General features: G+C 42.8%; 2 protein-coding genes across 2 annotated transcripts; both read right to left on the minus strand.

Moving 5' to 3' along the window:
* Positions 1-20,150: 20,150 nt before the first annotated feature.
* PLB1 (phospholipase B1) lies at positions 20,151-99,990 on the minus strand. The gene is made up of 58 exons (XM_050315390.1): positions 99,942-99,990; positions 95,248-95,285; positions 94,085-94,148; positions 93,534-93,592; positions 92,080-92,111; positions 91,169-91,212; positions 90,138-90,222; positions 89,537-89,588; positions 88,297-88,383; positions 87,769-87,831; positions 86,356-86,438; positions 83,840-83,918; positions 83,078-83,182; positions 81,553-81,642; positions 76,298-76,366; positions 75,397-75,477; positions 73,891-73,957; positions 73,119-73,177; positions 72,002-72,075; positions 70,422-70,465; positions 69,479-69,587; positions 68,515-68,566; positions 66,496-66,576; positions 64,919-64,984; positions 64,117-64,217; positions 62,693-62,774; positions 61,938-62,042; positions 61,213-61,308; positions 60,674-60,745; positions 59,954-60,013; positions 59,483-59,543; positions 58,717-58,775; positions 56,872-56,939; positions 55,785-55,828; positions 54,441-54,549; positions 50,761-50,812; positions 50,548-50,628; positions 49,377-49,442; positions 48,897-48,997; positions 47,964-48,045; positions 47,421-47,525; positions 45,595-45,690; positions 44,434-44,505; positions 42,801-42,872; positions 40,253-40,313; positions 39,529-39,587; positions 37,022-37,080; positions 36,190-36,233; positions 34,824-34,923; positions 33,376-33,427; positions 31,443-31,523; positions 30,384-30,449; positions 29,739-29,833; positions 28,504-28,585; positions 27,075-27,179; positions 25,918-26,013; positions 22,376-22,450; positions 20,151-21,889 (listed from the first exon to the last, which is right to left on the minus strand). Exons 1-58 carry the CDS (start codon positions 99,988-99,990, stop codon positions 21,668-21,670), a joined length of 4,413 nt encoding a protein of 1,470 aa, XP_050171347.1. The 3' UTR covers positions 20,151-21,667.
* A 17,526-nt stretch (positions 99,991-117,516) lies between these two features.
* Positions 117,517-134,852, minus strand: FOSL2 (FOS like 2, AP-1 transcription factor subunit). Its single transcript, XM_050315781.1, has 4 exons — positions 134,068-134,852; positions 127,883-128,137; positions 124,121-124,228; positions 117,517-122,634 (listed from the first exon to the last, which is right to left on the minus strand). Exons 1-4 carry the CDS (start codon positions 134,164-134,166, stop codon positions 122,125-122,127), a joined length of 972 nt encoding a protein of 323 aa, XP_050171738.1. The 5' UTR covers positions 134,167-134,852; the 3' UTR covers positions 117,517-122,124.
* Positions 134,853-135,370: the final 518 nt, after the last annotated feature.

Below are 135,370 nucleotides of genomic sequence, written 5' to 3' on the forward strand. Positions count from 1 at the left end.
AATTGAATCATTGCACAGGCCTCAATGAGAAATACAATTGGCCTTCGAGTGGCAATCAAGCTTTAAAAGTCCACGTTTCACAGAAAACATCAAGATGGGTAGTTAGAAAAGGTTGTATTGATTTGGAAGTGCTCCCACACTTCGAAGTATTTTTTGTTTTAATGTAGTTTACAGTTGTTTCAGGATGCAAGAAGGAGTCTACACCCAGGGCAACTGTGATTTAAATAAGGGTGATGCACAGCCGCATGCCAGTGACTGCTGTCATGTGAATGGTGGGAGAACTCTCAAAAACACATCAGGGCATGTAATTGCTCTGCAACTCAGAGCACCACTCCACCACCACAGCTATTGCAAAGAACCAGGTACAAATGCAAGGTTCTTAGGCTTGTAGGCAGAGCCATGAATGAATGCTAAGCTGGTTTGTCCTCCCATCTATGAAGCTCTGTGTATAGGAGTAGCTTGCCAGGCCTGAGGAGGACCATACTCCCCTTCCCATGCTTTTAGCACCACCTGGCACAGCACACACACTCTGTGACTCAATGGCAAAGTGGCCACAGCACTGGGCAGCTTCCCCATGTTGCTACATCAGAAACGGTGTGCTTTACAAACACTGATGTGCAAAATCCCATAACTCCTTCTGGTATGGATTTACTACTCCATTCAGGAGTTAGCAAAGTACAACATGAAAATTCAACAGCCTTAAAAATTTTCCAGTGTCTCACAGTTATTGTCAAAAAGTTTTGAAGAAAAAAAAATCCATGCTAGAAACTTGAAATCCCACTAGCTATTGGATCCAGTTCAACACCAATTCTTTTTTTTTTTTTTTTTTTAAGAGAAAGATCAAGTTTATTCAGCTGAATGAGTAAGGAATATAATTTTCATGAGTCTTTAGAGGATATGCAGAAATCAATAGCACCATCCACACTTTGCCACTAATTTGCTATGGTTAGGTCAATTAAACTCTCCATTCCTGCCAATAAGGTAAAGACAATTTTAATGACTGCTCTTAGTAAAGAAATACTGGAAGATTTAATGAGCCACTGTTTTTCCAACACTGGAAGTATGTAAAGTACTCAGCAAATGCTGAGTGTTATCACCAGTGCTGGAACAGTGGTGGATAGTAAGAGTGCCAGCTCTTTTCACTAAGGGAGAGATAGGAAAAGAAATCTGTTTTATTGAGATGGAACAAAAATTGAAGTGGGTTCAATCCTTACTAGCCAGTTGTAGTTTCACAATTACATATTCCAGAACTTGCTTAAAACCACAGACATTGTGAAGTCACACAAGTTATTTGCTGCTTTTCACAATCAGGAGAGTGATTCCATCATCTCCACAAACACACTTCAATTTTGCTTCTACTGCTTCTTCACATGTAACTTACCAGTATGTATTTTAAAATATCTACGCCAGGCACAATGAATTAGTTCAAAAGTCTTACAGAGGAGAGATTTACAGACTTGTTTGATAAATACCGTTCTTCACCCTAGGCCAGTTTTCCATTGCAGATTAACAGAGGAAAGCTACCAAAAGTTATTATAAAGCACAGGATAAGACACTCAGGTAGTATAAAAGTAACTTGTTGGCTTAGAATGACTTATACTTTGAGGATCTGGATACTAACCGGATACAAGAGGAAGCTTGCCAACAGAGCTTTTCCTCAGCAACTATCTATCATACAGAGGCTAGTGCAATCCCAAACAATTTCCTGTTTTAAACCCCTCTTACAGTTTAGGAGTTCCTTTTGCAGCAGCACTGGCAAAATGAGCCCAACAGCATCAGACCCATCCATACAAGTAATTTAACAATACAGATCCATGATAAGTATTTCAATTTGTGCACTGTATTTGTGAAAGAAGCTTGAGACCCAGCTTTAATTCATAAGGAAACTTATTTTTCAAAATCATGTTTACCAAAGAACATTATCTGGCTCACAGAAATCAAGATCCTCCTCGGCAATAAAAAACATGAGAAAAAGAGGATTTGTATCTTTCCCATGATGTCAGTGGGATTTGCTCAATGCCAAAAGACGCACTGATCACCAACAGCCTAAACCCATCTCAGCAGGCATCATCAGCTAGTCCTGTCCTTGCAGTTATCTTAAACGTGTTCATAATTTCACTCATTTAATCAATTCCATTAAGATCAGAATGTTCACATCAGTAAACATACGCATTTGGTCAAATAAGTTATTATGATAAGATTATACTCAGTACTGGAGTTTGCAAAACAGTGCAGAATGTGCAGCTTTGTGCCATCAGCTGTTGTGTGTCTCTGCTCATCCACTTTATGAGATACCCTTTCCTCGCAGTGCTCACATTTGTGTGAGGTTTGAATTAAGGTGGTGTATCATTAGTATCCCCATGGCTGAAATCTCTTATGTGTTTGCAGTGATGTAAAAAACATGAGCATTAGTTGGAGAAAGATTCAGCTGACAGGTCTCTGGGGGTCTTTCCCTCCCTACACACACACCTGATGCTTTTATCCATGGCACCTTGAAACATGCCATTTGTCCACCCTGACATGTATCCACCTGTACCACAGGCCTGGACTGACCTTGCCTCGCACTTCACCTCCTGCCTGTCACCCTCCTTCACAGGGCTCCCTACCTTCACCCCAATACATGTGTGCACAGAGGCGTTACCTGTGTTCTAAGTACCCTTATCATAACACACAGGCCCCCTCTAAGATGGTGAGTGATGGCAACTGACATGGGAAGGTGCCTGAGACACCAATAGAAATTGGTGCTAATGCTCCTCTGCTGCCAGAATACAGGCCACATTTATGGTTGGGTCGTGGTCACTAAGGAGAACGACAGATTAATATTTTTTTTCTTATTTCTCCCTTCATTGTAGCATTCAATTTTGTTAGGCGTATAGCTTTCACAGAAAAATGTAGTGCTAAACATAGATGAGAAAAATACATAGCACATACAGAAAACATATCCTGTAGGGACCTTTCAGCGTCATTTCCAGATACCAATGTTTTCCTGATTATCAAACAACCCCTACATATCCCTAGCTGTGCAGGGTGCCATGACATAAAACCAACATCGTAACATCAAGGAATTGATTTGCTCCCATCTTTCCTGCCATCAGCTGTATATCATTTTACTTAAAAGCAACTTTAGAATATAAGTATTTTGACCTCAAGTACTTTGAACCACCTCCAGGCAACCTCCATGCAGGATCAGCTGATACAGCCCCATTTCCACCATGACATGAGGAATAATGTTATTTGATCTGTCTTTTTATCTTTCTTAATGCTTTTGTCTCTTTTGCCTACTCCTCCTGTTACCTCGTGTGCAATATGCACCTTAAGAGATTCAGGGTACATTGTCTCAGAGAAATAGCAATTAATTATTAAACCTGTCTCTATAACAGCCTTCCAGGTGTTGAGACAATCTGTAAGCTAAGCACTGATGTTTATGTCTGTAACATGGCACTACTGCATGAAACATGTCAGCCACACTGCTGCATAAGCTTTTTTTTTTTTTTTTAAATTTTTGTAATGGAAGTGCCTCACAGTGGAAAAGTGCCCTTTTTTTACAGAAAAGTAGAATTAATCTGTGGTTAAATGCTCCCTTTTGTCCATTTTTGGTCAGGCCTGTGTCACCATGCAAGACCTCACACTGAATTCAGTACTGTACTTATCTTTGCTGTGTAAGCAGTCAGGAGCCGGAAACCTGGAACCGGGTTTAGATTGGTCACTTGCCGTTTGCAAGCCAGCTGATTTCTTGTGGGGTTACACAGGTCTACATGTCATATGGCTACTTTTAAGGTTGCTCCCAGAAGGGGAATGGGGGGAGGGTGAGGATTTAGGATCTACTGCCAGCAAAAACCAACAAAATTGTGGGGTGAGATTCTGTGCCCTGCAGGTGTCAGATAAACCTTTGGTGATTAGAACTCCTTTATCTGCCTTTATCACTATTATTACAGTTCTTTTTTTCATTATCTACAGTGACACTAAAAGACCCTCTCAGGGATCTAAAACTATTGTTCCAATCACAGTGCAAGCAACTTTAATGTAGTTTAACAAGCACTCGAAGAGTCCAGATTTCTTAAGGGTTTGTCTCATGTGGTCATTTGGAGGTACAAACTAAGGTACAAATTCATCTGCTACTTTTCTTTCTGGTGTGTGACTTCAGGGTTCCTGTCTGCTCCAGTTAGCTGCATACTTGCACAAAACTTGCAGAAATTCAATTAGCTTTGAGCCTGCTTTCCAGCAGCCAAATTAGATCAACTGGTGTATTCAACAGTTATTTGAAGATGTACAGAACACGATCACCTTATTTCCTGAGGAAACCAGACTAGCAATTCCTACTTCTAAGAGCTAATCACTTCCAACGGATGTATGAAATAAATGGAAAATGAGAAGTGAAGAAGATGGTAGAAAGGCTGAAATTAGGTAATAAGATCCCGAGCATTCTATTGTGCAAGAAAATGAACATTAGTCACAGTCCAATGCTAGCAGCTGACATCAGCTTCGCAGCCTGGCAAGGCATTTAAAGGAAGGATGGGCAGTCAGGAGGGAGGAGGCAAGGTGGGGTTTTGTCCCAAATCATCTTTTATGTGTACGGCACCAGAGAGGGAAACTCCACTTGAGGAGAAGTTAACTATTAGGAGGTGGGCAAGCAAAGGTGGTTATGCCAAATAAGCAGGGACAAGTTGTCTACCCCCAGATCCAAATGCTGATCCAAAGAGAATGACTTGCCTCCAGCTTTGCCCCATGGCTTGTCATTCATGTGTGCCCTGGCCTGGGGGGGCTCATCTTTCAGCTGAGAATCTCAAGGAAACGCTCCTGCTGCCTCAGCCCAAATGGAGCAAGGGGAACCTTACACACATGAACAGGTGGAGAGCTGCTCCTATGGGAAGTCAAAAGACACAGTAACTTTTTTCAGTCTTTGCAAAAGGGGTGTCTGTCCATCTCCTTCACAGGAAAGCTGTTCTTGGGGAGGGACTGTGTTTTCAGGTGCCATCTTTACAAAAGCATAATTCTTGGGTTTTATGAGGAAGGGAAAGGAAATTAATGTGTGTTGAGAGACATCTCAATGTGTTTCTGGCATTTTCTGTGTTACGGGAGACATCTGGGCTCTCTCCTTTCCTCACAGGTGGGTACTGGAGGTTTGGATGGAAAGAAAACCTGAATTTAAATCTGAATTTAAAGAAATTCTGTAGCATATTTTGGCTGATGTGGGTCTAACGAGGAGCAGCAGAAAACAGGTGCTGGTGGATGAGTGGTAGGATATGTAGGCCGCAATGACAACGAAAGACAAGAGTGGGTACGAGGTTTTGTGGAGCTAGGACTACTCACAGGTTTGACTGTTTCATGTATCCATAAGGCAGTGTCAAGTTCTCCATTTGGTCAATTGGAGATGAGCCTGGAATAGATAAATGTGAGAATTATTAGCTGAAGCTGTGACAAATCAGACATATGCTTTTCCTCTAGAAAACCTTCTGCTGTCCTTCTTCTACCTGTATCAAGAGCAGGAGATGGCAGTCTTATCAGCTCTTTCCCTTTTCCAGCTCTGCTGTCAGAGCTACCTTGTTCCAGGAGGGATTTTTTTCCCCACTGGCTAAGCCTGATGCTTTAAGACCCACGAAGGCTTCAAAGCTACTTACAGATTGCAAAGTGACCTTTTTTAGACTTCAGACTGAGACTGACTCATGTGAACTGAGAGTCCCTGAACATGGAGAGAAAATTCTCTTTCATATTTCTCAACTGTCAGATAGTCATTAGTTATAAACAATAAATGTCACGTGAATTGCAAACATATATCCAACCTATTTAAGAATACTTATTGCTTGTGACAAGTTTTTTATTTTAAAGTATTTTTAGTTTTAACTAGTGTTTCCAGCCCTTGGCCACAGAACTGCTTATGGGAGGGAAGGAGAAAGGTAAATATCACACGTTCTGCTCTTAAAAGGTAAAGACAAGAGAGGGATTAAGCCAAAGGCAGAACCTGGATGAGACCCAGGAGGAATGAGGATGGTCTTGTGCGCACATCAGCCATCATGGTTGCAGGGCTTTGCAGAAAGGCTGTTCTTGCTGGCTGCTTGTTGCCAGACACCAGGCAGGAAGATTTTCTGCAAGCCCTATGCGCACCATCTGACCTCTGGGAAAGGCAGGAGGCAGAGTGGGTCCCCCCTTTTCCCAGCTGCACCCCACAGCTGACTGCCATGTTAGTCTGCAAGGCAGGCAGGGGATACATGTGATACATGTTGGCTCTGTATGAACATAACACGATTCCTTTTTCCTCTCTCCACTTCACTAAACTCTCATTTCCTATACCTCTGCTAGCACAGTTCAGGCTGAAAAATAGTCATCATAATGGCTGAGTTTGTTTGCTTTCTTTGGGGATGTTTATTTAATATCTCTTCACTAATGAGTCAGGCTTTTTCTATGATCCACAAAACATCAATATTGCATGTGCTCTGAGACCTGAATGCTAAGAAATACATGGATGCTAAGCACTGTGTATTTCAAACAGCAACTGTTTTGTTAACAGCAACCACTAAACAAGCCAGGGAACAGCCTGAACTTCTGGAGTCAAAGCAAGATCAAAGCACGCAAAGGTTAATCGGCAAAATGCCACAGGAGCCATTCTGCAGTGGGAATTTATGATTTACAAGCATACCAATAAAAGACTGCTTTAATCACTAGATTACGCTAAGTACTTGCCACTATTTTTTTTCTGCTTTAGCATCAAAAAACTTCCCTTCTTAAATTTAGAAACATATAATCAGATTCCTATCAAATGCTTCTCCCCCATTCCCCCAAGAAAAGCATTAATATTATAAATAACACCATCAAGATCTCTGAGAAATTATGTGCAGGAGGATGGGGTGGAGGGAATAGATTTTGCCTTTTTCCTCACTCACCCTTGTCCTGTTATGTGCCTCCCATGACTATTTGCCTGGAGGCACTTTCCCCATTTGCCCGTGCTGCCCTCTGGGTTATTTTCTCCATGACTTGGAGTTGTCCTCTGAGCACAGAAATCCCCTACCCAGTAGTCTTGTGTACCTCACTTGCCCAGCATGATATTTGGACAACAATTTTGCTAAAATGAATGGGAGAGGGGATGCTGAGGAAGTCCCCAACTGTATGTCCCTGGTGCCAAGGACATGCCACCCAGAGGGTCACCCCACAGCCAAGGGAAGCTGCTGCAGGAGTGAGGCAGCAAGCCTGGCTCACTGCCTGCTGAAAATGGTATGTTAAAAATTCTATTGTGTGCTTAAGTGGTATTTATAGACACTACCAATCACAGAGGCCCTAAATGCATTAAATTGAGATTCATTTAAACACTAGTGTTCTTCCAGACTCCTAAAAACAGCTCAGAAAAATGATATCATTATTGCCCTCACCTAAATCTCATGGTTTCAAATAGGTCTCTGATGCTCAGCAGGGCTTGGTTTGCACTGAGGCTCAGTGCCTGCTGCTGGTATCCTTCACAGAGAGGAACAGAGACAGCAGGAAGCAAGCTCAGACTGACCCTCTGTGTTACAGGGAGCAGGGCTTACCTTCATGAAATTCAGCAGCATAACATCACTGTACACAGAACTAGTGTGTAGAATAACCTAGACCAGTAAAAGGACAGAGCACCACAACACAGCCCTATCTCTAAGCCAAGACAAACAGCTGACCTCTTACTCTGTTTTTAAACTCCAACCTCCCCCCTCCCTGTCTCTGACCATAACTGGGCACAGCTGGGCACCCGCCACTCGCCTCCAGCCCGGGGGAAGTCTAAGGCACCAAACAGAAAACATATGTGAACTACAGACCTTCCTAAATGAGCTGTAAGCAGCATTTTTCAATCTCGATGTGGAGACATTTTAGGCCGGGTTGGAGTGCTTGCAGGGGTGCAGTTCCTTGGCTGAATGCTTGCTTTTTGGTCATCCGAACCTAATTTATGCAGCTGTAGCAGAGGTCCCATAGCCTAGGACATAGGGGTAGCAGCAGGCAGTGCCAGTATACTAACAGTGTGATAGGCACAGTAGGCCAGTACTTATATTGTTATTCTGGTTTTGACTCTTAAGTGTAAAATTAGTTACTTAACCTCTTGAGTTTGGGTTTCCCTGGCTACTCATGTTTTTATTTGCATTTACCAATTCATTAGTGCTGTCTGAAAAGGTAAGATAGCACTTGGAAGCTATTCTCAAGAGAAGAGTCATTTTACATTTTAAGTTTTATTAGAGCAATGGTACTAGAAGCAGAAATAAGGCATAAGTTAGTGTGACTTATTGCAGGAATGCTGCTGCTTATTCCCTGCATAACTAATCTACAAGGGCAGAGGAATATTAAGGACCATGAAGGCCACTGATTTTCTTATGCATGCAAAACCTCCACTGCAAGTTTAAGTATTGTCTATACCTACTGTGCTACCAGGTAAGCTGTAATGCAGTTTGCTTTTCCTTCATTAGTGTAATTTGTTTCTATTTCCCACTTAGCCCCTCCTTTTTTTTTGTTAACTGTTCTGCAGAAAGTCAAACCATGGGCAGCTTTCTTCTACAAACAAATCCAATTAGTTAAGACTGTGAACAGATTAAAATTTAAGACTCTACAGAGATGCATGGATGGAAACCCTTTAGGTTAGCTAGTTCTTACTCAAAAACACAAAACCAAGGGTGGAGGACAGCAGTGGGGACTGGTGGGTGGAAACCACCAGTAAAAGATCTCTCTTTATCACCTTTGGAAAAGGGAGGGTCAGATAAACCAGGATATGACCCATTACTGGCAAGGACAGGTATGTAGGTCACTGTGTCACATGGCATGACGCAGAGCAGAGCCTGAGCAGTAACCTGGAAGCAGTGGCCCAGATCAAAGAAGCTGGGGACACCTTCAGAAAGAGCTCTGGCCACGGATCAGGGAACAGCAAGAAGCTCCCAGTACAAAGGAGAACACCATACCCAGCTCTTTTCTTCCTCTGGATGAACAGATGGCCATCTTGGCTGCTGTCAGGAGACAGCAGATGAAAAAAACCTTTGATGAAGAATTCCTAGGATTTTGTACATCCAGAAATAGGGAGGGCAAACAGGTGTAAGGAATATAAAGACAACTGCATCTACAGAGAGTGTGACTCTGCTTGGTCCCATTCTTCCTTGTCTTCTTTCATCCAGAAGAACAGTCAAAGCGAGGAGGAGGGAACAAAGATTTCTCTCCTAGAGCATGGAACACAAGTGAGGCAAACAGCAGGGTTGATGCAAAGGTTTCAGACATTCATTTTTGGGAAGAGGTTAGGAGAGATCTGAATCCAGCTTCAGCAGGATGAGCCATCAGCTCGTCTGCAGCTCTGGCTGAATAGCTGCTATTGCCTTTGGAAATAAAAGTTGCCAGCACGTAGATGCCAATAAAGTTGACATGGTCAGCTTAGAATGATTGCATGAGGTCACCCTGGAGGATCAGCTATCCAGCAGGAGTCAGGAAGGGTAGAAATGCTGACAGTCACTTCTCCACTGCTTTCTAGTGATGACTATTTAGATCCACGAGACTCCAGCAGCCACCGCGCTTGTCATCTGCCAGGCAGTTCTCTTGATTATATGGTGTTGCAGAGCAATAGAGTATGACTGTTTCCCTGGACCAAGAGGTGGGTATTTCAGGACACTGTTTATACAGTAACATCTTGCTGCAATGGAGTTACAATCAAGTCATCAACCTCATTTCTAAGGTTACTTAGTACTGCAGAAAAACTGAACAAAAAACCACCCGAGGTCCCTAACCATGGCCTGTATCCCACAGGGTGCCATGAACCCCGTGGAAATGTCAAGGGCTCAGCACAGAAGCAGGAGCTGCTTTGGGTGCTAGCAGCCCACATATTGGCAGCCTTTGATCTAAACAGCTTGGACAGTGGGGGAGAACTGTAACACTGCAAATGCCTCTTTTGTGACGAGGGTGATTAAACGCTGGAGCAGGATGCACAGAGAGGTTGGTAGGTGCCCCATCAGTGGACACATCCAAAGCTGGGTTGGACAGGGCTCTGAGCAGCCTGGTCTGAATGAAGATATTCCTGCTCATTGCAAGGCAGTTGGACTAGGTGACCTTTAAAAGTCTCTTTCAATCCAAACATTCAATGATCTCAATTGTATCAGGTCTTCCGCCATCATCAGTGTTTCTACAGCTACCAGCTCTGAGCAAAATGGTGCTAGTTTATCATGAATATCTGCCACCATTAGAGCTTCCTAGAGGGTAAGACCTCCCTTGTATGAATTGTGAGTTGGAAATACATTTTCTTTTCACACTCTAATAAATCTGAATGTTGCAAAACCCTGAAATATAATTGCTTAGGATTGTTCATAATGCAGAAGCAATGTTTTTTAATCTGCCTATGGAGTTTTTGTGTTGTTATGAAAACAGACTTTTCATGTGGAAAAAGGAAATGTATTCTAAAAAGTTCCCAAAAGTAAAGCAGGAAACCACCACTGTTGAAAATTTGCAAAACACGAATTACTGTGGAACTGTGTTTTTTTACTAGCCTGCAATGGCTATAATTGCTTATTGGTTTTTTGTCCAGTTCTAATCAGTGTAGCAATATCCAACAGGGTGTGCTGAAAAATTATATCACATTATAACAGCAAAAATGTCCTTATAATGTATTTGTAATGACAAAAGAATGAAGTTGATAAATGTAGTTTATTTCACCTTGGGAGTGGCTGATATGGGAGAGCAGCAAAAGGCTGATGGGCACGAGTGGAGCCTACAACAGAAAAACTGCAGGAAGAGCTATACCATCAAATCCCTTCTAGTAAGCAGTGGACAATATCAAAATATTAGATTAGGGGCAGAGTGGTCATTTCAAGCAACTTTGCATTTTAAAATGGCTGAGCAAGCAGCAGGCTGAGAGAGACCAGGAAAACAAAACCAGGGTTCCAGTATTAGCAAGTCAAACTGTGAATTGACATCAGGAACATAAGGATGATTACATCATTAATTTCATAATATTTGGTGCTGTTTTCTACAGCCCTTGCTCCTGCAACTCTGTAATTGCTTTAATATTTAACGTTAACCAATCACTCCAAATGAAAAAACACAAACAAACAAAAAAGAAGAAAATAAAAAGGTACATCAAACTAATTATTAACCCCCCAAACTCTCAGGGTTTTCCAGCAGACAGCAGTGTGATGGTCTGAGTTGAGCTGATAGCTGCTGGCTGTGCAACTGGTGAAAGTCTGGTTTTCTTGAGGGAGAGCTGACTAAGAGGGAGTATCTGTTTTTAGAGATAAGAGAGTAAAATATGGTGGATGTGTGGTTGGTAGGAAGGAATAGCTGTAGTTTTCATATTGGCTTTTTCTGTGTGTGAGAGATGGAGCTAGGAGAAAGACTAAAAGTGGATCCTAGGTAAATCCTTAATGACAATATTTACTTACTCAATATCTCCTTGTCTGCATTTCTTACATACCACTACAGAAGTTTTCAGACACCTGGGAAATGCATCACTAACTGGGGTATATATACACATACATGTGTGTATATATTCATGTATATCTGTATATGTGTGTTTTTAATGTCTGCAACCCTTTAGTCACCTTGACTTGTAAGAAGCAACAGCCACAACATGCAAGAGTTACAAAATAAGAATGTAGCTGCCACAAATCCATCTTTAATCCTCCTTTAATTACACGGGCGAGTAGGGCCTTAACGCTGAGACAGCTCTGTGCTGCAGAGTGCTCCAGAAAGCATAAAGGAAACAGCAGCACCTGATGATGCAGGACTATACAGGACACAGTGTGAAGTGAAGGCTGTAATTAGGAAACCACTTCATTGTAAAGCAGGCAGTCTAATGAAAGCAGCTGATGAGACCAGCTGACTGCATTTGTATTGACAATAGCCTGCTAGCATTATTAATATCTGTCTTCCTTTTTTCCCTCCCGCCCCAGCACATCTCTGAATGCATAGTGTGGAGTAATCTGCCCACACCATAATGACCAAAATCCTTAGTGAATCGCTCTGCTGAGAACTGCCCCTACTCCCGTGCTGTGATGGCCACTATGTTGGGGGTGGGGAGGAGAATTTCACCTCTGGGCCCACCTATGGCAAACAGCCAAGAAGGGATGGCTGTATCCTACTCCTGCTTCACACATGCTCCCTCACGTGTGAAGGACGCGGAGGAAATACAGAAAATACAACTAGGCATTAGTAGATGCAGACTATGCTCAATCCCAGCAGAAAGGTAACAACAGATGCAAGGCACTTCCATGGAGCTCTTCCTCACCAGGCTTATGCTGCTTCTCACACATTTTAGTGAATTCATCACTCCTGGCTCTTCTGAGAAGGGGTCAAAGTCCAATTACCTGTGGTCCACTCAGGAAGACTAGAGTAGAGGAAGAGAGCAAGTTGCTGCTTTGACGCATGACACATTAGTCCCCTAATTTGCAGTGCTTAATTCTGAAAAATTTAGCTTACATGCCTCAAAAAGACCTTTGGAGGTCCCTGATCCATCTGTCTCTCCTGTCTGGTGCCATATATTTTTTTCCTCCCCCACAGTATTTTGTGCAGTTTGGCTTGGAGAAGCTGACAACTTCTCTGCATATGCTGACGGACTAGCCCCCTGCTTTTCAGCTTAGCTGTTAATGCAACTGGAAATACATCCAGGAAGAAGCTTGCCCTTTTGCTGTCCTTGATGCACCTAGTCTGAGCCTACAGGCTTTTGGGTCTCCAGGGCTCTCCATCTAGCAGCTTGTGAAAGCATTCTGAATTTACTACTCTTTTAACCAGCAAAGAAACTAAATCTTCCTTGCCATAAATGCTAATGTTGGTGCACTGAGAAATCCAAAGGGAGGCTGCAGAGAGAGACAGAAACATTCCCCATGCGATGATTAAAGTGCCAGTTCATGAAAGCTGACGTCAGCGCATGCTTTCAGGGTGGCAGAGCACTTTGCATTTATCCTTTCCTTGTTTGTGCTCCATCTGGATGGGCTCCAGTGGAAAAAAAAAAAAGAGGGAAAAGGAGAAGCTAATGCCTTTCTAATACACTTTTGAATTCCTTCAGTTTCATGCAGGGAGCAGGCTCTGAGACACCTAACTTCTGCTCGCCCGGTTCGGTGAGTTAAAAGAAACCAAAGGCAGCTGGTGCTCGCGGCCAAACTAAGCCATAATTAGACTGTCATAGCAAACAGTCAGCTGGGGCAGCTCCAAGGAGTACCACACGAGAATGCAAGGGTAAATCGTCATCTCAGGATTTGATAACTTGTTTCCTATCAAGAGGATTCATTCCAGCTCACAGTTGCTTTCATACAAAATCATGATGGTTCAAAACTCAAAAAAGCTACACGAGGAAGCTACAGGTTTCTGCTAAAAATGGTCTGGATGGGAAAACGCCCAAGAGCAGCTCCCCAACTTCATGGTGTTATTCTCAGGGAAGAGGATATGCATGGCCAGTACTAGGCTTCCGACTGAAGCAGATCTCCCTTCCCTGGGCTAGAGCACTACAGGAAGTATTGCACACTCCCCTTTTCCTTAACTTCTTGTCCCCTCCAGCAGTGGCAGTGCCAGTTAGATCAAGCAGTTTGTTGAAGGTGTCAGCTGTGAACACCCTTGCTGGAGATGGTGGCTGCTACCTTTTTTTTTTTTTCCTGACTGCAGTTGGAGTCAGTGGGAAGGGCTCACCCAATCACTGTGGTCACACACATTCTGCAACTGCTACAACACTTACACTGCAGGGTTTCTTACTGAAGATGGCTACCAATAACTTGATTTTAGAGTTCGACACTGGTACAGTCAAGCAGCATGGATGATGACAACTGTACACAACAGTGGCTTTGCTCTGTGGTCACTCTCACAGCTGGCAAAGTTACTTGGTACAGACAGCTCATGTTGATCAAGACAGGAGTTAGGTCCTCAGTGAAACTGCCTTGCAAGCACTGAAATAACAACTTTGAATTTTCTGGAACTATTAAAAACCCACAACTTTTCTTTCTCCTTACACATGCTGATGATTTAGTGTTAATTCTCATTTCAAAAGTCAGGATGGTAATATAAAAAAATCAAAAGGTTCTAAATCACTGATATTTTTCAACTATATGCTTTCAGCTGGAAAATAAGTCAAAAGTCAGACAGCCTGCATTGCTGAATATCCTGAAACTAAATAGCCTTTGAAATAACATTCTGAAATGAAAAAATTCACTTTAGGTCCACTTTAGCCTATAATTTGTCTTCCATTAAGTAAAAAATGAAAGATAAACAGACCAACAACACAAGACAAAATTTCCATTTTGGCAACCTAATTTCCTCTCAATAGGATCTTTTTTTTTGTCTTCTGTTCTAAAGAACATACCTTCACTATGTAAACAGATCTGAGATCAGATCCCTGTAAGTCCTGCCTCTTCCTACTCTATTCAATGTGCAAGGATCCCTTCAGAGCTAGGTGAGGAGAGGGTGCAACCTGCAGCACTGCACCTTGCAGGCTGGAGGTGTGACGTGGTGAGCTAATTACTGGGTGTGGGTAATGCAAGTGGGAGCACGACGGGGGAGCGGTGAATTTCCCTCTCCTCTCCATTCCCCACCCTGTGATAATCACGGCCTGGGCCTCCACCATAGCACTGCCAAGTGCTCCGTGCCCCGTGTGTAAATGGAGCATCGGGGCAGACCCCACTGAGCTGCTCACCGCAGAGTTCACTGCTCCCCAACCCTCTCTCCCCCCTTGGACACAGTGCCAATGTTTTGCTGTATTTGCATTCAAGGTAGGGTGAAAAACAGGAGCAAAGTTGGCACAGTCACCAGTCTCTGTGTTAGCGATTGAGTGATAAATTGAACAGTGGTTACACAACTAGGCTGTGTCTGTGGAGCCAGGGCTGCTGGGTTTAATCTCCTGCTCAGTCAGTGACTCATCACACAGCCTGGAGAACATCATTTCACCTTTCTGCACATGAATTTCATCTTCTTTAGTTGGAGGGTTATAAGGCTATCTCATAGGAATGTTAGGACACACAAATAACCCTCATAAATATTTGTAAAGTACTTTAGATGATGCTTCAACAAAAGCAATAAGCGTTTTGTTATTGAGTAAGTAACAGCCAGGGAAATGATCTAATTGCCAGGCTGGCTTATTTACTTTCCTTGTACCGGAGATTTCTGGCAGCTGTACCAAAAGGGTATCTCAGGTAGGGGAAAGGGTAAAAAGACTGTTTGACTACTGCAGTAGGAGCAGCAGCAGGAAAAGGTCAGCTCATGCCACAAAACAAGTACGTGATAGATAAATGTTGTGTCAAAGGCTGAGTGGTATTTGTGTAAGTTTCAGCCCAGATGCACAAGAAGCTTATGTAGATGGTGATGCAATACGGATGTCTAATCCTGTTAACTATCTTCCACAAAGTCCCATATCATTCCTTCAGAGTACATGCTGAACTTTGGTTTTGGACTTAAAAAGCACCTGAAGTTCTGCTTTTGCCTCTTCCCAGAGGTGTTTTTTTCCTTGCCTGTGGTGAGCGTCTCACTGTCTGCCTTCCACCTGAGGCTGCCTGGGATTCACAGCCTGGGTATCACAGGGTACCACAGCTGGTCAGCACCTCAGATCCCAGAGGGTCTGGGACAAATACTCGGGGATACTACATGATTGATACAGTCACTCAGTTTTGCTGTGAGATGTTAGCTGCTGTCCTCCAGGCCCCTGAGGCTCTACTCGCAGACACGCAAGCTTTCTGAAGGTCCCAAAGTTTATGCTGAAGTAATACGAGATGGTTGCTGAGAGAGCTAAGCAGAGAGACTGTCCTGGAAACTTTCAGAAGATGCACCCATCATTTCAGTTGTCTAATCTACAACAGAACCTGCGTCCTCCCTGCTTATTCCTAACTCCTGTGTTTTACTTTGATCTGAAAGCTGATTCAGAGGATACCTGTGGGCAACCTGGAAAGTGCAGGTAAATCCCTTGTGGGTGGAAAGCTGCTGAACCGGTCAATTCCTGTGTCTTTAACCAGAGGTACCACCTGCAAAACCGAGTTGGTTCAAGAACACAGGAAATACTTTTCTGCCTCATCCACACACTGCAAAGGCATTAAACATATTTTTCTGGAATGCCCAAGGCCCAGCTACCCTGCTGTTGTTAAACTGAACCACTGATGACTAACCCTGGACACTGTCACCATGGGGATTATCTCCTGTCACAACCTAAGCCCACTGAGGCCTTCAGGTGGTGTTTCCAGTCATCTAAGCAACACAAATGGTAGCTGAAGGGTTTTCCTTCACAGCTAATTTTTAACACCAAAAGGAATTTTTACAAAATCCTTGATGGTTATGATGGAGACACTTTGAAGATCTCAGGCCCCTTTTCTTAACAGCTATAATCATTTTACACCAATGAGAAGGCACTCTGGGAGGTTTGGAATTTGGTTTCTCCAGCTGAAATAACTCACTCCAGGATCAGCCCATGGATCAGTGGCAGAAATTCCTGACTGCCTCTCAATGAGCCATGTCCGTGCATCACCACTAGTCCAAAAGGATTATTAAAAGGATTATTCCATACTTCATCCCACAGGACATTTGCACATTTCCACACCCAACTTCTACAAATCCTGCCAAAGGCCTGCAATAAGGGAAACCCCAGACAGTTCAGCAAATGAAATTTTCTCAGTAAAATCCATGTACCTTAATGTAGTTATAACTTTGTCATGAATGACAGTTACAGAGAAATGGAAAGACATAAGGAAATTTCCTCCAGCTTTTAGCCAGTGAGTAGTTCCAACCACCCCTTAAATAAGCTCACCTGTGTTTCATTTGATTTGTCTCCTAAAACTGCTTAAGCTCCGGGCTTTTTCTGTCTTTCCCCTTGGGCTACTGTTCTCTCCAATACAGTTAAAATCAGAAAAATTTTTGCTTTGTGATAGGACTATCATCAAAAGCAGCTAAAGTTAATAATCTCAGTCAGGTGTGTGCCTAAAGTGTTGAGTTTCAAAATGCGAAAGGGAAATCTACTGATCTCAGAAAGATGGAGGAACTTCTGGTGTCCACCAAAGCTAAGTGATGGCAAGTAGAGTTACAAGGAAGATACTCAGCATATTCTAAGTTAATATGTGCCAGACTTTTTCCCTTCTTCCAACACCCCCTTTTTTGATACAAACTTGTGCGATAGATGCTTCTCAGGTCCCTGGCCAAGCAAACTTGGGACAGAAATAGTTTTAACGCAATGGTTCATAGGAGCATCCCTTCCTGTCATGCTCAAAGATCTATAAGACCCAGAAAACTTGTTTCATTTAAGTAATTTGTGAGCTGCTTTGATGATAGATTTTTGTCTTGCTTGTCCCAAAATCCCAGATACCTTCCTTCTAAAAAAAGGGAGTGGAAAGAGCAAGCATTGCAAACCTATGCTCCTCCAATAGCAAATTTTTTTAAATACCTCAGGGAATATGAATCACACAAATGCAAAATTGTAAAAACCCATAGCTTTTCCATACCCCTCTCTTCAGGTGGGGTTGTTTCACCTCAATATTTTAGCCAAATACCCCTCAAAGTAACAAAATTCTTGTCCAGATGTCCCAGGCAATTACATATTGCCTAGCTGTTAAAATGATGTCATTAACACATCTCACCATCTAGAAGGTGATGGGAGGAAATATTTAACAGTCTCCAAAGCCACACAAAATTCTCGCAGATTTCTGAATTTTTCCACTTTTCCCTAAGTTCTCTGGGCACTTAAACTGGATTTTGGGGTAAACTGACCCTAGACCTTACAAAACAAAACACAGACACTTTACCATGACAAGAGGAAGGTCCATCAGCAGCAACAAAAGCAGCCAGACCTTAAAGTCCAGAACTGCTGAAGCTGCAGGCAAATGATTGCCAACACTCGTCAGGCTCCATCATTTCCCTGTTTGAAGAACAGATTATTTCTTAAGACCAGGGAACAGGGCAAAATCTACTCACAATGTCCTTTGTGACAACCTGAGCTGGACAGCAAGACCAGAACCCCCCATGACCACTCATGCAGGCTGAGTTGTGGCTTTTCTCCAGAGAAAACATTCACAAAGCCTGTTCTCTCAGAATGTTAGGAAATCTCTTTACACAGAAGAGACAGGCTTTTCAGTGACGGGCAAGACCACCACTGGCCAAAGCAAAATCCTGGGCTAAGAAGGCTCTATTTCATGCATTTTTCCCTACAAACTTGAAGTTCCTTCTAAGCCTCTCTTCTTTTGTGCATCAGTAGGCAATCTGGCCTATACAGCAGTCCACTAAGGCAAAATGCCATAAGGACATTTGAAATCAAGGGCATGCCATTACAGGAAAAAAGGAAGAATGGACAACTGACGGATAAAATGTAGAGATTACTTCCTGATTTAATGTGATACTGAATGCAGTCAAAGATCCAGACCTAATAATTTGTCATTCTCTCCAGATTAATGTTACCTCTGCTTAATAAGCATGCAGGGAATGCTCAGCAGGAACATCTTGGGGGAAATATTTTTGCTTGTGGAGCAGCTGCAAACTGCATGATTCTTGATTTTTTTTTCTTAAATGTCAGTGCAGTTCATCACACACTTTAGTCTACAGAAGAAAGATGCCAGAAGATACTTCCATAGACTAAATCATACCCCGTCAGTTCCTGCTCCTGCTGTACTAGTGCATTAAAGCTACACCACAGCTAGAGAAACTAGGGGAAAAGTCTCCTGTTGCATTAGCAGAGGAGAGCCAATATAATTTAAGTTTGATGGCTTTTCAGTTCCCAAAAGCATCAGTAAAGGTAGCATTCCTTACAGGGCTAAATACCACAGGGAATTGAATATATACAGTCCGAAAGCAGAATCACCCAGGCTCCTGCACAAGAATTATTTCCACTCTAGAATCCTTCAGAATAGTGAATAAGGTAAGAGCCATCTTTCCTCTCAATTCTCAACTGACTGCACTTCTTGTGTTTTAGCTTTTAGAAGCTCAGAACAAAATTCAGCTTTCTAAGAGAGAAAAGGGTATATTTAGTTATTCTAGCAAGGGGCACCAGCATGAGAATGAAGATGCACTTGTACCCACCTTTAGGCAGGACAAACCTGATATGAGAGACTGCAGTAGCTCTAACTCATGCTCCGGGAGATTGTGTAGCTCTAACTCATGCTCCATGACCCCCTACCCCACTTCCTGCATGCACACGATTTAGAAAGGTCAGTCAGCACTGCACTACTGTTTTGAGTTTCCTTTGAAACACCTGGTACTGATGAAAGGTTCTGCAGAGAACTATTATCTTTTTACTTCTTCCCAAGCCAAGAGCTGTATGAGCAGTGGTTACCCAAGTTCCCAGCCGGGAAGAGGAGTTACAAGAACAACATTTAAGGATGAAAGGAGATTGTAGCCTTCTTGATCCACTGGATATTTGCTCAGGTTCCTCACTTATGAGGCTTATATTTTCCAACGTGTCTGAGGCATACGTGCTGTGGAATGGACTGGAATACAATAAATCCTTGTCTCCTGCAAGTTGGAGGCTGTGTTTGTTTTCATTTACTGAGCAAAATAAATATCATCAGTTGGGAGATCAGGGAGATAGTAATGACCCACAGTGAAGACAGGGACAGGAAGAGCAGCCTGTGCTGCACTGAAACAAGATGCAAAGTGGTTCTGTTTTGCATTTTGGACTGCATGTAGATCTCCCAGACACACATCTGTGGATAAGACTTAGGTAAATAAAAGTCCTGCTATTAATAGCCCAACCTTTGAAACCAGATCAAAGAAGAGGTGAATGGAACTGCAGCTGCTGAAACCTGACTATACAACTTGTACTCTATCCACCTCTTTTTATCTTAGCAAGGACAATGACAGAAGTGAAATGGAAAAAGGAGGAGTCTAAATACCTTCTGTATGCATAGTGAGTAGATTTAGGCACCCCAGAACACTTTCTTCTTGGAAACATTTTAAATTTCTACTCATTTGTATTTGTGGAGTGGAAATGTAGTGCGCTTCACAAAAATATTGCACCAGTGCAAACCACACTTTGGCTTCAATAAAATCAAAATGTAAGGTATTTGACACAGAAAATAAGAAAGGTATTGGAAAACAAGATCACATGGAACTTGTGAAATATCTTTTGTACTAACAGATTGTATTAATTGGCTTGCAAGTATAAAACAAAGAAAATCTAATTTCCAGGAAAGATGGTCTCTTAACAAACAAAAAAACCCAACCAACAAACAAAAACAAAGCAAACCACACAAAAACAAATAAACAAAAATCAAAACAAAACCACAAAAACAAACAAACAACCCCACAAACACCAAAAAGCCCAACGAAACTAACTTTGAAAGTTCTTCCTTGGAGAACAGCCATGGACTCTCCTCCCTGGGAGACCTGAGCAGAACACAAATCCTGCAAGGAGGGCTAAGCTTACAGGTATCTCATTTTTGTTTAGACCCTGTACTGCATGCTAGTGAAGAAATTCCTTTATCACAGGAAGAGTCGTTCTGGAACCAGCTGCCATGCAGTGGTGGGCAGGAAGGTACAGGACTGCCCCTGGGCTATTTACCCCTGGAGGAGAAGTGATGGGCATGGCCCAGCTCCACACCCAGTCCCAGATGGATGGAACCTGGAGTCCAAGGCAGTGGAGAAGGTGCAGTTATTCTCTCTGTGCTGCCCAGCACTGGATCAGGGATGACATGTGGATGATCCAAGTTGCTCAGAAGCTGGCTTAAAGATGTTTCAAAGGCATTGTACTTGCTCCTGTAGAATCACCTTAGCACCTTCAGCTCAATAGTCTTGCTGGAATCTACTGTGAAATTGCAGCTGCTATTTGTCTCACACCTTGCTATTAGAGAACACCAGGATGCAATCATGGACTTGTATCTAACATGTTAAATGTAGTTTTAAAAGAGACAAGGACAGATGCACAATTAAGGTGCCAAGATGCATCAACAAGTTTTCTTGCTTTCTGCAAGCAATTGACATCCTAAGTATTATTCACAAAACAGAGAATTGCACCCCTGAATGAAAAAGCTTTAAGACTTTGTCCTGGTTTCACCTGGGGTAGAGTTAATAATCTTCTTAGCAGCTGGTTCAGTGCTGCATCTTGGATTTAGTATGAGAATAATGTTGATAACACACTGATATTTTAGTTGTTGCTAAATAGTGCTTACTCTACATCAAGGACTTCCCAGTTTCCCATGCTCTGCCAGCAGAAGAAGCTGGGAGGGAACCAGGCCAGGACAGCTGACCTAAACTGGCCAAATGGATATTCCATACCATAAATCATCATGCTTAGTATATAAACTTGGGGAAGAAGGGCAGGAGGAGCTGATGACTAATTGGGGATGGGATGGGCATCAGTCAGCGAGTGATGACAATGGTATTGTGCATTACTTGTTTTTCTTGGGTTTTACTCCTCTCTCTCTTTTTTGTTCTTTCCCATTTCACTACAGTTATTGTTATTATATTTCACTTTATTTCAGTTATTAAACTGTTCTTATCTCAACTCGTGTGTTTTACCTTTTTCCAGTTCTCTTCCTCATCCCACTGAGGGGGAATGGGAGGAGTGAGCAAGCAGCTGTGTGGCACTTATTTGTCAGCTGGGGTTAAACCACAACATACCTAGAACTTCATCCTCCACCTGACTGATCTGCAGAAGTTAACTTTACAGTACATTTCTTACTAAGATTATTGGGCCCAAAAATCCGTGGGCAACCAAGAAGCTTCATTGATGTCCAACAGGTTTTTTATTCTGCTAGTTTGTGTCACACCAAAGAGCAGCCAGAGAAAGATGTTTGTTTGACTTGTGTTACAGAGGGGTTGTTTTGATGTCCTTTTCTATGTCAGTCTTACGCTGGGACTTCTTGGTTCCTCTTCGTGACACAGCGCGGACAAATAAAGAACCCAGCAGGACTCCAGCTATTGCAGCCACAATGACAGCCCAGTAGGGGACTGAAGGTTCAGATTTCTCCAAGTTGAGGTCTGAATTTCCAAATCCACTATTTCTCCGCGTGAAAAGAAAAGGCTTCTCCTACAAAGGGAGAGCAAAGATTTTATTGGCCACAGATCACTCAACAGGCATCGTTCCAACAATATGCCACTGCCCCTTCACAGAGAGGAATTATTGATCTTTAGACCATCAGCTGTTGCTGCCTTCTCTCTATCTTAGACCAAACTCTTTCCTGCTTTATTGCCTGAAACTTCCTAGAACAAAAAAAAAGAAGCCATCTCAGAATCAGGAGCGATGGCATCATTTCCTAATTTGCTTGTTGCAGACAATCAAATGGAAATACATAGACTCATTAGAACTGACTTAAATGAGAGTATTTCCACTGCAATGAGGATAATTTTTTTGCTCTTAAATCTTAGGTAGATTTCTCTGTTTCTAACAAAAATAGGAGTCTATTTCAGCTATTTAAAGCCTTCACAAAGATACTCTCTTAAAGAGCTTTACTAAAGAGAAGAAAGGAGAAAAATAGAAGTAACTCACGAAGAGGACATCTTTGCCTTTACTTACTGGGTTTGGACACTTGAGTTTTGATCTTTCAAGGGTAAAGTTGTTGTAAGTCTGCTTTTCACCAACTGGCTCCAGCTGAAAAAGAGAAAAGCAACAGCAAACAATGATGAATTTTTTTGCTTCTCAAGACTCTCTTGACGTAGGCAGTTAAAATTTCTTATCCAGTCTTTTGGTGCTTGCAGTAATGAAGAAGTGTGGTAGAAGGTGCATGGGAACGTTCACAAACATTTTAACCCTCATGAGTTGAAGATGTTGAAAATCCAATGTAGTGGCTGCAGAAAAACTTCCTTGGAAGCAAGGAATAGGAGAAGCCTTTCCTCCTTTTGCATCCCTCTGAATAGCACATACTTTAAATATTCTGCTAAAACAAAGTGGTTTATATATATCTGGTTCTCCCCCGTGCACATCTCAAATGGTAGTATAAACCACAAAGAAAAAGCCCCACATGATAGATGTTAGACATGTTACTTAGCACATTACTTAAAGAAAGATACCTAGGTGTCATGGTGATGGGACTGACTTCAAAAATGCAGAGCTGCAGAGACAGAATGAGATGGTGCCAACCTTTGCAGTCTTCATTCAGACAAGAAATTCCCTGGGAGTTACAGCTGAGGCTGGGTGCACAAGATTGCAAGAAGTGAGTTAAATAGAGCCTTTTATATTATCAGTTGTCAGCTAAATTGCAATAGCTGACCATGGGCTCACCTCAAGTCCATTTCAAACTCAAAATATGTCGAGGCTAACAGTAGAGCAGTTGTGGTTGGCTAGGAGTGCACATACCACGGGTTACCATAGTTAAGCTAACGAGTACAGGCTTGCTCAGTCATGTTAACTGAAGCGTTTACAATTGTTGTATGGACATGCCTCAAGTAGTGACTTCAAGACTGGCCCATAGGAAACTGCAGAGTTGTCATCCAGCACTTCTGGGAATACAGCACAGAGGACTGCTGTTGCTTCTGCTATTGTCCATACAGGCATTTACTGTCTTCAAGGAATTAAAGTGTCAGCTGTGTGCTGAAAAGAAACAATACCGCAAGAAGCCCAACACAACGTGGAAAAAACCAAATTCTAACCATAGGATTCCCATATGGAAACACTGGGAATACCTTCTCTCTCTAGTTCAGTTAAAAAAAAAAAAAAAAAAAAAAAGGGTAGTAGAGACTGAAAAATAAAGAGATGAACCACAGAAAAATATGACTAGGGAAGGGAAGAAGCAAAACAGAATGCCAGGTTTTGCTGATGGTTGTGAGCTCCTGCTGGACTCTTACATGAGCCCTAATCCCTTGGCCTGCCCACCAGCTAAGGTGGTGAAGACTGAAACTGCTAGTTTTGTTGCACCTTAAAGGGAACAGCTCAGATTCTGCCGTGGTTATTTGTAAGATGTGTGGCTCATGTCTTGTAGCATTCTGCCTGCAGTGCGACTGGTTATTTGTAACACTTCCCTTGCCAGGGCACTTGCTAAGGATTCTGGCATGGAGCCCAGATGAAAGACGACAAAGTGCAAAATTCTGCAACCAGCCATGCTTACTTCATCTCTATGCAATCTGTTCTTCAGAAGCATTAGCTTTTGAGCTTTGAAGATGACAGTATCCCCAAGTCCATGAGTGGACAGCACAACTTCTAGAAGAAACACACAGCTCCTCTAGAGCGTGTACCAAGCGTGGAGGCAGAACACAAGCTGAACACACAGCATCCATGTGCTCTTGACTTGGGCCAGAGGACTGAAGAGGTGGATTTGGGACCAGTGGAAGCCCCTTAGGTCTAGACAGTCCTCTGACTTCAGAGAGCAGGAGCACACTTGGCTTTGCACAAAGCAAAAGGGGAAAAGAACATGATGGTGGGGGATAGACTCCCGAAGGCATCCCAATCCCTGCATACCCACACAGTGGCCAGGCACAGTCTGGTCCTTCATGTGTACTGAAAAGAATCCATGTCATTTGGCCATAAGCCTACAGCCTGCCGAACTTTTCAGGGAACAGGGAAACAATACAGCCTTACAGTAAGCTTGCACAGCCTTGCCGTACATGGACTGCAAGTGAAAAGCAGGGATGTGTTACAAGAACCAGATTTAAATAGTAAACAGTAATATCTTCAGCTGGCATAGACCAACAGATCTCTGCGGGAGGGAATAGTTGTGCTTCACATCAGTAGGACTCTGATCCCTCCTGCAGTAGAAAGCCTTCTGTCAATATCCTTACATGCGTAGGAACTGAGTGACAGTCTGGACAGAATAAAACTCTGATGGCATAGAAAAAAAAAAAAAAAAGACTGATGGTGATTCAGGAATGAGTAATGGCTAATAGGAATACCACATGGCAACAGAAACCCAATTTAAGGCTACCATATGTCCAGATATCATCTTTTTTCTTCTTGAAATCTTCAGCCATACTCAATTTGAATTTACTGCTACGATTGCATGAGGTTTCTGGGCCACCACTAGCCCCATTTAAGCTATGAAACACAGTGAAGCCTACCACCCTGCTGCCATCTGAGTACCAGGCAGGGAAGGCTGATGGAAAACAGGCAGCTTTGCTGCGCATGCACAAATCAATTATTCTGAGTGCGTGTGTGCATTGTATGTCCACTGCATTCTATGACCCTGAACCTACAGCTCCTATGCCATACTGGGCAACTGCAAGACTTCTGCCCTGTATATCCCAGTCCTTATGCTCAAGCTTATTCTGGGGTATTCTGTAAGTTTCTTATCTTGCTAAAACTTTTACTTAAATGGAAAAAAACCTCCCCTCCGTTTATGGTTGTTTCTTGTACAAACCAGGATACGGGATTTCTGCTTGCACGATGTGTTTGGGTAGTGGTGCTTTATGAGACAAGAGGAGGAAATGTTGCTGTGGCATGAAAATGCTGTAGTCTTCCTTCCAGCATGGGGAAACATCATGTTTCTGAAAGCAACTGTGATCTTGGAGTTATCAAGTCTAGCACGTGCCTCTTTCACCCTCTTCCAACACTGCTAAAAAGCTATAATTTTTCCCAAACTGACAGAAGGAATGTGACTGCAAGCAGAGGCATCATAGTTTTGATGAGCCCCCCGTTAGTTTCAGTGACTTTAAGAGAGTTGTCTCAGATACTAGAGTGGGTGGTACAACATGTCCACACTATTAATGGCAGCAAAAATTCAGTTACATATACATTTTCCTAATAAATGTAAAAGAATTCCTCAAAGAAGGGCAAGCTCCTTGAGCAGACATTTTCAGAAGACGTACAGGACCAAATGTTTAACTAGGCTGATTTTTTACTTTAATGCAAGTTATTTACCAAATCATAAAGGAATTTTTTCTTACCTTAAGACTCTCAGGATTTCTCATTTTGAATGAGCAAAGACTTACACTGTTTCACGCAACATGATCACTTTGGATTGTGGTCCTAAGCAATGCAGACTGAAGAGTCTTAGAATTGAGCAGGTCCCCTCTTGTTAGGATATCAATTTTATGTCTTCCTTGCTCTTTTGTTTCAGACACCTTTATAGTGATCTTTGTAGGGACTGCTACCACAATCACAGAGGGAACTAGGTTGTAGCCTCTTACCATATTATTCCAAAGAGCCACGGCCATCTCAGCATAGCCTCTTACACTGAAATGAAAACAGTCTGCAGCAAAGAAACTCAGATCTGGCCAACCAGTCTGCAATAAAAGTAAAAATGTATTTCTCAGCATATTTCAATCTTTGAGATCTGCCATATTATATCTCATAGTGTACTGTACTTGGTATACCTGCTTCACAATTCTGGTTATCTTCCTAAAGGCAGTATGTTCATATTTTGACACTGCAAATCAACTTAGATAGTCCTAACTGTGGGATGATTACTGCATTTTGAGACCTCCTGTGTAACACAGCTTGCTCAATTTCACACAGCAATTTTCATAGCAAAACCAAACTTATCATTAAACAATAGTCATGGCTGTTACACTGCCATTGACCCACACTCCACTTTGTGCAGAACTGACAGAAAACTGCTTATTATGGCTTGTTAAACTTCCATAACTCAGACTTACAACCTTTCAGGTGTTGGAATTTCTGCTGAATTTCAGGCTACAATAAAAATGGTGGGCTTATCCAGCTGTGGCAAATGTCTGTCTTAGGAGGAATTTGCCTCACCTCATCCCTACCTGCATAGTGACCACTGTTCAGACTTGAAGGCTAACAGAAAAAAAACAGGGATGGTATGACAAAGAGATCAGTGTTATGTAAAACTGGGTGTTTTGGACCAGGATTCATGCTGAATATTTGTATCCTTAACTACATGGCATACATAATACTAAGGCTGGAGAAAAGGAGGAGAATCAGTGTTTGGTTTCAAAGGCTGTTTCCTGTTTCTAGGTTGGAATGAGTCAGGCATTCAAGTGCTGGTCTCCATTTGGAGAAATCCTAAACATATTCCATAACCTACATGAGAAGAAAATTGTGTGCCAATCAACCCCCTCAATAGGGGAAGCAACATGCCAGTTTAGAGGGAGACAGAGTGCCTAGGTTTACTGTGTACACAACTGTGAATGTTTCACAAAGCTATTTTGATTCACAGGCAGCACAGTCTTTCCTTGTCTTCTCCTCTGTCACCTCTTATCACAGGGTTCCACCTTGTGCTGCTAGACTGTGCAAAGAGTCCTTGTGGCATGGATCTTACTGACTTAAAAGAAATCAAGATACTGGCCCTTACATAATGGGAAAGAAAAACAGGACTCACGCTATCCAGGGGCAACAAGGTGTTTCGGAAAAACGGCTGCATGACAACGGCGAAGTCCTCACGGTTTTCATAGCGACCACTGTTGATCAGCTGCAAGGCTTCAGCCTGTACGAAGTGTAATTATTGGAAACGGAAAGGTTACTTGCAAGGCTCATCTAGCATTTGTCAGCTATCAAAAACATGCATATTACACTTCTTTCAGTGTAGGAAGCCGTGAATTATTAGTATAAATCCAGTTAAATGTTATAAAGCAGTCAAGAAAATGGATAAGAAAACAACTTGGTTCATGAAGAGATTTTCATGAGGAAAATGCACAGAAGCTGGGTTAATTCAAATAAATATAAAAATTTAAAAAAAAAACAAAGCTGCTTAATTAAAAAAAAAGAAGGAAAAAAAAATTCAATCCTTACTCATAGAAACCAAAGCTGCACAATTGCAATGAGATTAAAATTGACAAAGAATTATAAAAAAGGAATAAGACCAAAATTTTTAGAAGCAACAAATGAGTTCAGAATGCCAACCTGAGGCTGAAGTGCATTTGATTTTTAAGAAAGGTGTGCTTGAATTAAAATAAAACTTAAACATTGAAGAACTACCTGCCACTTCTAAAAACTCTGGTCACAGACATTGAGACGGATGAAAACCCCCATCTCATTATTACTCGCCATTTTATGGGTATAAACTCTACTGATCCTGATCATACCTCAAAAAATTCCTGATCCCACTTCCTTAGTTAAGGAAAATGACCCCTCTAGTAGACTTATACTAGCACTATCCAAGGTGAATTTTTTGAGCTTTGTCAGATTCATTGGACAACATCCACTGCCAGAGCCAGAATGAAGGATTGGATAACTCACTGTGATCTGATACAGTGATTCCTGTATTCATAAGAACATCAATGGAAAAACCTTCCACTCCAATAGCTATTTATAGCCTCTGTTAATTTTGAGTGAATCTTATGCCTGAGGCCATGAACAGTTACTCTGAGATAACAAGCTGACCCATGGTTGGTTTAGCTATTTTTTCTGCTAAGGGTACCACAAAGCAACTGATGCAGGGTAATTTGTCACTCTTGCAATGACATGTTAATTCATGTGAGCTATTCATTGGGTTCATAACAGGCAAACATATATCAGCAAAGCAGCCATCATCACTCACTCCTTCTCAGTTGTTGAAACAGCAGCTGGAAACAGAACTGGTCTCGATCTGCATCCAGCTCAGAACCGAGGACAAATCATTAGGAACCGTGGAAAGACTTGGACTGCTACTATCTGGTTATCTGGGTGAGGTTTTGATTAGGCTGTATCCAAGCTATTTCCCAGTTACCCCTCTCTGTTCTGCTGAGGATATGCATGAGAGGAAGGGCAGTGAAGGAAGCAATATAAAGCAACGCAAGTGAAGATGACCAGTTACAGAACTGAAGTATTACCTGAAAATCTCTGTTAACTCTCTTAATTTCTTGTAGTTCAGGAGAATTTTCCTCGGGGTTTAAGAAACATGGACAAATTTGCCTTCAAGGAAAGAAATACTAGAATTAAAAGCCAATCTTGAATAGCTTATTTGCAGTTCTTCAGCAATGTGTGCTTCACATCAAGAAGGATGGGTGCTCAAAGCTCACATGCAGAAGGAGAACCACCTCATTGGCTTAGAAAGGGACAGATACTTCAGAAAAAAATCCCTACTGACTTGTTCAAAATGAGCACCTGTCATAGCTGGTAAAAGCTGTGAGATTCACAATTCTTGAGTCAAACGCATGTAGTATGCCACATATTAGCAGGAAATCACGTGTTAGGATGGTAAAAAAAATGTACCCTACAAACAAGCTTACAGCAGATCTTCAGATATCTGGGAGTTTAAAGTTGGAAAAGACAAATTGTTCATGTAGTCTGAGTCCTTTCACCACTGTGTTTTATTTTGTTACTCCTATATCAAGAGGTAATAACTTGTGTTTCACTGAAATGCATCCTTTAAAAATGTGCTTGGTATGAATATGAAGACATCAAGCAAGACAGTCAATTCATTATTTTCCCTTCTAGTGTGTTCCAGTAGTTAATCACTTGTATTATTAAAAATCTGTGCCTAACTTCATTGGAATTCATTCAGTATCAGCTTCCAGCTACTGGCCTTTGTTATACTTTTGTCTGCTAGACTAAAGAGCCTTTTCATGTCTGTTCTGGCTCCTGTAAAGGCACTGCTGCTTTCCAAAATGAGACCCTCAACGTTCTTTGAGGTAGGATTTTTGTGTCCTCCATTAGGTGTGAAAAGCTGCTCCCTGTTGTGCATTCTGCTGTGTGCAGCCCAGCCTGTGCCATAGGTAACAGCAGTGGGTACAAGGAGAGGCATCAGGGATGTCAGCCTATGCTGCTGACCAGAGAATGGCTGGGCAAAAACAGGCTTTGAAATTCAGTGGTACAACAGTTATATGTTGACTTGTGCTGTGACATGCTGCCTTAGAGCTGAGAAGTGGTAACTCCACTATTTACAGCTGCATGCCTTTTAGGTGAAAAACTGAAAGAAGTCATAGGAAGTTGACGGTGATAGTGCATCAGGTAAAGGCTGCAATACAAGTATCTTGGAAAGTTCAGTGTGGATACCTACTGTAGAAATTGAGATTGAGCCAAAAAATTATCACTTGAAAGGCAAAGACCTGTTTTGCTCACTTACTTTGCTGTCAGAGCACACCCTGAAGAGCTTGCTGTGATCTGACGCAGTCCAGAAAACTCTAGCATTTCCACCATGTTGATAAAGACTCTTGGGAGCTGCAAGGATTATAATAACCAGACATACTAAATAACAGAACATGATACCACTACAAAGAGAGCAAGAAATGCCATCCGTAGGTCAGGGAGTCAGTGCAAACTGCGCTGACTGCAGCCAATGGCATGTGCAAGGACGATGTATAAAGAGAGGGGGAGGGAGACATACAACGGATGTCAGCCAAGAAAAATTCCAGCAGCTAGTACAAACTAGCTGAAATGCTGCTTCACTCCCTGGGACATTTCCATTTGCTCTAGGGTAGATGAAACTGTGCAACGATTGCTTTAGTCACCAAAACTGGCAGTAGGATCACGTATGTTTGGTTCACAGAACAAACACTGCAAAATACACTTTTCCTGAAAGCCTGCAGCCCACTTTCTCAGGGCATTAGCTAATACAGCTGTTGAAATGCAGCACTGAGGAGCAGTCTGACTCCAGCTATTTGAAAGATGACCTTGTATGAAACATAATCACTGACAGTCTACCAGAGGTGAAAAAAACGTCAGTGTGCTTGCCAGGAACATAGCTTGCTAGGGTATCTTAAAAGCTTACCTCCTCATAGAAAATATCCAGTGTGTCCTGAAGGTGCTTTACATACTTTTGCACTGAGTTGGTTTCCTGTGTTACAAAGAAAGAAAAAAAAAATGGATCAGTCTTTTTTCAGGAACCAAGAAGGTGTTCTGTGAGAAGATATACCAACTCAGTGTTCCTTTTCCTTTAGTTGGCAAATATATTTTCAGATCAAGAAATTTATTGCCACATGTACAGAGGTTATATGGTGCTTGTGTTTCTATCTCACTAATATATTCCCCTAATCCCTGCAGAAAATCCTAAGGCATCTTGGCAGAATCTTTCCCTGATGAATGACTATATAGATTACATTTTTGGATCTCATATTGTTTTTTATGTTACCCAGAACACATTTGGTTGCCTTATAAATAGAATGATACCCTTTTTTCCCCAAACTGCCAATCTGAGGAAATTGAGATGAAGGCAGTCAGGCCCCACAAAACCCTTAAGCAAAACAACTTTGTAACTATAGTTATAGAGGTGGAGTTGAGGGGACAAAGGCTCCAGGCAGCAGCCTGTAAAAGAAAAAGAGCAAAACAGAGAACAGTGCCTGGTCATTTCAACAAGCTGGGGTCCAGATCTCCAGTCTGTGCCTCATAAATGTTCCAGAGGGGATGACCACAGACAGCTAGAGAAAAGACATCTTTTTCTGTATAAACTGATATTATTCCTTTTGGTGTCACTCTGAAGCATTCTCAGTAATTATTGCGTGGAGACGCTTTCCAGAAAACTTCGTGTCCCATAACAGCATTCCTAAGACACCACGCTGATTGCTCTGTCCAGTTAAGCAAGGAGTTTATTCTTGGTATTTTGTTCAATATAGGGCAGGTTCCTATTTTTAAATAATGCATTTGTCCAGAGCTGCAGTGCCCCACTATTAAAAACTGTGCACTTGTTTCTGATACAATAGAGATGAAAGGAGCTGGACTTTAAGTGCTTTTTAAACAAAGAGGAACATCGGCTCCCTGAGAAAGGTTCTATTTCCAGGGCCGGTCATCTGCCAAATGCCTGGATAAGCATGCCTAATTCAGAGATACAAACCTTGTCCAAGCAGTATTGGCACAGGTCGCTGCCTCCAACAAGGACAGTGATCAGCTTCCAGTCTTCCTTGAAGTTAATTTTCTAGTGGTACATAAAACAAAGAGATTGTAGCATCTATTGCTCAGGCTTAAAGGGGTACATTCACACATGGGGCTAAGTGGGGCGTAGACAGCAGGGCAAAACAAAGGAGGTATGCTGAGTTAAGTGGGCAAAAGAAAAGCATCTCTCCAGGGGGAAAGTGTGAACTGTTTGCTAGTCTACTGCAATTCACCTTGGCTTTTGTGAGGAAATTCCCTTCAGCAGACAAGATCTATCAGGGTAACCAAGCATGGAAATGTGTCTGTAGCAGCAAGCGTCCCTAAATGAAAGTTAGCTTCAGGACAGGGATGGACAGCAGAGATTTGCCAGCTATTGCTGAACACTGCAGGCAGCATGGGGTAAGGCAGTGTGGGAGTGGAGGCTGGAGTGACTCATGAAGCTGTGGAACTGGAGCTGCTGGGGATCCCTGCCAGCTGGGTAAGTATTACCCCATGGCCAGGAGGGGCGAGGGGTGCCCCAGGGAATAGACAACTGGATTAAAATAGAAAAGTCCAGGAGGCTGGTGACTTCACTGAGCTCATATAAGGGCAGCTGCAGCATCCACGTCACCACAAGCTAACAATAGGCGCTGCTGAGAGCTGGATCTCATCAAAACATTTTGTAACATTCAGTGCAAAGAAAAGAATCAAAGGCAACTATTTTTAGCGTGGTGCATTTACGTAACAAACATCTGCGAAAGGATCCCACAAATAGAGGGAGGGCCTGGGAATCACCCACAGGTCTGAATTCTCTTTAAACAAGCACTTTGCTCCGAAAGCCTTTCGTGAAGAGGCAGTGTGGCAGGGACACACCCCCTCCTTTTTTTTTTTTTTTTTTAATGCATAAAAAGCTGTGAACAAAACAAAGCTCTAGATCCTCTTCTATTCTGTTGAAGATCCACGCCAGCTCCCTCCACTCTGCCAAACAATTGGTAATGCAGAGTAACTGACAGTAGGGTGAGCTTGCAGCATCCACCAAGAGTGCTGGCATGGAGAAACTTTTGACAAACACTGCTTATTCAGTACCTTACTTTCCCATTCAGTCTGAGCCAAGGAGCACCAGGCACTTCTATTCTCTTAGAGGGAATGCTCTCCCTGAACCAACAGCTCACACCCAGACAGTCATCCACTCAAATTCAGCCAACACTTGGCGAGGGTATACTTGGTTTTTTCACAGACTTCTTCCCCCCACCCCAAACTGCAGCAGCAGCCACTGACTTAAAGCAAGTTGCTCTTTTGGTGCCCTTTGTAGCCCTCAATGGAGTTGGCACAGCAGACTGGTCCACAATGCTAGATCCCCTACTAATTTTCTAGAAGACTGAGATTGTGGCATGACAGGCATTCATCCAACCCTGAGGTTTCCGGTCACTGATTAATCATTTACCTACTCAAAACCAGAGTTTCAGATGCCTTATTCTCCTGCAAAGACTTCAATAGTCCCTCTTCCCAGTATTGTGTATAGTGTGATTCATATTGGTCTGCAGGCACCTGCTCCACCAATTTTACATTCAGGCTTTATGACCTCCACTTTGAATATTGCTGCTCTGTGATCTTACCAGAGCCTTCAGACTTCTCCTCTTCCTCACTACCATCCCTACATCTTCTGGCTGCACTGTGCCCTACATTAGTCTCTGCCTTGTGTGTTTGCATCTTACCTGCATGGATTCGTACAGGTGAATTATAATCTACTAAAGGCTAATTCATCTGGCACATTCATCTTGGAAAGCACAGTAGAAATAAGGACACTGACTTTTCTTTCATCAATAAAGCACTCTTCATGACACAAGCATCCCATCAATTAAAATCATTTCCCAGAGAACACAGAACCACTAAGGGTTTGCCCAAATTCCACTTACCGAGCTGTTTCTCATTAGCTCCACTAACTCACGCGCTTGGGCTGGCATATTGCTAGAGAGAGAGGACAAAGGATTTTATATGTTTGCTCCAAAAACACGTCATCTTCTTGATCTTCCTCTCCTCCCTTCAGGGGATTTTAGGATCAGCAGAAGTCAGTATAAGGAAAGTGATGCCTCAAAAGGATGAGCAAACATTGAAGGACCAAGTTGCACAAGTGAATAACCTGATCTGAAAGGACTTCAGCTGGGACGGCTGCCAAGTGGCAGGCAACTGGTGTGAGTTCTACCCATCTCAGAGTTGGCTTAAGTGCATTTTGTTTGGAGAAAAGCACTAACACCCAGATGCACAGAGACATTTAGTTTAGTCCCTTTAAAACCTAGTGGGGGAGTCTGGTGCTTACGCAGTATCTGGGCACCTAACCAGCCTTTCTGATCCGGTCCTAAATTCCTATGGCTTGTCTTAGGGCTGGAAGATACTGCTTATATTGTGGAACTGCCAGGCTGGAGAGTCCCAGTCCAGCTCTGGGCAGGATGCAATGTCCACGGGCCAAAGCATAAGCCACGCTGAGACACCAGCTGGAAATGAGCTCCTGATATAGCAGAATAAGACTGTGCTTGAGCTAATAAGCCCTGCATCTCTCCAGCACCCACACAAATGCAGTTACATTATTTGGATTCCCAGAACCATATTGATCATGCTGAGTCAGCTTGGCTCCAGGCACCCGTGAAACATTTAGTAGCTACACAGGCTTTGCTAGCTATGCTAAAACTCTCTTGCAGCAAATCTAAGGGCTGCTAAAGGTGTCACAAAAAGTCCTGGAAACAAACTGCATGAGTATACATTGAGCAGGCACAGTGTATGCCATACAAACTCTTACACATTTTGGTTCTTAACAGACTAGTAGATTTTTAGTTCAGGAGGAGAAAGGAATTAATTCTCAGATGCTCATTCTGCTATTTTCCTTTACACTGAAAACAGGGATAGTTTTTAATGCCATTAGTGTAGCAGTGGCCTTCTATTTGTTAGTTTGAGCCACATTTCCCAGAAATAAAGGAATAAATGAGAGATGCCCATGAATTTTTTTCTCATTGCAGATATTGCCTGGCAGTGAACCAGGGACTTGCAAACTGAAGTCTGGGCAGAAAAAGGTACTGGTAGAATTAGAAGCATAAGTAAGGCATTGGCTCAGAAATCACGGGCAGAAAATGAAGAAAGAAAGGAAGTTTGTCTCTGATTTAGACAAGTAGGCCTATAAATCTCCCAAATATTGAACTGAATTTAAAAAAAAAAGAAATCAAACCCACAATTAAAAATATCAGATCACAGAAATATGCTCAGTACAAGCAGGTCACCAGTATTAACTCAACCTTGACAGGTGTCTCAAAGGTAACCTGCCAGTACACCAGTTCTGACTCCTTTGCCCTTTCCTGTTGGTGATTGTGCTTACCGCGCCATGGCATTTCTCTCTGCAACGTTGAATCCAGCTGTTTCCTTAGAAATGCCAGTGGAGAAGCCAAAGAGGTTCGGATTGAATTTCTTCAAGATATCTTAAAAGGAAAAAACACAGTGTTTAATCATTTCCAGCACAAACAACAGCCTTGCCTCCTGCAGGAGGACAGGCCAGTTGAATGGTGAGAATATGGACATAAGTTTTCTCCTTATTCACCGTGGCTTTATAGAAGCTACAGGCACACCTGCTTTGGAGACTCTAGTTATTGCCTTAACTTCATCACTGCAACTATTTCTCTCCATGCACTTGAGGAACTGGGGTCTGGTGGCCCAGGAGATGCAGAGGTCCCAGGCAACTCACCAGTCTTGAATTAAAGCGTATTTGTAATAAAGAGTATTTGTGGTTACTTTCTTTCATGTACCACTTGCTTTCATGTACCATTTTCTTCTTTCAGAAGCAAATGCTCTGAAAAGGGTCATCTACCTCTCACTCTTCCTAGATAATAAGATTTATGGCAGAGAATGAATTTTATTCACTTTTCTAGATTTCACTGAAACCCTCAGAGGAGAAGCATGATGCCTGAGCACTGCTTTGTTTCTGCACCTGAAGTGCTGTCCGAAACCTCTTTATAGAGTCTCATTTATAACACATAAATGAATTACACCTTCTATTTTTCTTTGAACACAGTGCATGGTACAAGACAAAGCATATCAGATTTTATTACCAACAGTGTCAGGTATTGTCAAACTACTTCACAGCAAAGATCACATACAAATAGATCAACCATTGTAAATCAAGTCCCTTCCAATTTGTTGTCACACTGACCACTTATTGGTTTCTATGGCAACTACAGGGACCAATTACATAGAATACTAGGGCAATGAATTTATAGTATTTTTAGATTTTTTTTCCCAGTGCTACCTAGAAACTTGAAATCATCAGGAAGAAGTATAGCCTTGTCAGCAACCCTACCCAGATGAACTGCTAATTGTTTCGTAACCCTTCATTTGCACACAGTCGTTGCAGTCAATCACTGGAAAGCACAAAATAAGGGAGGAGCAGGTCTGCCATGAACTTCTGTCACCTTCAGCACATTTACTCCTAAACATTTTGGTCAAAAGGACGACACAGTCACACGCATTCCTGTGATGTGGAGGGGCTGAATCAACTTTATAGCTAATCAGGTCAGTCTGGGTTTCAGCTGTGACTCACATGAACTGCTCATATCCACAAAAGATGGATATCCCCACTGTTTGCAAGGAAAGAATGACCATTTCCAAGTGTTTCCTAGCATCCACTTAAAAGGCTTGCAGTGTAATACCCAGCTTCTGCTTTTGTCACGTTTATTTTCCATGATACTCACTAGGTAAAGTAGCCTGGATCTCCAGGGTCTCATCACCTCCAATGCTACAAAGGGAAAGAACAAAATCACCAAGGAGGGTTAATCCTGCAACCATCTGTCTTATTCTCACCATATGTTGTTGCAGCAGCCTAAGAAGGAAGAAACAATCCCCACCAAAAATACTAATTTCAAATAGTAAGGAGATAAACAACAAGAATTCAGGGAAAGTACTGAAAGAATATTTCACATTAAATAAAGCAGGGCATCAGCTAAGACAGAAGCTATGCCTTCAGGCTGGGAACAGAGCATACTTGGAGAACTGATTTTTCACGTGAAAATTCTGGGATGCCCACCATACAAAAGCATATTTCCTCACTAAAGTTGCCCCACGGTACCTTGCTGAAATTACATTTATGATGTGCAGTTATGTATAGAAAAGACTGCATGAAATGCTCATTAACCATCTATCTGCAATTCTGCAATGTTGATTATGAAAAGGTCCTCTGCCTCTACCATTTAAAACTTGTCTGTGCGCAGCCAATACACCATTACACCACATCTGGTAGCCCCTCCTGAAAATAATCTATGCCTGCAGATACATACAAAGGGGGAAAGAAAGAGCATAGAAAAGAACTTATACACATGCATGGGCTTATAAACCATATGCCTTCCCATATGAATGAAGCAGGCAGTTTCCTTCCACTCTAGCATGGATATTGAGATTCATGACTCCTCCAACCCTTACCAAGCAATACTTGCTGTCAGCATCCTACCCCTGCATTTTCACTGGGTGACCCACACACTTTTAACTGTGCAGACAGAAATAGAGAAAGACAAAAATGAGCATTCTCACCTCCAGGAAAGTCCCCTCCAGTCTGTTTCTAGGTCAGGTACTTTGGCTCCTACTGCAGTCTGGAAAAGATGGAAAGAATAATTATAAAATGTTAATAGGAAAAAGTCCTACAAGTTTAGTTAAGACACACATCACATTTTGAAACATTGGTACATTGGAAACATTACCCTGCAAACAGCCAAGTTTTAGCAATATACTAGTTTTAGAATAAACGCTCTGTGTCCTTATTAATCATCACACACTGGCCTCTGGGCAGCCCTGCATCTCTCATGCTTCAATCTCACAGGCTTCCCCTCATATGCAAAAGCAGCTCATCCAAGTGGTAGACCATAGAGCATGAGAGGACATCATAGTCCAGTCAGAGGACATCAGAATGTAATGTCAAGGACATAAGGTTTTAAAACTACTATTCTAGCAACCCAGTGGGACTCAGATTAACATCCACCACGTTGTATTCATCTGGATTTTTCTGATGGAAAATTCTTTATTCTGGCATTTCCTGAAGAAAGATGATTCTGAGAGACTTAATAATCCAGGAAAAAAAGGCCTAAACACTGATGAAAAATTTCCAGCCAGTTTTAGCTGTACATAAATCAGAGGAGATGCTTTTTAATCTGCCAAGAAAACAAATCTTTAGTGTAAAATCCACTTTTTTCTCCTGGATCCACTCTGCTAGTCTTACAGATAGACTTGATGAGGACTTGATGACAGGACTTTTTTTGCCAGAATAGATAAGCATGTTGGTGTATCTGTTGTTTTCACTGTGCATGGGTGCTAAAAAGTCAGACAGATGCATTCTAGCCAGTGACATGACTAAATTGCTCAATGTTTCATTAATCTCCAAGTGCATCTAGACTAAGAACAGCCTTCCTTCCTGCACTGTGGACTTCATTATCTTTCAAAATTAAATAAATAAATACATAAAGCCATAAGAACAAAGACCTTTGTGATGAACTTGAGTAGCTCACAGGACTGGGACAGACGTCCATTAAGGGATTCTTCTATAGCTTTATGCTTTCTTAGTGATTTCACTTAATTTTGTATCCTTCAAAAAGCCATGGTACCAACTCAGGCATAGACACTGACTGCATTCAGGGATCTTGTGGGAAATACCAGGAGGAAAATCAATACCTTAGTGGACTTTGCTGCTGCAGTCCCTCCGTGCCAGGGATGGTAATGCACTAAAAAGCACACAATGCTGCTGGTGTACTTTATGTGCAGGAAGTGTGTGCATGTGTGGGAAATGCTCTGTCATTTCTTCTGGCCCCCCAAATGAATCACTTAATAAGACCCCCAATCACACTTTGCTGTGGCAATGGTAAATAATAGGAACTGCATGAATAGTGGCAATATGAGAACCTGCCTTGCTCAGCTCGAGACAGAGACCTCAAGCATTATAGTGTGGCCCTTACTAAAAGAATTAAAATTCTTAAAATAAAAGGTGTCTGCTAGTGCACAAGTCTAGCACTAGATGTGGGGGAAGAAATAAAGCAATTAATTCTAAGCAATGGATAGGAGGGAGAATTGTAGGTCTCTACTGAGGTCTTCTAAGAAAAGGTCAAACCTCAGCAGCAGGGGGCAAAGCCAAAGATTACATCAGGTCAAGCAAAATCAGTTTCAATGCTAATGAAAGGTGCATGATGCATAGTGAAGACATGGACACCAGCCTGTGTAAAATAAGCCTGACCATTTAAGGGCTTCAGTCCCTTCAGCTCCCTCTGAGCTCAACAGGAGCTGAAGCTGCTAGAACGAGCATCAGTTTAGCTCAGGAGTTAAAATTCATGGGAACTGTTGACACAAATGTTTGCTTTCATCCCATGCCAGAACTATTCTGTAGTGCTGTGTAATTCTGGTAATTTTGGAACTTTTTCTCAGAAAACTTCAGTGCAGATCTGCAGTATTCCCTGCTATTCTTTTCTGGGGCCTTTATTTATTTATTTATTTATTTATTTATTTATTTTTGTTGCCTAATTTTTTCTTTTCAGCTTGTATTCCTTGGCACTTGAAATACATCAGAGCTTTAACTGGAAGATGTCTAATCCAGGAAGCAACATCTGAAAGCAAAATTCTAAAATATGGAAGTTTTAGAATTATCTCAAGTGAGAAGCACTTCATTCTGCAATCAATTATTTCCATGGGAATTTTCAGCAAAATCTCTCATTGCACAAAAATTCCAAATGCTTCCACCTTTTTTTTTATGTCAAAAAAGACTATTCCTATAAGGCAGCCACTTCCCTTTTCAAAAACACTTGAATAAACTCTGTGCAATAGAGAATAGTATCCCATTTCTGTCCTGGCCTGAATTATTCATTACTGGATTACACAATTCCAATGTCACTCATATCCCTTCAGGCTATTTCTTTGCAAAGGGAACCAGGTAGATGAGTTTTGCTTTGCCGAGCCAAAGTAATTTGCTTTCTATCTGATGATGCCTGATGTGACAACATCTAGGTAGAAGTTGACAATTGCTCTTTTCGTTCTAAACGTGGAAATACTGCAGTACTCACAGTCAGGGAATCTCCCAGTGCTCCTATGACTCTGATGTCAGCAGGTCGTAGCTCATGTACTAAAAAATAGGAGAATAAAAGCAGGATTACTGACAACTGACAGGATGCTGTTTAACAGAATAAAGATGCAAGTCTTAGGTTCCAATCTGATGGCATTTTTAGGGAGAACGAGGTTCAAGTTCTGTGTATCAGCTAGGCAGAAGGCTTATGTCTTTGCTTGCATCAGTGTACTCAACTCACATGGAAAGCTGGAACTTAAAAGAGCTTAGGAAAAAATGGAAATGGATTAGATATGTTTGCAGATGCATACATGTCATCTCTTTTAATTGACTTACAGGTTTGGGTCATAGACCGATATATTTTAATTAAAAATCTCCCTGTAAAGCCTTCCAAATATATATTGCACTTGTATAGGTTCCACCTTGCTGAGCCACTAGCCTTCCTAGGTAATTTTAATCTGCCATGTTGCTGTATGATAAATGATGTATATGATACATGAGTATGATAAATGTGGTCACATTTATCCACAGAGAGCACACCTGCTGTCTGTCATGCAGAACTTACTGTGTATGGCAAGTCAAACTTTCTTCCTTTGCTGCTAAATATACCAGCTTTTATTGTTTACTTTCCACCTAGGATGTGCCACTTCAGCATCCTACTGTTTTTAAAAACAAAAGATTAAATACTTCCTATTTTTGATTTTAGCTTAGGAGTTCTTTCTCACCTGATGTTGGCACACGACTAGATGGAGACCGTTCAGGACACGATAGCTCACTGCCCCAATTCTGAAATGGCAAGTTACAGAATTGTTTCACCTTGTGGTTAAAAGATAATACAGAATTCATATATGATTTAATTGTACAGTGAAGGACAAAACCAAGTTAAGACACAGATCCTAGTTTGGTGCTTATATAGCTCAACAGTCTTTTCCTCCTCTTCACGGAATACTATCCAAACAATAATTACTTTGGGTCACGTTTTCTAGCCAAAACATACAATTTTTCCAAAGGTAAAACACTTCATCACCAAATATTGCTTATGACAAAGTTCCATAAGCAGGATTATTTTTTTCTCCTCTCTACAGCCTGGAGATTTTGTCCATGACCCAGAAGGTAGGGTCTCCAGGTTTGAAATTTTGCTTTGTCTTGAAAGATATCAGATGCAAAAAAACCCCCAACAAAACACCAAAAAACAAACAAACAATAAAATTATCTGCAAAGTTATAATGTTATATTCATGTATTGTATTATTAATGTATTGTTATATTAGCCAGTGAAGGGACTGAAACTTAGGTCCTATGAGGTGTGGCTGAGAGAATTGGGATTGTTTAGTCTGGAGAAAAGGAGGCTCAGGGGAGACCTTAATGCTCTCTACAACTACCTGAAAGAAAATTTTGATGAGGTGGGAGTTGGCCTGTTCTCCCAGGTAACATGAGAAAGGACAAGGCAAAACTGCCTTAAATTGCACCAGGTTTAGGTTGGATATTAGGAAAAATTTCTTCACTGAAAGAGTGCTCAAGCATTGGAACAGTCTCCTCAGGGAAGTGGTGGAGTCACCATCCCTGGAAATGTTCAAGAAACAAAGTAGACCTTGAACTTTGCAATAGCATTTAGTGGGCATGGTTAAAGGTTGAACTTGATGATCTTGGATGTCTTTTCCAACCTTAATGATTCTGTTACTATATTATCATTCCCATGTACTTTGCTAGGAACCTATTCTTTTCCCAGTAACTTTCAAAAAGGGCTTGCTTTCCCTGAAAAAACTTTGAAGTTTTAAAAGTCTGAGTAAAGAAAACTGTCAGGCTCTAAATAATTGTACTTTACCATACATTTATATAGGTAATACAATAGTTATTATGTGTATTCCACCAACTAAAGAAATTGAATCACAACCATACATGGCAGATCATCTTGGATCACCAGCAGAGACAGCAGAGAAATGTGCCACCCATGCTTTTTGATAATGAGAACAATGTTACCTAAGGTGATAGTGAGGAAAAAATACAATTGTTATAATGGCCAGTCCCTGCAAGAGCAAAGTCAGCTGCTTACACTGATCTAAGGGCCAGCCCTGCTTGAAGCAGGAGGTCAGACAGGGGACGTCCTGAGGTCCCTTCCAACCTCAATTATTCTGTGATTGCACAATTCTGCCATTCAGAGTAAAACTATATGGACCAGTGGTCTTCAGAAAGCATGGTTAGAGTTAAGAAGCATCATAACAAATTCGTTTATTCTTGCAAAAAAATGGTGTAATAGGCTCCTCTATCAGCCATTGAAGTCTGGTTGCAGAGGCTAGAAAGGACAGCTGGGATTATTTTTAGATCAGAGAGGAAACTGTTCCTTTACTCCTCTGCTGTCCCTTTCCTTTATCACATCTAAAGCTGTTGCTGCAGAGATTCAGTGGAAGTGCAAGAATTACCCACTAAAAGTATAACTCCAGTTCTACAGATAAAAATCCCATTGCAATCCTGCAAACTCTAGATTGCTAAAACACTAACTTTTACTCTTTGTAACCCTCAAGGCACACAGAGAATTTGATAATTGGGCTAGTCATGAGGACCCCCAGTAAACCAAACTATCCCAGACCATTTTGACTGCCAAGAAATAACAGCTCCATTTATCCAAGTCCAATACAATGTTTGTTTCTGCAGCTTGTTTAATCTACCTTGTCATAGTTGCTCAGTCATGGTGGAAACTGAGTCCCTTTGAAAATAGGATTCCTATCACCTTTGTATCCAGCCACATTTTCAGTATGTAAAGGTGACTGCCCTCTACAGGTTAAGCTTACTTGAGTATTTGGAAGTACAGTGGCTCAAGAACAGAATAACTAAACCTTCCTCAGATCATAGAGTCACAGAATATGCCAGGTTGGAAAGGAACCACAAGGATCATCGAGTCCAACTCCTGGGCCTGCACAGGACCATCCCTTAGAGTTAGTTACACCACATGCCCGAGAGTATGATCCACACACCTCCTGAACTCCATTTGGGGTTTAGGATTCTAGGCTACCTTCTCCATACTGTGTGGAACTCGATATCTGAATTAATGATTCATCCTAGGTTACTTATCTATACAATTGCACCAATAATATGATTAATTTTGTTTGGCTTTAGGAAAACATTTGTTTACACAGGAAAGAGTGGAATGCAAGTTAGACTCCCCTTTGCAAAAATTGGTAATAGTTTACGTAATCTATAAATTCAGTATGATAACACCCACCAGATGCAGTTTTGCACAGTTTGCCTAAAATGCAGCAAAAGATGCAACAATTACCTCTATTGGCTCACGAGTGGGCTCCACAGGTGTGTAGTTGCTATTCTTGTATGTTCCCAGGAATGGCTTGTTCTGGAGAGGGAGGAAAAAAACATAAGAGAAATTAGGCAATAAGCACATGGACACAAACCATAGAAAGTGATATCAAAGCATCATATCACCAAGAAAGTAAACTGCCTGAGTTGCAAAAATTGGAATCTGGATTTTGAAACCATGCTCTTTCCTTAAAACTCGCAAAATTTGCGTGTAGAACCTTACAGCAAAAATTACGTATGCCAGAGGCGAACTGCAGTTTAACATTTTCCTCTCCTAATCTTCCACAATTAGACTTTAATGGATATTTAGTCCTTTCAAGGGACACTGATGTAAAGTCTAGACAAACATGGGCAGATCTTCTGTGTCAGCAGAAGGGAGATGAAAGATTGCTTACTGAAAGGATCATTCTTTCTTCTAAGAGAGGCTGTAGAGATTGCAGTTATTTTTGTCCCCTACCAATGCAGCGTGCATTGAGGAAGACATGCACATTGTATAGGCTAAAAAATCTCAGCTGGATACTCACTTATCTCAATTAAGAAAAATTACAATATCTGTATAAGGAGGTCTTAAAGAAATCACTAAAATTGGAGGGCAAGCTTTTATTCTATGTGAAGTTGCCTCAAACAAATAACTTTCCATAGCTACTGGCACTTCTACCAATGACTTTTTTAAAGCACTGTGGGCTTACCATTTCTGAAACAATGGTCACATAGCTTTTCAAAGGATATAAAACTTTTCTTTGCCTACTGCTGAACAGCAACAACTTTGAATAAGAGTGGATGAAGGGAAAGTATAAAATCCACACTATTTGGCACTGAAGAAGTTGCTGACAATTTGAGCTACCTGGAAAGATTACTGGGTAAAGGAAGTGTGATCAATTTGAGTGAATATGAGGACTTCTGAAACAAAACTCAGCAAATCTTCCTTTTCTAACAGGATGGACACAATATGGACAAAATCCTCCCATACAACTTGAACACCTGTCTCCAGAACTGAGAGAGCAACTCAGCTCCCTGATCTATTCAGTTCTTCAGCCTCCTTGTTGAAACCGCTGAAGAAAGGGAGCCAATTATTGCTGCCTGCAGTGGTCATTTCCATGTGCCGATACCTAGCAACTGTACTGCAAGTTCAGCAGCTTGTTTTGTAACTATAGAAGCAGTTTCCAAAGAGTCTGAAGTATCCTTGCTATGGATCAGATCGGGAAAAACAACCTGCTACTAATTCAAGAGATAACAAAATCTGGATTTTTCAAAGCTGCTGTGGTGCCCAAACCCCATTGATTCAGATAGGAAAGTTAATGCAGCATATTCTCATTTTTGCTGCTTGAGCTGCCTCTGTACTTCACAAACAACAAAATACAACCTCTGCTACAGCTGCAAACACACAAATCAGCACGTTGTCAATCAGTATTCATGGCACAGCAAAAGGGCAACGGGACACCAAAGCAGGTACATGAGAGTGCCTGCCACTCATAGGTAAGCAGAGAACAAAGCTTTAAGTAAACTTGTTCCAGATGTACTGAACTGCTGCTCTCTGCAGCAAGTACAAGCACGCACAGCCTCCTGATAGCCAGCTTCCATGATGTGGGTATATTTACCTGAGCTGGACAGCCAAGGACGATGTCATCCGTGAAATCAAATGAGTCAGCCTTCTGGCCTACAGGCTGTAACTGGAAACAAAGACAAAAGAACCTATTCTGTAACCATGTCAGCTCATCTTAAATTTGTATAACAATTCCAATCCAAAACAAACTAAATATACCTTTCACATCTATATAAAGCTGCCTGTATTTACAGACCTTTACCCAAGGCTGAAATGCATCTACTTCTCAGAAAGAACATGGCAACTGCATAACAAAAGAGCAACTCTACAAAGGAGCTTAAAATGGGAAGTGGAAAGCTACAGTGGGATCAGTTTAAACTCCTGGAGGATTTTGGCAGGCACATGAAGTACCTTGGAATTTCGCCAGAAGGCAAGGTCGTAAACTCTCTTCTCTTGCATAAAAGATGGTTAAGAGTGTCTCATTTTTTTTATAGTTAAGCTGCATGATGGCATCTCCAACAAAAGGCTGTTTATGGGTAGAAGATAAAACCAAATCTAATTAGAGATACTGCTTGATGATTGCAAGCAATCATGTTAGTTGTTAAGATATTACCCCAAAGTATATAGAAGTTCTACTCAGGATCCAAGATACTGCCTCCAACTTCACGTGTCCTCCTCCTGCACTGCAGTGCTAAGTAAAATGGGTTTGCTTAAGCAACCTCTAACGACTTATTTTTACTGAGCTTTACTCATTTCCAAAAGTAGTAAAACTGAATTGAAGCCACTTTAATTCCTAATGAGATATTCCCAACACACAGATTTAAAACAAACTTCTAAGTAACTGGTTTTAAACTGACGTATGCAGTCACAATTCTTTATTTGGTGATTTCCCAGCCCATAGAAACATCATTCTTATTAAATGCTATCTTGCCTTGCATGACAGTGGGTGAAGTAGACTTGAAGTTGCTCCACTGAAGTCACAAATGACTGTGATCACACACTTACAGCACCCCTCTCCTCCCCACACACTTTAAGAAGCAGGAGATTCTAGGCTGAGAGCAGTGTCAAAATCAGAGGGTATTTGACTAGCTAAGAAGATACAAACACCAGGTCCAGTGCTATCCAGGCCTTAATTGCAATGATTATTACAGAGATCATTTTAATGGTTCTCAGGTCTAGGTAAAGATGTCATTATATGCAAAGCCTGTCACCTTACCATGGCATTCCAGAGAGCCTTGGCAAGCTGAGAATGGCCCTTCTGGCTGGGATGGAAGCAGTCAGGTGAAAAGTAGGATACATCTAGTTGCCCATCCTACAAATGAAAGCATAAAGGACATCAGAGTGTAGAAGAATCCACACAGTTTCAGCTTGGGATTGTTGAGACTGAATGAGAGTCAGTAATGAGACCTTAATGCTACTTGTTCTCCTTGCTCCATTGCAGAAAGGCCCATGATTATCTGGTGATACAAACTGTATTTGAGCAGATCCACAAGCTATAGAAACACTTAGCTATAGATAATTATGTGCCTCCATGGGCAGATCCACCCAGAAGCAGCAAACCCACCATTTTCAGTTACGTGTGCAGTTCCTCTTCAGGTTCTGAAATAAGTATAGGTTCCTCTCCTCTGCATGTCATCACAACTGGCACCACAGGCACCATTATGCTCTGCAGTACCTTTACATGGTAACAAGCATGTTATGAGGCTTTAGCAGAAGGAACAGAGCCCAACTGCCTTTGCACAGCTGTAAGTTTTAAAAGGAGCAAGAAGCAAGTAATTATTCAGTAGAAGGCAGCCAGGCTGACCGAGCACACCATTGCAGTCTCCATTCTGAGCAAAGTTGTGCTTTACTACAGATACTTGAAGATTTGAAGGGAATGGAATTTGGAAACTTAAATATCTTGGGTTTTGCACAAGTACTGAGATTAGGGCCACAGACGACTGACATAACTATTTCGGTCAGAGCCGTCCTTCCTCAGAACTCAAGCAGGTCTTGATTTGTGGTGGTTGGACTTGCTTTTTAGAGCCCTACTGCCAGATTTTGCATCTATATCATATATTTTGCCAAGTTTGGAGGCAGAGTTTTCAGTTCAGGAACATCTGAATGTTGTGAGAGATAAAAAGGAAAAACAGCATCTTGAACTTTCCTAAAATCTGAACTAATGCTTGTGAGACTATAAAAAAGTTCAGAAATGTTTTCCTTTTTCTGTTTTTATTTCTGTGTTCCCTATGCTCAGTACCAAATCCCAAGGGATGATTTTTTGCACAGGCACCAGCTTCACACACACACACAAAAGGGCCTGTTTTTTCTGTGAAGCTTTCAGTCAGTTTTCCAAATTTGTCTGTAGCAGCATCTGGACTTTTCAAACTTTTACGAGATATTGTGAATGTTTTCAGGATTAGTCTGGTTCAATTATACCAGAGTAATCCCTGCTCAATATTATGTCCCACCTGCTCTTAGCTCCAGGTGAGATGAGGAAGTGCAGATGGATATGAAACTTAGCAAATGCAGTTTCAGTTTTAGAGAAGGTTTGGGTGTTTTACTAGATTTAAAGTTTACTGCAACTTGCCATTCAAGGAACTGAAACATACATAAACATATACCCAGGAACTACATAAAACTACTTCCACCAGATCACACTTAACTTCTCTTTCTGTCAGACACAAAAGAATGAGTTATGGGACATGAAGGGGAGCTGATGCTGTAATCTCCACTGAGCAATTCAGCTATGTTGCTATAAGTACTGTAACTTTATAACTCTGTTTCTTATTAAACATGTTGTATTTTCAGAAAGAAAAATAGTTATGTACCCTTAAGAACATATACAAACAAACCTCTTGAATCAGGTTTTGATTCATTTTACAAAACAGTAATTGATATCAACAGCATAATATGTAAAACTGAGAACCGTTATGAAGAAATCTGTTGTACTATACCAAAAATCAACAAGTTCTAATAAGAAAAGCACTATTTGCATGTAGTCTCTACAGGTTAGATACCCACACTTAGTCCTTTAAATGGAGAATTCACTTTATACCATACCTGACCAAGAGGAATCTTTATATTTTGGAGGAAAGGTTGGATGACCACTGTGAAATTTTCATGAGTGTCATATCTGCCAGACTCTATTAGTCTCTGAATGCCAAGCTGCAAGAAACCAAAAAAACCACAATCAATGCTCCAGCAACATCTCTGCATCATAACCCATTTGTTTGGTTTGGTTTTTTGAAAGCCCAAGAATCAAAAGGAAGTTTTACTTGTAAACCAAAATAGCCACACTCGTTGGCAAAAGGTGTGCCTTGCAAAGTGGCTGAGAAGGCTGGAACACAATACTGCAACAGTTTGTCAGGGACAGGATTTTGGTGACTAAACTCCCACCTATTCATTTCTCTACTAGGATGCAGAATTTTTCTGAAGAGCTCTGTTGCTTGTTTTGGTCACGTGGTGTTTTGGATAGCTTCAAATAACCTCCAGCTTAGTTCATAGGGCTCATTTGTGTAACATACTGATATGATATGTTGCTTGGTAATCAAGATCTCACCTCAAGTGGAAATAAAGTAACTGTATCACTCTTGATAAACATACCCTGTAAGCTCTGGTGGCTTCCCTCACCATCGTTAAATTTTCTGAGTTTTCTTCTCCTGTGAAAATACAGCTACACAGATAACTGTGGGAGAGAAAACAGGAATAGAGAGAGTTAGACATCTGATAATGCACATGTCACCCTTTGCCACCCAGTGCCCTCATGTCATGGGAGTAATAAGGAAACCTGTACAGTCATGTTTCTGTGAAAACATCTTATTGTTCTTGCTATTGTAATTTCAATCTTTAGTCTTATTTTCTGCATCACATCAATGATACTACTCTAATTTTTGTTCACACCCAGTTATATCAAAGTAACACACAGGGCACATAGGATAGTTTGTTGCATTAATTACATCTCGGCATCCAAAGGCCCTGCAGACTGACAGAGGTTCTGATCAGTCCGTGGAATTAGAAAACAGGTCTTTGAAATGTACTGTCTGTGTTACCTCTCAGTTGATACCTTTCCAATCAACAATTTCTTTTGCATTCCCAAGAGAGACAATTTGCCCCTGTCTGAAAGGTCAGCAAATAATGCAAATTACCCATTGCACTAAAGCCTCTGAAACAGGAGAAACCTGTCTATCTGCAAATACTTCAGGTTCCCACAAAAGGCATGCAAATCCAAATGCTCGTGGACTTCAATCCCATCCTGAAGAACCCTGTATCAGAAACTTTAACCCAAGTTCAGTGAGGTATACATTATGGACAGTTCTAGATACGAAAAATGCACAGGTCTTCTGATAACACTTGGGGCAAAGCCAAGAGAAGGAAACGCCATCAGGCAGGGTGATGATGTCAGCACTGCATGGGAAGTCCATAGGACTGTGCTGCTACCTTTGAACATTAATTCAAATAACGAGAGAAGCACAGAACAAGAACGTGTTTTATCATCACAAGCAGTAAGTTCACAAACAAAAGGAAGTTAAGCCTTACTCTGCCAAGTAAGTGGGGCACTGAACTTGAGTATCCACAAAGAACTGTCTCAGAGGGTGGAAATCCACCACGTCAACCAGATTCACTAGAGCTTTTGGAACCTGAAAGGTAAGTGAGGCTTTAGCTTAGAAGAAACTGGTTACAAAGCCCACAGTGCATTTATTCTACTCTGGAGTCCAACTATTTGACATCCCTTCCCTTTCTCCACTCTTGGAAGGAAAAAAATTAATTTAAAAGAATGAAAAATCAACACCACCCCCCCCACCACACTCCCACAACTCAGTTTGTGATCCTTTTCCTACACCATGGTTCAGTGTTACTATCTGTCATTTCAGATTGCATCTCACTACTTGCAGATAGACAAGACAAAAGAAAATGTTTTAGTAGAAGTCAACGGCATATGTTTGGTACCAGAATGGAAAAAAACATCCCACAAAATCAAGCAAACAGAAGAGTTAGCATCAGTCAGTCAGCACTTGCCTCCTTGTGCAGAATATCAAGAGTTTCTTGGATCCTTTTGATGTAATTCTCAGGTGAGTAGTGTTCCTGATAGAAAGAGAGGAGATTACTGCTAAGGCATTTAGGTTGGGAGGCTGCAGAACTGCAGTAATTCACTTCCTTCTGCCATACAACACTGTGGTTAGTAGAATGTTCTTGCTTCTTTCTAGAGACCAGGGATTTTAAGTATATCAATTAAACTAAAATGTAGAAAGGTTTGGTGAAATTTTGGATTTAAAATAAACCTTCTTGAGCAGCAGTATATTTAACCCAACTCCACTGGGTCCTTCATGTAAAAACGCAGGAAGGAACCCAGTCTGAATGCATGCTGAACAGCATAAACCAAGCCCCCATAAGTGTGCTCACAGCCAGCTGATAAACTCTCATAAAATTAGGTGAAATCATTGCTAGGCAAGGTCATAGCTATAAATAAAGCTATAAAACTTGGCAGCAGCAGCAAAGATGCATAGCAAGGCTTCTGTAGAAGCAGCAAATCTCGCACGCAGAAGGGGTTGCAGGAAAAACTGAAAATGCTCATAAGAAGTTAACATATTAAAGGCAAGAAAGTGAGAGCTGGCAGTGAAAGGTGGCCTCTCCCTGCCACCTGCCCACTCAACTCCCATAATCTCTTTATGGCAGCCCTAAAGGCTTCTCCACAATCCAGAGAAGCATAAACTTCAAGTAAGACTGAGCACTGCAGCAAGTCCTCTTATACATACCTTCACCTGTTCCTAGCACGTCCCTAACTGTGACTTATGGGGTGATGACAATTGTAGGACTGTACTGCTTTGAACTACCGCTTCTATTCTTGGATGTCTAAAGAGGCCATGCTAGCAGCAGAGTAGTTACCACATCAGAGGAGTGAAGCTTTTCTTCCCTTCCAGTTTTTGCTCACATCAAAAGACAGTAGCAAAGATAATGGTTCTGACTCTGGAGTAAGCCAGAGAAAACAAAACCATCCTACTCTTTTGTTGGTAACAATTTTATATCAGGGTACTGTCAGCAACAACCCCCATCAAAACCTACAGCAGCCCGTATATAACTCACGTTATCTCTGTGAAGGCCTCTAAGGATCCACAGATTTCCCTTGACGTGTTTCTACATTGACACCACAGGCCCACTACAGTTTCAGTTAACCAGTTCTGCTACTCACAGGGTCTTTGCAGTAGTTGCACAGATCATTGTTTCCAATAAACACAGTTATGAGCTTCCAGTCAGCACTGAAGTCAATTCTCTGTGCAATAAAGAAGAAAATAACGAGCCTGAATTTTTTTGACTTTATGATATGCACGAGATGTCATTGCAGGTGGATCTATCATGTGATCAACACCTATTTCTATTCATGCTGTAAGATTAAACAACTTACATAATCACTTTTCATAAGTCTCACAAGATTTCTTGCTTGGGCTGGTAAGTGCCTGTAAAGAAGGACAACTAGTGAGTGAAAGAAACACCCATATTGAGAGACTGACACTAACATTCTTCAGTCACCTTAAATCAAGTTGCAGATATCAGAAATGATGAGTGAGGAGACTACAATACTTACGTTTCTGTGATCAAATTACATGATCAAATTACATTTTGGTGAGAAAATCAACATCAAATTGAACTTGAATACTGATTTTACTCAAGTTCAGTCATTAGTCTGGAACCATAAGTTTAGCTCCTATTACAGTGCTTAGCACCTAAACCAGCTGAAAACCCAGACATGGTAATTTTTGTAAGCAGATGGCCTGTTTAGAACTAGGCTGCTATCAACTTATTCCTTGTGGACTAAAACAAGGGAATACCCAGTCCCAATATCTAGCTGACCTCTTGAGCAACATCCCCTTGCAAAGCTTAGGTGTTTCAGAGTTCACTGTGCACCCTTCCCTCATTTCTGTAGCCTGCATCCAGAGTCAATACTTAACTTTCCATTATGTGTAACAGCTCTGAGCACACAACTTTTCCAGGGTAATTAAAAATCCAAGAAACTTTCAAGATTACTCAGGCAAGCTGACAGGCTCACTGTTTTTCAATAGTCAGATAAGGGCTCTCTCTTTGTTTATATATATATACACACATATATATCTCAAGTGCAATGAATTTTGGGTTACCTAGGCTGAATACTTCAACTTTGTTTGACTGCCCTTACACGTTGATCCTCAAACGTACATAAAGGGAATGTGGTCAGAAAGCTTTGGCCTTCCAGACAGCTCTGTAGCATGGAATGAGCTGCACCTCCCTCCAGGCTCTCACTGACAGTCTATCATTTCTGGGAGCACATCAGCTGACATTAATAAGCATGGCACTTGTTTTGCATGGCAACCAGAGTTTAGCTCTCCTTTGCAATACTTTGTTTACTGTTGGAAAAAGAGATACCTCTCACCACCGTCCTCTGGCTGAACACTGACCTGACAGTGACATAAAGGTATCCGCTGGGGAATGAGCCCTGTCATACATCTACTTGTGACACACACACGGTATGCATGTAATAGTTCTGATCACGGTTACCCTTGTCCAAGGTCATAACCAACTTATTTATATTCCAAACCTATCACAAGCCACAAGTGGTCACAATTTCCTTCCGTTCTCTCTGTGGAAACCCCTAATCTAGGGCGTTGACTTAAAAATTGATCCAGAGGAAAACACCAGTTTATTGATCTGACAGTCCACAAGATATTTGATTTCTCATGCAGTCAGTGAGGTGCTGATGCATCCTGGGCCAATGTAGTCAGTAAGATCTAACAGTATCTTGAATGAAATAGTGCCAGTGATCACCCATCTTTGAACTGCAGCTTCAATCAAATTAAGATCTTGATCAATGGAAACAGTTTTCTAATGGTAAATACAGATATTCACAGTTTCTGTCACTGGTTTTCTCCTTAACCTCCTTTTTTTTTCATATGAAATCAGTGGTCTCAGCCAGGATTTGTTTCAGCAACACTCTTCAGATCTATCCTTAACTGCATCATGTACTAAAACCCTTTAGCAATGAATGCAGATAGACTTCGGAATATTTTGCTGAATGGGACCTGCTTTACTATGTTACCATCAAGTTCACTAAAGAGCTCTTCAGAGCAGCCGTGGATCTCATTTTAAGAAATCCTTATACCAAAGGGGTTTCCAAAAGCTGGTAAGGTTGCAAAATTATCTGATTTCATAAAGAGGCCAACACCTCTGAAAAGCACTTTCCAGATCAGCACAATAAAGCAAGACAGGCCAGCTAACAATTCTTAAATATCAGGATTAGCTGGTGGACTTTTTTGCCCTATGAATCACTGGAAAATGGATATTTTTGGCTGATGAAGAATAAATGCTGGATTGCATTGTCATCATTCCAGGGCCAAATACCTAAAGCAGGAGAAACATTTCCGCATGTTGCAATACATTTTAATAGTCAATGAGGACACATTCTTCTTCTCAGGTACATCAAGAGCCAAAACACAGCAGAACAGAACTCTCAAAAGAAGCATCTCAGAGCTCAGGGATATTAATTTTGCACACATTTCTACAGAGAGTTATGAGACAGGGAAACAATCGAAGACGAAGCAGAAATCTGGCACAATTGTTGTCTATATCTCCTTGCTGAATGTTTACAAAATATGGTTACAGAACAAGGATAACTCCAGTTCATCAAGTTTATCCAGTCCAGTTGCTTGCACAGGAAGAGAGAAGACTAACTGTTTTAGATGAAGTAGACAATTCTTCATTAGACTAACATCCATCCACTCATTTCATACAGCTAACAAATTACTATTTAATACTAATGCCTCAGTTGTTGCTGATGAAAGTTGCTTGAAGTCATAATGGTGACTTAAGAGGTTGTGTGTCCTGTTTCAAGTCCTCCCACCACTCCAAAAAGTCTGTTCAGGATCTAACTGATACAGAATACAAGGCAGGCACCTATCTCATTCTTTTAAGGTAATCTGGATATATGCTGCATACAGAAGTATGTTAATAAATTCTCATTAATGGCTGAATGCACATTTCACTGACATACAGATACATTCAGTCATCACCAGGAAACAAAATGCCTTCCCTCAATTATGAGGGGCTGTAGGATATAGCAGGGCACCCAGCACACTATTTCTGACAGGAAATCCAAGCATTTACTGAAATTGCTAGAATGAGTCAGAAGTTGCTCAAGGCCTACAAGAGAGCAATAAAAGCCCCTGATAAATCCTAACATTCTTTGCTTAGATACAGCAAACTCAAACACCTCGCTAGGCTTCTGAACTTCAATTCCAAGACTCCTTCAGGAAGCAAGATGAATTTTTCTTTAAACAAACAAATTAAGGTCTGGGTAATATCAATTCACGATGTCAAATCCGGGCATGGTCTGCCAAAACCTGTGCCCAAACTATGACTGAATTAAAGCAGCCATCTCTTTTGTTAATTAAACAGCACTGACTTTCAGTAAGTATCCAGGGATTTCTAGGATAAGCAGTATAGCAAAACAACTATCCAGCCTCCCAGGTGTGACTAAAAGCAAAGAGCCGAAGTCAGAGGACTGCAAGACATTACAATTTCTTCTATACTGGCAGAACTGGCTGTAAATGCACCAGGTCTGCAATGCACCAAAACCCATGTATGACCATTAGCAATTCTCTTCATATTCTAGACTGTGGCTGTTTTTTCCTCACCTCTCTGTTGTTCACTGTTGCTTCCTTATCCAGAAACCTGAGGTCAGAATTATGGAAGATTTAATCTACTTTTACTCCTTATTTCGCATTTTCAATTCACTACATTTGTGGAAATATTCACATTCTCAGAGATTTATTGACAGATAAATGGATAAATGAATAGATATTGAAGAGGAAGAGTAGAAACCACCAAACAGTTTCTGCCAGTTTCTTGTTTGTGGATTTCATAACCAGGGCTGTTGGTTTCATTTGAAAGTTCTGCTATGAAATAAACTCATACATTTAACAGGTTTTGAGCCAATTTTCAACTAGACTGGTTTTGCTTGCTCTTCAGAGCAAGTTGTGACAGCACATGAGACAGCTGAAAGGCAATTAGATGAAGCATCCATCACCTACAAATGTGAAACAAAAAGCTACATACTCAGCTTCTGCTCCAGGAACTGCCTGGTTAAGGAACGCATTGGAATCATTCTCACTCCCGGTGCCAGTTGAATAGCCCATGATTGTAACATTGAACTCTCGAAAGATGTCTGAAAAACAAAGATGGCAATGAAGGGAAAATGACTACATCTGCTCTCTGCCTACAGGGACTAGCACACACCAGCACTGCCATAGTTTTGCTCTCTGACAGCACAGCACAGCTGCTGCAGCTGCCAGTCAGCTAGATGGATTCACCAAGCAGTGGTGAGAGGGATCACCAGCTGGCAGTGACTCAGACAGCGGCATGCTTGCAGTGCCCTGCACTGTCACCAAGTAGATAAGATGAGCAGAATTGAGGACTACTGTGTGCAGTTATCTCTCGTGCTGTAGTGGTTAAAGCCTAAAATACAATGTTGACTTTGTGAAGCAAGCCTGAAGGGTCCTTCAGCCCAGCAGGAGCTTGTTTTCAGCTAAAGGATCTGAGTCTGCTTCACAGCTGTGCAAAATCTTATACTACTGACAAATGTGAAGAACAAATACTCAGATCCATGATTCTGATGAAGTTCTACCACATTCTCCATAGCATTTTCCAAAAGAAAGTTGGCAGGATAATTCACAGCTGAGAGTGAACTTGGCCATGTTGTACACTATAAAAACTATCTTAATCTCAAAGACTGAATTTAACCATATTTTAATGAGGGCTTTGTCAACTGTAATAAGACCCAGTGAATCAATTAATTGCTTATTCTAATTATATTCTTGTTACATTCTGCTTAAAATATGGCCAACACATAAAAGGACAGTTTACTGGTCCTCTTCAAATGGGATTTTATTATTACAGCTGATCCAAACTGAAGCTCGAGTGGCTTTACATTAACAATAGACTGAGCTATGAAAAGTTGCAGGTATCAGTGAAAAGAAAGTTAAAATTATTCCCTTCAGGCTACATGTATGAGTAGGCAGCTTTATTTACCAAAGAGGCCTACTCTATGCAAACATTTTTTTTGGAAAAAACAGTGATGGAATATTTATTAAAAGTAAATGTTAAGTGCATCACAAGCACGGACACAGCAAGCTTATTTAGAAATTCAAATAACGCTCACCAAGCAGTTGAAAAGGGAAAGGGAAAAGAAAGTAAGGAAATTTCTAGCTGCTTCCTCTCAGCTTCACTGATGAAGGCAACGTTTTATTCCTTAGTCCTAGGACATTGTTTCTTTTAAAAGGAGTTCTTGTTAATTACACTAAACCAGCTTTGAGATACTTAAGAGGTCTCTGTAAATTTCAGAAATCAGTCTATTATGTTTCTTCAATTTTGTCAATTATATTGAGCGAAGCATTTACTTACTAGGTAGAGTTGTCACATTCTTTAACGACTCATCTCCTCCAATACTAAAATGAGAAAGAGAAATCCCAGTCATTCAACTCTTATCTGGACACAGACAATAAGTAAAGTGAAAACCTACCTCACATCATGGAAAGATGCAAAGAGTGATTAATTTGGTAACTATCAATAGATCAAAATACATGGAGAGGACAAAAGTGGAAATGCTACTAGGGAGAATGGCTGCAGTTTCAGTGGTGAAGATGCTTGCCAGAAGGAGTTCATGATCTCGCAGATGTAAAAGGGTATGGTCAATGGCATTCACCAAGTAGCAGAAAAATACCTGAGATAAGTACATACTCAAATGATCAAGCCCTTAAATACTGCAAATTAGTAGGTCAGCTTTGAGGCCAACTCCAGCCTCATCAAGCCACTTTAAGGCAACACCAAAACCAGACAGCCCCTGGGTGACAAGAGAGCTTCAACAGCAGCTCCTCGCTCTTTTCCTTCTTTCTGAAGATGGATATGTTCTCTCCAGCTTTCCTATTGACTGAGGACATACTGAGGCCACACTCTGTCTTACACAGAGGTATTAGTACAGCACAGAACTGCTTCAGTCAACATCAACTGAGCTACATCACTACAATGAAACAACTTAATTCTTTTACAACTGTGTGCTGCACGTAGTAGAAGTCCTCTGGTTAAACAGCTTTCCATGATACTACAAAAGATTCAGAAATAGAAAACTTTGAGAAGTTCCAAAACCAACTAGATCCGGCTTGTTCCAGTGATTTTTGAGCAGTTTTGTAGGTTTCCAACTTGCAACCCAACATAGAAATACAAACTTTTGCAAACAGCCACAAATGAAAGCATGAGAGAAAATCAAAAGGCTAGCTTAAAATCCATCGCTGAAAACACTTTCTGTGAAGCCACCTTTACGATAAATCCTGGATCTTGATGCCTGTTCTCAAGAAACTCTAGACTGAGAAGCAACCTTTTTTTTTTTTTTCCAACTTCCTGACAGCTGAAAGACCCAAAATGTGTTCAAGAGAATAGTTATTATTTACAGGAAAGAATACATATCTCTTCATCACCTTGGCTGAAGACTTACCTCCAAGACAGTCCCCGGTATTGAGTGGCCAAATCCTCTAGACCATCTGAGGTGATTCCTGTACCAGCCTGGACATTATTTTTCATTAACCAAATGAAATGAAAACACAATTACTAATGCAATAGTAATTTGTAATACAAACATGTAACAAATACAATTTACTAATTTAAATAGAATTGCATAGTTGTTTTGTTTACTTTTGAAGTTTTAGAAGGCTTTTCCCCAGCCTTTCTCCTGAAGAACACAACAATAACTTTTGTAATTATTTACAGGCATCATATTGTATGTATGACACACAGAATGTATGATGGAGCTGTGGAACAAAGACTTTCTTCTCATGGGTCTAGATGAGCTAAATAACTCTTATCATGGTTGCATTACTCAACAATGATGAAGACATCTTAATCAAACCGATGAAACTTTCCGGCTAATGATAAGAAATACTATATGAACTCACAACAGAACAAACATACATCAGAAAGAAGCACCATAACACATACATACCAGTTTGACAAGTATTGTGCTAAATGGAAACACTTATAGCAGTACTAGAGAAAGGAGGAAGCACTCTCTACACTCACCCTGAAGAAAGAGGCAAGCTAGCAGCTACATCCCTCCTAAAACACCTCCAGAATTCAGAAGCAGTGTTTCCTGCCAGCTGTGACTGTGTAGTTTCATTCTAAATTTGGGTACAGGTTAGTACTTCAGTACAGCACAAGACCAGGCAGACTATTTGCTACTACCTCGGATTAAACCATAGTACTACATTTTCTTACACATATAAGCTTTATTGAACTAACAGAATATTGGCGATCAGAATAACTACACACAGGCCAAATGCAGCTCTTACACAGCAATACATCACTGCACACTCTATGAAAGCAGATTTTATTCCCAGTTCCTACAGACTATACTTAGAAGCAGAAACACCTGCAGGGTTCTGGGTATTACAATACAGCAACCACAACCATATATGGAATATCTTTCATTTGTTAATATTGCAGGTTTGCATTCAAGTGCTTATATTTATTTCTGTAGCCTCCTGTGTGTAGGAGTTGTAGCAACACGTCTGCCAGATTGTTGTAAAGGCTTCATGGTTTGTCCACACACTGTCTTCGTTGTTCAGGCTCAAATTCAGAGAAACCCATGTTTCAATTATATCTTTCCATCCAGTGTTTCCTTTAACCTGGCTGTAGAATTTCAGTCCTTGACCAGTATGAAAACATTAGACAGAAAGACATAACTGGAATATAGAACATCTGGATTTTGAGACATATTCCTTCCTGGCTACCAACAATAATCATAATCAGTAAGAACTACTTATGATGATAAAGAAAATCAGACTTGAGTATCTTCTGAAATGCACCAAATCAGAGGATTCTCCCTCTATACATCCTGAACTCATTAGTGCTCAAATAAATAAAATGCTATTATTCAACATCCCTTAGCTGCATTCTGTTCCTGAAAGAACAGAGGGAGAAGAGCAGGTTCATCAGTCCATTCCTATTTAGAAAAGTCTTTGAAAAGCACAGCAATCTAAACCTTGTGTTATGTCCTATTAGTTTCAACAGCATCTGATCTGTTTCCAGTTGAGCAAACTACATAGGCCCCTCTTCAGAGGATTTGTGTGTGTGTTAGCCTAAGTTCAAAAGCACGTGAATATGTGTGGGGGGGGAATAGAGTGCTGGAAGACTGACACCTCCTTTCTTGTTCTAGCTGCTAGATTTTTGTCATCCATGAATGAACAGATCTTTGCTTACAGGTATAACAGCTATTTCTCCTCCACCGGAGCAGGCACGTGTGTGTAATTTTACCAAGAGAACAGTAAAAACACTATCTTCTTACCGTCAAAGAATCCCCAAGGGCTGCTATAATCTTCACATCAGCTGGCTTTAGGGAATGCACTGCAAAGGAAAGAGATGCAGTTGAATCTGGATAGGAAATAGCTATTCTTTTTCGCTACTTTGGGTTGCAAAATGTGCCACTGTGCCTTGTGATGCTCTGTCATGTTGTTTTTGCAATACCCAAGTGACAAATCAGGAGCTCTTTCCAGCTCAAGTCACATGATTGTAGCAGCAACATATGCATATTATTCAATATGTCAATGGTTGACATTTCTACTGAAAAGACAGAAGAGCAAGGAGCAAATAACAATAAGTGGCAAACAATATCCAGCACCAAGGTGACAGTAAAGTAACATAGAATTACACAAAGCAGGAATACTGTACTGGAGTTGTAAGAAGACATAAGAGGACTAAAGAGAAGATAATATGAAGTTATTTGAAAAACTGAATGCTGCACTAACATGCATGAAGCTGGATTTCCAGTTTCTTTCCATGAGATTTAAGTGGTATCACTTATAGGCTATGTCAGCACTCAGATTTGGGTTTTACCACAAGATACTTTGAAGTTCTCTACTGGCAGTGAGTTCAGCAGAGCTGCTTTGTCAGACAGCATGGCATTGTACCTATTAAGTAGCTGCTGAAAAACATCATATCCTTTCTGAGCAGTGTTTTTCCAAGTCCAGCAGTCATTTCAGCAAAAATTAACACTCATCTTGAAGGACAGTTGGTAGTAATTCAACCTCTTAACATAAAACATGCAAGATTACCTGAAGCTGCAGGAGGGGAGGACGGGGACCTGTCTTCACATGGCAGTTGGCTCCCATAATTCTAAAGAGAAGAAGAAAGCTGAATAGCATTTGGCTAGCAAATACAGTCAGTACTTACTAGGATCTTCTCAGCAGAGGCCAGGTGGATAAACCAGAGCCTCTTTAGCATGTAATCAACTAGACAGGTCTAGGTTGCTCAATTCAACAGTCATATGCAGTGTTGCTCAGAAAAGCATAGCGTTCTGGACTGATAACTGATAACTGCTGTCTGAGCATGTGTTCTTACAGGAGTTTCTGGATGCATTTTGTCTAACTCAGGGAGGGCGTCCCTGTTCTGCACCATGCACTCAGCCTCCCAAGCCCCTTTGGCCAAAGACTGATTTTGCCTGTGGTGCAGAACATGACTCATTTGGTTACCATACAGGAACAGGTACAGCAGAGTAACAGTGGGATGGTGATGTTGGCACTTACTGGAGTTTGGTTGGGGTATGTGTAATTACTGTTCTTATACGTCCTCAGGAACGGCACAGCCTACAAAACAAGGCAGTCTGAGTCAATGCAAAGCATCAGAGATGTATGGAGATTTCCATTCTCCAAACTTCAATTCTCAGATGTCTGTATGTGATTAGTAGTTTGATGCAAATAAATCTCAAGGATTTAAAAAAAAAAAAAAAAAAAAGGGGGGGGGGGGAGAAAGAAAATAAACAGCCTTTTAAAAAGCCTTGTAACAACAGTATAAACCTAAGACTATATTTTTATACAGCCAGAAATTAGAGAATTCACTCAGGACCCTTCTGTGTGTGGTTAACAGGAAGTTTGTGGTCCCACTGCAAGGCAGCCCCAGCAACATCTACAGAGCTGTGCTGACTGGTGTCATTGTTGCTCTATTCTACCCACTGAAGCTCTGTTAGTCAGTGTGGATACTTAATCTTAACTAGGTAGACCAAACATCATTTCCTTGTGTTTGGGCCGGTTGTGACGTGTGACTGTGAGGAAGCTTACTCCTGGGAGGAGCTTGCCCTCCAACTCATGGGGGAATGCTCATACTGCTCTTGGTGGCAGTGGCTCAAACTATACAGGGAAGAGCAGAGCCCACTCACAGAGACAGCACTCCAGGCAGTTGGTAAAGGTCCACACAGATTCCCAGCCACCCCTAGAATCCCCACATAAGCACAGACCCTTGTAACTTACTGCATTTGGACATTTGAGAAGAATCTCCTCTTCCATGCTCTGATTATCTCTCTTCTCCCCTAAGGGCTCCAGCTGTGGGAAAAAACAGGGTGCACAAAAGAAAAGTAGATGAGTATCAGAGAGTAATGGGTAATGCTGTGTTGCCAACCACTGGAAACCACCTCTGCAGCACAGCAAGACCATTGCAGTGCATTGCATCAACACTGGCAGCTGCCTCCATGCACTGCTTCTCTGAGTGCTTCTTTGAGTGCTGAAGGGGCTAATTCCCATATACCATGAACGTGACCTGCTGGTCAGGCATCATCTCCCTGAGGGAAGTCCCAACACCCCCAGCCTCAAAATACCCTAAGATTTACTGGTTTGATATGACTGGTTTAACAATTCAGGTGACCTTTCTTCATATGATCACTCTTTGCCCTTGTAAACACAATTCAGAAGAGAAATGGCTAGCGACCTAGTAGCTCCCTGGGGCTTGTTTTGCTGCCAAGGGCAGGATGGAGTGAACAAGGTGAGACCAACACAACCTTTAAAAATCTTACCATGTTGTTCCACAAACCACGTGCAGCCTGGGAATGAGTCTTCTGGCTGAAGTGGAAACAATCTGGGGCAAAATAGGAATCATCCGGCAACCCCTCCTAGAGAATAAGATGGGTGCTGTCACAGAGACAGTAAGTATGCAACAAGCTGTGCATTGTGCCTTCTCTCTTTCAGTGAGATATCCCAGCTGACTTCTAATCAAAGAAGCTGCAAAGGCCTCCAAGGCCAAGAGAATGAAACCAGGCCTAAGAACATTAGTAATCGAGAACTAAGAAGTCTTTTAAAGCTTTTCAGTATGGGATTTCCAAAGTAATAAGGAATACAGATCACTGTGGCTCCCAGTACAGAATACCGGGGGCATAGATATTGATTGTATTCTTTACTTTCCTTGGGAGTCAAACACTATAGTGTTTTGAAACGTGTGTGTTTTCCCACCAAAAGTCATTTATCAAAGTACTGGAAAGGACTTGTTGATGCATAGGGAAAATAGAGCAAGTACTCCCCGATGAAAACTTTGAAATAAATTGCAGTGCCCCAAATCATGTCTGCAAGGTCAGTATTCCTGTTGGCCATTATCTCCATTATTCCATAAACATTTTCTGCAATTTTGGATGTTAACTGAATGTAATAATTACTATTAGGTAAGAGACCTGCTAAGACAATTTTGACAAGTCAGAGGAATTGCACCAGGATTTAATTTTACGTGTGTATTTTTGGTTGGTTTTACCTGTGTTTTTGGCATGTCCATATTAGTCAGAAATGGCTGCATAACCACTGTGAAATCATCCTTAGTGTCATACCTTCCACTCTCCACTAACTGGCGGGTTCTTTCCTAAAGAGTTAAAGAAAAGTTGTCATAATTCCTTTTTCTTTGTTCATCTCATCAAGTCATTCCATCCATTTACATTTCGCCCAGGAGTTCCCACTCCCAGATGTGACCACAGTTTCTGGTTTGCATGAGGCAGTCAATGCAGCTGCCTTTTTTTGATATGCACCCTGGGCTTCTTTGCAGAGAGACAGCCCAGGAATGGCTGACTGACTTACAAGGACTGGCAGCCTGCTCAGTAATTAGGTTTTCTGTCAAAAAGATCTTCCAGAACCACCAAAGCGTTTTTGGTTTGCCTGACATGCCATGTCTGAAAGCTTGTTCCTGAGTTAACATGTTGTTTGACTTCATCTGATCTCAAATAACATAAATGATAAAAAACCTGCTCCCTCTCTGACATACTCTACTTTCTATAGCTCTGCAAAGCCTCTCTATGGCTTTCTTTTAATCTGTTTTGTTGGTTTAGGGCAATAGAGTTGCAAAGAATTTGAGCCCACTCCTATCTCCCCCCTCTTTTTTTTTTTTTTAATCGCAACTACAAATATGTCATTAAAATGAGAGGCAACTGTCCTCCACTTCCAAATATTAGCCCATCTGTGGTCCCTTGGTCAACGGGAGGATGACACTGAACTTGTAACAAATGCCATGTGCCTTACCTGATACCTTCTGTTAAAGTAGATCAACCTCTTCAACTCATTGGAGTTGTCCTTAGGGGTTATGACACAAGGGCACAGGATCCTGTGGGATAAGAGCGTTGTGCTGAGATTTGCTCTTCTTTTTCCCTCCCCTCTTCCCAAACTGACAAACCACAGGATTAAAAGCTCTGAGAGGGATTTCGCTGAAAGGCCACTCAATGAGAATATTAGCTCTCATTAGAGTTTCTGCACAGTCTCAGTTCTTGAGCAGAAACACATTTATTTGGGATAAATTAATAAAGATAAAGAGAGGAAAAGTCTCCAAAGCAAAAACTGTACTAGGTACCCATGGCAAGGTTTCAACATGAGGAGTGACCTCTGTGAGGAGGGGCCAGCAGTGACTGCTGGACACAGCTTCAACAAACCAACCACAGGGCATGGCTGAGCCTCTCAGCCAACATGGTGGTGCCTCCGTAAAAACCTACTTAAGAAACGGCAGAAAACATCAGAGAGGGAGAGGAGGAGAGAACAGTGGGGGTGAGGAGGAGGTGCCCCATGGCAGAATAGGCACTCCTGGAAGGAACACACACTTGTGGACACACGCTTCTGAAGGACTCATGTCAGAGCACCAGCAGTTTGAGTTTCAAAACTAATTTTCCAAGGACAGCCATGAGAGAGCCCTTAAATCAGAGCAACAGGGTTGCATATACGTTCCTCCTGCAAAACCACCTTCAGTGGCTGTCTACATACACAGGGCAAGGTTATTCTCCCTCTCTGTCCAGAAAAGTAGATATTTGCTTTTCTGAAACCAAGCAAGTCCTGCCAGAAGCAAGTCTGTGGGAACATGCTGGACCCTAGCTGACTGACCTCAAGTCCACTGAGGGTGCAGACCTGTCACTTCAGGGGTGGACTCACCCTGACTTGGGAGGACTGCTGAGCCATAATGCAACGTGTGGTATGATTAAGCATCCCTGACATCTACTTGAGAGACTAATTAGCAATAAAAGTAATAATCAGCAACAAGATTACAGAGATTGAAAACTACAGAAGCAAGAGGGAGAGTTTTAAGATCGCAGAAAGGTAAATCTGTAAATAAAAAAAAAAAAAACCCTTGTGTCTTAGTGTCTTCTCTATCTTTGCCAAAGAGTGCATAGTTGAGCTCTTTCTGCTCTGGCTTGAACTCACTTGCAGGGTTAGTGGTGAGTCATTAAAATAGCACCTCCATTAAAAGTGGTAGCAGCAAGGCTCAGATACAGAGACACTGACAGACAGACGGGTATTTCTAAATGCTGCGATGAAATAAAAATGTAGGTACATGCACAGAGGAAGGTGTTTGGTGGTCTGAAATATTAGAACCTTTTCCCCTTAAGAAAAAAGTTTCCCAGGAAGACCTTGCAGCCTTCTGTGAGCAAAAATGAGAGCTGCAACATAAATAATCTTCAAACCTCATAAGCAATTTTGGACAGCTATTGTTTTTCAATGCGTGCAGCTCCCGGAGTGTTTCAATGGAAAGTATTGTCACCAGGTTCACATATGCCCGTGGAACCTGCCAAGGGAATAAGCAAACTCAGAGCAAACTCCTGGAGCACAGAGTGCTGCTTTTGCCCCTGCACAACCCCAGCAAACCTCAGGCAGTAGCCTGATGATTCAAGCAGCTTACATTATTTATAACAGAGGTGTCCAAAAGTACTTTCTCAATAATTAATTCCCCACACATACAATACTAAATTACAGCCCCTGCCTGCACTACCTAGTTCTATTTTAAATATTGGTGGATGGTCACTAGAAAATGATGGTTTCAAAAAGGGCCAAAAGAGTTGTTGTATGTCTTAGCATGACTCAGACACCTGCAAGTTCTTCAGGTACTCTCATCATTCTTACCCTTATGTGGAATATCAAAACCTCTCTCTTAATGACCACAAAACCATATTTATTTGCAGCTTAATGAACAAGCAAAACATCTTCTAATCAGTGAATAACATTTTTTTACGATAATTTTACAGTACTTATCCACAGCACATCAGCTAGAACCAAATACTTCTCTAGCCTTTGTAAATATTTTTGTAAGTATTTTACTTCTCCAGTCTTTTTTGTCTTTCACAAAGATTTTCCTGCAAGCAAGCACCTCTGCATACAGCAGTGCTCTGCAGATGGAAGCAACAACACAAATTCTTAATCAATAAACAACGACTGCTTTGCAACCAGAACACAATCCCTGCTCCCAAATACTAGAAAAGTTTGATTTACCTCTTTGTGAAGTAAGTCCAAAGCTGTTTGTAGATTGTAGGTGTAGTTTTCAGGAGAATGGTGAGCCTGTTGAAGCAAGAGGGTTGAAGTTTATTTCCAGTTTATGGAGGCAGGCACAACAGTGACTAGTTAGAGTCTCTCATAGCAGTGTTGATGTTTCTAACTCTTGAGTCAACAGAGTCATAGGAAAACTGTCCTGTCTCTGCTTTTCTTCATTCCCATCACAGGTCTCTCACTTGGAAGAAAAGATCTAGCAGTCACTGGACACCAGTAAGGGTGAAAATTCAGGGGATATTATCAGACATCACAACATCCTCAAGGCCCAGGCTTGCTTGGACTGGTCTTAAAAGCATGGCTAGTAACTCACTAACAAGGACCATATTTTGGAGAAAACAGTTTGTGTAAAAGTAAGTTTGCTGCTGCTACATGGAATGTTAGAACATGTCTCCCATATGCTCCTTACCTGCCACAAACAACAGCTGGCAAAACTCAGGTGTTTATCTGAGAATGAAATAACTCCATATATTTTCAGTGCCAAAATTTCCTTGCTCTATTTTAGTGGTTTAAAGCCTCTAATTTTATCATCTCAAGTAATCCAACTTTTTTTTTTTTTCATTTGAGGAATTATTCAACAGTCAAATAAACTTTCTTATGAGAAACATTTGTCTGATTTTCAGCCTTATTTCTCTCATTTAATTTCAAGGAGAAGTTCCTTGAGAGCCCCACTTGCCAGCTCTACAGAACTAGACAGCTCAGATCCCTTATTCATTTCCTAAACCACAACTCAACAAGAGCATTGTGGTTGGCACTATTTGTATTTGTGCAACATGAAGGTTATTGTGATTTTTGGGTGGGGACATGCTATCTCCTTGCTACTCGCCCCGGTTATGTGCAGTTGCCATTTTGCATTTGGGTCAGGAGCAGAAGGTAGGAATGTTTAATTTGTTCCCTCCTTGTTTTACAACCAACTTACTGTGCTGCTTTGCTATTTTTCACAATTTGAAATTAATCATGCAAAATGAAAAGTATGTGCTCAACTGCTTGTAAGTAGGTAATCTTCATCCCTAAGTGAGGAGTCTGCCACAGCCTTTAACCTCCTCCACACATATCAAGGGCTAGATACAGAATGTATATTATATGCATATACAATATATACTATATTATATATAATTACATTAGCATAAGCTGTGGTTAGAACCTTTCGCATAGTACTGAAAATGGTAAGAGAGCATCAAGTAAGACTCAGGAGTGTGACTGCGCACAAGGCAGAGAGGAGCAAAAACTCTTAACCTTTTAACCACAGGAAGTAAAGTGGTTACGCAACAAAAAGTTAACCTTAGTTAACAGCAAAACAAAAAGTAGCAACAATGATGTAATTTACAGGTGTTCTAAAGATATCGCCAACTTTATCAAAACACCACGCTGGACAATCTGTAGGTCTCAGTACAGTTACATTCCACAGCAGCACAACCAAGACCTACCTTATTTTGGTCTTACCCACTGAGTTCCTCCCTCTCACCCGTACGATGCATAATAACCCTATGCCTGGTTCATGCTGCAGGCAGCAGGGAACTTACTGGATCCTCACAGAAGCTGCATAGGTCATTCCCTCCTATGAAAAGTGTTATGAGTTTCCAGTCAGTCTGAAAATTTATTCTCTGCACACAGAAGGAGATGGAATAAAAGTTATTAACTAAAAAAAAGGAGGAAGAGGCAGGCAACACACTAAATAGAATTTTCCCATTTCTCAGAGTACCTGGCTATCATTCTCTAAGCATCCACAAAAAAAAAAGTTGTTAGTCATGACTGAAGATGTACAAAGTACTATGATCTAAACCAGGTTTACAATATCAGTGGCATCATGCAAAATTATTTGCTTCAGAAAACTGTTGCTCAAAATCTCGTCTATATGTTTTTCTTAGTAATATCTTGTGTATACAGAGTGACTCCTCCTGCAGTTCTAGAAATATATCTTCACTGCAAAAATTATGGTATGTGGTTTACTGTGTCATAAGTATTGCAGCTATCCTGCTGGAAAACCCTGGAGGGCAATATATTTCAGTCTTGCTCTGAGACAAACGGTAAAGAATAGTGGGGCAATATTAATTCTATCTAACAATAATGGTAAAAAATTAAATCACTTTTTTTCTTCTGGATGGATTTTGCAAAGGGATAGATAACTAAATCAAGGTGATGCTACTGTAAATAAACACCTTCTTAGTTTTGAGGAAAGGTTCATATATGCTTAGTACCATTTAGTGGTGGTTGTGCTCAGTATCCTAATGCTTTAATTTCAGTGCAAAACAGTAAGGAAAGCAGCAATAGAATGTTGGCCTCAAGTGGTTTAAAAACATCTTTCTCCAAACTCAGGAGGCAACACATCCCAGCTAGTAAACATGCTGTTCAGTAGCTTGGTGTCAAAACGTACTTATCCAAATTACAAGAGGGGAATTTTTTCCTCCTTTTAAAAAACAGGTGTTCTAAAAAGAGTGGAAAAAAAGGAGCTCTTAAATCGAAGGTATATGACCTCTACCAGAAAGAAGTTTATTAGTTAAATAAAAATGTTTACTATTTAAACAAAAGGTATTTGCATTGATTTCTGTTGTAAAACATTCTCAGTCTGGTAAATACGACAGAATAGTGCTTAGAGGCCTTGAATTGTTAGAATGAAAACCATCCAACCCCTTCATTGTTAGTTGTTATTCTTTTTAATCTCATTTCAGATACAGCCATCAGATCGAAATCTTGTTTACAAGAAAGTGAACCGAAAAGAAAGGTACTGCAAATATTTTTGCCAATATGTATGCACCAGAGTATTTACACTAGACATTCACACAGAGTTATCTTGAAGGCTTTTTGGCCGCTTTCCAAATGCACAATTGGAAAGCCAAACTATTATAATGTAACTTAGGTCAGTGATTGCATAGCACATTTGTCAAATTAGAAATAGCAAACATTCAAACACGAGCTGAGGTGAAAAATATGCAAGCAATCCTCAGCCTAATATGTGTTTTACAGACCATTAATCAAATAGTTCCTAACAACAAACATGTAAGTCAAAAATCAGCTGATGACTAGATGAAAGAAGGGACTAAAATATTTTTAAAGAAAACAAGTCCCTTCTGCACTTCACATGTTCACTCCACATGATTTGCTACTTGAAAAGCTTGCCCTCAACATGCTAGCATATATCATTATTGCTGGTAAAACCATCTGCTTACAAGATAATTAATAGCACCACAGCAAAATCCTCATAGAAAGAAAGTTCTGTCATCTCACAGGGTGACATAGGTTGGGAGTGGAAAAGACAGCACTGAATTTATAACCACTTCCAGTAAAAAAGATAAGAAGGTCACAGTTAGGCGTGTTTGATAGTAACTATCCCATGCTGATACAAATTAATTTAAGAGAAAGTCACAGATTATTTTGTGCTGACTCACACTGTGTACCGGGAAGGATTACACTGTACACTGCTGTACCTACAGCTTTATGTTTGACATTCACTGTTGGCATCTGCTGTTGGTCTGCTAGAAATCATGATGACGTGTAACTCGTGTAACTTCATTATAAAGATATTAATGATAGGTTAAACTCACAGTATTGTTCTTCATGCGGTCCACCAGTTTTCTAACCTGTTGAGGAACATCTCTAAAAATAAAAGTAAAATCACAAAAGTAAAATAATGAAAATAAAAAAGGAATCCTGCGTAGCCAGCAAGACAAGGAGGAAAGCTGATGAACAGACATCCCTCATATAATGGCTAAAAACCACTGAGAAAGTCAACTACTCATTGAATGGAATATATGATGACCAAAATAGGCTATATTCTGAGACAGTGATGATTAAAGAAAAAAAAAAATAATTAGCATCCAACAGGCACTCGAGTACTCTGCAAATGCTGCATAGTTACGCTTCTACAAGATATACAGTAAATGCACTTTTCTTCTTCACAGCATCAGACAGATGCTGTCAATACACATATCATCTGTGCATATATCAGTGTTATTATAAGGCCTCAAGCCACTGAAATTCATCTTATAAGAAACATTTCCAATGGAAAAAAAAGTAGTTTAAAAATTGTACTGAAGAATGAGCATAGTGATCTCCAGTTAATTCCCAGCTCTGCCAGACCAGGAATTAAACAACCCACAATTTTTATTTAGTGTCTCTACACAAACTCTTGGTCCTGCTGACAAGAACATTTGAATATACCTCCCATAAAATGGGGATATATTTTCTCTGACTCACAACAGGACAGGGATGTGAAGCTTTATGATCAGTGCTGGTAAAGTGCTTTGGCTTTCTTGGTTGAAAATCCTGGAGAAAGTATTGCTTTTGTTGTTAATTTATTTGACATAGATTAGAAACACTGCAAAGTGCTCATCACATTTCATGGCCCTCATGCTAAAGTTGGGCTAAAGAAATGTCTTTGGGTTTGCCTACCTGACTTATTGTGCTCCTGCCAAAGTCCAGGAATTGGGCTTTTTTAGTCACAAAAGAGTTTTTCAGAAAAAAAAAAAAATCAAATTTCTAGTAAAGTTAAAAGAGTTTTCCTCTTACTCTGCACGAGCACCAGCCACGGCTTGGTTGAGTGCAGCATTTTGTGAATTCTCCGATCCAGTGCCAGTGGAATACCCTACCAAGGTTGGGTTGAACTCACGAAGAATATCTGCAGAGAAAGACAGCACCCTGCAATGTTGCTTCCCACAGCAGGTAGCAAATGAGGCTATGAAGATTAGACCTTAGTAAACGACTATTAAAAAGCTTTAGGAGATACCTTAAAAAAAAAAACCACCAGACATCTTTAAGTATAACAAACATGGAGATCCATCACCATACAACTATTTCCCAGCCTTCAAGATCTCTGAATTTCATGAACTCAGATATCTGATCACCTAACACAATCATCTTGGCTAGCAGCACCACTTTGCCTGGTAAGTGAGGCTGGGTAACCCTACACTCAAGCAGGAGATTCTCATGCCATCATGCTCTAACTGCAAATGGTTTGGAATCAAATCCCTTAGTCCAATCTCCCCAGATGTATTAACCCCAAAGACCCCAGATTCCCTTCTAGATCTTAGGTTACAAACCAGCCTGACAAACACCTCAGATCTAAAATGTCCTGACCTTTAAAAAGCATGTAAAATCTGATCTTGTAATGTGATTCTGCTCCTGCCTGAAACAACTTTCTCATACAGTCAAAATAGTTTTAGGCTATGAGCTAAGATTTTTGATTCATCTACCCCAAGCATATATTGGACAGAACTATAACCAACAGAAGAATACTGAAGCAACCAAACCCTAACAATTACAAAATACATGCACAGCATATTATAGTCGGTTTGTTATGCAACCTTTACTGAGGACTGGACATTAAACACAAAGGGATTGGTTGTGTCATGCTACAAATTATAACTCTTTCCTGTGTCTCCTCTTATAATAGCAGGTGTTTTAATGATAAACAGCTCCGATATTTATCAAATTTAGGACGAAAGTCACTTACTTGGTAGTGTCGTGACTGTGCTTATGTTTTCATTTCCTCCAACACTGTTAAAAAGAAAGAACAGGAAAAAAGTGTTCCAAGGTAGGATGGACTCGGTAAGGCAGCAGGCCAGGTAAGAGACCGCCCCCTTTTGGGGGTTCTGCAGATGTACACAGCACACTCTCGCGGTCGTGCTAAGCCGAAGCAGCTCCTGGTGTGCGTACCCAAGGGGTCACGACACCAGAAACATCAGAGACACTGCCATCATCATGACAATCGTATTAGAAGCCCGCTACACTACCTGTCCTTACAACTCTTTCACATGTTTTGGCATATGTTCAAACCTAGCTGAAAGAAATTATTTTTTTTTTTTTAGCTGCTGTCTTTGCTATTGTTGCACCTGTTAAAATATTTATTATTTCCACTTTCAGTTAACAAAACTTTTGTGTCCGTAACAAGAAGTTCTAGAAGCATATATTTCAGAGTAATAAGTATAATCAATACCTTTGCCTCCCCTTGCTTCCATTTGACTCAAGTGGAAGAATACTACTAGACTGGTAAAATTCACCATTAGGTCTTTGTGCTCTTTACTCTCCTTCATGCTGTAGAATAGAATATACTAGCACACATTTTTTCCCCTAAAATTTCGGTAGATTATTATTAAAGATCAAAATATACAATGTTTGACTTAGAACATGTCTCCAGTATCCCTTTCATCTGAAATAGAATATTTTGAAGTGCACTAGAACAATCCTTGGAAGTGTTAAAGGCTGGATTGGATGGGGCTCTGAGCAACCTGATCCAGTGAAAACTGTCCCTGCCCATGGCATGGGGCTTGGAACAAGATGATCTTTAAGGTCCTTTCCAACCCAGACCTTTCTGTGATTCTATGAACATGTTTAAACTTCTAGAGCTGCAGTGGTTTAGGTTGGTAAGAAATGATGAACAGAAAACAGTCTGACAGGTTTGGTGTTAAATCTTACAGCTGCAGAATAACAAACAAACATGGTTGCCTTTCTTCAGAGTGTCTTTTTGACATGTCTAACAACATGCTGCTTATGTAAAAGTCTTTGACTCATAAAAGTATTGACTCGTAATTAAACTGTCCCACATAATGTAAACAATACTGGAAAAGGATCAAGGAAATAAATCCTGTATACAAAGCAGCAGCAGCAAGAAAGATCCCATTTGGCTTTTTGTAAACCACTAATTTTAAATGAGACAAATGGGTGCTATGGGTCACACTGGGCAAGAGCAGACAGGATATAGAAAGAGCAGGGACAGGAACACAGAATGAGCAAGCCGTGCAATGGCACTGGGGTTAAAAAGTCCCCTTTGCAGTAGCTACAACCCTGAGAGGAGAGAAGACCGTCTTAACAAAGATCCCAGGTCTACTCCAGCCGTGCTACATTGTACTCTAGATAGCCACTAGTTTGAATATTTTATTTATCATGAGTAATAGTACAGCCATGTGCCTCCGCACAAAATGTGAAGTCAAATTCAGTCTCTCCAAGCCTCCATTTAGTACAAAAACCAACTATACAAATCAAACCATAAGAAAATGGATTCCCTCTCACTGGGAGGAAATTCCTGTGACTCACCTCCAAGAAAGACCTCGGTACTGAACCAGGACATTCAGAACATCATGGGGTTTGGACCCTGCCCCGTTAGCTGCCTGGAAGCAGAAGAGGAGTTCACTTTCAGAAAATAAACTTTGCTACAGTAACTAGTTCTCTGACTGATCGTAGTGAAAAGAATTAAAAAGCATATTAACCAAGCAAGCTATGTCATCCTCCCAAAATAGAACAAATCCTTGTTTTCAAGAGGATCAAGGGCTAAAGGTATTTTATTCACTCTATTTCAGTGAATTACCCTCTTCTATCAACTTTGTGATTAGATCAAGTGGGGAAAAATTGGTAGAGAATGTTCAAAATATTCATATAATTCTAAACTTAGATAAGGAAGAAATAAGATAGCAATGGTTCTGAATAATTTATTAAATGTTCCTCACAATGAAAAGTGGTAGAGTGATTTTATGTCTTCCCTCTCTCAGTTTCTCCAAGGAAGACTACAAAGATTTAATAATTAGCACAGAACACATAAGAAACATGAATTATAATATGAGCAGAGAAGCAGTCATCACTAATTGGAGAATCACATCCAGTCTAGGAGTAAAAAGTTTATATAGTTCCAGGAATAATCTTAAAAAAATATCTAAAGGTAAGTTACACCTGATGTTCTAATGCAATTTTACTCGAATATTTAGTTAGTATAAATTAATATGGCTTTATAGGCTTTGGTATTATCACAAATATTTATCATATAGAGATACACAGATATACACAAGTAGCTGCAGAACTTTTTCTTTCTATTCATGCTGCTTACTAACAGATTTCAAGGCCAATACTTTGGGAGATGCCTAGAATCAATAAACGAGAGCAATCATTGTAAGTCCACTCTAGCAGGCTGGTTTTGCCACTGCACAATCTAATCTCTCATCTCCTCCTTGTGTGGTACTGTTGTGGACTTTAAATGGGAACGGTGCACTCAGATTAGACTCATAATCTGACTGCCAATCAGCCAGCCAAGGTGGAGCATGGAAAAGATGATGGGAAAAATGTGTTTGCCTCTATAGAGTGTAACAGAATGTGTTAAAAATTCAGAAATGTTTTTTTCACTGCTAGTTTTATTGATGGTTATCCAGTGATCTTTACTTACTGTGATCGAATCTCCCACTGCGGCAATCACCCGAATATCTGCCGGTTTCAAATTATGAACTAACAAATAAAAAATAAAGGTGGTGTAAGGGAAAGAGGAAAGAAAGAAAACTTCAAATTGTGATGGTTGTCAGAAGTTTTCCTAAGGATAGGCATAATAAAGCATTGCAAAGACAGTATTTTTAATCTTAATGACAGCATTAGCTCAGAATCACAGACACTGACAGGCATCTAAACAGAAATGATTCTTGGTACCACAACTGGGCCATAGCTACAATGGCAAAGGAGACAGAAAGGTTTCAGTCTTGCACCTGTTGTTACTCAGATTCCTTTTAGCTGCTGAAAACAACTGAAAAGCAGGTACAGCTCTGGTGCCAGCACAGAACAGATATTTGGGAACCATTACAGCTTCGAAGGTAAGACAAAACTGACTTAAGGACAGAACTCCACCTCAGAGTGCAGTAACAAGAGCCCCTACAGTTTTGCCACCCTGCAAATGAAGGACTTGACTGCCTCCTGCCTTTTCCACTGTCACTTCTTTGTTTGTACATGGAAGGTGTAGTTGCATAAGCTATCACCATCCTTGAGGGAGAACTTGTATCTTGCTATACAACTACTGACATTGTTCCAAAAAGGATCTTAAAAGCCACAGTCAACAGAGAGCACTACTCCAAAGGAAAGAGTACTTCTCCTGACTGGACAGGAACCCAGTTCCTGTTGTCCCTCTATCATCATATGAAGTAGCTCTATGATAAAAATGCATAGGACTTTACCTGAAACCGGAACTGTATCAGATGGATCCCGGTCAGTACAGGGAATATTTGTTCCATAACTTCTCTCCTGCAAAGACAGACAGGGCAAGATTTCACATCAGTCTCACTATACTCCGGTTGTGATAAAACATTTATGTGTCAGAGCATTAGATTAATGAAATTCCCACATACTTCGTATACAACTACCCAGCTCATCCTGTCCTCAGTCTATGCTTTTTGAAGGCAGACACAAACTCAGCCTGCTCAGAACTCTTATGGCCTTACTAGCACAACTGTTTCAAATTCTGTGCCATGCTGTGCTCAGCTATGCAACATTCTGTGTGCCCATACTCTGAATATCTTATTGCAAGAAACTGTTTGAGTATCCCAGCACAAAATTGTTCCTTAGCCAGGAGGTCAAGAGCCTGTCTTCTCCATATGCAGCCCTGTATGTGCAGCCAGAGATTTGCCCTCCTGGCTCTCGGGTTGCAGCCTAGTGTCAGAAACACTCACCAAGGTCTACTGTTAGTGAAGGTTGACCATCAGTATATCAGAGGAAACCACCACATAAGACCCAAAAATACGCTTTTGCTCCAAATCTCTCAGCAGAACGCCTTATATAGGCTAACTTGCCTAAGGAAAAGATACTTGTGTGTCTTGTCCCATTGTTCTCGTTTGGGGTTTTAATTTTTTATTAACTAGCCCTAACCAAACGACCACCAACATAACAGTGTTGCTGCTTGCCTTCTTTACACCTCCTACACTACAGCTACTTCCAAAAATCAGAGTGGTAGGTACCATTGCCCCATGGAGAGGTCTATACACCCCAAGCAACTAACAAAGCAGATGGTATTATGTTAAAATGAGAGGAGCAAAGTTTGTTACAATTCCAATGATGAACAGGCCATTTTGAGTGCAGATATGGTCTAGACACCGTGTTCTGAGGCATTAAAATTAACATTATCACCTCCCTCTGTAGCTGCTTGGGAACACCAAGTTCTGCTCAGAATCAGAGTACGATGACTTAAAAATTACAATCGTGGTTGTTTTTCTCCACACATCTAATCTGAAACTACCGCATTAAAAAAAATAAATCCATTAGTCTTCAGTTTTACTATGGTGTAAATGAGATGAAATTAGACCCACATAGTGGTCAAATCTGATCTAGTTTCCTCCATGGTAGGAATAAACAGTCCCATTTCCACTATCTTCTTATCCCAGGGAAAAAAAACGTTATTATCCAGATGTTTAACATAGGTTCTTAACAGTAAAGGCAAGACTTACTTACTTTAGAGTGGCTGAACACATCTACTTCAAATCTACTAAGACCTACTCTTTAAAACCCATCAAGGAGAAAATGTGCAATTAAGCACCTGACTATTTAGTCAAGCATGGAAACAAAGAGCTGGAACTTTGTATTTAGTTTTCCCAGGCAGCACTGTTAATTTAGGCTACAACACACTCTTGCCACCTGCCCCATTCCCTGGAATACACTCAGTCCACCTGATGCAAACAGTCCTACTGTACCTGAGATGTTTCTTTGGTGTTTGATGTCTTCAGGGAAGATGAATAATTACTATTTCTATATGTAAACAAATACGGATTTTCCTGCAGAGTGAAGAGAGCATGTTTACCAACACTAGCAGAAACGGAGTCAGCTGATGTTAAAGTATTTTGGCTACATTTTCAAAGAGAAAAAAATTAATCTTTACAGTATTAATTTTTGAATGAACATTGCATTAGTGAAGTGAACCAGGTTAGACCTGAAAGTTAAGCCCTGGTCGCGAGCTTTGCCCTAGGTATGCTCTAGGCACAGCACCACCTCTTGCCTTAAACCTAACATCAAACAAAACACAGAATTCAATTTCCTTGATGTTTTAATTGCTGTTTAGCAGCTTTTGGATGCCAGTAATATTTTATCATTATCAAATTATTAAAGTCAGAGTTTAAATGCAAAAACATTCAAGAACCTGTTCTTTGAACCTGAGATGCTCAGATCCTGAAGATATTACTGGACTATTGACAGCTCCAGGAAGTGGAACAGGTAAACCTGGCAGCAGAGTCAAATCACGGAAAGTCTAGCTTATATAAAATAGATGGAATCAATTTTATTTGTGAGATGTTTTAACACTGATAATGCACCTCATACCTGCAATTAGTAAATTCAGATTAGCTAGATATGTTTTGAATCAAAAAAATCTGACACAGATGATTTAACTGATTTTTTTCACAAGTTCTTGTTTTCAGTTTCATCTGTATAAAATAAAGAGTCTGTGTCAACGAACTTTAAGAACACTCAGTTTTTAGCAGCACAATATCTTGGGCAGATGCATATTCCCAAGAACTTCAGAAAACAACAATAATATTTGGAAACTTGGAAATTCTGCAGAGTGAATAAAATCTCAAAATGATAAGGAAGCCCTTTTACCTGAGATGGACATTGGACCTCAACAATTTTTGTGACACCATAAGGCTGCTTCTGTCCAACTGGTTGCATCTGAAAAGGGAGAGAAGAGGGGAATTGTACACATGCTGTGTATGGGAGGGAAGGGAGAGCAGCAGCAATGCAAAGGCTCTAATGCCTGGAGTCTTCTGTCAGGCTCAGATATATATATATATATTTTTAAACATATATATTTAAAAATTTCTTTTGTTTATGATAAACATTTATCTATGCATAACATATCACATGTATACCTATGAAAGCAAGGAGTTGAAAACAAGGCATCTCACATGTGCAGACTGTCCTCCCATTGTCATTAAGACTTCCATCCACACATAACTCTGCTTTTGGGAATGTTGACCCTGTAAGTGTTGCTCATTTATCCTACCTTCCAGAACTGTTTCATTATCTACATTTTCATACATGTTAGGCAACACCAAAAGGTGCATTCCAGCTCCACGTAGAGGCTTAAAAGCATTTACATTTGTTGGCCTTCTTGTAACAAGATGGAAAAGGGATTATTGTAATGAAAAATTATGGAACGATTCAAAACTCAATACTGACAGCACAAAGGGGCAAATACCACAAAGAATCACTTCACCTGTTCAGGCAGCTTGCTGGGTGCTAATTAAATTGCAATCACACACAGAGGAATTGGCTGACAGTTTAGATCCCTCAGTGTGTGTCTGCTCAGTTTGGCACCACAGCAGCTGCTAGAAGCATCAGACCACGTAATAAACAGGATGGAAAGGACTGGAAAATACAACAGTAGCAGGTTTGATGTTACCAATACACTCTGGGTAGGAATGTTATATTCTATTTGGGTTGTTCCATCAGTGAAAATAACGAGAAAATTCAGAGTTTATATTCTTCTAGAGAAGCATGAAAGAAACAGTCTGTGCTTTACTGTATATGTGTGTGTGAGAGAGAGGAATAAAGGAATAAGAGGGATAAAAGCTATTTAAATACATTCTTGAAAGAAAATATATACTTCCAGCACAGAATCATCCCACAGAACATGGGACAACGGGGTATTTCTTGGCTGGAAATCAATTTCAAACAAGTATTAGACACGTGTACGTTGTTGGGATTTGGGTGATGAGAACAAATTTCTCCAGAAGGCAGTAAGTTCCAGATGGCTCACACACTGTTCTTCCAGCAGAGACCGACAGCTCCTGTGCAGCACAGCTGCAAGTTTCTGGTTGGGAAATGGGGCTCCAAGTCTGTACTGTGGCCAGACAAAACCTCCCCTGGATTCCAACACATCTGTCATGCAGGCTGGTTGGTGTGCCGGTCTGCTCTGGTACTGCAGCAGGTTCTAACTCAGTGTAAACCCCTGAACACAGCAGAAAGGCAGAGGCAGCCTCCTGGTGGTGTTCCCTCCCATTCAGGTCCTTGCCTGGTTTCATTTTCTCTCTTGCTTGCAGGATAGGATTGTTTTGGTTTGGGTTTTTTTGTTACACAGAAGAAAGGCAAAAGAAAAGAAGCTTTTAACACACATGAAAGGAGCTTTGCCCCAGATATACATCCAGAGGTAAAATTGTAGGCATTTACCAAAATTAATCAACCAGTCTCTCTGTGGTAAACATCAAAGTTGTCCAAGTAAACAGCCAACCTCTCTCAGCTTTTCCAAGCTGCCCAATGTCATTTAGCTGACTGTTCTCTGGTGTGCTTAGCATATGAATTTCACTGTTCCTGGAGAGCTCAAACTGTTTTGGTAAAGTATCCAGTCCTGCCTAGAACAAGCCCTTAGCCCCTGCTAGCTCAGCTTCTTTTCAGAATTGCAGCCCTATGGCCAATTGCCACTAGATTTTCAAGGTTTTGCCCTTTGGACAATAAGCAGATATTTATTCCAGGAGGCTGATATCAAGCTGCAAAACAAGGTAAAGGCAGCCTGGCAGGGAGAAGGATGAGTCTCATTCTGCTATCTTTCCTGCTTTACAAGTCATGATCTTGACTTCCTATCAGCTCCTAAGACTGCATTATGGTTTATTTTTTCTTTAAAGAAGTCAGCATAAACTGTTAGCTGGACTTCCCAGTAGAACTTGAGTCACCTTTATCAGGTGAGGACACCTGCCAGTGCTTTTTATGCTGAAAGCATCTTTCATATCTGTCTTTACATCACAGCAGAATACCATCACAAGCAAGCAAGAAATCAACACACAGACATTCCTTTCTGATGACTGCCAGCTGTACTACAAAAATTCCACTAAATCAAAGAGGAGCCAGGAAAACAGATGGGAAAATGAGTTGAGGGGAATGCTGCCATTCCTATTGTCTTCCTTCACACCTGTGGCAAGATATGGTTTTGCCCCATTTTGCTCTTCCTTCAGATCACCTAGGCTGTCTCCTCACTAGAAGAATCACCTCACACTGAAGAAAAACTCTGAAATAAAGCAAATTTGGTATTTGTCTCCTTTATGACAGTGCTCTGGTGGTTCCACAGCAGGCTCACTAGCTGAGTCTGGTTTACTGGCCCTAATGCAACCATCCTTAAAAGCACCACTTCATTTTGCTTATGGTTTTTCATCTCTGCTGTTTCCACAAAATGCTCCTAGCAATTAAAGTGACAAGAATAGACTAACATGCCAAAGAACAGTTTGCTCAAGGACAGAGCACAGTTGGACAAATAAAGCCTGTGCAGAGAAGGTTTAGAGACAGAAAAATGAACCAGAAGGAAAGAGGAAGGCTCTTCTGCTGGCAGAAGCTGCAAATAAAAAATTGTCACCTGAAGGGACAGAAAGAATTTGTTGCAATCTTGGAGTAAGAATTTGAGAGGGCAGAAAAGAGAAATCAGGACTGAGTTGACTGACTATGTCTGCACAAGTCATTGAACTTCAGAAGATAAATCCTGGCCCTCTCCCCTTCTACAGAGCCTGGATTTGGAGGAGCTAAGACACTTGTTTCAGACGGGGATGATGCTTTCACAACTCCTTATGAAGAATATTCAAGATGCCTAGTATTGGATTCTGCATGAATTGGAATCTAAAAGCTGGACAGAAAGAGGCCATGAGGAGAAAAAGAAAAAAACAATGTGCTATAGTCTAGACTTAGAAAAAAATGAATGCAAAGCCCATTAGAAGCACATGAACTCTGCTAATTGCAGAGTATGGTAACAGAAAGGGACATGACTCAAAGTTGGAGGTCAGCTTACCACTGATAAGCCCTGGAAAACCTATTAGTTTATGCTGATCTATTTGCCATAGTTAGATGGATCTTAGAATCCAACACATTCGGTTCAACTGGCCCCAAACAATTCCTGCTGGAGAGACACAAAATGGGCTGGCAAACTGGTGGCACTGTGGTTCCTTTCCAGTCAGAATCACTCCTTTTCTGGTCTAGTTAAAAAAATATTCATTTCATTTCAAAAATTTGCTGATGGAAAAACCATGCTAAGCCAACTTTTCACAGCAAAGTGGATGTTCATACTTAGAGTGGATTGCTCCCAACTAGCAATGGTTAGTATCTGAGGATATGCCATTGCTTTCTAGTGCCCTATAGGTCATGTTTGGGTGACTGTAACTGTGTGATCCAGATAAATATCTCCAACACCGATGAGGACAGACATAGGCAGGTCAAGTAACTCAGTTTCTTTACAGAGAACTGCCAGAAACAGAGAAAATGTTTAACTGACATTTCAGGACTCTCACCTTCAGCATTTGCTTTGCTCATTCAACTAGTGAAACTAATTGCCTAGTGGGACTAAGGCAGAACAACAATAAAAGGTGCCACTATGCATCCATCATGAATCTATTTTATGATAGAAGAACTGGGGTTAGAACTTTGACATTATCACAAGGAACATCACAGATAACAGCAAAGGAGATAACTGGAGCCAGCATGGCTGTTCCAAGGTCTCCTACTAGCTAACTGAAGTCATATTAACTTTAACTAAAAGATAAGATCTTTTATTAAAGTGATGGTACCAGTTTTCTAGATATATCATCTGGTTGAACAGAAGCCTCTTCCTGCAAATCCTGATTCTTCAACTGATCAGGGCTACAAAAGCACTACTACTGCTAGAATTAGCATAAAAGGAAACAAGAACTTGCCAAACTGCATTAATTTATTTTTCAATGTGGTTTACTAAAAGGTAGTTGCAGTACAGTCTTTTTCCTTCATGCTTAGGATAATCTAGACAGACACAGGAATAGCAGGTGCTCTCAGAATAAAATCTTACTACACATGGACTGCAAAACAAGCAAAAAGTCTTTTATATTTAATCAAACTTAATTGACCATTATAGATTCTTCTTAATAAAAAAGTGATGTGTTATAAATTTATTAGAAAAAAAAAGCAGAAGATGTTGAATCTTTTGAAGGAATAGTAAAATCAACATCTTATCCAAAACAACTGATATCAGGGCATATGCAAACGTAATATGCACTAAGCAGTAATATCTTCCTTGGGTCTGCTGAGTTCAAATCCACATGTCTGCCTTTTTGTCTCATTCACATTGAAAAGCAATGCACGTTTCTTTGCTTGCCCCTACCACTAATTTTAAGATGAAACACCTCTAGCTGTACATGCATCCACGCAGTCACACACACAAATGCAGGTCAAGCCTGCAATGGGAAACAGCCTCCTATAGAACTGGTCATTGTGTTCAAGGTCAAGTGGGTCAGAACATCCATGTCACTTTCAAACAATCTCTCCCACCTAGTAGAAGGCACCATTTGTTGGCTCTCCTCAGCTGGACAGGACATCCAACCCCTGAGGAAGTCAGAACAGCTCCTCAAGGTTATCTATCACGTTCTTACTATGAGCATCATCAGCAGAAAGATGATGGCTAAGGAGGAGACAACGGTATGAGACTCATTAGTAATGGAGGCCAGGACAGAGAGAGGACACAGTAGACAGGAGTATAATTGCTATAATCCCAGTTAGGACGAGCCTCATTTGTCCTGTGCTGCCACAGAGGTTAGACTAGCAAAAGAAGGGTCTGTCACAGCTCATTTACTCCCTGAGTCTTCCCAAAGGGCTACTTCGAAAACCTTTCTAAGAAGTTCTTGGTAGTAAGTAGCAGCCACTGAAGAGAGTGAGATTAGTCTTGGGAGTGTAGGGCACTTAGCTTTATTTCAAGAGTAGTCTCTCTGCATAGCTGAGGATAGAAGTCATGGGATAATTCTTATATTCTTTCTTCCCCTGCTTCCTTGCTACTCAAAGTCCGGTTGGTGTGGAGTTGCTACTAGGCATTCCTACTAAGTCCAGTAAGAAATAGTGTCTGTGGTACTGCTTACCATGTTGTTCCAGAGGCCCACAGCCATGAAAATACAGTCTTCCAGAGTTTTCATTTGTGTCTTTGATGTTGCAGTCAAACTGTCCTTCCCCTGAAAGTATTTTGACCATGAGAAAAGAATTAATATTATGGAAAGATGAAATATTCAGCCACAAAAGTTTTCAATCTACAAAATAATATTCATATCCACAAGGAAATCAATCTCTTGTATTCTCTTTAAGCCACTTATTACTGATCTCAGTTACTACTAGTGTGTCAAGACAGAAAGATGCCGTTTTTGTAAATGATTGTTGCACATCAACGGGACAAGAACACCAGAGCAACAACACAGCACGATCACAATAGTGACATAGAGCAGAGGAAAAAGACATACAGATGTGATCACTTGAATGATTTGGAATAAGCAACACTTCTTCTAGCTAAAACATGCATTTGAAGAGTGCAAATATGCAGAATTTGCCTCAAGAGAACATGCTTAATTTTAAATTAACTGTTGGAAGAGTTTGGAAGGTTACACATGGTGGCTTGCAGCCCTATCACAAACCAGAAGAAATAAAGAATCCTCCTATGACATACAATGGCATTTAAAGAAATAACAGAGGAATTTATTAAGAGAAAAAAATAATGCCATGAAAGTTAGAAGTCTGCCATTTGCATATGGATCAGCCATCAGCAAAACAAGCCTGGTGAAAGATGACCCAGCAGCAAGAAAACATAGCAGACTGTACACTTCCTGGAGGACAAATTTCTTCTTCCAGTTCACTTTGTTCTGATACTGAGCTGACGGGAGCAATGGAATTACCTCAGATTCAAGGAGCTATTATGATGCTCAGAAACCAGACCATGACTTACCATTAACCTGTTTTATACATAACCACTTCACGTGTTGGATTTTGATACCTCACCCTAAGTGAACTGTTATCTAGAAAGTAATATTTTCCCTCTTCATTGCCAGATCTTAAAGAGGCTTGACCTTTGCACTTCCTTTAAAGATCACTCATAATAAAATCATGCCTGACATCCCAGGCAGCACTAGCTATATTCATTCCCCATTGGTTATACCAGAGAAAAATCAATTCCCAAGTTCCCAAACTGCATTAATCTCACCGCAGGCAAATAAAAGTACTTTCAAACACAGTTTACAAACACCTTTGTCTTTTGTCCCTCTAACCCTTTTTAAATAGTTCCTGTTATCCACTTTTTGCCTTCATTACCAAACACATGAGCATGATCAGTGATTAGCAGCACTGAATTTCCAGACACTTGTGACCTAGGCTACAGAGGCCCATAACTTGATTTCTCCAGGAACATAGCATTCAAAAAACACAGGATCTCTGGCTGGAGCTGTTTGAAGCAAGTTCCACTCTCAGGACCTCTGTACTTGATCCTGATGTGTGTTCTTCCTGTGCCTGATTACCCTTGTCCTCTAGCATTACACAGAGCGTAGACAGGAAAGTCAGCTAAATATTGCACTCAGTCTGAGCAGACTCAAAGCAGAAAGAAAGAAGCAACTTTAGTTTACTCACCTGTCTGAGCAGCAGATTTCTTTCTTGGAGAGAAGGCTGAAGAACAACAGTGAAGTCATCCCTCTGATCAAACCTCTCAGATTCCAGTAGTTTTTCCCAAGCATCCTAAATATACAACCATTTAATCAGATGAGCACTATCAGATGGAGTCTAATATATGTGCAATTCATCAGGGCTTAAAGTAAATTGAAATTATCCCCATCTCTAATAAACCACAAAAATAAAATTGTGTAATCGAGAACAAAGACAGTAATTTAATGAAATCTACTTACGCAACAACTAGAAAATCCTTGTAACAGTGAGAAAGACACATTGGTTTACCATAATTTTCTTTGAAAGGGTAGCAAGCTAAGCAAGGCAATGAAATGTCATGTTTATTACTTCCCTGACACGTTTAAAGGAACTCCAGCAGAACTGTCTTTGTCTTAACAGAAAGTCTGCCTCTTCTAAATCATGAGGCAGGTTACTGGACAAGATGGGTCATTTCTCTGATGGGATATGACAAATTGTAGGTTGCCAAAAGGTATAATAGCCATTTAAAAGTTTAAGAGGTTCTAAGATCATGCAGGTATAGAGAGAACTTATCATCAGTATTCCTGATGTAAGAAAAGGGGTCAGAACTGTTAGGGATATGTGGTAAAAAAGCTGCTACTCAACTTCTTTACTGCTATTCCTCCCTTAACTCCTCATTTTACTCCAATTTGGAAAACGAATAGATGTGTCTAGCAACAGGAGAGCCGAACAAAGCAGAAGATGCCATACCTGATAGGACCACCTCAGTATGTTATCATCTAATGTGAAGCGTTCACCCACACAACTGCACTGATTCCTGTCTGGATTGCTGCAGAAAAGAATGAAAAGCGTTAAAGATATTATGAACTTTTGATAAACAAGACAGATAACATGAACTCTTTTAAACCACTGACACCCACATATTGAAGACTAAATTGTTGCATATGTAGAGAAAGTTACGTGGTTACTGATTGTTTGATATAAACATAGAATGATATATATTTCCATGTTCAGAGCTTTGAATCGCTTCTTGATTTGAAAGACTAGTCCGATGGTAAGTATGCCAGACTTGGATTAGCTCAGGGTCTCACAAGCTAGCAGCATGCCCGAACTTAAAATAGCAGCTACACTAGTTTTCAAACATTTCCCTCTCTATGGTCACATAGTAAAATTGAAAAAAAATTCAAAATCCTCCCACAGGAACTTTTTCCTTAGTATTTTGCCTTTCAAAATGTGGGTGGAAGCTCAGTGTTGCAAAAGGTTGTACATACATGCTGTCGGACAGCTAACCAATCTCGGTCAGATTTCTGACCTGCAAGGTGAGATGTGCATGCTGCATATTTTTGCAGTTAGTTGGAGAACTCTTAGAGCTCCCAAGGCTCTAGACAGGAACAATATAAGATACATTAGACACATGTAAGATTAACCAGGTTCCAGCAAAGATATACTCAGTTGAAAATTTCTGAATGGACTGGGATCTGAAAAATTTTTGTAGAGTTTTCAGATATAAGCAATAAGCACCTGTGAGAAGCAGACTCAGTTTTTTCACAGAACTCTGGCTAAACCCATAAAATGAGAGTTTTCTGTTAAGGTGTTATTATCACTACTTGTGAGTGAAAGAATTTTCAACTGAGGACCAGAATCTTACCCAAGCCTGACAGAAGAACCTCCTAAAATACATGAAGAGAGTTACACGACTAAAAACAGGGTTCATGCATTACTTTCAGTGCAGACACTCCCAGTTAGTAAGAAACTAATAAGGGAAGGAACTTTAATTCATTATTATGTCCCAAACTTCAGCGCCTAAAGTTCAGTAATGACATTGGACTGTGAGTGTCAACCACTGTTATTCTCTTAGACTCGTAAAATTTGATATTTTTGTATGGGCTTATGCTTTTCTCTCAAAGCACCGTTCAAAATGAGGACTTAGTGGCCAAAAGATGAGACTCTTATCTGGGAGAAATTCTGTGCTTGAGGCTAAGTTTACCAAACAATAAAGTACAAGATTTGCAAACTGGTGGAACCGTTCAACCAGATAAACACAGCTATGAACACAGCATGCTGACAATGAGAGAGAAAATTGCCTTAAATAAAAAAGGAAATATAAAAATTTCTCAGAGGAAAAAACCAGATCTATTTAATTTTATTTTTAAGACCTTCGATACATGGCAAGGCTGTATTCCTAAATCCATCTTTTCCATGTTTCTCACATTTTTCCCTTTAATGCCTGTGCAGGAGAAATAAGCAGAGTGTTCCATGCAGTCACTTTTGACAAGGAAAGCTGCTCCTCTATTTGTACTTGTTGATAAGTACATGGTTACGTAGCAGCCAGACCTCTTCCCCTATTCCACCAGAACGTGTCTGAGATTGTACACATGCAAAGCTTGTGAAACACTTCAGGATGACTATATTTGTACATATGGTGTCTTATGCCACGAGCACAGGAAGAAAAATTACTGTGGAGTAAGATGGAGTGTAATCTCATCAGCTGTAAACTACTCCACCATAACAGCCCATGTGCACACTCCTACTCCATACTAAATTGGGACAAACTACTCACACACTTGTTACAAATTACTGAGAAAAGGAGAGAGATGGATGCAGTTATCATAAGGAACTGACAAGTTGGATGTTATCCATCCTACCATACCCTAAGCTCAAGAAGTAGCTTTCCAATAGCCTAACAATGTCTTGTAAGATCAGTTACTCATTTTGTGAACACTGATACCTAGAAACTCAAACCTCTGAAGTGCCTACATTGTTTCTGACTTGAGAGTTGCAGAACACAAACAGTATATATATATATATATATATATATAGGGAATAAAAAAATGAGGATAGCTAGACTGTGCAGCCGCCTGACCATAATCTCAGTACTGGGTCTGGCTGGGATGGAGTTAACTTTCTTCATAGCAGACCATACCGTGTTTGGGATTTGTGGCTAAAACTGTTGATAACACACCAATGCTTTAGCTCTTGGTGAACAGAGCTTGTATAGTGTCGAGGCTTTCTCTTTGTCCCCTCACTCTGACCTACTATTTAAATATGCTATCCAACTTGAAAGGATAAAAAGCACCTACCTGCCCTAGCAAAAAAATATCTTTCTGAAAGAGTTTATTGGAAACAAAGTGAAGATTTAAAATCTTTTACATACTTTTGTAGTAAGGGCAGAAAAACTGTTCACAGGACTCTGGTTCAGTTATAAAATCAATACATAGCTATGTGTTGAACACCAGCAGGAGACACAATTTAAAGAAACCTGCTACCTGGCATTGCTGTAACCTTGGCATGCAGGAGAGGCAGTTGCGAGCTCAGTGGAATCCACTAGATTTATGAAGGCCTTGGGAACCTGCAGTAATAAAGTAAAAATTAATCATGGTAATTTTGCAATTAAAGATCAGCAAGTAGTAATAACAGTAGATCATGTCTACAGCTTCCCAAGCCTGGGATTCTCCCTGAATAAAATCAATGATCTTTGCCAATTCTGCCCTGAATCCCGTTCCTGTGCCTGCCATCTAGGCTGATCATTTATGAAGTACTTGTGACCATGATTTCTTGACTGAGACATAGCAATTAATTTTACATAACCAAGATGGCCACCAGCCAGCTAAACTGAACTCAAATGAACTAGGAACTATCATTATTGTGGCAACACACCAATGCAAAGCCAGGGATGAAACATGCTGTATAATAGCACAAGCACTCATGTAACCCACCTCACCCCTCCCCCAAGCAGAAAGCAGCCTTTCGTTTACATAATGATATTTCACTTTTACAAGTGCACATAAACAGTTTCTGGAAATAATAATGGAGAGAATCTGAAGGGAATACGTGGGTGGAACTTCACCCATGCGCAGTATTTGTTGCAGTCAGTCGGAGAAAAACAAGTGCTTGTGGCCTCATGCAATCAAACTGTAACAGGTTTAGAATACACTGAAGGCCTTTGACGCAGCATAACAAAATTATTTAAAAATATTATTGAAATAATTCAGATAAACAGTTTATAGTCTGCTTTAGTAGTGATCTATCCTTGTCTACTCTACTATTTGTTAGTAGACCAAGACACACCACAGAACACTTCCCAGAAACCATCCTAGATAAGCAGATAATTCTTCTCTCAGCCAGTTAGAAAACCTTGAGAAAGGCCAAGATCTTAAAATGAACACATAATAGGAAAAAAAGATCCATTACACTTATTTTAATGTGTGTTTTCTCTGGTCTGTAAAAGTCATCACCAGGTAATTAGCAGCTTGTACACTGCTTACGTGTTCCACACATCCAGTAATCAGATTATCAGTTATTTTCACCAACAGTCACATTAAGCATGACTTTCAGGCCTAGACAGGTGTGCTCCATTTTTCATAGACATCACTTTAAAATTACTTTAAAAATTACTTAAAAATTTAAGTACTTAAAAATTACTTAAAGAAAGATTGAGTGGTACATCAACTTGTGTTGCAAAATAGAGCAGTTACCCATCCTTTCTTTCTGCTTGCGTGCATCAACTTTTTAAAACTGTGAGTAATACACTTAGTGAAAACAAATGAGGCCAGTGGGTTGAAGTCAATGAGACTGGTGTTCTAAGCCACATGAAGAGTGGTACCAGCCCCAACCTAGTAAGGGAGACTGGAAAAATACACAAAGGATTCAGCTATTTGGGATTGATGAATACATCTTACCTTCTTGTACAAGAAATCCAGGACAGCTTTAAGTTTTTCCAGATTTTCCAGTGTGCAGTTCTTCTGTAAATGAGATGAGAAAGGCCATCAAAACTAGTAGAAAAAACAAAGTTATCCATTTCCTGTAAGTCACAAAACCCATGTGTTGAGCTGTGTACTGAAGGGTTATTAAGAACCACTATAGTCAGAATTCAGCCTCAGACAACAACAATAACATGGAACTAATTTAACTGCCTATAAATAGACAACTTGACATATATATATATATATAAATACAGGGATGCAAAAAAAAAAGTATCTTTATACTTGAAGGTGGAAAACAGTTGTTCCACTAAGGCATCTTAGACTTGAGATGACAAATGTACATAAATACAAAACACAGTGTGCCAGGAGCTTACATCACTGGATAGAACCATTCCAACATCCCAGACCAATCTACTCCTTTGGTTCACTGTGGCAGAGAGCACAGTATGGGCAAGTATCTTAACCATCTGCCCTGACTGCTAAACCACCCCACTAAACACTTACCAGTTGTGTGGAAGCACAGGAGGAACATGGGTTTTCAGCACTAAAAAACACTGTGATTAGTTTCCAGTCATTTTGGAAGTCCATCAACTGGGAGAAAAAAAAAAAAAAAGGAATAGGATGATAGCAGATCTATTTGTTATTTTCCTTTCTCACACATGATTTGCTATAGCTTTAAATCGGCAAGACCAAGCAGTAGTCCATGGCTCATCCCTGGTCCTCTCAATCCCTTCCATTTGACAATCCATGCAGCTTTTCCCTAGAGGAGACACTGAACGGATGGTTAGGCAGCAAGTGCTGCAATTATCAGATGCTGCTGAATGCACATATACAAAAAGCTCAGGATAGAGTCTGAAATTGCTGTTGCCAGTGGAGACTCTGTTGGAAAAGATGGGCATGAAGAAGTTAGCACAAAGCTTGACATTGCTTCTTTCCATCACTGTTGCAGCTTACCAGCAGGGTTAAGGTTCCTGAACTGCTGAGAATGGATCACATCAGTGGGATGTGGATGTTTTTAACTGGAGTTAAAAATCTGAGAGCTAGAGCCCTGCTTGCTTGTGCTATGTTTATTAGTCAATTCTCAATACTCTTGAAGAGCATTGGTTAGAACCACACAGTTCCACAAAAATGTATGCCAAATCCACATACAAACAGTCTGATGGGCTCCCTGTAGAGTGAAGAGGCAGCAGCAGAATTGCCTTGGCAATTACATTTTCCCATTATTTCAAGACCATTTTACAAAATAACACGGCTTGTGGTTACGAATAAAAGACAAATGAATGCTTAAAACTCCAGGATGGGATTTACAAAGCACTCAGCCAGGATCAGCCAAAGCATATCTAGGCCTTTACTGTCCTTTTAGAAAATATGTTCTTAAAAGACCAAAAAAGAACTGAAGAGACAAATACTAAGAATTATTATTTTGGGTTGGCTTCTCAGAAACATTGGCACAGTTACAGAGTGTAGCTAGCAGAGGTCTCACATCCTTAGCCAATAGAAAATAAATATTGGCTTCCCTACCAAGCTCTTCAGTCACTTTGATAAATGTAAACAGGGGAGGGTACTTTTAAGAACAAAACTCTTTACTTGAAAGGCACAGGAAGACCAAAGTCTGTTAACCTGAAGAAACAGCATTTTCTGTTTTGAAAAGATTTCTGAGTGCTGTTTAAAGAATTAAATCATTTTTCTGCCTTTTTCTGCTTCAACATCATGCTTTCTAAATTGTCCTGTGCTTTAAACAAACCTGATTCTCTTTCATGAGCTCCACTATTTCTTCAGCTTGATGCAGGAGGTCTCTGAAAAGCAGAAAGGAAGAGAGAAACTATGAAAGCATCAGTAAGGGTAAAGCTTAGGCTGATTTTTTACCATTAAATTGAATGGCATTTAAGGCTTCAGGTTGGATTAATCTTTTCTCCCCTAAATGTGTTAAGATTAGACATCTGTGCTACACAGAGAGCCTGGGGTGATTAGCTCATATTCAGGTATCTCCCTTTAGAGATGTGCACTTAGGTGAAAATAGCAGACACATCTTGGTGGGCACACCTCTAACTCTATTTGAGCCAAAAATTTGGTTTTCAGTGGTGAAGGGGAGACCTGATGTTAAGTCAGGTGATCCAGACCCCAAAGCACACACTGGGCTTTGTTTGTCCTGATTTTGAGAGGTGGAAATTGAGCAACAGTGGCAGGGTCTGTCCCTGGACTGTTTATGCAGCCTCTGCTGTTACTGAACATATTCTGTGTCCAGTGAAGTGCTCCAGCATAAAAGGCTTCCATCCTCCACCTTTCCAGCTGTAAATTTGTAAATCAGCTGTAAAACTGCCCAGTGAAAAGCCCCTCAGACTTACATGGGTTGACTGTCTGGCGTTGCTCCCATTGTGTCTGGCAGAGGGGACAGGTGTAGGACCGTGGGATTAAAAGTGCTAATGAGACCTGAATGACACAACACAGGTTAGGTGATTTCTGCATCCAACGGACTGCTACTCTGCTGTTTCATTATAAACCCAACAGAGCTAAAACAGCCAGACATGTAAAATCTGATGATCAAAATTTTGGCAGACATGGGAGGTATGCCCAAGGCCCTCTGCAGCCGTTCTTCCTGGTCTTGCTCTTCACCTTCCAAAGTGAAGGCTTCATGTCTGAATTTGCCTGCAGACTCAGGGCAGAAACCTCCATTCCCATCTCTTAAGTAGTATAGGTGGTCTTAAATACAGGCAGCTGTAGAAATGAAGCTACTGGGAAGGGCTACCCAGAGACAGTCTCCTGAAGAACTGATGAGTTGACAGGTTTTAAACCCCTTTCACAGCAAAATAGAGGTGATTTCAAGGCGTTAAGACACTAGGAAGATGATTTGGAGGGGAGGACCATGGAACTATACGTTACTCAGCATTTCAGTGGACCTGAAGGTTTTACTTGCACTGCCCTTCAAACAAGTAAAGGTTGCCTTCAGAGTCAGCAGGAACCAGCTGACATATGATAAATTCAGAGACGTGGTGCATTTATGCAGCCCCGGTGTAAACCCTAAACACACAGCAGCACTGGACAGGCAAACCCACACAAGATTTCACCTGCAGAGACTGTATCGTGGGTAGTAACAGCAGCCCAAACCCATAGATGGGCATTTAAGACTCTTGCAGCAGCCCATGGCACACCTTCTTCATGGCTATTAGCCTACCCAGACGGTCTCTCTGAAGCCAGCACAGGTAACCCAGGCTGATTGCACTCATGTCCCCCAGCTACACCATCCCTCAGGTGTCCCTTACTCCCCTGCAGTGTGCTTGTGCTGCACCTGCTCTGCAGCCCAGTAGAGCCCCGGAGCTCCTGCCAGCGAGCTGTTAAATCAATTTGCTCGAGTTTTAAGTGTGACAGCAAGACGCACCTGCTAAAGTTTCCACGCTTACTTCAAGGAAGCTCTTTCCTGTGCTATAGAAAGGGAAGAGAAAACAGGAAGTTCCTGTTATTCCATTTCTCAAAGAAAAATTCTGCTACAGCACAACCGCAATTTCTTATTAGTTATGCTCCATCTCAGAGGGTGTATTCATGGCAGCTGCTCAGAGTAAGAATGGGACCTTTCTTTCCCCAAAACTGTCATGTCATCAGCTACCGCTGAGTAAGAACAGTCTCAGATCTCATTTTTTGTGTTTCTGTAAGCTCTGCATATTGCAGTACTTATGCTTAAGCAAAAGTACCAGTGATGCAGGGACCTCTCTGTGTACACCCAGATACAAGTGGACACAGGTGTTTATGCAATCATAGGAAAAATTAGTCTTTTAAAGTTTATCTGTGCAGGGCTAAATCCTCATCTGGAATTCTGTGACTCAAGAGCTACACAGACTTTCAGCTACAAGGTTTAGCCACATGTTCATTCATTGATTCAGATCTCCTAAAGGGGTATGGAAGAAGAAAACAGGGTAATGCTTGTCCATGAAGCACGGGGAATCAGTCAAATAGAGGTCAGAGTATCAGGACTCCTTCTTTGCTTTGATAAATCCCTATTTTCTGGTCTCTAACTAGTGAATTATGATATTTACTACCTAGGAGTCATCAGGTAGCAATGATTCTTAATCAAGGCTATTGCAGCCCTGAGGTAGTTCTATATTTTGCATAAGTACAAAGAATTTGTTACCTAAGGACAGAGAAGGTTCCAGTGTCTCAAAATCCTTTATATTTTAAATAGACTTTCTCCTCTTCTCTAGAAAACAATAATAATTGTTTGGGCCTAATTCCTGCACTGTGATACTGTATAGATTAGTATAATGACACTCATAAATACTAATAGTTTATTGTTACCTTTGGAGTAAATCCTCAACAGATCCTGGTGTCTGTGAACAAAGAAGCCATAAGAATAACATTAAGCAGCGAAGTGTAAACTAGACCTACATATGCTGTTCCCCTACCGTATTCAACTCCTGTCATAGATAGTATTATTTTCTACTTATTCTTCTCCACTGTGTTGTAATCAGTCACAGATTTAAATTACTTTCCAAAGCTTCCTTATTACAGTGTATTTTTATAGTCTTGTAATCCTTTCTTAGTTTCTGCTTTCATTAATTTTTTTTTTACATATGGCTTCAAATAAAGTTTAAATAGTTGAAATCAAATGCCATCAAATGAAATGCTGTTCTAAACCATATTTCTCTGTACCCACTTCTACTCTTTTTCAACAAGGGACATGACTTGAAGTAATTTAAATAATTTACATGGATGGCACTCAGCCAGAATGGTGTCTGTTAAAAAAAAAACAACAACACACTTAAGATCAACAGAGGAACTTCACTAATTTCAGAGAGTTTGAAGAGGAGACAATGACATCTGTTTGCTCTAGGAAAGCAGACATTTCTGAAAAGAAGATTATTTATGATTTGCTATGGCACCATCCACTAGCAACAAAGACATTGGCCCTTGCTCTACAGGGCCATGGATCTGATATAGATGAAGTACCCTTGCATTTAGAACAATTATTTTCTTCAAAAGAAAGAGGTACTCACAAGGAGTCCAGGAGTGCTGATTTTCTAATAGAAAAGTATGATGTCTTGATGAATACCATCTCAAAGCTGAAAGTTGTTGGGAGAATAAGGGAGAATCTCCCCTATTTTTCATAGCTGCAGCCCTGGCAATGGCTATAAATTTTTGCTCCACAGGCATTTTTACACTTCCTCAAAGCCTGGGAATTGTGATTAAATGTTTTTAATTTGGCTTTCAACTAAGACAAGTAAAGATCATTCAGTTCCGGTTGCAGATTAGATTAGAAAAGCAGGAGAACTTTACCCAGCGATCTATAGATCAGAAGCAAATCTTTGTGATCCTTGTTGACCTTCTGCCTTCTAGATGGGAAACCAGTCTCTATAGAAAGCACTCAGAGGGATGGAAAATCTACTGCATTTCTCAACAATTTGTACTTGTTCCAGTTTGAATTTTCCCATTTTTTTCTTCCAGTTATCCAATCTGTTACGCTCTTTGTTAGGAACATCCAAGCACTCTAATCAAATATCATGGTTCTCTGCAAGAGCACTGTGATCACATTTCCTTCTGCACGAAGTCAGCTGGCTATTTTTAGACTCAGGGTATACTGGAACACTGAACAGCAGGTATTTCCAGTCATTTTTTCCACCAGAAGTCTTTGATGCTCGTGGAAAAATTCAAGTCCTGAATGTCCTAACTGAGACCCCAAACTACATCAGCTCGCTTCATCATCACAACGGAGGAAATGGGTCATGTTCAGTACGTTTCCCACTTGTACTTACTCTTTGAAAACTTCCTATTGCAGTGACTGCTTTAATGTCAGCTGGCCTTAGAGCATGAACTGAGGAAAAGAAAAAGACTTCAGGTTAAAAAAAAACACCAAAAATGAACAGTAATCTTGAAAGAAAGTTACATTCACCAGTATACTAAAATATAACAAAATTGGCTAAAATGTAAGAAATCTATACTCATCATGGTGATTTTGCAGGCTTTAAATTCATCAGAGAGAATGAGAAATTTTACTTGGGTATTCAGTAAATACCTTGGGTGTTTAGAGGCACTGAAATGTTCAACCATCAAGCAAGAAAAAATAAAACAAACACTACTGTGAATGATTTAAGTAAGAGTGGCATCCTCAATTAGCAGGTGCAGAAAGTGAGGCAGAGAAGAAATAATGAATAGAACAAAAAGGTAAAAGAGTTTATAGAGCCTATCTCTACTTTAGTCATGTCTCAGACATATGTATATCCTGAAACAGCTGATTTCTGCCCCAGCCCATTCACAAATAATTTTGGGAGGGAAAGCCTCTACGAGGACAGTATCAAACACAAACCTGAAGATGAGGGGGTCTCAGGGAAAATCGTCTCCTCACATGAAAACTGCAAGCTTCTTAGAGCCTTTGAAATAAACAAACAAATATGGTTAATTTCTTCAATCTAACCATGAAATTTGTGGAAAAAGGGGTCCTATGGGCTCCATTCTCACACAGAACCAAGCTTTTGCTCATGTAAACAACTTTAAAGAACAATTACACCTCTGTTAGAAATACAAGGGAACAGAGATCCAGACACCTGTGCTTTCGATCCACTGTTCCAAAACAACACTTTCTACTCAGTTTTCTTACCAAGTGCCACAGAACTGGGCCTGAGCAAACAATGAAATGTGCTGAACACATGCTGTTACATCCACTGCTGCAGAGAGTGCTTAATCTGGAAGAGGTCTTAAGGACAGCTATTGCACACATCTTCATGTGCCAAAGGTCACCTAACTTTTGGAAAAAGTTACATCTTCAATATGCAATAGGAAAAGCAGAATGAACCAATTCTGGCTCCTTAATTACTGGCAACACCTGGCCAGGTGATCAGAGAAGGCAAAGATGCAAGCGATACTGTTCACTCAGCAGGAGACACAGCTCAGTACCACTAAGAACATTATTCAGTGCCGTCCTACATCCTTACTGGAGGTACAGCCCAACATCTAGTGCTTTAAAGAGACATGAAAGACAACCCCTTACCCCCAGGTTACTATGGCCGTGTCTGGCTAGCTGACCATCATCACCCCATAAAGGTGAAATCTGTGTTGTGACAGGGGCCATCACAGTCCCCACACCCTCTCTACTGACCAGCTGGTGGACTTTAACAGTGCACACACTTTTCACCATTATAGGGCAAGGAAGAGTTTAGTCTTGTTGTTTGTAGAAGAGCAACATTGCATCTAGGAAGAAGCACTAACCACAATCGACCAACATCCAGGATGTACAACCTAATAACAAACATTGCTCGGAGAAAACCTTATTTCCTGACTAGGTACTGTAATCTTGCAGCTGCACTATCACATTGTCAGCTCGTTCACTTTGCATTTACTCTTTGCGGAAGAAGTTTAGGGCACCAAGCTGTATTTTTTAATTCTTCTGCCTGACTCAGAGGAAGCACAGCCTGAGAGGTAATGATAGGTATTGAAAATAGGAAAAAAAAGAAAGCTGTACTCATACTTTACCTCTAGTTTCCCATATTCTTTCAGATCGTCTGCATTACCTTAAAAACATTAAAAGAATGAATTATATTTTTTTAACTTAGGAAAAAGTTTCAGAAGACTTAGTACACCTAAAACCACAGAATCCTGAGAGGAGGCATCTTTCTCATCTGCCCTGCTTTCCCAAGGTAAGGCTCATCCCAACAACCAAACAAATTTTGTTTGTTTTTGCTATACTAGAATAACCTTTTAGTTATTATAAGCAGATTAATGGAATGCAATGAATTCATAGGCACAGGTGATGAACTGCTTGTGGATCTCCTCAACCAACTCTGTCTTGCACAGGCCTTCTCGAACTGTTTTTGTCTTCAGCACATTTCATATATTTCTGCAGTCTTATTCTGTCAAAATTTAGGGTAATTTGAAAAAGTGCAAGGTGAAACTCCTTAGAAAGGAGCAATTCACATTAATCTACATCTTCCACAGTCAGGGAGCATCACACCTTTGTGAGCTTGCCATAGTGATACAGAAAACAGCTGCGATTTCTTCACTTAGTGGAGAGTGTTGGCAGACAAAATAGCCTGTGGTGCCAGAAGTTGGGTTTGTAGCTATTTCAGTAAACATTATTCTCTTCCCTTGAGATTACACTTGGATTTATACACATAGATTCTGGTTTATCCTAAAATTTCTACAAAGGTAGCCACAAAGTCTAGGTCAGCTGAACTTCAAAGCATGTTCATAGCTGTCCCTGCTTGCCACACTGAAGCCATCAGCATCCAGCAAGTCTCCCGAAGGATCTTGCTGTGCTTAGAATAATTGTCCTTTAACATCCAGGAGCTATTTCTGGAATATTTAGCCCTGCTGAGTACTTCTGCCTTGTACACCTTTCTTTCCACATCGGTGACAGAGCAGATGCAGAGCCAGCTCAGCCCAGCAGGAGAGACATCCTTGGGTGTAGGGGAGCCAGCAGGGATCCCACTGCAAGGAGGTGGCATACCTGGCACAAGCAGAGGGCTCTGGACAGCCTCTGTGGGCATGGGTAGCTGTGCATACAGAGGTCAGTGTGGTGACAGAAGCCATACTGCTCCCCATGACCACCTCAGCCTGTCTCTCCTGTGCCACGCTATGCGACCATATTCAATAACTGTCAGCAACTTCCATATGTAGGCTATTTTTGCCACTTGGGTTTCAACCATGAGCTATTTGCAAATTTATATTATTTTTGTTCTGGTTGGTAGAAGATTGAGAGAGTTGCTGCCTGACTTTTGTGTGACATTTTATTTAAAATTTCTGCCTGTTCAATCCATGTTTTTTAATGATGCTTTACTCAGGACAATAACATAACCCAGCTCTGTTTGAGATACTGGAGGCATGAGCAATGAGAGACTCACCTGCATCACACAAATCTATTGCAGAAGCTAAGTATCTTTGAGAATTTTAACAGTAATTCCAACTGTATTTCAAAATAAATCCACAGGTTACATCAAGGGTGAAAGAGGATCCAATCCCAGCTTCCAGGATTCACGGAGTTGGGGGAACAGTTCTACTAAGTCAGACTGAAAGTCCATCTAATCTGGGATTCTACCTCTGACAACATCCAAATGTATATACTTAGGCAGAGAATAAGGAAAACGGATTTACTTCTATATAACAACAGTTATATTCTATAACTATCCTCCTAACTATCTGTGCTACTGTGCTCCCTGAGAAAGAAATTACTTCATGTTGAAGGGCTCCTGAGACCTTTCTTCCATGGATCTGCCAATTTGTTTGTCTAACACTTTCACACTTCTGGCAAGAGTGCTTTATAATTTAATTATTGAAAAAAAGTACTTCTCATTTGTTACTAACATGACCTGTTTTCTTTTTGTTCTTGTAAAGAGTAGTAATTTCCCTATTTCTGCAAAACTTACCATTTTACATGTGCCTGTATGTCTTTATCATATACCTGTCCATTCTTTCAGGCTGAAGAGTCAGTCTCTTTGATCTCATGTAGAAGTTGTTTCATAAGTCTGACCACTCTTCCCCTTTATCCTCCTCCTAGGTTTTTCCACATCCTTTTTGAGATGAAAAGTCTAGACAACTGTCGAGATGCAGGTGAACCATGGCCCTGAACACAGCAGCAGCAACATGGGTTTTATGCTGTTCTCTCCCTGACTCATGGAATTATTTGTCTCTCTGACCATGTCTAGCACTGATTTTTTTCAGACAGCTATGTTCTGGGGTCAAGCATCATCTATCTTTTTGGCCTACTCAGAAGACTGGTTCAGAGGGTACCTTGGGAAACAGCCCTTGAAAACAAAGGTGTCCAGGAGGGATGGACATGCTTCAAGAAGCAAGTCTTGAATGCACAGGAGCAGGCTGTCCCAGTCTGCTGAAAGGTGAGCCAATGGGAAAGACAGCCAGCCTGGCTGAACAGGGAGATTCTGAAGGAAATTAGGGGAAAAAAAGAGATCTCACCAACATGGCTACTCATGAAGGATTAAGGAATATAGTTAGGTCCTATAGAAAGAAAATTAGAGAGACAAAGGCACACTTTGAACTCAGTCTAGCCACTTGTGTTAGGGATAACAAGAAGTGCCTCTACAAATACATCAATAGCAAAAGGAGGGGCAAAGAAAACTTCCATTCTTTGTTGGACATGGGTGGGAACATAGTCACCAAAGATGAGGAAAAGGCTGAGGTGTTTAACACCTTCTTTGCCTCAGTTTTCAACAGTAAGACAGGTTGTCCTCAGGACAACTGGCCTTCAGAACTGGTAGACAGAGACAGTAAGCCAGATAGCCCCCCCTCCGTAACCCAGGAGGGAACAGTTAGCAACCTGCTGAGCCACTTGGATCCTCACAAGTCTATGGGACCAGATGGGATCCATCCTAGGGTGGTGAGGGAGCTGGGCACAGTCTTCAGCTCTGCCAGGGGAAGTTTAGGTTGGATATTGGGAAGAAATTTTTTACAGAGAGAGTAATCAGACATTGGAATGGGCTGCCCAGGGAGGTGGTGGATTCACCATCCCAGGAGATTTTTAAGATAAGACTGGATGTGGCACTTAGTGCCACTTAGTGCCGTCTAATAACCATGGTGGTGTTGGATCAAGGGTTGGATTTGATGATCTTGAAGGTCTTTTCCAACCCAGTTGATTCTATGATTCTATTTAGAATTCATCACTGAGTACACATAGATAAAAGTAATATATAAGGGAAAAACTTAGTCTAAGTTCTCATTCTGAGCATCCTGAGTAGTTTTGCATCAGCAAGCTAGAATGCCCCCTTATCCAGATCACTTCTGAATTTGTGGGGAGCCCACATTCCAACCCAGATCAACATGAGCATCACAGTTACTACAATGGACATGTTCATATTTCTTCTTGGCTCGCTCCCTTGTGTGGATACCATCCAACCCTAACAGTTCTTTTACTATTTGCCATCAGTTTGTTCAAGGATTTAACTGCTACTCCTCTTGCCCCCTGTGCTGAAAGGCTTGGAGTGCAAGACCTTTTTTAAACGGTTATGCAGAGGACACTAAAGAAAAAAGAAATTGTCAGCTTTCAGCCATCTTTTATACTACAGTCAGCCCTACAGACTCCACGTTTCAGATGAATTTGAAAAAGGATTTATTGGTTTTCACTTCTTCAACAGTGATTCATTTTTTCCCCCCTCAGATTAATTTTTGGCCTGGTTAATTAAATTCTAACCTATTCAGTTTTCTTTGTTTGTTTTGGATTTATGCTTTCCATTGGATGACTTTTTAAACTCCTGCAGTTCCCAATATTATAGTTACTCCCTTACTCTACCGCTGAACATTTCTAGCTTGTATTTTAACTGTCTCAAAAAAATTGTTTTTCTGACAATTTCCCCAAAATTTGGGAGAAATAGTCTAATTCCTTCCTCCCTTGCTCTTATAATTAATCTGTTTCAACAAGTAATTCTTACAGGTTCCTATCAATCCCCATTTTTTCCTGAATCAAATTGTCAGAGGAACTTCAGCCATCATGCACCTTTTTCCATAAATTAAAAAGCTCAGATTTGATAATTTCTTCTGATTACTTAAGGAACCAAAGTTAGTTACCAGAGCACCTTATATCTGAAGATATTTACCATCACAACCTACTGCTAAGGCACAGCACTATTACTAGTTATCATTATTTTCTTACAGGCAGAGAGCTGAAGCATAAAGCCAATAAGGCCAAAACATACACAATATTTTCAGTCCTAGAGCAGCTACAAAACTGGCGTCTAGCACCAAACATGGACTTTGGGGACCCAGTATAGGGAAAAAAGTCTCCCCCTACCCTGAAACTTGCAGAAATCTGAACAGCTATGCTTTGAATGACAGGATGCTGCCTAAGCATTCAGACAATCTTCTACCACTAAAGAGAAGATGATCATCATTATGAATTCAGAGAAAACCTCTGTCACTTGCTTAGATTTCTGCATCATTTTGGCACAGATCTCACTGTCTGATGATGTTTTTCCCCCTAGAAAGTTTCAGTGCCTGCCTAAGACACAATCCATCCCCAGAACAGCGTAAACCAACGCATGCATCTTTGTCAAAAAATGATCAAACGTACACAAAGTTACATGCAAGATCACAGTTTTACTCACAGATTTTCTTCATCATGCTTCTAAAACTCCTCCTATACACCCACCTTGCAACAATTAAAAATAGAGGTTCCCAAATACTACGCAACTCAAATTTTCAAAGAGCTTTTCAAAACTTACCTTCTGAGGAGAGCAGCCAAAGGAACAATACACCTAACAATAGCTTCATGGTAAGCACCTGTGTGAATTGACAATCCCAGAGCCTTGTCTGTTAGATCTTAAAACTGTTAAGAAAGAAATAGTCGTCTTTTTTCTCCTTTATATCTTAGAAACTGATAACTCAGCAGCCATAAAAACTATTAGCCTCTACCTTTGGAAAGCAAAGTGACAATGATATTTCATTGCCCAGCCAAGGGTCAAAGCAGTGGCACGGCCTCCCTCACTTGTTCAGAGGCAGCTGGCCATTTTGCAGGGCAACTCTCAGCAAATCTAAGGACCAAGATCACATGAGTCAGCTTTCAGCAGGGTCAAGGCTCTTCCAGGCAATACATAACACATTAATTTGGCATTAGGCTGCCTCTGTCAGGCAGGGAAGGAGCCTCTGCTCCTGAGGCAAAAAGGGCAATTGAACCCTAGGTAGCAGCCCACACCCACCCAAAGAGGAAGGTTGTGCTCTTTGTTTTGTTTCCTTCCCTACCTCTGCTCCTTCCTTACCTTCTGCTGGACTCATGCTATGCCTGTCTCTCTTCTGCTAACTCCAGAGCTGCCAAGTCACCAAAACTCCAAAAGCCTAAATTTGGCTGCCAGAGGGGCACCCTTACAGCTTCAGCCCATGGGATGTAGGCAGTTCCCCTTCTGGTGGATTTTCCTTCACTGGGTTATTCCTCACTGGTATTTGCCACGATGGAGCACTGGCTGACAAGCAGGATCAGTAAAGTCTGACCTCATTCTGCACAGGTCTACAAACCCCTTGCTACAAGGCTATCACAGCAGCCCAGTCACTATTGCAGAGTCAAAGAGTGTGCAGAAATGCCAGCTAGACTGTGATACATCACTCAGTGAGACTCCACTACGCCTCAATTACAGTGTCAGGATCAAACCTTCGAAGAGGTTGCTTCTCCGAAGAGCAGCCTGCTGTCCTCACACAAAACAGAAGACTGACCTTTGGTCTCTTCTGAGCCCATTGACACCTAGATAGAGCTCCTAACGAATAATGGGAGTCTGCTTAAGTAAACAGCTTTAAATGCTTAAATAAGCCACTAACACACCCAGCTCAATGAGTCTAACTCATCCTTCAAAGGGGATTTTGTTTATTTTGGCTTTCTGTTGTTTCACGACAGAAATTTTACATTCTTTAAACTTATATATTTGAGGTAAATCTTATGCTTGCTTCACTTATCAAAAACCAGGAATGTTACATAAATTCTGAACATGAACAATTATTGTGCAGAGCAACATGTAAGAAGTAATCTTCACAGGGGAAAGCATTCCTCCACCCTCTGAGGCTTTAACCTCAACGCAGCAAAAACATACCACAGGCCTCACCAGCACAAGGGGCTGCTCACCTCAGACACATCAGCATGTTCAAATCCGAGAAGGATGAGTTCATTCTGCTTGGAGGTCTCACCACTTGAAACAGTCTGACACCCAGGCTCTTTTTATGGTAAAGTAATGAAAATTTAAAAGCTTACTCACTGTCAGGGCAGGGCACCACATCACCCAGCAGCTCCCCTGCCTGGGCTGAGCTGCATTGGAGCTCCCAGGCACATGGGAGATGAGAGAGGTCACAGGTGAGGCTGGTCAGGGCCATTATCACCTCTCAGTCAAGGTGGCATTGCACAGTCTCAGCATGGATGGGAGTTACCTTTGATGGGTTTTGTCATTCCGAGAGCTGGAAGAGTTTAAAATCTGAGAAAGTCTCCTCCTCCTTGTACACAAAGAAAAACAAGGAAAAGAAGGTAACATTAATTCATACATTTGCCAGAAAACACAGCTCCAAAGTAAGAGTTTAGCCTTTAAACACTGTGACATGCTCCAGAAGCAAAACAGCATTAACTTTGAGGCTTGTAAATCTCCTGTAAACACTCCTTCCCACCACCCCAAGCATCATCATAGCTCCTAGAGTGAATAGCAAATAGCAAGTGGTAGAAAAGATCAAAGAAGTTTACAAACGGAATTTTCTATTAGATGTAGAAGGTATCAGAGAAAGATTAAAGCCTTTGCATCACTGCAAGAGCAAAGCTAGATGCAGCTAAGAAGGCATGAAGAGTTCCTGGCCACAAGCCAACCCCCAGTTGATGGTATTTAGGAATAACTTAGGGAACTGCAGCCATGTAGCTGATTACCTTAATGATCAACACAGAACACCTTTTGTCTTCCCTAAAGTGCCTGCTGCTGCTCAGGTGGGACAAGGAGCTAGCTGGATCTCATAGTAAACCCTGCCTGAATTATGTGAGTCTTCTTGTCACCTGCCCTGGGTGAAGAGGACTCATAACACAACTGGCACAGAAATGCTTTGCGTGGAGTTGGTGGTGAGGAGCAGAAGTTTTCTGCCTTGGCATGTTCTCAGGCAAAGGACCTGTTACACAGGTTTACACCCAACAGTGCAAAACACAACAAAAACAAAAGTAAAGTCCCAGTCAGAGTTTTAAAGTAAACAACCCCCAAACAGATACTCAAACATGTGCTAAAACATATTAGCCAAACTCCTTGGGCCCTTGCTAAATTTTTAGGAGGTTTATAATATATCTAAGTCTTCACCTTTCATCCCTGGTATGGGAGCTGTAGCTTGGAAAGCAATGGAATTTTTCTGTCTTGTCCTTAAGGTTTTCCTTATCTGCTCAGTTAACCAGAGCTCTTTTGTGCACCCCTTTTACTTATACAGAATATTGAAAACCAGAAACTCTTTCAACCAATCTAGGTCCTCACCCATAGGACCAGTATTTTCAAATACAAATAATGAAGGTATGGCTGCATATTAAAAGAAAAAAACACAAACAAGCAGACAAAAAAATCTCATGGCACCCAACCACTCCAAATTATACCCAAGATGTTTGTCACCATAAACACAATATTTTATTAAATAAGTAGGAAAGTAGCTCACTCAGCTGCTAACAAGCAGAGGCCATATATATCAGAGGATAATGCAATTGCATCCACAAATCTATCACATTACCCTGGCATAGCAGAGGAGTTCTTGTGGAAATACAAAGTAAACTGATTTTCTATTTCCTTTGAAGATACCACCTGTCTGTGACCTGTCACTGCTAATCTTATTGACTAGACAAGGCCTTAGATCTTGAATTTCGTATTTGGGAAGGATATTCCTGAATTGTTCCATTTATGAGATGCCCCTCCATAATGGGTAGAACATGATAGTGCTGTGAAAATGGTAGAAGTAAATCCTATACAATAGTGAGACATTTCATGTGTCCTTGTGATGTTGTGCCATCGCCTCCTGTTGTTGTGATTCACGCTGCTGGTAAATTTAGTGCAGACTCTGGATCCAAACAGCAAAGCTTCCTCCACGGGAAAGTTCAGGCCTGCAGTGGAGGGTGAGGAGATGAAGTGAGGCCAAGGGCAGCCAGGGACATGAATCACCAGGCAGCAATTCTGCGGCAGCGAGCAGAGCTGCACAGCTTGAAGGAGGCTGCTACCACCTGCTGGAGAGACTGCAAATCCTCCAAGGAGAAGAAGAACCCAGACGTTAATATGGAACTGGAAAGCATTGCTGTGTATATGGTCAGGTTACTGAAAGTGGGAAAACGGCCTTGCAATACTTGGTGCCCTTCTGAAAAAAAACCCAAGCTTCTGGAGTTGCAGGTGAAGAGAATCTAAATTGTTTCTAAAATGGCTTTAAAAAAGGCCTGAGAAACAAATGCAAACACAAAGTCTCAAAAACACTTCACATTTTTCTGAGCTCAGCAAATGACTGGAGCCTTCACTTGGGTATTTGGGATGGGCAAAGCTGCTATAGAGACCTGAGCTGTGACAATAAGTAAGTAAATAAGCAAGGTCACTGCTGCAGTTATACCCATGTCTTGGATGAGCTATGAAGCAGCACTCTCTTGCAAACACCTATGTGCAAACACCCCGATCCAATGTTAATAAGTGAATAAAACTCAAAAGTCCTTCCTTGGGCCTGCAGCAGGGCACAACCTTCCACACAGATTGTTTAATTGCTTGGCAAGGGCACAAGTCCTGTAGCCACTGACCTGACACAAAGTATGGATCACAGTCCACAGACAGTGCTCGGTGCTGCTGGGAGGCTGGTGGTACCCAGCCTGCCTTTGCAGCTTGCATACCTGCCCCAGATCCCTCATTCCCCATCACCTGTCACAAAAACATGGTGTATCCTTTGCAGCAAAAGCTGAAACTGCTTCTCACTGCCTATTCTAGTAGCTTCTAGGCCTCTGATATAGGCAAGCTGCAGATCATGCTGAAATCCTCCCTGCTCTGTGGGGGCAGGAGCTCTGAAGCCTGATAATGGCTGCAAGGCAGCTGAGGGCTCTGAACACCCGGAGAACAGAAGAAGCCATGATTTAAAGATCCTCTGCTAAAGAGTTTTTTACAAACTTTTCTGTAGCTCGAGGATTAGTTTGAGTCTGTAAGCAGCAAGAAGCTGGGGACCAGATACTTCCTGCAGCCTCATCTCAAGCTGGCCCCTCGGTTATCAGATCAGGAGATAAAGCTCATTTCTAGGGAGCCCTGTTTACAGCCACAGACTTGAGAGAGTTCACCACCACTACCACAGCCTTGAGAGAGCGGGGCTGGCAGGAAGGCAGATAGCAAAGGGAAGCAATCTGCCTGCTTCTGATAGACAGTGATGGCATTTGACTGTAGGCACCAGAAAGTACATGCTCCCTTTCCGTGAGTCTCTGGGTGAGTTCACTGATGTTCACATCCGAAATACCTAATTCTCAAAGATTTGCATGGAAATCAGGCACCTAAATAATTAAGTGCCTCTGTGAATTAAAGCCCAAGTCTCAAACTATTGTGATTCTCTGTAAAGTGAAAACACAAGTATTCCCTTTCTCCCATTCTTTTCCATTAAGCTATAAAATTCCAAAAGCAGTGCCAAAGCAGTGCCAGCTTTTTGCTGTTTGTGTTCACACCACAAAGGGGCTCTGTTTTCAGCCAGTGCCGTAATTGCAGCAGCCGTGTGGGGAGCTCCTGACACTCATGTACTCTCTGAAGCTCTTCCCACATGAAGGTGCAATACACAGACTCTGTGGGGTCAGCCTGTCTAGGTGCCATGGTGTCCCAGACTTGCTAATCCATCTGTGCACGCCCCAAAAATCCTCTGTTTACCCAACTCCCCCACAGAAGTTCATTTCTCAGCCTGCCTCTACATGTCAGAAAACAAATCCCTTTGACCTCAATGAGCTAGCCCCAGCTGTGCCATACTCCTTGTGCATCATTAATACTTGTGCTGCTCTTGAAAAAGAGAAGACTGTCAAGTGGTAGCATAGTGGTTGAGATGGGGAGAAGGAGTAAGGCTGCTTTTCCTCTTAAGGGGTGAGGCTGTTTGACTCTTCTGGCTGCTGTTTCACCTAACTTTTACAGTCCTTTATGCTTCAAGGCCCTTGAGGTTGCCCAGGTTTTGCCCACTGCCAGCAGAAGCACCTGGAGCCAGGAACGTGTGGCTCAGCATGCTCCCTTCACATACTTTACACACCACAAACTGTGCCAAACACATCCTGCCACCATAGTGTTCACCATCTATGCAATGCTCTGAGCTGCTCTCACCTGTTCTGTGGCTAAAAGAGTCAAACACGGGCTGTCCAGGTGCTCTCTGTCTTCTTGCTTATAAGCTCTGAGTGGAGCTGCATTGAGGCAAGCCTGAGGGTATCAGATTCAGTGCTTAGAGGAGTGGGTTAAAAGGCCCTTTGGACACAGACACACTTATTTTACTAGGGGACCAAGCAAGGGTAAGCAGATAAAGTCTTCACTGCCCGTGAATAGGTGCTTACAGAAGCCAATTTCCTTTCACGAGGCAAAGAAATCACAGGGGAATGACAAGCAAATATCATCAAGTCGCTCTTAAACCCCAAGTCACACACAGCTCAGCGCTCCAGGAAGGGAATCAGGTAAACAGGCACAAAATAAATAGGAGTGGTGAGCATACAGAAACTACAGAAGCCAGACTGAAATAGAAATATTTATAGTGCAGGGTGGAAAGGAGTATCAGTGCTCTGCCTGGAGCACATGGCTAGTTGGCCTGAGTGGCAAATTGCGTGTGGAGGATCACGCCTGCTCTTGCCAGCTGTAACTCTCAGAGTTGCCACCAGAGGACACCAAATTCCTACATTTTCACTCCTGAACACGCCGAGTATCCTGAACCTTTGGCTGAGAGTGGGAAAAAATGTAATGGCAATGGAGCTAGACCACCGGTGCTTAGGAGGGGAAGTTCTTGGCGCGACCTGTGGTTGTCCAGGTGTACCATCACACAACACTAGCTCTGTCTCCTCCTTTACAGTCAGGGGCCAATTTCAAGCTTGCATATTTTCAGTGACTGCATGCTTTGAAGACCAGTAATAATACAGAAAATAACAGTGATTCAAACCGATGCTAGATGGTCGGAGACCAAACGCCACTGCCAGTTGAGCAGATGTTCTTATTCCCGTTGGAAGAGCCTTCCAAAACTCACAGCTCTGCCAGGCTTCATTCTGACATTTCAGCAGAATATTGCAAGAATCCCATCAAGTGCTAGAGGCCTTTGTTTTTAAGATGGAAAGGCTGGGCTCCAGAACCAGCTATGGGTGCAGGCATGGGCCTGTGCATAGGATTTTCTGAACAATTAATCTGCGTGTTATTATTTCAAGTCATCTCAATAAATGGCAAAAGCTGCTCAGAATCAACTGGATAAAATTCAACAAAAACACAGCAATGTACTATGATTGGGAAGAAGAAATTAAGTGCAAAAATGGACAACTTGGAATAACTGGTTAACCAGCAGTACTACACAAAAGGATCTGGAGGAATTAGAATGGATCATATAATGAGTCAACAGTATGCTGCAGTTGCAACAAAAACAAACATTTCTTTTGAGGGTTGTTAATGGAGTGTCATAAGTATGTCACAGAAGGTCGTTAATACGCTTTATTCCAAAAGAGTGCTCACTGATGCTAAACACTGTGCCAAATTCGGGGCACTAGCGCTTTCAGAAGGAGGGAGTTTAGAGCAGATCAGCTAGCCCAACAGGAAGCTTAAGAAACCCTGGGGAAAGCTGGATAGGCTGGGTGAGCTTTTTCCAGGAGGGAAAGAGGAGAGTGAGGATGGCCACTCCAAATGCAGGAGGTTGTTCTAGCCAGCAGCAATTACCATGCATCTGTTTTCCCTGGCAGCTCAGAAGAAAGACAGACAGAGTGGTCCCAGTGTGGAGCAAAGGCAGACACCAGACCTGGGACTAGTTTGGGTTTCATCTCAACAGGCAGCTCTGTTTTCTTATGTAAGAGGAAAGGTATGCAGGTGGGGGATGGGAGGAGTCATGAGTTTTGATGTGACTGCCTGTGACAACCTGGAAACTTGCTTTCAGGTGAGGAATGGTCCTCTTAACACAACAAAGCGACACACCCAAGAGTGCATACACAGACCACACCTACTGGAGCCAGCTTCCACAGGTTTGTTTGTACAGCAAGCAAAGGAGAAAATAAAGATTGGAGATGGAGCTTCCTTTTTGCCCACTCCTCCCAGGTCAACCTGACCTTATGAATAGCATAATACAGCTGTTCACGTGTTACTGCTTTCTGTGGCTCCCGGGGACCTCTGTGGTCCTGCTAATCTCACAGCAGCTGTTCGACTCCCACCTCCTAGACCTGTTTCCATCAAGTACCTGAACAAATTTGGTCATGTCCCCATTCAGCAAAGGCCTTAAGCTTATGCTTACATTTGAGCACAAACTTCAAACTGAGTGTGTTCCACGACTTCGGCAAACAAGGCCTTTACCTAAGAAAACAGATGAAACAACTCTTCGTTTAGCTAAGCTCAAACACCTTCCTCAGACTCCTTGAGTCTACCACCTCTCTGACAGTGAAATAGATGCCTTGCATAAGAAGACTCTCTTGCTTCCTCTGTGCTGTAACTCATCAACTCTTTCCTGCTCCAGGGCACATACCTCTAGGGACAGATGAAATCTATTCCTGTTTGTTACTATGCAGAGCTAGATCTCAACAGCAGTGATAAAGGTCCTTGCACATCCTAGCTTGCTTTCTGATACTTCCCTTTTCTCTGGAATTCATGCTCCTCACCCGCCCTCGTTCCCTTCCCCCTTCCCTGTTTGCTCATACTTCTGGAAAGATGACTGAAGGCTAACCAGTGAGTAAGACACTGCTGCACGTCATCGCCTGTCTGCTGCAAGAAGGGGTGAACAAGTTCGTTTGTCCACAGGTTAAAGTGAGGTTGCCATCCAAACAAGGAGCATGTAATTGGGAGACCAAGCAGTGGGAAACCTGCCCTCTCTTCTCTCTCTCGTCTGGAGCATTTAATTTCTCTTGTTTTCTTCATTGCGTACAGCACTTTATGCCTGCACAGCATCTTTCAAGCAAGGATCTCAAAGGGATTCACAGACCTTAATTAAACCTCATAAATCCCTAATTGATAGATGAAAATTCTGAGTCACAAAAAGGTGAAGTGATGTGCTCGTGGTGCAACAGTGAGTCAGTTGCAGAGCTTGGAGCAGTGTTATGGCGATCCCAATCCGGTCCTCAGCATCTCCTTCACTTGAATGACTTTTCTGAAGACATGTATCTGCTTGGAGAGCAAGTTCAGCAGCTGCCTGATGCAGCTCCCAATGGCCATTCAGCCTCCAGTGGGAAACAACCATCAATGGTGTTTGGTACTCTGGTACCCAGATCAGCTAAGGGTGGAGTCTAGGTTGCAGGGGTACTGTATTATCTGAGAAGAACTCAAACCACCCCATTCCCCACTGACTGTGACCCCAAAGTTGCCCTGGGGCCCGTGGCTCAGTTAATGGTTTGTTTCCAAATCCCTAAGTGGCAACCACAGGACAAGACCAGTCCCTTCACTGTCCCAAAAGGGCAGCCTGGCAGAGGAGGTCCTTCATACCCTGATAAATGCCTGTAGGAGCAATGTTTTTATCCCCACCATGGCCCCACAGAGGCACAGTGCAGCCTGAACCCAGAGACCCAGGCAGGCAACCAAGCCAGCTCCTCATTGTTGGGTGGCCTCAGTCAAGTGCTTTTCTTCCTCTGTTTCCCTCCCCAGACTTTGGGTAAGTCTCTTTTTAGTTCTTTTTCCCTCCCCAGCCTTTGTTTTCATATCCATAGCATGTAGGCTCAGCAGGGCTGGGACCTTCCCGGCTGGGTGTTTGCACAGAGCGGCTCCGTTGGAGTCTGGCTGGGCTGGCAGGATGGCACAGCCCTGCCTGCCCGTCCCGCCTGGATGCTGGGGAGCCAGTCCCTCTTGGTGGACATCGTCACAGTCTGCTTTCCAATTATAGCATTGCAGGGCCGCGACTGTGTTTAATTGTCTGCGTTTTATAAACACTAAACGGCCTTGGCTGACGCCCGAGTTAATGATCCCCTGCAGAAGCGACTTTGGCCAGCCGGCTCCCAGCTGGGCCCTTGCCACACCCACCAGAAAGGGTCAATTAAAAGAAGATGGGAGAGGATAAAAAACACAGAAACACGACTTAAAAGATGATGCTGCACCTGAGGAAATGACACACACCCCCCCGTCCTCTCTGCCAGTGAGCTGCGATGCCCCTGCTGAGTTGGGCTTTCCTGAAGGCACCAAACAGCGGCGCCTCTGCTCCTCAAGCCCACCTGCCTTCCGTAGGCAGTGCCTGCTGCCCACACCTGAGCACCCTTTCTCAACCATCCCAGTGACCCGCTGGACCACGGTGCAACAACAGCAGAAGACCTGTAGCAGGATGAGCAGATCAATTCACCTACCACGTCAAACCTACATTTCTTTCCTCCAGGTTTTCACCTTTCTTAGCATCAACAAAGGAAAAAAATCAACACAACTCACCTCAAAAATGCAAACAGAATGAAAACCCCCACAACAGTAAATAGCCAAGGCTTTTATGCTAATGCAAGAGTCGCTGACAGCATCAAAACAAAGGGAAAATCTCTGGGTCAAATTTGCAACTGATGTAAATAAGCCTATTGAGTTCCAGTGAAGAGCACTGACTGCCATACAGTATGTATACAGGTTGACCTCATCCCCCTCTGCTACCACATCCCAACCCAGTGGCATGACAGACACTGGAAAGGGAGCAGTATAATTTGTGCATATGCACCACTAAAGCTCAGCATTTCTATTTTAAAAAAAAAAGGCCAAAAAAAAATAAAAACAACAAAAACCCAAATGGGGCGAGCACACAGCTGCAAGGCGGGCTGGGTAATTGTGCAATGCTGGGAACTCTTAGGTAGTTAATAATTATACTCAACCTTCGGTCTAGTTCCTAACAACACCCCTAGGCGTGTCGCTCTTACAGAATAAGGGCACACACCCTGCTGTGTCTCCTTGCTTAACAGGAACACAAAGTACAGTAGTAGGAGGTGTTTCCTTGAACTCTGAACAATTGGACATTTAAGGATTAATTACTGTTAAGGAGCTTTGGACTGGCAAACACACTAACTCAGCTCTTGGCTGCGTCTCCCAGCCAAGTTCTCTCAGTCATCCTAATTAGACATTCTGATACCATCTTTAATTATATGATCTCACATGCTATTTTTTTCTTCTTCTTTTTTTTTTTTCTTCTTACACTGAACCCCTGTCTCCTGCAGCACACTGAGCGGGCAGAGCACAGAGGGGTGAACTGGTGGCGAGGAAAGCGCTTGGCTGGGAGTCGTCCCCCTCCAACTCACTTGGTGCAGCAGCAAGACCATGCACTGTTGGGACCCGAGGCAACTGAGACCTGAGCTCCCCACACTGCTCAGAACACCCCAGGTCTTTCACAAGAGGGAGGAAAGCGTTGAGCCTGCCACAGCTCCCTCTCTGCTGTGGGCAAGACAGGACGTATACTGTATTTGTCAGTATTGACTGCAGCCTGGCTGGAATAATCCTGCGCCGCACGATATCCCACGCCAGCCGCAGCCACTGTGTGTGTGTGTGCACATGTATATACACACACGCTCTCCTGTACACACCTTGATCTTGTTGAAACAACAGGAGGAGCATAGTGCATGTTATATTAATGCTTTTCACCTTTGTAAACATTGCATTGCTGGGGCGATGCTCCTGCGCCCCAACATGCAGCACCCAGCAGTGCTGTGGGCCCACTGCCCTCCCATCTCCCTTGACCCAGGGCCTGGCAAAAGCTGCTGAAGCTGCTTCACATTCAAGTTGGTCCTGTTGGACTGCTACATCTGTCCTAGGAAGGGATCTGGCAACCTCTGAGAGTCAGTAACCGACATCACCTTTTTTCCTGTGTGCTGTCGTTTGCTGCCCACCCTCCTGCAGCTCCCCCTTCCCCCAGATGCGAGGAGGGAAGTTTTGGGCAGTGTGCTTTCAACTGAAATGCTGCTCTGCTGAGCTGGAAACTCAGTATACCCTGAGGTCAACTGAGGTTCACTGAGCTGGGGAACTCCTTAAATGGTATAGTCTGAAAAGCCTTCACCCTTCGTCTTTGCAAGCAGCACAGGGATGGATGGGTGAGCTCTCACTGGGACCCTTTTCTACATGATGGATTCCCAGCCTTATGTGAACATGGGGGCAAAAAAGCAGCTGCAGCATCCCTGCTTTCCCCAGCACCAGCTTGTTCTCTGGAAATGGCTCCAGGATCCACCCCTGCCTCTACCTTCCAGAAGAACTGGTTGGCCTCAGCCAAGAGGGTGTATGGCTCCTGTTCTCAGCCCATGATCCTGGGGCTGGTGAACCTGGCATGTATTCCAGCAGCGTCCCTGCCCTGCCTGTACTCCTGTAGGGTCTGGGCTAGACTGTGGGCCTAAGCACCACTGAGCACTTCACCACCACTTCCAAAATCAGGTAAGGAAAGGAGGACCTGACTGTCCCACAGGCAGGCAGCAGTACCCCACACAGGGAGGAGCCCTCTCCTCCCAGCTCCTTGGCGTTCCTTGCTGATTCAGAGTCAACATAATGGGGCCGAGATGGCGCCATTGATCCTGCTGGGCAGGCGGAGCCGCTGTATGGTACGGTAGGGATTAGTAATGGCTTTATTCCCCATGGCACCGGGTCACGGGATTCGGTCCTTTGTACAGCCCCATGGTGGAAACCATCTGCCTCCCTCCCTGCCACCAGAAACCTGCCTGTGGAGCAGCTGCTGGTCCTGGGGAAGAGAGGAATGGTAGCAGCTGCACAGGAAAATTAAGAGTTGGGGCCATGTGAGAAAAGAAAAACAAAATTGGGACCAGTCACCAGGGATGGAGGATAGACCTACCCTACCAAGGCAGCCAACCACACTTACAGGAGCAATTCCCCAGGAGGATCCTCTAGGACAGGCAGGTCCATGCAGTCAGAGACCTCCTATAGTCAGATGTGTCTTGGAGGACTTCAAGTTGCCAAGACCTTCACTGTACTGTGCTTCCTGCTCTGTGTCACCACAGGACAACTTCGCTCCTTACAACTGCCTGGGAACAGCCTGGCCACAGGCAACTGCAGCTTCTGCAAACCCCCCACCTCCACCAGGACAAAAAGAGCAGGGGGGAGGAAGATCAACCCAGGATGAACACCCATCCCAGCTGCAGGTGCTGACAGAAGAGGACACCCAAGGTCAAGGGAAGCACCTGAAGCTGATGTTTTGAAGGCATCACTCTCCTTTCCTATTCCCTCCCTTTTACCACAGGCAGTGTCACAGGCAGTTCTTCATTTCCCCAGCTGCCAGAAGTGAGGAATGTAATTAGATACCAGTATGGCCTCAGAACACTGCTCAGAGTAGAGATTTAATCACAGTCCTTGTGGCTCCCAAACACAATATTCAGTTGGAGGCTACAAAAGGCAGCCAACATCTCCCATCACTCTCGTGACCTGCAGCAGCCAGGGAGGAGCAGAGAGTTGCAGCCTTTTAAGTCGTCACTGGCCTGGAACAAAGGCTACAGCTACTGACTGCTGCTGCACACGGCTGTGGTGCTGTTCGCTGCTGGTGCTGATGTCCTGCCGCAGGCCCCGGCTCTGAGGTGTCAGAGCAGGGCTGTGCCTGGCTAGACCACAGGGCAATCTTAGATGTGGAGTGGTCATGAGCTCACCTTTCCCCTGCAATTGATAGAGATATTCATGGGCCTCTGGCATGTAAGTTTTCTTCTAAGCTCACAGGCTGGTGTCTGCTGCTGTGTCCTCATTAACATGAGACAAACAGTTTCAAAACGAAATGAAGTACATTTCAGAGTGAAGTACATTTCAGAGTGGTACTTTGACGTAAGCAACTGAAACAGGATCTAGTGAATTAGAGCATCCAGTGCTTGAATAACCTGATCTACCCAAAGGAAAAGAACTGACCTATTTCTTCTCCTTGCCCAAACCCAGCATCTCCTGCTGTGGCTGTTCACATCACGAATCACCAGCAGGAGTGTATGTCATCATGGGGAGCCACTGATGAATTTGCCTGAGTCTGGGAGCCCAATCAGGGTTACAGAAAGGCAGTAGGGAACCAGGGGGAGGTCTTTGCTTAGTTGATGGATTGTGCCTGACCCACGAGCTCAGCTGTAGATCCTTACTTACCTTTCCAGGGAACTTGAAAAACAACTTCTCTCTGAGAGAGGAAAAATAGTAGGAGAGCCTGCAAAAGGCAAGCAGGCAACAGTTCCTGGCACTGCCTGTGAACTTGCAGAGTCATTTGGGGGATGCAGGATCTAGATTACAGCCATGTAAGGCCTGTCTCCCTCTCTTCCCTCACGCTAGTCTGTGGAATGGAACATAAAAAGGGAAATCTGAGACTCACACTGCAGCAGGATGAACAGTTTACATTCTTGTCTGCCATGACATCCTCCTCCCAGCTTAATCATTATCTGTTTGACCTTGCACAGCCAGCATCAGAAAAGCTGATATTTAGTACAAAGGAATTCTAGAGTTCAAATGAGATAGCAAAGCAAGGGGGAAAGAAATACACTCGCAATATGCTCCTTCAGGACTATGTGTAACCAAAAGCAGAAATGCAGAATGGTTGAGGTTGGAAGGTACCATGGAAGAGTGTCTAGTCCATCCCTCTGCTCAAGCAGGGTCAGTTAGAGCAGATTGCTGAAAGAAGTGTCCAGTCATGTTTTGAATGTCTTCAAGAATGGACACTCCACAAACTTCCCTGGTCAACCTATATCAGCGTTTAACCACCTTCACAGTGAAAAAGTTATTTTCATGTCCCCTATTGTAAATTGTGACCATTGCCTCTCATCCTGTCACTTGGTACTACTGGGAAGAGCCTGATTACATCTCCTTTGCTCCCTACTCCTATCAGGTATTCACACACTTCATTAAGATTCTTCTTGAGTTTTCTTTTCTCAAAGCCAAATGATCCCAGCTCTCTCAGCCGCTCTTCCCAGTCTTGTCCTGTCTTCATCCGGGCAAACCTTCCTGCAGTGTCATGGATCTCACTCACTGGAACATGCATGAAAAGCTTTTGTTTAAACCTCAGCCTTATGAGAGGGTGCCAGCAGCTTCCACCCAGGCTGATAATCCATCTGCGTTGTCCACTGTGCTGACACTGGCCAAGCACTGCCTCACTAGTGCCACGTGAGACAGAGCAGAAGACACTTGTTATGACGACATGAAATTTCAGGAGACATAGACATCAGTAGGAGTAGGACCATATAGTGTGGGTTTGGTTGTTTGGTTTTTTTTTTAAATGCATCATTTTTTCCACTTTGGAGTATCTGATGCAATAACCATGTCACTGTTTTTCTCTGTCACATCCTTCCCACATGACAGTGGAAACATCGCTTTGAACCAGCATTCTGGATGCTCTCCTTTCCCCCACACTCCCACTCCAGCTCTGCTTGCCATTAAGCTTTCTTCAGGTTTAACACATGCTTATTCTTTCCACTGGCTGCAGAATTTCTACAGTGTTCCTGCAGGTTCTAGACCAAATTTAAAAAGTGAAAAACAAACCCACCAAACACCAAAAGCCTTCATTGGACAACTTCACATCTCTAGCATAATATATTCATACTCCTCTGGGCTTTTTCTTGCCATAAACCTTTTTCTTGCTTTTTCTGTCTCAAGTTGGGTCTCCCCTCCATGTAAAAAGACCAGGCTAGCCACACATGCTGCCTGGAGAGAGTAGCCAGTTCTTCAATCACCAAGAAATGTGACTATGAAGAAAGTCCAGAGATCAGTCTCACATCCTGGGAAGGGGACAGGCAAAAATAAATGGGGAGCTCTCTTAATTCTTGTACACACTAAAAACATCATTGGGATGTATTCTGATCCTGATGGAAGAGGTTTTGGTGCAGGTGACCCTCACAACCTTTCTTGCAAAAGGAATGGGAGATCTCTCTTCCAACAGGACTCTGCATGCTCTGTGGTAACACAAAGATCCCTCACTCACATCACAAGGTCAAGGCATTGTAGGGTGGAGGGAAGGGTAAGCCTGTTTCAGAAGGAGGGGAAATTCCCTCTGTGAAGTTATCTAAAACAAGATGAGGATGTTGGGAAAAACATAATTTCCATGTCAATGTGGTAGAATTTGACCTCCCACATCTACAAGAATGGTAGAAAACAGTTTGCTCTGCTGTGCAATATTACCCTTCAAAACCAAGTTACAGTAACTGCCGTGGACATTCCAGGGTCTGGGAGCTGATGATGATAAAAGGCAGTTGCAACCAGACAGTGCTGGGAGAAAATCAAGTGGGAGGCCCGGCCTCTCCACCAGCATTTGCAGACAAGCAACACTAAGCCTTTCCGAAGGGCGCTGTCAGCAAACAGGAGCTTAGAGGAGCACTTCAGGTTGGCAGGAGGCAAGCAAGAACATATCCTCCTGTTAGCCTTTTTTTGGGAGGGGGTGGAGGAGGTATACGCTGCCAAAGGAGCTGGTTTGACAAAATCAAGGCTGGATGCCTCTGTGCACCAGTGTAATGGGAAAGCCCTTCTAGAGGCAGGAAATCCTGGAGGCACTCCCCTTAGAGAAGACTTGTGTGCAGGAGATCAGATGGGGACTCCTCCATGCCCGAGGCCCAGTGGAGATAGATATTAAGAGATGATGCTCCTGTGTCCTTTGGTGTATTTGCGTGTAGTTGCCATGCCCCCCAGAATAACTGCTTTTTCCTTTAGCCATTTCAAGGCGAATGCATTTAGCAGAAGCCTCCCATAGGCTCTCCCTCACCTCCTCTGTCATCCTTGACCCTTTGGGGAACCCTGCAGTCTGGCTTCAGCTCTACAGCCCAGAACCTCCTATGCTGACTTGGTGTCAACTTTCCTACAATACAGATTCCTGGCAGCTGAGCTCATTTCACACAAGCATGTGCATGCGTTCCCAGTTCTGGTGACTGATACCTTCAGTATTCCCCATGACTTCACAAATAATTTAATACTCCAGCCATATAACTCACTCCAGCGTCTCTCATCTCCTTCCCTATGGCGTTGTGAGAACACAGGGATAAAAAAAAAAAAAAGTAAAAAAGAAATGAGAAAAAAAAAAGAGAAAAAAGAAAAAAAAAGAAGAGGGAAAGGGACCAGCAGGAAACCAGAGCAGACATTACTCCTAAGGAAGTCCATGAGTAAGGAGCAGTTTGGTCTGGTGCCAATGGCTTGCCTAGCCATGACTCACCTATCTCCTCCCCACCACCGTTTCTTTTTTAATTTGAATATGACATCCTCCACTCCCAACCTGATGTATCTGAGTTCCTTCCACTCCAGAGGCTGGAGCTTTCCCCAGGTGAGCAAGGGAATTCCATCTTAACCTCCTCCTTACTGACAGCGAAGCAACCCTGCTCTCCATCCCACATTTTCAGAGCAGCTTTTGAGTTCTGGCTGAGGAGATGGATTTAAAAAAAAAAAAAAAAAAAGCCATCTCAGCACGAATTTTCTACCTCTATCCCTTTCCTTTTTGAAACCAAGATGAAAGAATTAGCGCTTTATTTGCCTTTTAGTCCAGGTGGGCTGCTCTGCTAGCCTCTGCCCCATTTACCATTGTTGCAGCTAACAGCTGTCTGGATTACAGCTGCTTTTATGAAAGAAGCCCTGAAATGTGCTACAACCGGGCACCTGGCAATGCTGTACCCATTTGTTCATATTGAAGGAACATGCGAGCTTTTCATTTTTCACGGCAAAGGGAGCTTTTTAATGACTTCAATTAACAGAGAGAAGAACTCCAGTTAGCTCTTGCTATACAAAAGTGTCCACAATGTCATTAAAACGAGATTTACAAGTGTCATAACTCTCAGCAGCACAGTCAACAATTTAGCCAATCATTACAACTGAGCACCAAAAGAGAAGAGGGGAATATCATATCAACCGAGGAACTGGATGAAAAGAAAGAAGTATGGGGGAAAGAAGGTGCAGAGGAAAAAAGAAAAGTCTTTTTTTTCTTTTCAGTCTAAATTGATTTTATTCTACAAAATGCTATTCAGTTAAAATTGTAAAAGCAAAACCACTGTAATATGTTCTTTCTTTCATAGCAGCAAGCTTTCTCTAACAAGCTTTTTGTTTTAGTGCAAATAGTGTAGGCCTGTAATTCAGTAAAATAACATGAACAGAAAAGAGACAACACCAGAGAGAATGCCTCAGAGCTGAGATTCTTCAGGACTGAAAGGACTATATCAAGATCACCAGGAGCAAAGTAAGGTCCCACTTCAGCAGTCATCTTTAAGAACCTCCTTGGCAGAAACTATTTCATTGCAGACAAACAGTAAAAAAGAAAAACCATGATCTAAAACTTTTGAGGAAAAAAAAAAAAAAAAGATAATGGTGCCCCCAAACCTTCAGTAATCCTCATGGTCGCCTATTAATCACTGAGGCTTAATTCCACCTCTGACTCCTGCTTCACAGCAGCAAAATGCTGCTGATGCTTTCAATTTGGCCCCAGGAGAGTGGGATCAGAATCAGGCCCTTTCTGTATCTGAGGATCTTAAAGTAGACTTTAGTGACACGAGTAACATCGCTCTAATAAAGATGCACTATCCCTTATTGATGTTACTTTTGAACTACACAGTATATCAAGATATATACAACAGTTTATCCTCTCACTGAGCAAAAACAATTGGATACCTATTTTCTACACATTTTAATATGGTTTTAACATCAAGTAACCACAAACAAGAAAGTGGAATAACCCTTTAATCATACAGGATAGGAGGGGAACAATTAAGTAAAACAGGATGGGATTTTATTATTATCTTGTATTCTGAGATTTGTCCTGAACTCCACCTACTGTTCACAGAGGAATGATAATGCATCTTTAGAAACATATCTCTTTTTACATTTTATACAGACAACAACAAAACCCAGAATCTTTTATTTAAGGAATCAAAAAAAAATATTATTAGCCTAAAAAAAGAAGATTGAAGTATTTTTAATGCTTTCTTTATTATATCCAAGTCTTAAACAGAAAAAAAAAAGATGTAAACATGATAAATAAATAAGAAATAAAATTTAGATTGTTCCCCCCACCTCTTAAAATGTTCAACTTGGCCTTCCTAATGAAAATGAACTTGTGTCATAACAGTAAGATTTCTTACATTTCAGAAGTCTGTTTTAGAATGAAGAAAAAAAAAGCAACACCAAAAAGGAAAAAAAAATAAAAAGGCAACAACCAAACACCAAGAATGTGAGTTGGGAGGATGTTAAATTAGTGGCGAGCAGATCTGCTGGAGCAGGCACAAGACGGCTGCCTGCCAATAAATAGTAAGAGACCGGGGAGAAGGGAGGTGTCTTAGGTTTGTTTTCATTTTGTTTTTTCTTTTCATTTAGGATGAAGGCCAGGTGCATCCTACATACAGTAAGCAGCAAAATTAAAGGTTCAGATGAACTAAACAGATAATTTAAATAATAATTATAAAAAATGCAACAGAGAGCTACTGTCCCCAGCATGTTGGTCCCAAATCCCATCACACCACAAGTAGTTTGAGACCTACCCAGTCTCCACACCTACGAGAAAGGAATATATGAAGGCAATGCCACAACTGGGACGAGGGAAGGAGGAATGAGGGCAAAACTGGAATGGCAAACATCACCTGGAAGCTGAATGTTTCCTTCAGTGCAGCTGCTACTGCTCCTCCCAGTTTGGCATTGATTAATTTACGATGTTTCGAGAGGCTTTGTTGAGCCAGTCACTACGGTGGTTGACCCAATACCAGCTGAAATTCCCTGGGTCCTTTTCTATTGACTTCAACAATTTTTGGTCAGCATTAGTTATAACAGCTCCCACACTCTGATAACATGCAGAACACGGAGACACTAAATTTAGGAATCGGCAGGGGATTTTGGGGACAGGGAAGACAATCAATTCCCAAAGAGAACACAAGAAAAAAAGAATGCAGGGCCAGACCAAAACAGCAGCAGAGCTCAAGTTGTACCTGGCTGCCAGAAACCAAACAAAAGTAAGGCTGATCCACAAAATACAAAATTCCAGAAACCAACGATCCCATCACAGACATCCTCTCAGAGATTTGAGTGACAAAACAGGCAGGCACAAGGTATTTGGGGCTTTTTCCAAACAGTAGAAAATAATCCTCTTTTTAAGCAGTTTCACATAGCTCCCATCAGTATCACAGGGCAGGAAAGGGGAACGTCCCATCCTGTCTCTGAGAAGGTCAGTGACCAGGCAGGAGGCAGCGGGCAAGGACCAGCTGCAGCTCCTTTTGGCAATGAATTCAGTGACCAAAAGCAAAGGGAGGTTTTTGTTATTCCACCAGTTAGGTCTGAGGAGGCACCTGATTTCCTGAAACCCCTAGGAGGGATAGATGTTCCTGATGTCCCAGGAGACAGAAACACTGGTCAGCTAGCCTCAAAAGTAGCTGTATCACTTTAGGATTCACCACTTGTCGGTGCTGCATTCTGCTAAAAAGTGGGTGGAAATGACATGCAGAGATATTTTACTGAACGCTTTAGATTCTCAGCCTAGAGTGGCCCAAAGTCATTTGGCAAAATGGAGACAGAGAAGCAGTAGTTTCACCTAAAGTGATATCATCTACATAAAACCTGAGGAAAAAGAGGATCCTCTGTGCTAACTATGGGAAATTTAAGGTCTACTTTATTAAAAAGGAAGTTTGGATGTACATGTAAGGACAGTAGAACTCCAATTTTACCTGTTGTGTAAGCTCAGTTTGAAACCTCTAGCACCGCTATAAGGATGGAAGTGTTTAAGCAATAAAGAAAAGAATCCCAATCAGCTTTATGAAGCAAAAATATCACTCATGTATTTATTTGTGGCAGGTTTGGTAAATACTTGGGTTTAAAAATAATAGTATTAATAAAAAAGCAAAATCTATCTTTAGAGCCAAAAGCAGTGTCCCTTTGAAATGACTCAAAGAATGGGCAGTGGCCAGGGTTTGAGGGAAGCCAGCTCGGAGTAAAAGTCTGGTTCCACAAGACTGAACCCTATTAATTTCCAGTGGAGTTGGTGGCAACTGCAGCAGTTTTGCATCTCATAGGACTGGCTCTATAACTGTATATTGCATTTCTCCAGGTCCAGCCTGACCAAGAAATACTCTGGTTTCAGTTGACTTAAAAAAAAAAGAAAAGAAAAGAAAAAAGTATATAAAAGAACAAGAAAATATCACACCAAAATAAATAGCTGCCACCACAGCTTCAACAGGCAGGACCAAAGAGCCATCCCCTTAGCTGGCAAGCTGGGCAATCCTAGTGTGCACAGGGTCACAGTTTGTCAGTGCCTTGACATCAATAGGGATGGAGCTTGGCTCCAGGTAGGAAAAGGTTACACACATTACTGTTCTCAGTAGTGAACATGAGCACTGGAGAGCTTGGGCTCTCTGTGAGCACTTAGTAGTAGCAGCCAAGCCCACAGGCTGGAGAAGACAAGGACCCAGGGCTAGGGGAAGAGCCCTCTGGTTTGGTTTTTTGTCTTCAGGCCAATCAAGACCAAAAAACCCATATGAATTACAATGAAAAAAAAAAAAAAAGAAAGGCCAAAGACCGAGGTGCAAATAATGCTAATCAATTTTCCTCTGCTGTCAATTTATCATTTGCCAGAGTTTATGGCTAATACAGCTCTCCTCTAGTTCAAAGAAGTCAACACTTCAAACATGCCATTCCTGCCTGGTCAGGAGTGCGATGTGGCCTGTGCTGGGCTGGAGGTTGGACCCCTACCTTCCCCTCAACCTCAGAACTGGCAATCTCTGAGCAAACAGCACCCACCAGTAAGAGCTAGTAGATGCATGCTGCTTTATTTCCCAACAAGGACAAAAGTCAGCAAGGGTACAATCAGCTAGTTTCACCCCCTTAGCTGCTGCCTGTCTCCATTGTAGATTTATAGACATCTGGTGCCACCTCCTTTTCGTTAGCATGTTCTGCAAATATGCCCAAGGGGAGGGGAGAATTTACTACACAGAAAGAGATCAGCCTCTGAGTCAGGAGCTCTGATGGGAAGGAAGATGCAATACTCCCTAGACACTCGGTAGCCCAAGAAAAGTAAACAACAAGCAGCAGACATGATATCCAGCAAACCAGGGTAAAACCCTGCCAAAGACACTGGAAAGTGCCAGACCAGCAGCTTTTGAGGCTACTTTGGCCCTGAGATGCTAACTTGTTTTTTTTTTGAGGAGCCCAAGGGGATAAATATATCTACATTTTAAAAGAGAAAGGCTTCCATATGAGCCTCCTGCTACCTCTGCGCCCCAGGCTAGAGATTACAAGCTCTGCCCTTGCTGCTGAGCTCTTGGGCTCCTCTTGGTCCCCCTCTCTCCTGGTCCTCCCAGCTGTCCCCCTCCTGTCTGGGCAACCTACGTGTTTCTCGCAGCCGCTCCCAAGAGGAAAGGTCCTAACAAGCCTTTAGAGTTCAGAGCAACTGGTGAAATGTAATGGGATCGACAACATTGGAAATGATAAGCACAGAGAGAGAGAGGGTAAGAGAGAAGCTGCAAGATCAACTAACCAGAATGATTTAGGCACAGAGCACAACTGATCAGATCAATCCAAAAAGGAAAGGGATGACTAGCAACTGTCTGCAGCTCGCCTTCAGTCCCAGCCAGGAGTGCTCCCCAAGTCCACTATGGCCACAAAGAGGTTTTCATAGGCAGTCCTTAACAGAGGGGACAGCACCCTCTCCAAACAGTCCTGGCGTGTCAGTCCCACCCTTGCCGTTGCCTGCCTCCAGGGAGCTGGCGTTGGTCCTCACTCTCTTTCCTGGAGCTGTAGCACTTCCCCATCTTTGTTCTTGCTGCCCTTGTGCTTGAACGATCCTGTGCCTGTCTCTAATCCCATGGAGGGGGGCTCCCCCCATGGTGTTGTGGGTGGATGTAACACACTGGCAAAATGGGGGACTGCAGGGGGATTACAACGCCAGCAAGGTGGGAGAGTTCAAGGAATCCGAGGACTGGTCCCCACTGCTGCTGCTCCTCCGGTGAGCTTTGGAGCAGGACTCAGAAGGGGAGAGAGGAGACTCCTGATCTAACACGTTGGGGTAGGTGAACACCAAGTTGGAGGAGCCAGGAGTGATGGCTGGTGTTGAGGTCACCACGATGGGAGTGTTGAGTGCCTCCTCCCCATAAAAGCCTCCAGCAATGCTGATGGGCTTAATGACAGACCTCTGGGCTTTGTCAAGGACCAAAGAGGAAGATGGGATCTCTTCTTCCACAGGCTCCTGCTTCACCACAACTGCTCCACTTGTTCCAGTCCGAACGCTCTGGAGGCTGCTCGATGGTGGGCTCCGACGTTCCTCGGGGCTGATTTTGCACACAGGGCTGTGAGCCACCAGCATAAACTCCAGCTTCTCCTTCTCCTTCTGGAGCTCAGCAATCTCCTTTTGCAGCACGGACTTCTCCTCCTCCAACACTTCAGTTTCCTGCAGACAAAAGGGGAATAAATAAATACCAAAGGCTCTGAAACTACTCCTCACCTGGACCATGGCCATCAAGTCCAGGTCCCATCTGGCATAGACAGATACACCCCAGACTCTTCACGAGCTGAGCAGGCACCAGGTCATTGCCAATTGAGCATCTTGTGTTTCATGTGTCTACTAGTGGGCTATTTCCAAACTGTCACCAATCTAAGGGTTATAAATAATCTTCTCATGAACTCACCCTAATTTTATGATGGCCAGCTTCTGCCACTCTGTCTTAGCCCATGACTTCAGTCTTCTCCCTTGCTCTCTGCCCGACAGACACCTTAGCAGAGAGGACCCAGATCTCCTCTCACTGTTTTTTGTGTTAGGCTAGTCATAATCTTTTCACTTAGACAAGAGTTAGTGTATAGCAATCTCTAAACTGTTTCCATTTTCTTTCTGTAGTGCGTATTCCAGATTAGGTCTGACACTTGCCTGACTCTTGCCCAAAGGACTAACTAACACATCCCTTGATGCATCCTACGATTAATACATTTACCTTTCCCATGGTCACATAACACTGACGGCTCATAGTCAATCTGTGAGCAATTAGTACCTTCCCATATGAGGAACTCATAATTTCACAAGAACTTCTTCAGTCCTTCAGGATATGACTTCCCACTTTGCACTCCTCTCACTTCTATTACTTTAGTCATGACATTTCTATAGGATGTCTTGCCTCCCCTACACTGAGAACACCTCCTGAATTCTAGTCAGAAGCACATTTCACTGATCTGCTTTCACTGCTGCTGCTGTGCTTGTTAACAAGATCACTGGATAAAATCAGCCCCAGGCTGGTCCTTGAGCAGAAGCACTGGAGCTTTCCCTTCAGCCTCTTTCAACACAACCCATCCCTGCCGCCTCTCCAACCAGTCCCTTACCCACCCCTTGGTTCCTACGCTCAGCCCTACCTTCTCTGTCTTAGCTAATTATTACCCCTGTGGCACCAGGGCACACGTCTCTGCAGTGCTTCCCTTTTGAAGGAAGGCAGTTACCCCCGCCCCCTGCACAAAGAAAGGCTGTAGCTTTGATAGGTACACATAACATCTGCCTTGTTTTCTACTGCTTTCAGATGATCCTTCCTCTTCGGTGCTTTTGTCCTTACAGCCTGCCTTTGAAGCACACAGCACATTTCTTTTCACTTATGAAAGGAGACCAGAGTCAAGGAGACTCGTGCTACTTGGGAAGCCAGAAGAGAAGAGAGCTCCTAGGACATTCTGGACACTCAACAAGGAGAACTTAGGGTCCTGAGCTCCAGGCCCAAGTCCTCCTCATCCTCCAACCACTGTTGATGTAGGAGCAAAGCTACTGGGCAGCCTTGGAAGGTGAAGGCAGAGTGTGTTTTGAAGCATCTTCCTCGAACACGCTAGTGGAGGAAGAACAATGCCCTTCGAACTGGTCCGAAGGGCAGGAGACAAGGAAGGAGAAACGTATGCAGAGCACGTACCGCCTGGAGTTTCTCTGTTAGCTCTCGACGCCTGTTACGACACTTAGCAGCTGCCAATTTGTTCCTCTCTCTCCGGATCCTTCGCTTCTCTTCTTCCTCAGGCGACAGCTGTGGGCAAATGCCAAGAAAATCCACGATCAGATCTGATGAAGGCATTCCTTTAAGTTTGTGAGGATTTAACCGCAACACAAAGGAAAAAGGCCTGATCCAGCGGGATGCTGAGCACTCCCCCTCTTCACTGGTGTCAGCAGAAGATGAAAGCACACGGTATCTCTGCCTGCACCAGGTCTTAGCAGAAGGGTGAGGAGAAGATGGAGCAGGGTGCAGGGAGAAGATTGTGTAAGAGGACAGTGAATCTGCACCAAGGCCAAACAGATAAAAGATGCTCTGATTGTTTCACAACTTGGGTGGTACATTAAGCAAAACCAGAGCATGATGTTGTAAGTGCCTCTTTCTTGAAAGAAAATATCTGCCGTTTCCCACACAATAATAGTTGCTCGCTTAAAGGTCGGGGATGGGATAGAGGGGGAGACAGGGAAAACAGCAGAGCTCCCATGGAGTCCGTGAAGCAACAATGATTTATACCACCCAAAAATCTGACCTCAAATTTTTGAGCACTCAGCTAGATAACATACTGCTTCTTGCATCAGCAGGCAAGGCTCCAGTGATATCAAGGGCTTCCTGAGGCCAGCTGACATCCTCACTGATGTAAATCAGGAGCAATTCCATAGGAATCCATCCAGCTACACTCTTGCGAAACCAGCGGAAGCGAGCAGGAGCCCACAAGACCTGGTCAAGTTATGCCTAGCTTTTGGGGTTTTGGACGAGGTTTTACAAATCCCAGCAGCAGCAGCAGCAGATAGGTTTGTGCCGCTGCCGAGGCCAGGGAGCCGGTAGAGCGGCACGTGGACAGGGTGAGCACGGCCCAGCTCTCCGCTGCGGCACACGGCACGTGGGAGCCAGTGCAAACAGACCACCATGGGGATTCAGGGCACACGCTCAGCTGGGCATCCTCCTCCGCTGGGGATCCACCTCGTGCCCTGAACTTCAGCCTCACCGAGCTGGTGTGTGCTACAGGGGCTCTGGGCTGGTGACTGCAGACCAAAGTGAAACCTCGGCACCCTGCAAAGCACGTGTCAGGTGTCACACAGTGCCAGCAGAGAATGGAAAGAACCACCCTTTCACAGAAGCTTTCTGTTTTAACATCTTCATGGACTCTCAGTGTTGCAAATGGGACATTCACCCTCTTACTATCTTTTCTTTTCATTGTTAGTTTTACTCTAACCTCGGTCTGGTTTGTTTTGTATCTCCTTAATTTTGATGTTTGGAGTTTCAGTGAATTTACTTCAGCCTCTGGGCATTCAGCTTGCTCATTTCTGCTTTTTTTAGGATCTGATCTGTGCCTGTGATTTCACCTGCATGTAATGTGAGCCCCTGGATGCTCACTGAGCAACACAAGCACTTCTAGGACTGCAAGACACAGGATTTAGGCCCAAAAACTTTTCCGTCAGCAGATCACAGTGCTCCATTTTAGGGTGAAGAGTACCTCCATTCTGCTGGGCAGCATATTTCCCCCAGTAAGGAGCCCCTGCAGGCACCACTCTCCCCTCTACAGCTCTGCCCACTCACTTTGCAGCCCAGATGTGTTCAGGGTAAAAATGTATTTGTATGCAAGTATCTACAGTATTGCAAAGCACTAAGTATGCACACAGAAGCTATGCTGACTTGGGGCCTCTGTGCACAGTTTTCAAGAGCCCTTTCACGCTTTAGAAGCACAGATCTCATTGAAATATGTTGGGAGCAAAATTTCTCCTCCCAGGGCCTTCAGTCATTTTAAAATTATCTGTTTCGAAAGCTCTGCCTTGTAAAAAAAAAAAAAAGAAAAAAACAAAACACAAAAAACAAAACCCTCACAGACAGGGCTGAAACCCCTAATCTAGACGTTCTTAATATTTTACCAGGTCTAAAAAGGAATATTCCGTCAGTGGTTGCTGGACTAGTTTGAAAGCAGTTGGATTTGGCACTCTTTGTGCCCCTGCTGTACGCGTTATCCATAGCTTGTCCAAGCCCAATACGTGCATTCACTGTCAGGAACATTCATCAAAACAGGCTCTTTTCATAAAGCGTTACACAATGTTTTCCAAAAAGGCACTCCGATGTGGTGTTCAAAGCACCAACAGTGGAAACCTGAGCCAAAGAGCCACGGTAAAGTGCCCGGGTACTGCCTTAGCACGTGTCTAATCAAAAGGACTTGGCTTTGAATGACCCACAAGGAACGCCTTGCAAACAAGCCACAGGCCAGGAATTGCTTGGCAGGCATCCTTCAGCAAATAACTCTGAACAACAAATAAAGCGGAGAATATGGTGATCTCTTCACGGCCAATTTGTGAACACAGAGGCAGCATTTGTCAAACAAATTAGTTGTTGCTAATTATTCCTCCAGTTCTCGTGAGACCTTCCTTGCCTTTGGACACCAGCCCTGCACGCAGGAAACTGGGAAGTATTGCTCCAGCTGATGGAAGGGGCTGGCACGTACCCGAACCACCACGGCTGCCCCATTCTTTCTCCCAAAAAGGGGTCCTCAGTGCACCCATACCAGCTCCCTGCACAGAGGTACTGCTAAACTCTGGCTTTAACCTCTTAGGTCTAAACCAGACAACAACTCCACATAAAATAATTGGACAGTGAATCAAAACAGATGACGTGGAAGTAAAAGTAGGGCTGGTGAGACTTATTAGAAACAGCCCTCACGCAATAGTGTGTGCTCTTGTATGGAGGGTGTGCAGTGCGTCTCATTACACTGCTCGGCAGCAACCCACACAACTGCTGCTTGGGAACAATTTGGGGAGATCTCGTTTATTCAGATATATTTTTTAAAAAAAGAAATCAGCCTAGCAGTGTGAATAGCTGTTCACCAGACAGCCCTGGGGAAGGCTGTTTCTTACTAAGAAAGAGATCAACTAAGAAGAGATCGACAGGGCTTGAAAGGATCTCCAGAAGAAGATGAGGTGCCTGTATCTAGTCTACCGCCCTGCAGATCCAGGGTGCCGGCTTGATAATCTCATCAGGAAGTTGAGCACAGGGTAGCAGTGGTACAAGCCACCCCATCTCAGTTATGAAAATGCCACCGGCTTTGGAGCAGAAAAATCTCTTACAGGATCACCACCTCACTGCTGCAAAGAGATCAAGCAATTGCGTATTTGTAGTGGGAACGTGGATTTGGACCCCAGATATTCAGAAGGCTCTTGCTACTAGAGCTGAGGTGCTCTAGAGAGGCTGTTCCTCCCTGTATGATGCTGGCTGGTACTGGGGGCATCATAGAAATTGAGACTGGAGCAATGCTAGCTGCCACAGAGCAGACAGAAAACCCTAGGTGATGTAATTCAGGTGTCAGATTTGTAAAGGACCTACGTGAAAGCTCCTCTGCTTGCTTGGAGGTTTCCTTCCGCCTGGAGCAGCAGAGACACTCAAATTGAAACCCAGGGCTCGACTTCAGAGTTTCAGCTGCTTTTGAAACCGAGCCACAGTGTGGCCCAGTGATGAAGACTGGGTAAATCTCGCCACACGATGAGGAAGCAGCATTAAGAGTCAGCCTCCAGCTTACACCCTACGGCACCCTAAGAAACCCCGGCACCTGTACAGTGCTGGGGGTGGACCTCAGTGCTCCCTCCTGGGACTGGGAAATCCCAAGAGGGGGCAAGGGGGAATCCCTGTACATCTGTTTTCAAGGCACCCTCAATCTGCTCTCCCCACTGTGGTTACCTGCTCGTCTCTTCGTCTCCGTCCCACTGTGGTCCCGATGGTTTTGATGACACCGGGGCGCTGAAGGGCTGTGTGTCCGGCCACCGAGGACAGCGGGGGCAGCGGGTGGCTGTAGGGGTGTGAGCGAGAGTAAGGGCTTGACATGGAGGTGATGACGGTGGGCTGGACCATCCACTGCAGGTCTTGGCTGGTTGTGATGGCGTTGATCGTAGGGATAAAAGCACTGCCTGATCCTGGCATATCTACTCGAAATTTCTAGGAGGAAAGGCAGAGGAGAAGAGGGACAGAGAAGAAAAGAAACCGTCAATGAAAGCAGAACACAAGTGGTTACTCCGAAACCAGCTAGGCCCTCAGGAGTGGCACCAGTGAGGATCAAAGCAGCACCTGAAGCAAAAACACCAGCAGCTGGTGCCTCTGCAGCATCCCAGGCTGCCCCTGCCTGCCACAGCCCCCTGAGGAATCACTGGGCTCAGGCACTTTCCCTCTGGAGCAGCCCTGCCCCTCTCCCAGCCTCCTTCCTCTTCCCCCACAAACCTCCCCAGCCTCCCCTCCCAGGCAGGGTCCCCACCGCTGCCACCTCCTGCCTGTGCCCACCGCTCCTTCCGGTGGGGAGCAAAAGGGGAATTCAGGAGTTTCTAGAGAAACACTTCTCAGTGAGCCCAAAGAAAAGGAAGAGAAACTTCAGTTTTGAAATGCCCCTACCAAGAAGGGCAAAGCCTTCTTCTGCCAAAGGACTGCCCTGAAATTTGGGCTTGGTCCACATAGGGTTTGGTATGGCAAGAACAGCAGCTTGCCTCTTCTGCAGTGGTTCTGCACTTGCCACACACACAGGGTGAGAAACCCGTCCCCAGGATGGTTACGTGCGAGGATATGTATTTTAATAGCAGCCTATAAAATAGGTCTTAGGATTCAGATCGGACAAGTTCCCTGCAGCTCTCTGCACTGTCTAGACAAAACAAGGCAGCAGTAAAACCAAGGCAGCAGGTAATGATCGCCTCCAAAATACATGTACACCTTGTTTCAGACAGAGGTAAATCCATCTGGATAATATGCTGGCACTAAATTGCAAGGAAAACAATCGCCTGTCCCCGGAGGGGGAAGAAGGGGAGAAAGAATGCTTTTGTCTATGCTGAGCTCCTTCAGGAGGCTTTCAATGGTTAGACTGGGATTAACAGACAGACATGTGTGCAAGGGACGGGGCTTGTAGGACCTGCAGCCATCACCACCACTGATTTCTAAGCCTTGAAATGATTCTGTGAAAAACACGCGTTCTTGGGTCAACAAACTGGCTTCCCAGAGAAGCGAGAGTCCTTGCATCAGCCTGACCTCAGCTCAGGTAAGCGTCCCAGATAAGGGACAGCACTTCAACACAGATTTCCTTTTCAGGGTGTGCCCAGTCGAGCACCTTAAGTGCTTTGTTAAACCAAGGCTACTGCAAATAGTATTTCACATTCTGATAGCTACAGCACTTTGGGCCAGCATCAGCCAGCTGCCAACGCCTGGAGAGCAGGAGATCCAGTCTGAATACTGACAACTGCCGACTTACAGCTTTGGACAGCTGAACATCTAGCAAGAAAGGATGAGAGAAGGAAGGAGTGAGTCAAGTTAAGCAGGTGGGGGAATTACACACAGAAGATGACATGGGCACCAAGACCTTGGCAAAACCCCTGAACAGAAGCTCAGAGATTCACTTGGAGCTTGAGTCCAACAGCCTCAGCTCACCCCACATTTTAGAGTGCATGCCACCTCTCCCAGTTAATTACAGAGGCCCAGAGCTGCAAACTGTCAACAATACATCAGAATTCAGGGGTGAAAATCCCCTCCTTTGCTCTGCCTGGTGTAGCCTGTGACCACATGGCACAGGAGAGGATGCCCTGGTGCTTCCATGACCAGAACACAAAGGGACCTTACCCCCACAGAAGGAATTAAGTGAAAGACTAGTTGAAACACAAGCTCAACTCAAGGGATGTGAACCCTGCTTCCTGCTCCACGAGCGGCTTCTACCAAAACCTTTACACCTACCTGTGTCACCATCCCTTTTGTATCAAAAAAAAACCAGAGAGGAAAAGTGCTGTCTTCTTTGTGGGGACACTAGAAAGCTATGGCTGCAAAACGTTCAGAGATCTTCTGGTCCTTTGTCTCCAGCACCCAACAACATGCTAAAAATTCCCAACAGAGGTTGGGAGAGTCAGATCCACCACCAAATCAGCCACATATAATACAAGCATCTGACAAAGATCAGGCTCCAAGTTATTGATAAAGTGAGTACTCCACTTCCAATCACTCCTGTATTCAACCTAGGACCCTTTCCTAACACTAGTAGAATCTCCTGGACAGCAAAGGGGAGCTGCTCAGTTCAGCCACATCCCTCTGCAGCTCCATGGTGCTTGCTTGCAGACCTGGGGAAGAGACCAGTTCCTCTCGGTGCCATGCTCCATCTGTCACCAACTTCCTTTCTAATAACACAAAATATCTTACAAAGAAACCCACCCCCCCCCCAAATCTGTATTCTGAAATACTTTCCAAAGGCAGTATTTTTCCTGGATAACTAATTAAGGGACACACTGCTGTGGCAGGCTGAGTCTTCAGATACAGGGTGCTCAGTCTACCGCCAGGTTTTACAAGCATTACTTCCTGACTGGTCAGGCTTTCCCCGCATACTTCGCTTTCCCTGCTAGAACACTGCACTGGATCAGCTTTCCTGTGCCAAAATGCTGCTGGCCCCCCCACACTCTGCCCAGTGGCCATCATTTCTGACTCCTGGGATGTTGCTGGTTGCAGTGGCACGTCCTGAATTCCCTGCCACCTCCCCTACACAGCCCCTTGGAGCACTGGCCTCCCCATATTGGAGTGCCAGACCTTTCCCCAGACTGCAGCGCTAGCTTTACTCTCCTCATGCCTCCTCGTCTCAGAGAGCTTCAGTCCCCCTGCCAGCCTTGTAGCACTTCCTGCCCTCACCCATCTCCCCATTCCTCCTCTTTCCAGAATCCCTCCTGCCTTTTCCTCTCCCAGGACATGCACAGCTCTCATCTTCTCATGACCCACGAGAGGCTCCTGGAGGCATTTCTCTGCCAGCTCTCGGTTCTTCTTATCTACAAGGAATTCGCAGCACTGCAGAGAAGATGTGGATAGCCAGATTGCATGGCTACACACGCAGCACACGCTCAGCCGCCAAGCCACCACTCGCCTCCTGACCCAAGCAACATGCAGATGAAGGTATCATTAAAAAACCCCAACAACTAAACAGCAAACAGAAAGAGTCCTGTTATTAAGAGTGCCAAGAACTGAGGTCAGTCTCTGCTTGGCCTTAAAAATATGGGGTTGGACGGGAGCCTCTTCAGATCCACAGTCAGGGGAGGCTCCAGCAAGTTCTACCACGGGGACAAACAACGTTAGCAGCTCACAAAGTAGCACAGACAACACTGGAACATTTCAAGCTTTGGCTCCATGGTTCCCTTCTCCATCTTAGGGAGGAGTTTCTACACCACACCCTGTTGTGTCTTTGTTCCTCTCCAGACCTTTACTTACATCTCTAAGTGCTGAGCAGCACCAGAAACCAGTTGAGAAATGGATAAAATGGTTGGGGGGAGGGGAAGAATCAAACCCAACAACAAAGCAACCAAGAAAATACCCAAAGCATCTTTAACAACTACTCAGTTATCAAGTATAGGGTATATGTGATATATTTTATAATAAAGACCAAGCCCCTGATGGCTCTGCCATGTTGAACATCTCCTTGAAGGAAAACTGGACACAGTGCTATGACATCTCAGGGGAAAGTTGACTGGTCTGAAAGAGTACACAAACTCTTCCTATTAAAGTCTATGTTTACCACATGGCAAGTCAGTGATTAGGAAAATAGCATGACACACAACTTAAAAGAAAAATGTTCCAGTGCTGTGCAGTATGGGAAAAAATAATTAAAAAGCATCAAAGTTTTGGCTCAGAGACACAGTTTCCATTTAAACATGTGACTGATGCATCTTTTCTTGCTTTTAGGGAAAAAAAAAAAGCAAGCACACACTAAAGAAAAAATTTCTGTAATGCATATTTTCTGTAGCGATAAAACTCTACAGATCTCCCTAGACCAGAATCAGCATAACAGCCTGACTGCTGGGGTAAAGGCAACGCTTACATTTGATCCTAATCTACAACATCTGTAAGGATCAAGGGAAAGACGACCCACAAGGCCTTGAGAAATCTCCCGGATTCTTAAAGAAAACATTTACGTTCTTGCTAAGCCGAGGTCCTGCTCAAAGCCCCGTTTCAGATAGTAACCCTAGAAACTGGGCTCTGGTCCCCGTATCAAACGCCGCGCACACGAGCCGCCTGGGGAAGATGCGCAGCCCCAGAAAAAGGGGAAAACCCAGTTATCGCTCGTACTGACACAGCTCAAATATTAAGTGGTGACAGAGTTTCACGACCTCCCACAGCAAGTGCTCGAATCCAGAGCAGCTCTTGAATCACAGGAGGAAAGGGAGAGTGAGAACTTGCAGCTTGCCGGGCGTTTCCAGCTTCTCGGCCCCCCTTCCCTCTCCCCCACCTTGTCCCGGCATTTACTGTAAACCAAGGAATAAGCTTTAGCTGAGCTAGAATCCCGGGAAACCTCAGTCCGCAACCCGCAGAGGGCACCAGCGAGATGCATTTGGAGCAGGCGGGGAGCGGCAGCGAGTCATTTCTGGTAAAACTTCTTTAATGTGAGGAATGTCACGGGCTGGTACGGCTGGCAGAGTTTAAGACTGGACTTTTTTTCCCTTTTTTTTTTTTTTTTTTTAATGATCCTATGACTTCTTGATGCGAAAGCTACAACTCTACTTATGCTGCCAGTTCTCTCACACAAGCCACACAAGAAATAATAATATTGTGAGGAAGGGGGGGGGGGGAAGCCCAACTCTGAAAAGGCAAAAAAAGACTGAGGCTGGGCCAGCTGATGTAAACAAGTTATGAAATAACCCAGGTTTGTATAACTGGCCCGATTGTGTAATGTCTTCCCCAGAAGTGGTGGATTTAGCCGATCTAGGCATATAAGTCATTCCGAGGTGATTTCTTAGGAAAATGAAAGGGAAAAAACCCAAACCACCCGACTGGGCTTTTAGGTCTGTGAATTCACGCCGCTTCCACAGGAAATATCTCCCATTCTCCAAGCGCCGCCCGGCAGCGGAGCGTGCCGGGGGAGCGGGGCCGGACGGCGCGGGGAGCGCTCCTGCGGGCCCCAGGAAACTCCGGCTCGGGAAAAGCCATCGCCGGCCGCTCTGCGGCCAGCGGCTCCCGGCAGAACGATGGAGCGGGCAACGGGCTGAGGGAGAGAAGCACTCCGCTGGCCCCGAGGTCCCACCGTGGGAAAGGCAAAGATAGTGTCAGTGCCCCGGAGCCAAAGTTTAGCGGGGTGAGAAGCGGCAAGACCACCGCGGGCGCCTGAAAGACCCAGAGCCCGCTTTCAGCTACCCCTACGTGTTCCACGGCGGCTGCAGCAGCACCGTGAATAACTCGAGCGGCACCTCCCAAAGTCCCAGGGAAGCCGCCCAAAGTGCTGCGGGCGAGCCGCGGGCACTGCCCGGGCAAGGGCGGTGTGCTGGGACACCGAGAAGCTCCTGACGAGAACAAAAGCAGGAAGGAGGAAGAGTTCGGTGCGTCCCTGTATTTGCGCTACCGACCTCGGAGCGGAGTCGACCGGAGGAGCCCTGGGACTTCTGAGCTAGTCCCGGCCCGCCGCTCCGGCGGGTCCCCGGGCGACAGGCGGGGGCTCGGCACCGATCCCCGCAGACCCCGCTGCACCTGGGGCCGGGGAGGCGGGGGCTGCCCGCCAGGCTCTCCTCACCGCACGTCCCCGCTCGGGGCAGGCCGTGCCTCCCACGGCACACCCGGCCCGACCGGCCGGGAACTCCGGCCAGCGTCCCGCCGGACGCGTCACGGCACCCGCTCCGGGACGGGCGGGCAGGGAGGGAGGGAGGGAAGCAAAGCGGCGGCGCCCCGCTGGGGGCGACAGGACGAGCCGCGGCTGCGGGCAGCCCCGCGCCCCTGGCACCGCCTGCGCCCCGCGGCCGGCGCCTCTCCGCCGGGCGCCCGCGCCTCCACCGCCGAGGAAGCGCCGGCCGCTCCCCGGGCGTGGCGGTGAACTCCCGTGCCGGGAGCGCTCGGAGCAGTCTCCGCAGGGACCGCGGGAGAGGGGCAGCGCCCGGCCCTACCTGCTGGGCTGCGCCGCTCGAGTAGGTCTCGGGGTGTCCCGGGGAGCCGCTGCTGCCTCTGGAGGAGGTGTCGAAGTTCCCGGGGTAGTCCTGATACATGGTCCGAGGTCGGGCCGGGGGAGCCGCGTCCCCGCCTTCCCACACCGACACCCGCCGCTCCCTCGCTGTCTCCCCGCCCCCTTCTCCCTCCCGACCTCTTCGGCTCTTGCCTTTCGCCTCCCAACGCTCGCCGCGAAGAGGGGAAAAAATAATAATAATAAAAAAAAAGCTTTGGGAGGGAAGATGGGAGGGGGGGAAAGTTTAAAAAAAAAGTAAAATAAAAAAATTAAAAAAGATAAAATTTAAATTAATAATAACGATGTGTAAGTGGCTCAGTTGGCAGCCGAGCGCCGGCAGGACGGGACAGAACGGGACGGGAGGTCCCGGCGGCGCGGCGGGAGAAGAGCCGTGCGCGCAGGCAGGCGCTCGCCGATGTCCTCTCTCTCCGCGCTGCCCGGCGAGACTCGCCCCGCCGGCGGAGCGGCCGCGGCCCCGGGGGCTTCAGGCGGAGCGGTTCTTCTCCGCCCCCCCAACCTCCTCCTCCTCCACCACCACCACACACCGGCCGCCCCTTTTCCCGGCACGGGGGGTGACTCAGCCGGGTCCTGCGCCCCGCGGCTCGGCGAGCGGGAGCTCCGCGCGCCCGCGGTGACTCAGAGCAATGGCATCGCCCCGGCCCCGCTCGCTTATTATCCGCCCGCCGCCGCCGCCGCCGCACCATGTGCACTCGCACACGTCAAACCCGCGGCGCACCGGCCCCACCTTGCCAGCGCGGAACCTCCCACCTGCCGCCCTGCCGGGGGAGGCGGGACGGGCAGGGTGGACGACGCCCGCCTCCGGCGCGCTCGCCGCGCCGCCCCCGCCGCGCCGCCCGCCCCGCCGGGGCCCGCGGAGAGCGGCAGAGCGGGCGGTGCGGGCGGAGCGGCGGGGGCGGCGCGGCACCCTGTTCCCGGCAGGCCCCGCCCCCCCCGCCCCGCTTGGTGCCGTCCGCTGTCGCACGTTGCCAAAAATGGTCATTTGCGTCGCACGACGCGAGCGCGGGTTTCCTTGCCGCGGATGACGCGCTCGAGAGGGATTCCCTGGCCCGGCCGCCGGGATTTAAAGGGACAGGCACACGGCCGGGAGCGGGGAGCGCGGGGGTGGCTTCTGCGCAACGGGGCGCAAGTCTGGCCCCACAGACCGGCTTTCCCCGCAACGGTGTCCCGGGGGGCGTTTGATCCGGCCCTTCTCCCTGCAGAAGGGTGGCTGGCAGTTCTTGACCCAT

The sequence above is a fragment of the Myiozetetes cayanensis genome, unplaced genomic scaffold (genome assembly GCF_022539395.1).
Source record: "Myiozetetes cayanensis isolate MyiCay16 unplaced genomic scaffold, myiCay2020 scf2-11, whole genome shotgun sequence".
NCBI lineage: Eukaryota > Metazoa > Chordata > Aves > Passeriformes > Tyrannidae > Myiozetetes > Myiozetetes cayanensis.

What these genes read in the sequence shown, in the direction of transcription:
- PLB1 (XM_050315390.1), bottom strand. Translation starts at nt 99,990, where the DNA reads ATGAAGCTATTGTTAGGTGTATTGTTCCTTTGGCTGCTCTCCTCAGAA. An exon ending in TGGATTTCTTGTACAAGAAG is followed by an intron (nt 86,439 to 87,768) that starts GTAAGATGTATT and finishes TTATTACTGCAG; the next exon opens with GTTCCCAAGGCCTTCATAAA. An exon ending in CACTGGGAGATTCCCTGACT is followed by an intron (nt 37,081 to 39,528) that starts GTGAGTACTGCA and finishes CATCTTTTCCAG; the next exon opens with ACTGCAGTAGGAGCCAAAGT.
- FOSL2 (XM_050315781.1), bottom strand. Translation starts at nt 134,166, where the DNA reads ATGTATCAGGACTACCCCGGGAACTTCGACACCTCCTCCAGAGGCAGC. An exon ending in GGAGACGAAGAGACGAGCAG is followed by an intron (nt 124,229 to 127,882) that starts GTAACCACAGTG and finishes ATTTGCCCACAG; the next exon opens with CTGTCGCCTGAGGAAGAAGA. An exon ending in TAACAGAGAAACTCCAGGCG is followed by an intron (nt 122,635 to 124,120) that starts GTACGTGCTCTG and finishes TTTTGTCTGCAG; the next exon opens with GAAACTGAAGTGTTGGAGGA.